The sequence below is a fragment of the Amblyomma mixtum genome, chromosome 8 (assembly GCF_055824585.1).
Source record: "Amblyomma mixtum isolate Tamu chromosome 8, ASM5582458v1, whole genome shotgun sequence".
Lineage (NCBI taxonomy): Eukaryota > Metazoa > Arthropoda > Arachnida > Ixodida > Ixodidae > Amblyomma > Amblyomma mixtum.
The window spans coordinates 35077034-35221212 of NC_143019.1; the positions used below are offsets into that span (position 1 = coordinate 35077034).

Sequence of the window (144179 nt, forward strand, 5' to 3'; positions counted from 1 at the left end):
ACGAGTTTAGATTCTCTACTTGCCGGAGGTCGAGACATTGATTTCAAATATAACTTTGTTGCAGTGATTGTTTAAATTCTTCATTTGTAAAGAAAACTCCTTATCCAAGGCTCCTATTGGCACATTCTCAAACTGTTGCGGCCCGCCTCCTGCGATGAAAAACAGCCTCCCTTCTCTCGGAACACTGTGGGTCCGTTCCATATCGACCATTGACCTGCTACATGCAGCTCTAACAGACGGATAATCTCTTTGTGCTAGGCTCAGAAGATGACCCACTTTCCGAAGTGCGTGTCCTCAACACTAGACGTCAATACATTTTGACGCGCAGTATCTTTGCAGCAATGTTGTGCTGCTTCGGGGTCTTTTGCCGCGATTGGGTCTACGATTGTGGGGTACACAACACCACAGAGAAAAATGGCACCTTCGACTCAGTTCAGTTCCCTTTTACTTTCTTAAAGGCCCTGGTACCGGCGCGTTACATAAGGGCCCCAATTTTATTTAGATAAACCACCAAAAAACTATGATTACATAAATAAGATCAAGAGGTAGAGGCAGTCTCATGAGATAGCCCACTGCAGACTAGCTTCTCTAAAATGCAGTAAAGCTTCATGGTGGGAGGGCAACCTGAGGTGCATGACTGGTACGGTGAGATATGCGTGTTGCTGCTGGGATATACGGGGTTTGATAAATTACGAATGAAGGAATTTTGTGATGAAAAGCGACACTGACAATGCGGCGATGGAAAGAACAAAATTATAATCCAGATTTCGCTTTCAAAAATGAAATGGTGACATCGAATGACGGTGAAGATATAATGAATCTAGCGACACCATTTTCAACGGCTTCTAATTCTTTGAACAAATAATGCATAAAACAAATAGGGGCATATTCTATTTTTTTTGCCTCGAAAGTGATTTATATCCGAATGACTTTACACGTGCGGAAGCAAGGCCGAGAAGGTGCTTTACAAAACCGAGTGTTTTCTTCTATGCTGAAGTAATGTTACTGATGTGGGTGCGCGGTGTGGCTTCTGGATATTTAAGGCAATATAGAAGGCAAAGGTGGTTCCCCGATATTTAAAAAAATCGACTAATTCAATCGGGGTGTTAACAATTTATTATTATAGACTATGCGGTGTGTGGCATACGAGGAAACGAGTTTACATTTAATAGGATTGAGGGACATTAGCCACTCGAAATGCCAATTAGGTACTGTGTTTCAAATTTGTCTGAACTTTATCAAGCATGTTCCTACGGGTACGCTAAATGACACAGTCGTCGGTAAGCATGCAAAGAACATGCAAAAAACTGCAATACTGCAAAGATCATGCCCGGGTACGTTGGTTAATTTACATTAACAACAGAAGAAGATGGATAACAGAGCTCTGGCGGAACGTCGGGCGTGATTCGGAGGTAGTTAGGCAGGTGGCCTTTCAAAGCGACTAACTTATAACAACTAGTGAGAAACTCTTGAACCATTCAAGAAATTTGGAGTGCAGGTGCCACTGGAAAATTTTTAGTAATAAATGCAGATGAGAAATTTTTTAAACAGTTGCGCAAAATCCAGAAATATGGCGTTCATGTGGATGCTATGGTCAAGATCAGTGTGCACCTCGTAAAGGAAGAGCGCTTATTGGGTTTCGTAAGAGAGGCCGTTAAGCAACCCATGTCGTGAATGATATAAGAAATGGTTTGTCCGAGGAATTTATAACCTGAGCATAGATGATGTGTTTTCTGATTTTACAGTCCAGACTAGTTAATGATAAGTGACAATAATTTATGGGTGAGTCTCTGTTACCTGATTATTAAACTTGAACGATCATCCCTGTTTTTCAATCACCTGGAATGATTCCTCAAGGGAACGACACCAAAAAGTAAAAAAAATAAACATGTTGCACAATATGATTGATTTCTCACAAGTTTTGAATTATTTTAGTCCGCACCAGCTGATGAAAATAGCTTCATTGTAATTATGAATGTAAGAGATTTTTGAACAAACCGTGATGTGATAGCCGACATGAAGGCTTCGACGTAAACGATGTCAAATGTGAAAGCGCGTCAAGTTCTAGGGAATTTATATGTGAAAGCTTTGCTAAATATTTCCACACTCTCATAGGCAGAAATTGAGTCGTGCGAGTCGTTAGTGACTGAGTCATTGTGATTGAGTTGATTGAGCTGAGTCACTGTCATAAAATCAGTACTTGACGCTACAAACTGCAAATATGTATGCAAGCTTGCAACGGCATTATGCAAATATGCAAGCTTGCAACGGCATTATGCAAATACGCAAGCGTGTCGTTGAGTATGGCTTTAATATGTTGTGAAGACATGCAGAACAACGATGACATTATATTAAACGTCTGTATGGAGCGACAAAAGGCCTAAGTTTAACCTTGTTTTACGTTACTGATTGGAACTCCGCGATAGTGAGGAGTGCGCACATCATGCCTTTCGTTTGTTCTGATTCATCAGGTTGTGTCCTCCCGGCTCTCTGCATGTAAGTAACAAACAAAATAGCAAACAACTCAAAGTTTTCTGCATCATTTATTATCTCCTCACATCCAACAACCAAGACCGTTTTCGAGGTCTCACGAAGGAAGTAAGTTCCAAGCCTTCCCAGCTAGGCGTTCATGACCTCCGCATTAGCATCTGTCTTCTCTGCGATTCACGCCTTCATCTGCGATACCACCTCGGCAAAAAAAACTGCCTTTTCCAGTCTCCACAATCTCTTTCCGAAGAAGCCTACCACCGCAATGCGTTTTCTTTTCGACAGTAGTGTTACGCCTATATTCCTCCGAGCAATCCACACGTCTCATTAGGTGCAAATTTAAAGCATTTCGAGACGAGGCTTTCTTCAGGTCGGTGAATATGGTGTGTATGTTCAGCGTCAAACACGAGTCCGTGGTCTTGTGCACACTAGCTTCGTTGGTCCACAGAGCATATCTGTATTATCCTCCAAGGAAAATAAGATATCCGTAATATCTATTGTGGTGTATCTTTCTTCAGGCTGAAGAGTCCGTTCGGGTCATTGCCTTGAGGGTACCACAAAAATTCAGGGGCACTTTGACTGTCTAAAGTGCGTAGAGGCGAAAGCGTTTTGCGCACCACTTTGACTGCTTCTGTGGCACTGGTGGCGTCACATGTAATTGAGTACTAATTACTAAGTGATGACAAATCACTAATTAATGGTTAATTACTGATTAATACCTGAACATAACTGCTAATTAATGACGCTTAAGCTTCGCCTTTAGGAGCGGAACGCGACAGCGTGTTGTAGCGCTGGCAGGGAGTCCACGGAATGCCACCACCCGTTCGGCGCGATGCCTTGCCGTTTGAACGCAACGCTTTTTGAGGAAAGGAAATGGCGCAGTAATTCTCTGTCATCTCGGTGGGCACCTGAACCGCACCGTAAAGGAAGGGAGGAAGTGGGAGTGAAAGAAGAAAGACAAAGATGGCCTGTAATGAAGAAAATGAAAATTGTATTTGATGTGCCATTATAAAGAGGTGAAGAAGAAGAAGAAGGAAAAGAAATTACGCAGTAACTGTCTCACCATCTCGGTGGAAACCCGTCAAAATTCAGGGGGGGGGGGGTGCACTTTTTTGACCTAAAGTGCGGTCACTGATGTGTGGTTAAGATGTTAAGCTTCGCCTCTAAGAGTGGAACGCGACAGCGTCTTGCAACGCTGCCAGGGAGTCCATAGAACGCCACCGCCCATTCGGTTCTACGCCTCGCTAGTCGGTAAATTGGTTTTTGAGGAAAGGAAATGTATCTGTCTCTCATATATCGGTGTACACCTAAACCTCTCCGGAAGGAAAGGGAGGCGGATGGCGGTGAGCGAAGACACCGTATTCACTAGAAGCGCCTTTGTTCATTCCAAACCATCGAGCTGGCATGGCGGAGTGGAAAGCATGCTCGCCTCGCACTCCGAAGACCGGGGTTCGATTCCCGAGCTCGACCAATTTTCTGCTCGGTTTTATTTATTTATCTGGCCTGACTAGAAAGGTTAATTAGGCTAATTAGGTAATTAAGCAATTAACTAAGCTCAGTCCCACTTACTTGGAGCATCACTATACCATCCCTTCAATTGGTTGCATGCTTGCTAGCCAAAGTACAATTCGCCCTGTTTGAAATTGGCGCACTGTGACGTCACGACCGTTTCGACCAACTGAAAAGCGTGACATTTCTGTCGACAACTGCTGCTTACAACGATGAGGCATTAAAGGCTTTCGCCTTAATAGGAGACGGTCGAAGCAGTCGCCCAAGCCACGCTGCCGGAGAAGATGATGCTGATAAACTTTCCCCAGTAATGTAGAAGAACTTCTTGCTGGGCGAGTTGGTGCATAGCTTTCTGGGGATGGCGTTCGCACACGATCAAACATACACAAGAAAGAGCAGAAGACAGAAACAGCGCTCTTCTGTCTTCTGCTCTTTCCTGTGTATGTTTGTTCGTGTGCGCAACGCCACCCCAAGAAAGCTTCTCTCATAAATGACCACCAACTGCTTTGATGTGACTGTTTAATGAAGTGTTACTAATACAAGCTGTGCGGATAGGGGTTCCCGGTGACTGAGATTTATAGGCGGATAGAAAAAATTTTTTACCACAACAATTACAAGCAGCCTTAATTTCTGGCCAGTCCAAGCATGCAGCCATGAACTCATCAATGTGCTCTGTACATTCTTACGTGACCTGCACAACGCATTTCTCAATGTTTGGTTGTGTCTTTGCGAAGCAAGAAAGTTCAGTTTTTTTCATGACTTCGGTGCTTCGAAAACTTTTGTGCACACCTGCGCATGCCCGTGTTGTACTGTCGAACGGAAGATGCAGCTTCAAGGTTCTAGATCCGGACATCTTTCCAACCGCGTCCGCTCCCATGAGTTACATCTTGGGTGACGAATACATAGAGATAAAGATTGTCTTGGGGGGATGGATTTTCTCTGCTGCACATGCTGTGACCTTCTACTGCGTCCAGGCTGTACTAGATTTTGCATAGCTGGCGATAATTGCTCCATCTGATGCAGGTTTACAGTTCACAGCGAACCGAATGGTTTGGTTTGGTTTGGTTTGGTTTATGGGGTTTAACGTCCCAAAGCGACTAAGGCTGTGAGAGACGCCGTAGTGGAGGGCTCCGGAAATTTCGACCACCTGGGGTTCTTTAACGTGCACTGACATCGCACAGTACACAGGCCTCTTGAATTTCTCCTCCAAAGAAATTCCAGCCGCCGCGGCCGGGATCGAACCCACGTCTTTCGGGCCAGCAGCCGAGCACCATAGCCACTGAGCTACCGCGGCGGCGCGAACCGAATGGTGTGTTCGTCCAAAACTTCTACCACGCTCAGGTGTTCTATACTAATGCGTGCTTCTGGATACAAGTGCATCCCTCCTCAGTTGTTCTGCAACGTGAGCGCAAGACTGTTCGGGATTAACTTGCAAGAAGGAGCAACTGCGGCACTCTGAAAAGGCTTAACTGAAAGCATTCTGGGCATTTTTCGAAAAGGTTTCAAAAATTTCGTCAACTCAGATCACGTTTTTTGCAGTTTATATTAGTAAATATGAGATTGGCGGTGCCTTAAAAATCCTACTCAGAGTACAAAGCTATGAACAAAGTGCCTAAATACAATATCAGGTGGTCCCTTGGTGGGCTTCAGCCTGAACCATTCCCTCGATGAAAAAGGTACCAAATCATACGTCTCGATCTTCCTAGCTATTTTAAAAGAAGATCGTAATGAGAAGCTTAATGCTCCTAAACACAAGCTGAATAAAATTGCACCAAGAACGCACAAACAGGCACTAGCAGACTTCGTGGAAAGGAAGAAACATAGGCTTCATTATAAACAACAGCGTAAACATATTCGAGGTAAGAATAACCTGTAACAATGGGCGTCCCGAGAAGCTAATCACCTTCCGTTCATTTTGACATATCCTGAACGACGAGAAGGAGGCGATCGGCAGCTGAAGCAGCACAGCCGGCGCGCCGCGCGAGACGAGAGCATCAACTGTTCTAGTACGGGGCCTGTCCTTCCCCGCTCTAACCGGCCTTCACAACCAGTCTTCTCCTGTCAATAAAGGCCGTTACACTAAAGTGAAATAGAGAATTTACAAATGGCACCGCTAAGTTTGACAGCTTGATTAGAGAAATACAAAAAAGAATACTGAGCATGTTGCATTTCCTAGAGCCGACGCGCCGTCCATAAGGTACGCGGGCGGGAGCCTGCCATCAACCTCTTTCAAAAGAGACGCTTCTGGCTACATATATACATATATACCTACATACGTACGTACAGAGGGCAAAACGCTTGTCTAGAACACGCTCTGGGCGTGTTTCGGGATGAACACGCGATATCTAGCGATAGCATTCGGTTAAAAATGCTCTGGATGTATGTGCAGTTAAACTAATAGGATTTAATCGTTATTTTTTGCCTTCCTGGTCGCAGCTGCTTTGGGATCTGCTGAACACACAGTTCGGACGTTCTAGGCATGTGTTTTGCCCTCTGTACATACATGCATGCATGCATGCATGCATACATACATACATACATACATACATACATACATACATACATACACACATACATACATACATACATACATACATACATACATACATACATACATACATACATACATACATACATACATACATACATACATACATACATACATACATACATACATACATACATACATACATACATACATGCATGCATACATACATACATACATACATACATACATACATACATACATACATACATACATACATACATACATACATACATACATACATGCATACATGCATACATGCATACATGCATACATGCATACATGCATACATGCATACATGCATACATACATACATGCATACATGCATACATACGTCAGTAATTAGGAGCCTCGTTACCGTCGAGCAGTTTCGTAAATCGCAGCAGGTACTGCTGAGTCAGTCAGGAACCAACACCGATGCGATAGGAAAATAATACACATTTATAATGCAAGTCAACTTATGTAAATATGTACACGGCACCCTTTTGTCTTTATTCCCCTTGGTCACGAAACAGCTTCATTTGCTGCTGTCATTGTTCGTGTGGCAAAAATGTTTTTATTTCCAACCCCCAATATTGACCCACCAAAATTTAAGCGTAGTATATACATAGGCCACAGGAAGTGGGGAGAGTCCCTCATTCGCTTCTCTCCTTCTTTTGCACGTGGCGTATTTCATAAAAACATCCTTTTTTAGGCCTCATAAGGGAAGCTGTAAGTCTTCCCAGATACTGACGACTTCCGGCATTCCCGCAGTCTTCTCCGCGATTCTCGCTTTCAAGCGCTCCTCTAGCTCAGGGGTAAAATAACTCCTCCAGTCTCCCACAAATCCTTTGCGGACAAAGCCTTCTCCTTGTTGCATATCCTGCTTGTAGGCCAGGTTATGCCTGTACACCTCCAGAGAAGAGATACGTTTCTCTAGTGGCAAGTCTAACGCCTTCCGGATCCACTGAATTGTCGAATCGGTTAGGACGGTCTTCATGTTCTGAGTGCTACACGAGTCCAAGACCTTCTTCAGAAGAGTTTCGCTTTTCCTCAGAGCTCTCCCGTACTCTTCGCCCAGGAAATCAGCTATCTGTAACACGCAATACGACGTGTCCTTCTTCAGGTGCTCGTAAGTTAAAAACAGCACGTTGGGGTCATTGCGATGTTGGTACCAGGAGAGGAGGTGATCGAAGTAATCAATGTGCACCAAACTGCCAGACAAGAAGATATTCAAAAAGCTGTCGAACGACACTTCTTTGCATTGCTTTGGAGTGAAGTATTTAGTGAAGTGGTAGAAGGACACGCAGCAGTCGTAGGGGTTTCTTGTGACGTAGATGTACTTTGCTCGAGGAGAGTACTTAATCTTATGGAGGGGAAGATGAGTCTTGAAGGCTCCAGGCCGACGCATCTTTCTAACGGCTTCAGCACCCATGAGCTCTATGGTGGGTGAGGACAACATGAAGTCGAGTGATGTCTTAGCTGGATTCCCGCTGGTGAGAATGCTGGAAACGATGTACTGCGTCCAAGTAGTGCCAGACTTGGGGTAGCCTGCAATGATGACGTCATCTTCTCGGGGTTCGTAGTTCATAGCAGAGAGGGCGTTTCCTCGGCAGGAATTACTGATCATGCGGAAACCATCGATAGGGTGGTCCGCATCCATGACGTTCCTTTCTCTCGAGTTCTGCGTGGAAAGTGGGAGACATGCTTAGGACACCTTGGAAAAAAGAGTGACTAAAAGCAATTCAACCGACAAACCATCATTACAAACCACTGGGAGTCTTTTAAAAACAAATAAAGGCCTGCGCGATTATAAGTACTTCAGTGTGTCTGAAACAATCTCTTTCTCTTCATTATGCTGCGTTTCTGGATAACATTTCTCATTATCGCCCTTTTTAACAACGTGCAGTTTTGCCCGATTTGAACTTCTGCCATTTCTAATATAAATGTACTACATTTCACGGAACGTTATTCAACATCAATTTTAGGCTGCGCAATACCTATCAATTATACAATAATGATTGCGACTACAAATAGAGCATAATATCAGAATTCCTGTGCTTAGTTTGTTCGATGTAATGCTTTCGGCTTATTTATATCCAAAAAGTTAAGCAAGTGGTGTGTACGCTTTAATTTTCCTTTATTTCTTTCCTAGAGTGCTAAACATTACTTCAGGGTTTTCTATATTAACTTTAGTTCAACCTTTCTGCGTTGAGCGTTTAGGCTCCCATTTATGCTCTCCAACACCTTCAATAAGTAAATTTGAAAGGGAATCTCATCAGCGTATTTAAACACTTTTTTGTCGGAGGAACCCTATCCAGTAATTTGAACACCTTTTTAGGAAGATAACATATAGCCTTGAAGGATTCTATGCGCCTAAGGGCCGTTTCACATGCATGCGATTCTCGCCTGCGACGCTGCGAATTCTGTCGGTCTGCGACTGGGGAGGGCCGTCGGTCTAGCCGCACACGGCCTGCGACCAAGTTCCGTCCAGTTGCAATTCATTCGCAGCGTCGGTGTGTTCGCTCTGCGACTGACCAATGGGCAGCGCCGAGACGGCGCGTGACGTGACGTCACGTGGGAGCTGTTGCCGCGGCTATAGTGCCTAGAATACTGGCGGCCACGGCCTGTCTCGAGGCGCGCGAGCGAGAGAGAGCGCATCGAGACCGGCCGCGGTAACAGCTCCCACGTGACGTCACGTCACGCGCCGTCTCGGCGTGCGGTCACGTGGGAGCTGTTCCCGCGGCGTAGGCAAAACTGTTTATTCCAATCAAAACATACGAAATATTGCCTCGCATTTAAAAACACGCTGGTCATAACATCATCAACACATTCCGTGCAGCGTTTCTGTCGTGTTTAATCGTGGGTTGCCTATGAGAACATCGAGCAACCTTGCGTGTCCCTTCGACCGAATTCGCTGGGTACGCGTTGCATGTGAAAGCACTGTGCCAAAATCGCACTGCGGCGTCACCGACTTGGCCGACTATTTTCGTTCTAGTCGCCGCATGCGAAACGGCCCTAAAGCGCCGACCATAGAGGACAGGACCTTTCTTTAAATAGGAAACGCAGTGAAAAGATTGCAAGGAAAGGGCTTAGTCGGTCTGGTTGGTGCACGTTGACAGAAACGACTGAACAGGTCTGACAGAGGGGACGAAAGAGAAAAAGACAGCGCATGCGTCTGTGTCCTATCTGCCAGCTCTGTTAAGTCGTTTCCATCAGTGCACTGATTGCCTTAGCATGGAGCTAACAAAAGTTGCTTAAGGGCGCGAGGTCCGACAAGCGTAAAGAGGTCCGACAAGCGTAAAGGGTCCAGGCGGGGCACCATGTTAGGGAGTTCGCATATTAATGCGAAAGCATTTCTTGGTTCATCAGTGGCGTTCGACCGACAAGACAGATCCAAAGCCAATCCAACACTAGCCACATAACAATCCATACTTTGACTAAATTGGCTAAACCGTCCGTAACTATTGAAGCATTGGCCAGTCCATATCCAAAGTCCATAATCCAATCCAGGAAATCCAGAAAAGTCCATAATCCAACAGGATCCGGAACAAGCCATAGCAAGCCAACACGAGCCACCACTGATCCGAAACCAAAACTGAGTGATGACTTTCAGTAGGAGTGGTGACGTCACATCCGCCTACCTTTACAAACCAGGTGGTGACAGCCGCCGTTGCATCAGTCAATTCTTTCGCATTGATGCATGTACGATGTCGTAAGTGCCTCGCCAAAGTTTTTTCATTATGTATGATGTAATTGCCCACGGTAAGAGTCCAGGTACAAAAAGAAATTGATAAACAACGTAATAATGCTTTGCGACGTTGGCGTACGCTTCTGAGCGTTTACTGCGCTGTAGAAAGAAATTTTACTTGCTTGTCAAACTTGAAAATGGATTATATGCTAATGCGTCCACCTTTTCAACTTAGTTTATGAAAGGTACGTGAAAGATTTGCCTTTATTTTTGACCCATGCCTGCTCGTCATTCTATTGATGACCGTTTTCCAAGAAGTCGAACGTACTACACTTGTGATTTTCCAGAAGCTATAACGAGATATTGGCATGTCACGGCTACTTTTTAGAAAGTTTTTAAATAGCAGTCAGCCACTGACTGTGAGGGGTAGTAGATTTTTGGAAGTTGTAAAAACGTAGCCATCACATCTAAAACTCTCAAACCCGAGCATGCCAAAAATCGCCAAGAAGAAGGGACAATAATAAGCAAACGAATCTCGCAAATTACGGGAATCCACGCTGTTCATTATGCATATCCCGTTCCTTTAAGTACACACCCTATCCTCAAAAGTCACTCATTTGTCGCTTAAATGGTCCGTTTCGAGCCCGAGGCCAGGAGGAAGTTCTCTTCAAATTCTGACCTTTTAAGAAAGCCGTCCAGCTTCCCTTTATAGTCGTATGTCTCCTTATGACTCAACGTTAATTACACCTTAATTCCTTCATTGCATTCTCAGGACCTTTCTTTGTTAACGAAAACACAAACTACGCAAAGAACAGTGCAGCGCTCAGAGAAACAAAGTGATGGAGAGAAACTCACTCACAGCCAGACGGTCACGACACGAGGCAGTGGAAACACGGGCAAAGCTCGCAATGGAATTTGTATGTTCGCTTACGAACACTGTTTTCCCAACAGAATAAACGCAGCTTTTATCTCATTGGCGTCGAGACAACTCCAGGAAGAGACACGAAGTGGTATAGTAGAGAAGGGAAAGTGTAAAGTAGCAAGGCAATCAGAAAGACCAATCAGATCTTGTTTCCAGTATTTCACCTTCTCGCCTTCCTCTCTCCATCTAACTGATGCCTGTAAGCAGCACTGACGTATGGCAAAAGAAGGTAAATAGACTAAAAGTAATAAAAAAGTGCCGGTTCAACTGCTGGCGTCGAGCATAAGCACAGCCTGTATCAATTTTTATCGTTGGTTTAAAACAGCACAGTTGAAAAGGTAGTCTCGTAGCGATGCTTCATTCCTACTCTATCCTGCTCCCACGAGTCACTAGCGGATGCGCTGTTCCGGTTTGGTATCTTATGAGCGAATGAGAACATACCTATTGCTGCGATATCAGACCATTAAGAAGAGGCGGCAGGCACTGCAACAGAGGTGGCACCTACATTACTCAAAACGCTTCAATGGGAAGAAGCGCCGGTTGTCGAAGATAGGCAGGGCCAGCTCGAAGAGAGCGCGAGAAGTGAGCGCTTTCATTCTAAGGTTGTCACTGCTCTTACCTCTCATTAAACATAGTTATCGTTCGCGCGGTGACGTACGGGCCCTCACCCGGTAACGCACGTTGTTGCACATCCGGCGGCCCATTTGAAAGCGTTATAATCTTTCTACGACGTCCTGACAGGAAGTTGTCTCTCGTTCTCCTCTCAGCGGGCAAAGGGGGAAAGTTAAAAACGACACATGGCTAAGTGAGCAGTTGGCTACGCAGGTGCCATTTCTTTAGTACTTCCGCTTTTTGTAGGTTTCGGTTCATTCTGGCGTTATAGTCTTGTTGCCGACATTACTTTGTAGTGTTGTAAACTGACACATTCACTTCGATGCTTGACCGGTCTGACGTTACTGTTAAGCGTTAGTGCCAGCAAAGGTGTCTGCCATTTGATCAAGCAACTGCGTGGAGTATACAACATTGGTACAAAGGCGCGACTTCTTTGTAGCAAAAACTGGTACGGGTTTGCTTACCACAAAATATTAAATTGGCTAGAGAAAATTGAACTTACAAATTTTCTCGTCAATAGTATCAAACTCGTGGTGTTCGCACCGAGAAGAAATGGTTGCCGCTATTTTAAAGCGAATTACCACGTTGCGTAACTTCGGAGACCAGCGTTGAAAATTAGATGCCGAAGCAAGACGTTTACAATCGAAACCGGCGGTAATACCGCCAGCTAAAGATTGTTTCTCTCCTTTTACCTTATAAAAGCACCCATTTCACTGGGCGTGGCCTCTTCGTCGTTATGAATTCTGCAGTCCATCGATACATTTAAACTTCAGTTAGACACCAGTGTGACAGTGCACTGCGCGTCTCCGGAGGGCCGCTTTACCCGGCGACGTCTTCCCTTTGTGGGGTCCACCGAGGTGCTTTAGCAAGAGACTGTATGGCGCCAGAAATCGTCGGGTGTCAGGGACCAAGCCTCATTATGGGGATGAAGGGCGACAGCCAACATCTTTATTCCCACGCCAACAAGCATTCAACTGGTCAAGCACACTCCGCAAGAGTGAATGCGGCGCCGGCTGGCGGAGAAAAAGGCAAAGGCGGTGGGAAAATGCAGGGGAAGGCAGGGAATGCCGCCGGCGCTGAGTGGAGGCCGAAGAAGGAGGTGCTCCAGCCTGGAAAAGAGGATCGCTGGAATGAATGGGAGGGGGGGGGGGGGGGGAGGGGACGAGGAGGAAATCTGATCAGCGGGGGACGGGCAAGGCCCGAAACGAGACCGCTGGCGAGTTGGTCCAGCGGTACCCGAAGCGCCCAGGCCATCGGGGAGCAGACGAGCCATAGCGAACGAGCAACGTCCCCTCCGTTCATTCGGACGAAGACCCCGACGCCAACGCATCAGCATGTAAGCTTAGTATCCCTGTCTGTGCATCATGTACTCGCAAATATGTAATTCTTGAATATATCTGTTTTGTTCCAACTGAGTCTAGCGGTGTCTCTTTGCCTCTCCGTCCCTAGTGGACCTGCGCAGTATGTAGGGTCATAACATCACTGTCCCTTTAAGGAACCATCTTTCCTCCTTTACAGCGGTGCTGCAACGTGTTCTGGTGCACTGAGCTCAGTAGCTAAGGTGATGTCAGGGAAGATGTCGCTACAGCAAAGTACTGCCGCTAATCATGCAAACTGAAATCATTGCGTGCCTCTTGAGCTCAAGGAGCGGACCAACAAACCTAAGATATGCCACGCACTCATAAAGTCCGCAAATAGGTAATGAAGCTTAAATCTTTCTAGTAACTCATGCAAACCAGGAATATAAATGCAAAACCAGGGATACATCAGGAATAGAAAAGAAATGTGCGCGAAACTAGCCTCGAGGCATGGGCTTAATGGTGCGTGACTCAACATACTACTCGTTGAAAGAGCGGTGATCGACGGACTATCGCTAAGACGCACGCGTAATGATTGCGGTGCTCTACAGACACTGGAGCTCATGCTCCTACGTTGTGCCGCTTTCGCGGATCCGCATCACGAGATGTCGCAGCCTACAATGCTCTGTAACCAACCCGGATGATCTCATGACGCTCGTGTGGCTGCTTGCCAGTGCATGCATCCGTCACGAAGCGATGATGAGCAATTCTACATTCATCCAGCAGGCGGGCTTCACGTCTCGGTTGTTCATCCCCAGTAGACATAGAAGTAATTAAATTACTGTAATTAATAAAAAAATTAGAGATCATTGCGGCGACCCGCATTGGGAGTATGCGAAAGCATTGACGACTCCTCGGCCCTCGTTGCCTCTCTTTCCCTCTATTTATCTTTTTCTTTCTGTTTGTTAATTAATTTACCTACTGAATTAGCGTGATTATCTTATGCTTTAATTAATGATCGATTTATTTACTCTGATAGCCAACCAACTTCTAACTCAGTGAATCATTTTGGTTTTTCAAATTTGCCGCCGTGGTTGCTTTCCCGTCCACTTACTGTATCCCCGTCCAGCTTATTCAACCGTCGAATGGTTTTTGCTGATATTTAATGAACTAATTATTTTATATTAGTGAAACTTTTTTCTCGAATAATTGTCGCATACCAGATACATTTCAATTAATTTCGAACTTTATTTTCATTCCTTTGCGCATTTTTGCACTGCCGCCCACAGCTGTTTTCCAGTCCACTCGCTATATCGACGTCCGCGCTATGTGGACTTTTTTGACATTTCTGGCTCTAATTAATTAACTAATCATCCTATAGACATATCTTTTTTTTGCGTAGCATCCTCACACCATCCTCTTTCGATTACAACCACTCGTTTGATGCTACCTCTTATGAGAAGGTCACAACTGCTGCGGACACGTTTTGCGGACACGTTTTTCTGGCACGTCTTGGTGATGCGACCCAGCCGACATAGCCTAAAAATGATTTCGCGTTGATAAAGTTTTTTTGCTATCGTACATACGAGATGGGAGGGCGGCGGGAAAAGAAGCTGTTCGCGGGCAGCTTGACGAGCCCACAGCCCTTGCTTTGTTTATTTTGGCAGAAGCGGCAGATAAAAGATGTACAGAAAATCGCCACAATAAGCATAATGCGACAAAAACGGGGTAAATATTGTGTTTGCAACAAAAGTACCGAGTGTTCGGCCATGCTTCTGTTCTCATTGTTCTGTTGGCGTTGTCCTTTCTTTGTAACCGCCCGTGCTATAGAGGAGAGGGTTGAGAAAAATGTTGGTGTTTCTTTTACTCTGTCTACTTTTTTGCGCGTGAAAAACAAAGAAATATTTAAAAGTGATTTCATTAATTTTAGGAAGTAATTTTATTGTAATGCCGTTAATTTTTGGGAGCTGTAATCTATAAAGTGATTTATTTACATTCGCACAACATTTAGCAAGCAGTAGTTTGTAATGTGATTTAATTACATCGATGAAAGTTTTAGGAAAGTAATCAGTAATGTAATTTAATTAACGCTTCGCTCTTGCTAATGGGACGATGTGCGTCCGCGCGCCCTCTCCCAGGCGCTCGGTCGTGCAGTGCGCCACGTGCATGATTAATGACTGGCAGGAGACTGCGTGAGGGCGGCTTTGGAAATGCACTGCATTTGATTTTGTGCAAAGCCCCAATAAAAATAAATGTGAACGCTAGGACGCCTAACCACTCCGCTTTTAGAATTTCTTTTCATCGCGCTTTTACCTGAGTCATTCAAAAAAATTGCGAGGACACTTTGGGAACTAAAGTGTTGAGAGGAGAAAGCCGACTTCCGGTGGATGTGACGTCACACCGTTGTTGTGGCTATATTGATACCCAAATTATACATTTTTCTGGGATCTCAAGTATTAATTACGTTTAATTACACATTTTTCCATCTAGTTTTACACAAATCCGACGTTTCCCCGACCATTCTGTGACAATTTTCACTATGCCTTGACAACTTCCGGTTGATGTTGCGTCACATCGTTCCCGTGGCTATATCAACGTCCGCACTATTTAGACGCAATTTCGAGATTTTTGCATAAAATTAATCAACTAATTACTCTGCAGTCATCAAACATGGCTTCTAAGTTCACTTTTTCTTCTTCTACCTGAAGCGACCATTGGTTTTCTTCTATATTTCTTAGTTCCCGAGTTAAAAGCGTGTAACACGCTCTGTTAACGGACGCCAGTATGAGCCTTTAAGGCTTGCGCCTTAAAAGACACTAAAATCATCCATGGCCAATGATACAACAATGGAGCATTCTGGTGTCTTTTTCCTGTCACCAAGGTCAGGCGCGATGCAGTCGGCGCGGTGGCTCAGTGGTTGTTGTGCTCGGCTGCTGACCCGAAAGACGCAGGTTTGATCGGGGTCCCGGAGTTTTCGCTTCGATGGAGGTGAAATGCTAGGCGCCCGTGTACTGTGCGACGTCAGTGCACGTTAAAGAACCCCAGGTGGTCGAAACTATTCGGAGCCCTCCCCTACGGCGTCTCTCATAGCCTGAGTAGCTTTGGAACCTTAAACCGCATAAAACCAAGCCATGACCAAGCTAAACAGGCGCGATAAAAAGAAATGCGAACAGCGGAAGGGAAAAGGAAGGGAAATCTTTATTTACACTAATGGTTTTTCCTGCGGTTTGGGGGAGTTCGCATTTTATTTTATCCCCGCAGGAGATAAGTTAAGTGGTTGCTCGCATGCAGCTATATTTCGGACAGTGCCTAGACACTCGCGTGCTAGAGGTCCATAGCTCTACCTTGTTCTCTGTATCTTCCCTCTGTATACTTCATATGGCTGTCCTCTCCCTGTCCTTTTAATCTTCACCAGCTGCAGCCCCGGTGCTTGTGATATCAGGTAGCCATTGCCACGGCTGGACAACCCTTTCCCTTCAGTTTGGTTTAGTTTTTTTTAATTCAGTAGTACTACATTAAAAAGACAAACGAAGATCTCATATACGGCGCACGCGCAGCAAATAAAGGCTTAATGTACTTCCCCGAGCCGCAGAGCTTAATTTTTTTTTTTAAAAGAGACTTTATGATTCGCACAGTGTTGCTAAATAAAGCAATACAACCTTGTTCCTGTATGTATTCCCCGAAAACAGCGCAAACCAAAGAATGGTTCGAAGGCAGTAAAGCAACCTGGAAATACACGTGTTTCGAGCATAATGCAATGACTCAGATTCAAGTAACGATTTTGAGTTTAGTGGGGTTTAACGTCCCAAAACGACTATGGCTATGGGGGATGCTGTAGTGAAGGGCTCCGAAAATTTCGACCACCTGGGGTTCTTTAACGTGCACTGACATCGCACAGTACACGGGCCTCTAGAATTTCGCCTCCATCGAAATTTGACCACCGCTGCCAGGATCGAGAACACGTGTTTCGGATCAGCAGCCGAGCTGAACAGGAAGTTCGTAGTGGAGACAGTCATCGGGTTTTTTGCAAGGTATTTAAATATAAATCTAAAAGGGGGCACCGGAAGAATAGCTAAGGGAGTATTAAAACAACTAAGAGCGCTAAAACGAATAAATTCTCGCCAAATAAAGGCTTCATATGCAGAAAGTAGCCCTGGGGGAACAATAAATCTAATCCATTCTAGGGAAACCATTTCGCAATCCAGATGTAAAAAAAGTGCAAAGTCGCTGACGGAGCACTCGGCTGGTTGCCTGAAAAATACGACATCCGTGATTTCACTTTCAGCGATCAGCTGGGGCGCATTTGTTAATATATTGTTCGCTTGATTTCCGGAAAACTTCCGGAAATGCGTAAGAAACCCTGCAGAGCTACGCTCATCCCTGAAAAACAGGGCCACATCATCGTTTTATGTTAAAGAACTAAATATCATATTAACCGGGTTTTGGGACCCATAAAGACACGCTGAGCACGGTGATTCACACCCACAGGTATTGAGCTTATTCACGTTCGGTCAACTGCACGGCGCGCCTATGCAGGTAACAAAGGTGCGCAAAAAGATGGTGGTCACATTGTGTCGCGGCCATACAAGCGAGATTTTACTTTTGCCCGGCAAATTTAAAAATGACTCCGCACCCCGAGGCGCGGCGGATGGGACTTTTGTCAGCGCCTATCAACACACCTTCGAGACATACCTGTTTCCTCTGCACCTGTCGATGTGTTGTCGAGCAAGACACTTTGACGTCGTGATGCCGCTTTCTAGCAATAAAATATGATGATGCGATATCGCGACAGAGTTTCCAGGTTTGTTATTTTTGCTTACTGATAAGCTACATAACCTCTTCATCGAGCATTTACGGGGTTAATTTCTAGCTTTCTCTTTTGGTTGTCAAGTGCTCGAACGCGCTCGGGCAGGATGAACGTAGGTAGGAAGGCTTTAGGCATGAAATATTTTTACTCCCATTGTCGTTGCGTCACGGGCGGCCATAGCGGCAGAACGCAGCGAGAACGAGGCTCTGAGCCTTAGCAAAATACGGCACCGAACCGAAGAAAGAACATGTTGGCGAATCTAAACGAACTTTGGCGAAACTTCCCGTCTGCCCCCTGATGCTACGGGCGGCGCTATCGCCGGAGCAGTGCGCGCATGCACAATAGCATACTTCCTGTTCCCGTGTTGGTGAAGCCAGTCCGCGGAGCGAGGCGGCTTCATCGTAATCCGTGCACCCTGCGGCAACTGGTTTCATGAAGGAATGCCAGACCACGGTACCCTATAAGTCTCCTGCGGAAACATGGCGCCATCCTTCGGCATGGCGGCGAACCCGCTAGAAACAGCAAGGGTGGCGGAAGTTATGGTCCTGGGCGTTTCACTCTGCCACCCGAGGAAAGCTGCGGACGGGTTGCTGTGTTCGACCAGGCTAAGACAAAGCAAACATTTTCACTCTGCAGAAAGTTATTCGCCGGTAGTTCAATACACGTTACGCTTACGTCAACTCCCGACCACAACAGAGAGTACAATGTTTTTTAGTGCTGGTGAAAAGCTGGCAAGACTCCGCATTTGGGAATGGCCGGCCTTGTATCAACTTGAAAAGTTCAGCTAGACCGGCCACGGATATTTCTATCCGTGTTTTTCGCACATATATCTCTAAATAATTTACATGAAGGCGTAGCCTAAGCTAAAACAGTTCCCAGCCTCTTCTTTCAGGCCAGCGCTTCAGGTCACCGATGAACACTGACATTCCAACTTTACTGCGGCCGTTCGTTCTCTGCCGGCTAGTGTCTCTAAACACAGCATGAGAAAGTATGCAAGGAAGTTTAGAAATTGATATTTTTTTAAATGTCAGAATAAATGTGTGCCGTCATGCCGGACATATATTTGCGACAACGCTTATGCTCTCAATCAGCTGTATGTTCCTCCGAATCGCTATCAAAGAGAGGTCCTTGAAATGTGCGATATTTGCAGCTCATTGTCCTTTTCTTTATTGCTGTAGTAGTGATTCCGGTTTTTGCTGAGGTAGTTTCGCCCATTTCAAGTTTTACAGAAATAACTTCTTCAGTCAGCAGCATCCACACAGTGTGGTATAGCTGCGCAGTATTGCTTTATATTTGGCGCCTTTATTGAGTGACAAAACAAGAACTTACTATCTCTTTATGCTACGGACGAGCTGCTGTGGGTGCAAGTTGGGGGTGCCCATGTGCTTCCATTTTTTTTTAGTTTTTCTTTTCACTCGGTCTTCTTTATTGTAGACAGGAAGTTATTTGGTTATCTGCGTACTTCCTTCGTCTTTCTCTCCAATTTTTCCTCTGTGAACCTAATAACATTTGACACTCCTTGAAGTCCGATAAGAAAGCTTCAAGTCTTTCGAGGGTTTGTGACTTGCGGATTCACCTTTTTATTCTCCGCTATTTTAGCGTTCATGCGGTCTACTTGCCTCGTAAAAAAAAAGGCTCTTCCGCTCTCCCACAAACGCTTTTCAGTCAAAGCTTCACCACAACAACGTTTTCTTTTGATCCGCACCTCTAAAGACGGCAGGCGTCTCTGCAGAGCCAAATTTAGCGCTTCCCGTGTCCAGACTTTTGTGGGGTCGCTGACCACGTCCTTCGTGTTCTGCGCAAAGCACGCGTACAGAATTTTCTGTAGACCATATTTGTTTCTCCTCATTGTGCTACATACTACGCATCCAAGAAGTCTGCTACTCATAGAACTCATAATGGCTCGTTCTTTAAGTTCCCGTAGGTTAAAAATAGCACGTGGGGGTCAGTACTACGTGATTACCAAGACATGATTATTAAGTAATCGCCGTCCAGCATAACTGTTGTTTCGGCAACGTCACTGTTTGATTGCTGTTCGCGTAGCTGCTAGGTTTTTTCTGTAATTGTTTTTACGCTTTCGGTATGTATTTCTCATTAAAAAAAATCAATTCAGAGTCTGTGCATCTCCCGTTTTTAAGTGGTTGTCTCTGTCTTGTTAGCACAATAACGTTCCTTCCGTCATAAGGCAACACCAGGTAGCCCAATTTGCTGTTTTGCTACAGGACAACATAGAGGCAACCATATTCTTTGGCACATTTTCACTCGTGAAGATGGTAGAAACGATGCACTGAATCCAAGTTGCACCACACTAGGTAGCTGACGATGATGACATCATCGTCTAGTGGTTCATAGAGAAGCGCACGTTGGCTTCATCGAAAGCTTGTCATGCGCTGGCTTTCGACCGTCACGCAAGCTTCTGCATCCATGGCCTTCTACCTCCTGGGGCCCCTAGAACGAGAACGGAGTATTTGCGAACGCAAAATTCCATCGTAGTGTTTCCATCGTAGTTCGATGAATGTATTACTTACTCGTTATACCAAGTGTCATACCGCATATGTTTAGCCACCACAGTGCAAGCAAGATCCCCTAACTTTGTTGCGGTTCAAGTATATATTGTATATCGAAGTGAGGGTGTCAGTTATCGGTGTGTACTTTTAGACACATTCGCATTCTAATAATTAGGCGAGATTTTTCTTTATGTGAGTTGATTAAGGTTACCTTCGTTCTCAATTCCTTGGATATCGAATTCTGACTACCTCTAGGCTCGCATAATGCCGTAACATGTAGCCAAAAGTTGGGGAAGTGGGAAACAACGTTTGCTGGGACACGTGAACGACAGTCGTTGAAAGGAAAGTATGTGGCTTTTTTATTCTCGAATTTCGCTAGGAATCACGGCAGGGTAACAAACTAATTTTTATATCCCCACAGTTTTATGACCGCATTTTTTTTATATGAGCTGCGCGCAGTCTTCGTTTATAGCCGTTGTTTTCCAAAACTCCGCCCGAACGCAAACTAGGCTGTCAGCGAAATTTAAACACCGCTTAAAATCTCTCTCCTCTCCCCTGCCCCTCTCGCCCCTTCTTAATGCTTCAGTACACAGATTGCTATTGCCAAAAATCTTCTTTGTAGAGTTTACTGCGCGCCATTAAACAAGCGAGCTGCTCGTAACGATCTGTAGAATGAGAAGTTTCAAAAAGAATAATCTTTTCGCAGTACAGAGGTTAGTTGACTGCACTGAGACATCTTTTTTTTTATTACTCAATAAAAAGGCCGGATGACGCACAACTTCTTTTTTTTATTACGATATTTAGCCGAGATAATAGTCATATAGACATCTCTAGTACTACTGGTATCTTTTGCTCATCTGTGAGAATTTTAGTAAATTACCACGTCACTAATAAGTCGTTCAATTTGCATTTTTTCGTTAGTCGCAACTAAAAAACTATTTGTTCCCTCTCTGCCATAGGCGGAGACGTTATGTAGTTATAAAGGAGCAATCATTGATTAACAACAGCCGCCTTATACCTGGCCTATTTCAGTTTGAAGGTTTGAAGGTTTATTAAAACGAAATACAAATGAGTTGTTTCATAAAAAAGTTAGTACAGTAGGAGGTCCCAAAGTGAAAACTGTCTGGGGGACCTCCCATCAGGAATACATAAGGAAAGTGCTTAAGTTTGGCAGAGGAGCTGGAATAAAAGTATACAATCAAGTTAAAACCTATTAGTGTAATTTGCGGCAATGAATAAGTTATACAATAGTTAGCGGGCATAATTTAACAAAAAAGGCATAAAATAGCAAAACATAAGAGCAATAGAAAGAACACAAAAAGACATCAGATAACAATGGGCATTGAATAAATGCAGATATAAAACACAGGCGGAGAAAGAAAAAAAAAAAAAGAGGTTCCAGATGATTAACAATATGACCGTTTGCTGTCAGAGTGGGGAACAGAAAATAAGATGAAGGCATGAAGCTGAATGGGTCGATAGGAGATGTTTTTTTTAGTAAAGTGTAGAAAGCGGGCTGCGAACGTGCGCATTTGATTGCTAGTGGTAATGAATTCCAGGTTTTGATGGCGGAGAAAAAAGCAGTTTGTTTTCCATAATTTGTGTTCACTTTTGGTAGAAGCATATTGTTTTCTTCAGAGAATCTAGTGTTATTGCTATTAGAAAGGAGAGATGCGGAAAAACAGAGAAGTTGATTGTTATTATTGCGAGCGCGGTAGATTAGAAGACCTAACCTAAGATTAAGGAGGCATTTCAATGGCAGAATGTTTAGGTCAGAGTAAAGAGGTGAAGCAGTGGCTCTGTATGGGCTGAAAGATAAAATTCGAAGCGCTTGAGTTTGAAGATGAGAAATACATGACATATGGCATGCATAGGTATTACCCCATAATGATAGGCAATAATTAAGGTGACTGTTAATGAAAGCATAGTACAGGGATAAGAGAACATGACGTTGAAAGAAAAGTCTAGTTTTTATTAACACCCTTATTCCAAATGAAATTTTTCTACTGATAGATTTGGTGTGTAGATGAAATTTTAGATGACAGTCAAGAGTGATGCCAAGAAATGTAACGGATTCGGTGGCAGTGATAATATGATGTCCCAGATAAATGGCTGGGCTCGGGATGACATGCTTTTGATGAGAGCGGAATATCATGAAAGTGGTTTTTGTAGGATTAAGTTTTGTTAAGTTATTTTCACACCATAAAACAATATTCTGTAAGTCCATGTTTAATTTGTTGTTTCTATTTAGGATGCCCGCAGTTCCGTTTTAGAGAAAAAGGTTTGTTATGGGAGGCCATTTCAGTGATCGTATCGCACTATTTTCGAAGCAGGAAGATACTACCACGAAAACAAACTCAATCACTGATTGTTGATTTCTATCGCCGATCCTCTTTCTAAAGGGGTTAAATGTTGGGCTAGTTTGTTGGGTCGACAGCGCCCATGTTCGTCTTGTCTTTCTGTCATCCCGTCTTTTGCGCTAAAATATCCTCTTTCTCTTGGCGCACAAGTGGATCAATAACAGATTCTAGGAATATTACTATGTAGACACGCGGTTATAACAGTTGAACATATTTTGAGCGTCCGTTGTGTGCAAGGCACTCAGTGGCCTTATTCTCCTTCCCCAATTGTTCTAGCCTAAAACTGCACCGCCGTCACGATGAAGAGCCCAGTATGGCTCGAATATGGCGTGCTGATTTCACTTGGGGCTGCTGCGATAGCTTTTAAGCGAAAGCCTTTAATGGCTCATGCTGTCGCCTGTTAACAAAGCGTGTCACATGCGTTTAATTCGGGAACTAAAAAATATTGAAAAGAACCAATGGTTCCTTCAGATGGAGGAGGTAAAAATGAACCTAGAAGTAAAGAGTTTGATGAATGTAGGTTCATTAGTTAATTATAGGCAACAATGTAGAAATTGCGTCGAAATAGCGCGGACGTCGATATGGCCACGGGAAAAGTGTGACGTCACATCCACCGGAAGTCATGACGGCACAGTTACAATGGTCACAGAATGGTCGGAAAACGTCGGATTTGTGTCAAATTAGATAAGTAAATGTTTAATTAAGCGTAATTAACACCAGAGATCCCCGAAAGATGTACAATTTGGGTATCGATACAGCCACGGGAGTGGTGTGACGTCACATCCACCGGAAGTCGTCACGGCATAGTGTCCTCGGCTTCCACCTCTCAACACTTTAGTTGCCAAAGTGTCCACGCATTTTTATCAGACCAGTGGGAACGGAGTTCTTGTGGTGACTCTGGTACTATTCTCTCGAGCGGCCGAATGCACGCTATACTCTTAAGCCAAATTGCAGCTCTGAAAGAACTTTATCTGGAATAGAGGAGCTTTTTTTCCGTAGCCCTCCATCTGTAGCACCGATGGAAATAAAGATTTGATTTGATTTGATCATCTGCGTGCCTTGTAAGATGGCCCGTTGAAGCTGCTTCATTAGATCCCGTCGATCGCCACGACAATCTCGGAAACCACGCGCTAATCTCGGCATGCGACATGAGTGCAATGCGCGCCGAGTAGTCCATTTATAACTGATGAATGGCAGCTTTGGTATCTCTTATCCCCACTCGAGCAACTCGATAATTTTACAAAGCAGTGAATAACTAATGGATCAAGAGTTCGTTAATCTATAGTACGTCGCAAAGAGATAGAGAGTGAGGAGGAATTCCCATTTCCAGTATTTGTTGTCTGGTCCCCTTCCCGTCGCTTCCATAACGTCGAACTGTAAGCAGAGTATAAAGGCAACGATGCAGTGGAATCTAGAGAGGGCTAGTTATAAATGCGGCATCTCCAAATACTGCTGCTTTCCATGCAGCCAAGCCTCCTACTTCGCTTTTGATTGCCACGCGCTGTATTTGGAAATCGCCGGGAATAAGTGCGAGGGTATTGACTTTCCGGCGTCTGATGAAACTGCAAGCGGATGTTGTATGAGCTAGGCTGCTCTGATATTCTTTCAGGCTACACGTGTTCAGGCTTTCAGGGTGACGTGTTTTCTTTGCGGAAAGCATAAAGCACAAAACTGCAAAGGGCTGGTAGTTTTATGCACAACTTAGCTGCAGTTTTGTTAGACTTTTTTTTTTCTTGTAGGCCTTTTATTTTACTGCACCGCTATTCCGTTCCTTTCCCTTGGGACGTTGGCATTTACCTTTCAGGAGTGAGTTTTTAAACTGCTTTCCGCCATGCTTTCCTTCCGCACCATCTGTGTGGATAGGCTCAGCAAAGTGGTATTGTTTAATTTTTTTCTCCGAAATTCTGCGCTTTGAGCCAAGGTTTGATGCTTTGATACACGTGCTTCGTGACGGCCGCTGGCAAAACATAATGCGAAAATTCCGAATAATGAGCAGCATTTCTCACGAATACATTTCGTATCTTCTGATTGGTGGCCATTTCCCGGATGATGCTCTTATTTTGAAGATATCATTAGCATCGTGCGGTGCTCATTTCATCAGATTCGCTACACAGCGCGAAACAGTGGCGATACGCTGCACAACACTGCAGCTGAGATGTTCAAATGCCAGTGACGAGTAAGTCTACACACCATCAGAAAGGTTCAGGCAGCACAAAAGTGAAAGGAGCTGGCGATAGCAGTTTCAGATACAACTTTCTGTAGCTACTGTGTCTGCCGTTTCATGATGGTTTGTATGGTCTAAAGCATCGAATTGTGTACAATTATAATCAGCCGTGCAGGAGTGCAAGTCTGAGAGCTCTACCGTAAGGATATAAGGTTCCGAAAGGGTTGTATATATTTCGGCCGTGTGATGCCAATTGCAAATGAGCACGGTTTTAAAATAATTCAGTCCTCTTAAGCTTGGTGTTTTGTCCGCCAGATTTGCGAGTCGTGCGGGTGGAACTCTTCTATGACTCCGCAGAGATCTCATGTAAAATGCAGGGATTCCAAGCTGGTTAATAGTGAAAGATACCCAGTGGGACTGCTATGACAGTAGCGAGTATTTATCGCTGTTTCCTCTTAGTTATGACGGGTATTCAGATATTCCTACGCGCTCTATATATAGTCCGAAATCACCAGTACTCGACTCTTCACCCATGCATTCTGAAAGACACAAATTGTTCTCAGCGGGGTTACTTTCAGCAGATGAATTATTGCTGTGCATGTGTGTGCTCCCGTTTTTTTTTTTTTTGTGGGCAGGCCCAGAGGACGAACTTTTCAAAGAAGGTAACATTTAAAGGGAAACTGCATAGGTTTTAGAAATGTGTGAAACTTGCAGGTAAAGCATGCGAAGTCTTTTTGGGCTAGCGCTTGAAATAGTGAAGTAGTCGCCGATTAAAATCCGGACGCCCTTCAAGCTTTTCCGCAGCGCCCAAAGCCAAGTGGGGGGCGCATAATGACGTCATCGAAGGTATTGGTATACATTTCCAACGCGCAAACGCCTGCTTTGAAGGAAAAAAGCAACGCCACCGAAGGCAAACCCTGCCGAGAGTTTAGCAGCATCTAACGAGCCAGGGCAGGGTGTGGCGGATGACAGCGGTAATTTAAAATCATAACTTCTGTGATGTCACGCTGAATTTTCCTGCACACCTCCGGTGCATTGAGCAGAAGCGCAAAATTCAATCGTCGATTACGTCGCTATTTCAAATGCTAGTGCAAAACCACTTGGCATGCTTTACCTACATAGATATAGAAGCCTATATAGATTTGAATCCTTTAATATCGCGAAATTCTCAAAAAGTGCTGTAGTTGCCCTTTAACAATAAGTGTTTCCGTGTCTGCACAATGGAAGCGGCTCGCCTGGAATACAAACAGCCCCGTTTGGTACACAGGTTAGCTGACGGAAGTGATGAATTTTATTGATCCACTAATTGTTTTATGCTCACATCATCACTAAGTATTGCGGTGCGGTTTTTTGTGGTGCCTAAAGTATTCCTTCTCCTATAGCCACCACTCTTGAGGGGGAAGGTGCAGTGAAAGGTCCCCAGAAACATTGCAATGAGAGGAATCATCTAACAAACATACCCACCTGCTGTACGCTTCTTGAAGTGCTTTATTAAAGCTATACTTTCCGCGAACTTGTCTTTTATCTCCTTTTCCGCATAGTTATCATGCAGAAAACCAAAGTAATGTTTAATAGCCTTGCAAGGGAACAGCAGTTCGCAGTTGGTAGCCAGGTGCTCGAAGTAGTAAGAGAATATGTCTATTTAGGGCAGGTAGTGACAGCTGACCCAGATCATGAGAGGGAAATAACTAGAAGAATAAGAATGGGGTGGAGCTTATATGGCAGGTTATCTCAGATCATGAATGGCAGTTTCCCAATATCCCTCAAGAGAAAAGTATACAACAGGTTTATCTTACTGGTACTCACCTATGGGGCAGAAACGTGGAGGCTAACAAAGTGGGTTCAGCTTATGTTAAGGACAACGCAGCGAGCTATGAAAAGAAAAATGATAGGTGTAACGTTAAGAGATCGGAAGCGGGCGGAGTGGGCGAGAGAGCAAACACGCGTTAATGATATCCTAGTTGAAATCAAGAGGAAGAAGTGGGCTTGGACAGGGAATGTGATGCGAAGGCAAGATAACTGCTGGTCCTTAAGGGTAACGGAGTGGATTCCAAGTGAAGGCAAACGTAGCAGGGGCGGCATAAAATTAGGTGGGCGGATGAGATTAAGAAATTTGCGGGAATGTGGTGGCCGCGGCTGGCGAAGCACAGGGTTAATTGGAGAGACATGGGAGAGGCCTTTGCCCTGCAGTGGGCGTAGTCAGGCTGATGATGATGATGAAGATGATGAACGCCTAATGACTCCGCTTTGCGTTCTCTAAAGGAACGCCTAAGCCACCGTGATGCGATGTGACCACTCCGCACACAGAACCACTCTGCGTTCCACAGCTTCGCTAAGAAAAGTCATCAGATATGAATGTGCTTTTTTGTTATTTGTTATCTCAGTTAACGAAGGCCTGCCTAGACGTCCCTCGTAGGTCGATTGTCCCATCGAAAAAGCTTTCATAGAAATTTGGGCCTTGGCAAGGTGCGACCAGCGTGGACTTAATTTCGCTTTACTCTTTTCATCGCCTTATTTATCCAAAAACGAAAACGTTTTAAGTGTTATATGTAAATAGAGTTTTTCGCCCACGAGTCTGAGTTTCTTGATCAGTGTATCTTACAACTGCTAGAAATACCAACCACCGCATCCACTTAGCAGTCCTTCATTCTAACGCGCATCTATTTCACAGCAGGATATCATGAATTCTGGTACCTTAAAATACCTCGCACAACATATGGCACAGGATGTATCGGAACCGCACTGCCGCGTGCATTGAATGCAGTTTTTGGGGAATATTGCTTAAAATTCACATCAATAATGTTCTGAACTGATTCCGGCGCTGTAACTGTACTGTAACTCTTCCTCCTCTGATATTATTTATTTGTGCTATGTGTTTTTATTCTCTTGCATAACTATTTCCACACCGTCTTATACGGGATGATTGCATTATCATCTGCTTGTTGATGTTTGTTATGTTACGTTGTTGTTGTTTTAATAGATTCTTTATTACCCTGCATTTCAGTATGCCGGCCAGTACTGTAGGTGTCGATGGACTTGTCCAGACGCAGCTTTTATCCTCCGCCTGTGCAAGTGAAAATTAAAAAATAAGTTCAATTCATTTCAATATATTTCTCTTTATATGTCGGCTCTTCATTCTGTGAATTAAAGCGAGATTTCGGATTTCTTAAATGCGGCTGGAAAGGGAAAGCCAACGGGCGATAATGAAGCGCTTTGTAGTGCACCTCCCTTGATTTTGAAAGCTACTGACGCTGTATAAATGCATTATTTATTATCGCCCTACATGCCTGCACATGATTCCGGAACCTTCGCACGCGAAACCGTTTTCATTATAACTGTTTCAACAATGCCTACAGGTTTTTCACCGCATAAGCAAAAGCGCATGCAGGTGCAAAAAAAAAATAATATATATCTCAGTAGTCTAGCTTTGAACCCAATAACAAGCATGATTCACATTAACAAATAGATTTAGCCTGTATTCGTTAGACTGTTTCGTGTCCTTATATTGACACTTATTTTCAAAACAGTAGTTGTGGCAAGCGGCGCATCACAGGTAGAGTACCGTTGCATTGCGTTCCAGGTAAAAGTGTGCAAAGTTATAGATAGCACAGAGAAATTCAGAACTTAAGGCTAAAAGTAATAGTGCACTGTTAACCTTTGGGCAGACTCGAGTGCGATTTTTATGCGTCGAATTGTGCGAGAGGCATTTAAACGATTTTGAATGCAACCACGGGTGCGCAGCTGAGAGGAGCCTTACTGTGACACTCCGCCAAGCACAGGGAACAAGAAGGAAGGACCTCACCCGTGCAAACGAGATTACAAACAAAAATTGAGCGATGGTTCTAAGTGTGTGGCACTGTCGGAACGTAGAACTTTTCCGATAAAATAGCGAACACATTTCTCTCGCTACAAGGAGTATGACTGTTTGCGCATCCTTAGCAAAAGGCACCGTCGTAAAGGCACCGTCTTGTGCTGCAGCCAGTAATCCTTGTACCAAAGGTCCAAACACTGCTCATAACGGCTAGCATAGTATTCGGCCACTTTACTGCTTCAAGAAAGGAAGCAAATCTACTTCCTTACCGTTCGAATGGAGCATGGGTCACTATTTATCCACGGATACCAAACATTATTTCGAAGCGACCTCTGCACTTTCGAACTTGCAATGCCATAACTTATATAGTATGTGTATAACTTATATAATTAGATATGTTATATAGAGTTATAAACTATATAACTTATATACATTTATATTTCTTATTTCTTACGAAAAGCGGTCAGATTTATTTTAAACAAATATCGCCGTCATGACTCCCCTACACAGCTCTTAAGACAAGCCGACCTTCCCACTATAAAAAATCGAGCCAGACTACTGCGCCTCAAGTTTCTTTTCCTTCTGCTTAATGGCGGTATGAAAATCGATACGAGTAAGTACTTAATAAAGTCAAACACGCGCATTACCAGAACAAAACACCAAAAGCACTTAACCGAGTACAGATTTCACAACGATATATTCAGGTACTCTTTCTTCCCACAAGCAATCCGTGAGTGGAATAGTCTGCCTTGCGATGCTGTCAACTGCGCATCACTCAAAGATTTCATCGCCAACATATCACGCTTTGTTTCGCAATAACGACTACGATGCTGGTGCGCTGTACTCTTGCACTCTTTCTTTCCTTGCTGACGATGACATCCCGACTTTCTTATCTGACTCTCGCTTATTATATTTTTTTAACCTTATTGCTCGTTTCTCATGACAGTATCATTCTTCAGCAGCTATTGTTTCATTTCTTGCTCCCTAAAAACTTGTCTGCATTTTTGTTACTGTGTTTTTTCTTTTCTTGTTTAGTTTTTTTTCTTTACCGTGCCGAAGTCCTCAAATATGCTACTTGCTCCTGTTTTGCTATTTTGTTTTACCTTTTGTATATTGCATATTGCCTTGTTGGACTATGATCGCCTTTGTGTTGACACTTACTTGACCTGTGTTATTTTAGTGTATGTGATGTATCACTTCTGCGACGGCCTCAAATGTGAGGCTAGCAGTATGTTCAAATAAATAAATAAATACTGTCATTCCTGGAAGCGGTTAACATTGGGGCGGGGCTGAAAGGCGCGGGGGGGGGGGGGCACTTCCATCAGCCATCATGCCAAACTGCTTAGAAGACGGACCCCATTCCCAGCTGAAACTGCCTTGCCCAGATGAGGCGATACTTTGTGCAAAGGTTTTCGGTCCCTTTACTATCGAACTCATTACCTTCAAAGCAGCTTAAGATCAATCACAAAATATTCAACCGCAGCTTGACTCAGCCATGAATCGGGAGTCGAACCGCCAACAAGCCGACACATGGACGTCTATGGGGTCCATTTGTGGACTCCAAACTGTTTACCATGGAAACAGGCACGTACTATTCAGAATTCACGTATCACACGCCTCGTTGACCGCTTCAAACGAAGTCCTTTGTGACGTTAGCGTTCCCCTTTGAAGCAATCGAGAGTTACAGCATATCGTTACCATGTTTACATTACCGTTTACCGTGTTACCTGACGCTGGACTTTCCGGTTAGCGCTGCGCACGCTTGAAGACGTTTCAGCATACCATCTCTCCCGTAATAAGTTACCGCAAGACGAAAACGAATGATGATGATTGCAGATGCCCCAGCATTAATTACAAACAAAAATACGCATGCATTGCAAGCATTTCTTTGCAGTGAGATGCTGCATGCCCTTTAATCATCCTTTTCGGTAATGACGTGCGCACTTTTCTTCTGCTAACGGCCGGTTCAGCGCCTTTTAAAATAATCTGACCAGTAGAAAATTTTACTACACAGAACGCACTAAGCTTGCGATCGCTGCGCTCACTGCGTTGCAAACGCTGCAAAAAAACGCAGCTACACCTTCTGTCTGCCGTGCGCAGCGTCGTTTCTTTGGATGTTTAGTTGCCTGATTCGGATGTAAATATAGTGGCGCCTTCTAGTGACAGTAAACCAAAGCGCTTCAACTCTGGGCTGGAGGACATCTTATTTATGTATTTACGGGTGAATATGACGAACATTCCCAAATTATTTTGGTTTTTCAAGGAAGAAAATCATTAAAATAGAGGAAATTGTTAAAGCTGGCGCAAAAACTAGTGTTTTCGTTCCTATTGTGGCTATGTACACGGCTAGTTAGGCTTAACTTCTCGAAAATCACTGAACTATCTCAACATCGGCTGGTTGTCATTTAAACCTCGACGTATGAGTGAGAGTATGCGTATTAAGAGCGAATGGCTTCATTTACAGCGAGAAATGGCGTCGAAAAATGCGGCGGCGGAGCTGTATTTGGTCCAAAACGGCCGTGCAGGGCGCCGCCATCTTTGTTTGCGAGCGAACGCTCTCTCCGCAGCTCTCTCCGTAAAGTGTTAACGGCCCGGTAATGGGCGCACATGCCCAGATGTCGCTAGCCGAGCCCGGTAAATGGTAACGTAAACACGCTAACGATGTCCTATAACTCTCTAGCGTTCCCGCAGGAAACCGAAAAAAGGGGAGAGGATACCGGAAGCGAGAAAGTTGCACCCCGCTGTCCTACGCCACTTGGAGCGCGTTCGTCCAGTGGGAGAGTTTGAAGCCTTGTGCAACAAAGCAAAAATGTTTCGGATTGTACTTAGAAGGGAAGCTTAACCGCCGTAGAAATTTTCTGCGTCAGCATACTGCAAAATCAAGCTCCGCTCAAATTTTACATCTTGAGTGCTGCGTTGATAAAAATGTGATTGCTCTTTCCAGACTTCCTGGCTGGCATATCATCCCCACCGCCCCCCAATGAATCACCAAAGTCTAGGGCGTAAAACTGTTTATGCCGTTGTGTTTCACCGGAAAACATTTTCCTATACAGGCCCCGGATGCGCTGAATACGAGCTCGTAATTATCATGTATCGATGCATCGATTCCTGTGCGTTGGCCACAGTTCCAAGCAAGCACCATTATTTTTTCCCCGCTATGAGCCACAATAACGTGGTTGAATAGGCCACAGGAAAAATGGTACTGTATTTAAGCATTTATTTAGGACTCCAAAATGTCCATCCTCCATTTCGTGCAGTGACATAGTATATTAATAGAGAAGCAAAGTGCGTCAGGTTGGTTGTTTTTCTTCCCTTCTGATTTTCATGCTGTCTCCTGATTGTAGTAGAGAAGAACTGTTCGCAACATCTTGAAGATCATTGTCCTCCTTTCCTTTCATCCTCTGTGTTACACAGATAACCGACTCTTAGCGAAGCCTCACCGAGGAAGATCGAGGCTTTTCCAGACGTCCATGACTTCCGGGTTCCCCGCTGTCTTCTCCGCTATCCTAGCTTTCATACGCTTCACTTGGTCCGCAGAAAAATGGTTCTTCCAGTCTCCGACAATACCTTTACGGATAAAACTACCTCCGATGTGTGTTTCAGTCTTGTAAGCCGGGTTATGCCTGTACACCTCCATAGAAGGAATACGCCTCTCCCCGGTCAAATCAGCCGCTTTCCGGATCCACACATGTGTCGGATCCGTGAAGACAGTCTTCATGTTCTGCGCTGAACATGAGTCCAGTACCTTGTTCAGAAGAGCTTCGCTTCTCCTCAGAGCACTCCCATACTCTTCTCCCAGGAAATCTGCTATTCGTAACACCCAGTAGGACGTGTCTTTCTTCATGTTCTCGTAGGTTAAAAACAGGATGTTAGGGTCATTGCGGTGTGGGTACCAGGAGAGCAGATGATCGAAATAATCCCCGTACGGCAGGTTGCCACACAAGAAAAGGCTCAGAAAGCTGTCGAAAGACACGTCTTGCCAGTCCTTAGGAGTGAGGTTTTTAGCATAATGGTAAAAGGACACGCAGCAGTCATAAGGGTTCCTGGCGACGTAGATGTACTTGGCCCGAGTAGAGTGCCTGAGCTTGTCGAAGGGAAGATGGGACATCAAAGCTCCAGGCCTAGGCATCTGTCGAACACCGTCGACTCCCATAACTTCGATGATGGGCGACGACAACATAAAGTCTAGGGTTGTCTTGGCCGGATTCCCGCTGGTGAAGATGCTGGAGACGATATACTGTGTCCATGTTGTACCAGATTTTGGATAGCTGGCTATGATGACATCATCAACTTGCGGTTCGTAGTTCATGGCAAAGCGGACGATGCGTTCATCGAAAAATTTGAGAAACTTTAGGCCTTCGATGGTCACGTAAGCTTGTGGATCCATGATCTTCTTTCTTGTTTGGCACTGAAACTAGAGAACAAAATTTGTGAAGCCGATTTCTAGAATTTTACTGCTTACCAATTTCATGAAATTAACATATGAGGAAGGTTTACGAGTCTATTTACCAAAGTTTATTGATTATCGCAGGTCGTAGGTGCTTTACAGAGGTAGTAAGTGTTTGCGGTGTTATGTAACGAAAAAAACGGTATATAATGGGCTGCGAACCAGACAGTTCTAGATCATTTTGGACTAGCTTAGTTTCTAGAGTTTGCACTCGCATCGCAAAGCACACAGGCATCTTCGCATTGTGCCTGTCTCTCAATAACCCCACCGCTGCCGAGATTCGGTCTTTAGAAACTGAGATGGGCAGCTGAATACCAAAACCGCGGGGGCATAGCATACGGTTGTTTTTTTTTTTTAGTCTAGATGATATTAATGGTCTCTTGAGTAACCTAGCTAGTAGCTAATCCTGCAGGATCACTAGCGCTACGGTAATATAAATATATACTTGCCTTTCCGGTACTTACCAATAAAGAACTATGAAAGTATCGTTCATTTTTTTAACCTGTGATCACCACTGCGAACCTATATAATGGCAGCAGTGATGGAAGTTCGGAGTGTATATGTTTCAACACGCTAACTTTTAAATATCAAGGAGACTCGATTTTTACTTGAGGTTGTTGTGTTCACTTTCACTTCTAATTTCCTGGATATCAAATTTATCACGACTACCCGAGGGCTTACAACGGGCTTTAGCATCTAGCCACATTTAGGTAGACATCTACTCTAGCGACGCATGATTGCTAGCCTTGAATGGAGTGGAAGGTAAAGCTTTCCGTCCGTTCTGAGTGTGCAAAGAATCATGGCAGGAACATCGAAGTAGGTACAACTTCATACCATTACAGGCACATAATTTTTATTCCGGATCTCCTGCCGCATTCTGCAGCCCGATTTCTCTTTCAAAACCCTTTCCCCCGCAAATATTCTCTCAGCGCATTTTCCACGCCGGGTAAAATTTATATTCCTCCTTGAAAAGCCTCTCCACCCCTTTTCTTTCGAAAAAAGAGCTTACTCTCATCAAAAATTGTCGTTCTCGACTTTCCTTCATGTCATGAAACCCGTCAGGAATTTCGAACTACGTAAAGGGAGGTTCTAAAGCCAAATATAGTTTTATTGGGCAGAGGTTTCCAAACTGGCTGCACTAAATTAAATCTTTTCGCGAGAACGAAGGGTTGTGCGATGCGTTCTTATTATTTTTTTTTGCATGAAAAACTTTCCAGAAGATGCAATAGTGCTGGCCTTTGTAGTCCATGTAGTTTATTTTTTCGGCGAATGGTTTCTAGTATCAATAAATCTAGCAAGGGGTGAATAAGTAGTTCACATTGTATAATTGTGCACATATACCCAATTAATGTCATTTGTTCCCAGCCTGCCAAGAGAGAAAAGTTATGAAGGAATTAAAGCGCCAGCAATCAATAGCGAACCACCACATTACATATTGGTTCGCGCGGATGTCTCTGTTCCGTAATCTGCCGTAGCCATTATGAGACAAGCTATCTTTTTTTTGGTCTGGCATACCCATAGCCATCTAATGGAGCAATTTTGGTCGTATGCATATGCTTAACGAAAGGCAAGAACGAAATCAAATCGCTGAGAGCTGTTTTCTGTGTCTGTCTCTCCCTCCCTGACGCACAGGTTGGTTCGGAACTGATTCTGGGCATAGTACCATTGTACACTGTATTATGATCAGTTCAGTACATTTCAAGCGTCCGTTTGTGTGCAAGACACACTTGTCCTGAGGAAGCGCTCTTATTACCCTTAATTCTTATAGGCTGAAAGCTGTACCGCCGTCTCCGTGAAGTGCTTAGCGCAGCATTAATCCAGGGAGTAGTGAGTGTGGCCCAAAAGATAGAATTTAGGACCATTTGGGAGGAATTTCGTGCGATGACTCCAGTACTATTCATCTCTTGAGTACAAACGAACGCTATACTAACAGGCCAAATTGCTGCTGCAAAAAATATAGATATAGCTTAGAGAACGGTCATCAACGTACCGTGTGCGCCAAACCTTTGAAGTCGCTTGCTCAGATTTCGCCGATCAAAAGGACAAGTCCCTCCTGCATTTGCCAGTCCCGACTACCAGTATGAATGCAATGCAGTCTGTGCTGTCCATTTGTCGCAGATGAATGACAGTTTTAATATCTCTTATCGACCATCGTACAGCTGGGGAAAGCCAGAAAACGAGGTACTAATAATGCAGAAACAGTTGGTGGATATATTCTAAAGGAGAAGGGGTGAGGTCGGTTTCCAGTGTTCCCCTCCTGTCCCCGTCCCAACCTCCTCTTTACGCATATATGTAACCAGAACTGAAAGGCAACAGTACAATGGAAGTTGTAGTTAATTATACAAGCTGCAGCTCCAAATACTGTTCTTTTGTGCATACACGCCTCTTGTCTAAGTGACATTGCCATGCGCTCTGTATACTTACCGCCGTGACCTAGTCCGAGTGTGGTGGCCTTTAGTGCGTCCTCATGAAGTGCCGGCGAATGCTTCTTGAACGAGGCTGTTACCGAAGTCAACCTAATGTAGAGTCGAGGACAAAAGTCTCTAGACCACGTGTCGCGTATACGAACTTGATCGCTCTATTACTAGCCGGTGGCCTGACACCACACTTGTGGAAGTGGCCCTTAAATTTCTCTTCTTTCATCTCCACAACATAATCTCCAGCCGGCGGCCAATAACAGATCCATAGGCTTCGTTTAGTGAGCACGAGTTCCAGAGAGTTTCATCCCCGACTGTAGGTGATGAGGCCAACAGGACATTCTGTTTTCTTCGGCGAAAGCAAAAGGCTAAAATCTGCGATGTGTGGGCAGTTTTATGCACCATTTAACAAGAGTTGGTTCTAATTCACTGTTCTCTAGAACATTCATTTTTCTCCAGTGCTATTGCGCTATTTTCCCTTCCATGGACAAACTTTTCCCTTCGTCATTGTTCCTACTGCCTTTCAAATGCTTTGGGTCCGTATAAACCTGTAACGTCTGGCGTTCCCCAAGGCTCTTCTTTGGGTCCTTTACGCTTTTTGATATATATTAGTGACCTTCCGATTGGCATTAACTCTTTCCTTAAGCTTTTTGCTGATCACTGTGTTCTTTTTTGTGCAATGCATAACGTAAACAATAGTTCCTTCCTTCAGTCCGATATTGATAGCGCCTTAATTTGGTGTCAGCGATGGTGTATGGTTCGCAATAAATCAAAATTCAAAATCCTCTCGATCTCACTCCAATCTAACTCGTTCAAAACGTTCAATTACAAGATCAATAAAGTTTCATTAGAGAACGTTTTATCTTATAAATATCTGGATGTTTACATCCCTTACAACTTACCCTGGCGCATGCACATAATATATGTCAATAGCAATGCAAACCGTGCCCTTGCTTAAACAGGCAGAAACTTCTCTCAGGCTCCATCCCATTTGAAGTTACTTTTATACGAAACACTAATACGGCCAAAGTTGGAATACGCATCTTCAATATCGGACCCCGCACAACTCACTTTAATCAATGCTATAAGATCTGTTCAGAATCGGTCAGCTCGCTTCATCCGTTCCAATTATTATCGCATGGCTAGTGTATTTTTTATTTAATTCTAAATTTGGTCTGACTAATATCCCTGTTCGTATAAATAATTGACGCCTAAATCTTTCCCAGAGCATTTTCTTTCATGATGAGACACTAAAAGAGGATTTTTTTTTCTTCTAGACCATCAGTGATACGTATCATCAAATGTTGGTTATCCGCATAAAGTTGTCATCCCTACTAGTAAAACGAATGTTTTTTTTTAATTCTTTCTTAGCGAAGACTAGCGCTGTATGAAACCACCTTCCACCTCATATCGCCTCCATTGAAGACGCGTCATCCTTCAAGCCACTTATCACCAAGTATGTCATCGAACAAGCCTCTGCATCATGATTTCTGCCTTCTGCCAGTACTTTACTTTCTTGTTAAGGCGAAAGCCTTTAATGGCTCATACTCGCGGCCACGACTTTGTCCGTCCGTCCATCCGTCCATTACACAAGCGTTTGTGATTTCGTGATTTCTGGTGTTTATAACAGATGGCGCCACCCACCTACATGCTACGCCGGCTTCCTGCCACGCATATGCAGTTCACTTTGTCTAGGGTAAGGACACTGGAGAGCGTTGCGGGAAACGCTTTCACCTCATCGCACTTTAGATCACCGAAGTGCCTCCTCAAAATTTTTTTCACCCACCCCCTCTATAACGCTCTAGGGCCTTGGAGTGTTGTAATAAAAAAAAATTAAAAAATCGTTTTTGAAATTATGTTCATATTTCGTTTAGTGGAGCCAGGAATTCTTTTTCATGAGTGGATTCTTGTAGAACTTCTTTCTGTGTTGTCATCGCCCGCCATCTGTGTGGATAGGCTCTGTAAGGCAGAGTGTTTCACTAATTTGTTTTATTAGAAAGTATTTCTTGTTCAGATGCTTTGGGAGCAATTGCGAAAAGTGCTTCGTGACGTTCGCAGGCACAAATAGGACAAATAAGTCAGAATAATGAGTTGGATACGTCGACGACTCACACGGTACACTAAGATTGGCGGCCATTACTCCGATTTTGCTCTGTGCATTTTAAAAAGATGCCTAGGAATCATACCATTTTCCATTCTATCAGATTTGGTTCACGATGCGGAAAGGGGCGGTACTGTGTATGAATTTGCAGCCGAAGAGAAGGAATGCAAGGAAACAGCCCCTCTCCACATGTCAAAGCAGTACCACATTAAACAGAGCTGGCAATAGCGGTTGGAAATAGACTGTCTCTCGCGTCATTTGTCAGGCGTCTCATGATGGCGTGCAGGCTGAAATCTACCTAAGACTGTAACATTATTTCCAATCGTAGATGGTTTAAGCATGACAGGCATGTTTTAAGCATTCAGAGTTGCCAATGGGGTGTCCACATTGCAGAACCATATAGCAGTTGTGAACGAGTTAGTAAATTCGATTCATCCGAATCCTTAGCGGCTGCTCTTGAGCGGAAAGCTAAAGGGAAATATGATGAAGGCGTAAGCGCACAGGACACTGATGTTCGAAACATGCCCCCATGTCCTGTATACACCATGTAAAGTCCTTTACAGAAGTTATGTTTTCTGTGAAGTTGACTTCGCCTCATTTTGTGCGTAAATCATGCCCAGCGACCCCACTTTCCATTCATCATGCGTTACGTTTCGTGAACAAGCACCTTTGCTTGTTCACGTTTGCATATTCCGGTGTGCTGTAACTGTCATCCAAAGCCACTGGTCATCCAAAGCCATGATTAAGAGTGGCGAGCAATAATTTTTTGCAAACGGAAACGAGTAAGGATAGCCTAACTTTACTATTGAATAGAATAGAGATAGTCTTGTTAAAAACCGAAGAAAAAAGAATCGAATATTTGTGTGACTAGTCGCCATTTTAGCAAATTTTCGTACGAAATGAATATTCTAGTAAACATGGAAGCACTAGCAGTGGAACCAAGCTGCTATAAGTCATTTGATTAAAGCTGCAAGCTCGAGAGACGCAAGACAGCTATTCGCTAGGAGATACGTAACACGAAGTCAGTACATCAAGTATCATTATGTTAGGCGCAGAGGAAAATTAGGTTTTCACACTGCAGTCGGCAGCGAGACTACTATCCCCCAATCTCAGTTAATGAGATCGATGAGGTTTTGTGTCGTGTTCTACAATACCGGCCATGAAGGCAGGATTTGTTCAACCTGGCTGAAACCTGTCTCTTCGCGCGATTTTCAACGCTGTGTGTATCACCATTATAAGTGCCACCACATGAATAAACCGAGTCACGGCGTTATGCCACTTTCATGCTGTGTCGCCTCAGAGAGCACCTTGTTTTTGAAAAATGTGTCGAATAAAACTACGATGAACCTTATTGGAACTTGGTGGCAATTATTCGACACCAATTCCAGGGTTTTAGAGGATATTCAATTTATTTCCCATGATTTAGAATCTGAACCTTTCGATTGGCTCAGCGAATCAAAAAAGAGGACTTTCTATAGGCTTTCGAAAATTTCCAACATTCGCAGACGTTGTGTACATGAGTTGCCAACAGTGTTGCCAACTCAAAAATAAAAACCCGCGACAAGAACTCCCCAAACCCTACAAAAACCGCCAAGTGTATTTTTTGTGCCAAAAAGTACATTTTGTACATTTTATTCAGTCTGTAAACAAATATAAGTAATAATATAAAAAGAAAAGAAAGCAATTTTTCTTTCCCGACTAAAGAGCGCCGACTATACAATTTTTTATCGACTAGAGACTGCGTACTTTGCGTTAAAGTTCGAAAAAGTACCTTTAAAAAAGTTTTAAAAATGTAAAGTACTGACTACTGCTGACTGCTGACTGACTGCAGGCCCAATCCCAGAAAATGTCTGCTTCGTCTGTAAGCGACAGTCCTCTCGTACCGCTAGTACCAGGTCCAGGTGGGCTTCCAGCGCTGCTGCCAGCGTACGCCGATCGATTGAACTACATTTGGTGGGAGTTCATAGTTTGAGCAGCATTTACCCTGCCTCCGGAATCCGGCACGAATAGTCAATATGGCATTCGTCATCTCTGTTGACAGCCTGTCCCTCTGTTTACATTTGGTAATGTTCAGCTGTACATTCTTCACAGGTCCCATTTCACCCGGAAGTTTCGAGGATTACGTTCAAAAGTGCCGCAGAAATCAATTCAATGCGTGTTCCGATGTTCGCCATTGTAGCCATCTCAGCGACCTCATGCCTTCACAGCGACATGGTGACGTTTTCTCTATGGTTTTCTCGCAGAAGAGAGTAGAATTTTAAGAAATGTTTTAAATCCAGAAATAAAAGTCATATAGCTGCCAAAAACCGCAAAAAAAATTGCGCCTCTCCCGTAACCGAGAGTAGAGTAAGCATGAAATATTTACGGGTCTAATACAGGCTCCATTGCTCGGCTTAAGCAGCTGTGACGGTGGCGGCAGTGAAATCCAGGACGATGCAGAAGCGTACGCGGACACGACGAGTCGCAGGCCTGACAAGAATGTATATGCAGCGGGTTCGAATACTCGGCCGCGAGCGTGTATACATCTGCCTGCCAGAGGGGGAAAGGGCATGAAGGCCCTGCGGCCGGTCTTTTACATGCGTGAGTGTAGGACCGCAGCGCCATCCTTGGGGAGCGCGCGAAAGCACGCCCTGGAGCTCCCTTCTTTCTCTAAGCGGCCTTCTCTCAAAGCTCCTTACAGATCACGTATGACAAAGAAGTGTATTGTGGCATGTATGTGCTTTTTGCACGCGTTATTAGAAATCGGAGATTATAATTCCGTGCATTATCAAATGCACAGCTCGACTGATATCTTGATAAACATTGAGAAGACACTGGCAGCAGTTATTTTTTGTGACTCGTTTGGAGAGCAACCGGCGCTTGTATGCCGGTCCCGTAGGAGGGCTTAGAGAGTCTCGTTGAATCTCGATCAGTCTCGTACGGTGCCCAGATGTTCTCGTTTCAGAGCCCGGATGAGTGGATTTCAGTGCCCGGATGATGGGTCTCGGCGTGACGTCACCACATTGCCGACAACGGGAGCTAAAAGCATTTCATGCTTAAAAACAGAAATCTAGGCTTAAAAACCGCTAAAAATTCCGCCTCCCGCAATACAAAAATTTCGACCACTAAAAAGTATAAAAACTCGCTAAATTTAACCGGAAAACCGCTAAATTGGCAACACTGGTTGCCAAGCCCTGATCAGCGTCCTTCGAGCGGTAAGTGCCTCATAAAAAATGCTTTTTTTGAAATTCGGCCTGGATAAAATGGCACCTCTAGAGGTTCAATTTCCGTTCATCACTCCCAGGAAGCCTTCTTAGTTGTACTCGTATCTATATATTCTTCGAAATAAACAAGAGATTTCGATGTTCATTTTAACGGAGTTAGAGGAAATAACAACAGGAAATTGTCATATTGTCATACGGGTTTCTTTTCCGGGATAAATCAGTCCCGTTATAACTGCTTTGTAGCGCTCACGGGTATTCCAGGGCTCAAGCAAAAGCGCGCGCGCCATTTTAAAAAAATTTCGAGCCCAAGTCGGACTTGAGTGCAGTCACCCGGTAAGTATATTTGTTCCACTGTGTTTTTGTAGTCTGATATTGACTTTCAAGAACAGCTTCTGTTGCGGCTTACACAGCGCAAAAACATTAGACATCAATGCGGCGAGATGAAATGGGAAATCATTTCACGCCTCCTCGGCACTCGTTTCCTCTCTTGCCTTCCTTTATCATTTTCTTTTGGTTTGTTGGTTTAACTACTGAATTAGCGTAATTATCGTATACTTTAAATAAAGATTGGTTAATTTACTCTAATTATATTTTCTTTAATCTGAATGAACCGTTTTGGTTTTTCAAATTTGACGCCGTGGTTGCTTTTCCGCCCACTTACTATACCCCCGTCTAGCCTATTCAACTGTCATATAGTTTTGTGGTAATTAAATAAGTAATTAGCTCTGTAAACCAAACTTTTTTGATGAATTATAAGTCATCAAATACATTTCAATTCATTTCGATCTTTATTTTCACTCCTTTGCCTATTTTTGCACTATTTTGCCGTCCAGTCCAGGCACTATGTCGGTTCTTTTGGTTTGTTGCTTTAATTACTGAATTATCGTAATTATCTTATACTTTAAATAAAGATCGGTTAATTTACTCTAATTATATTTTCTTTAATCTCAATGAACGTGTTGGTTTTTCAAATTTCACGCCGTGGTTGCTTTCCCGCCCACTTACTATATCCCCGTCTAGCCTATTCAACTGTCATATAGTTTTGTGGTAATTAAATAAGTAATTTGCTCTGTAAACCAAACTTTTTTGATCAATTATAACTCATCAAAAACATTTAAATTCATTTCGATCTTTATTTTCACTCCTTTGCTTATTTTTGCACTATCTTGCCGTCCAGTCCAGGCACTATGTCGGTTTACTGAAGACACAAAACTACGCAGGAAACAGGACACAGAAAAGCAGCAGACAGGACGAGCGTAGACTAACAACTCCTAACTAACTGAGTTGTTAGTCTACGCTCGTCCTGTCTGCTTCTTTTCTGTGTCCTGTTTCCTGCTTTTTTGATCAATTATAAGTCATCAAATACATTTAAATTCATTTCGATCTTTATTTTCACTCCTTTGCCTATTTTTGCACTATTTTGCCGTCCAGTCCAAGCACTATGTCGTTTCATCGCTATTTGGACGTTTTTTCGACGTTTCTGGCTCTAATTAATGAACTAATCACACTATCGACATAATATGTTTTGTGCAGCATCCTCGCATCATCGTCTTTTGAATACAACCACTCGTTTAATGCTACCTCTCCTGAGAACGTCACAACTGCTACGGGCACGTTTTGTTGACAAGCTTTTGTGACACGACCCCGGCGACATAGCCTACAAACACTTTCGCATTAAAAATATTGCCTTTAAAATGCTTTCTTTTCTAGGAGCAAACAGGATGATAGTTTGCTTAGCGGAATTATTAAACAGCATTTATTGGCGTCAGAGTGCTACTAAGATTGAGACTGAAACGACTGGTATTCGTTCATGCCGACTTTTGGAGGCGTTCTTTGCAACCTAAAAGATCCGATCACCGGCGCGTGTTTAGAAGCAGCCATTTACCAAACCTCCGGCAAGCACAAGGAGCTGATGCCGTGGAATCCACTGAACAAATGAGCATGTAAACGAAAGAGAATTAAGCCACGGTTTAATTTTACTCTTGCTTGTTTGATTTTAAAACCATAAGGCCATAGAAGTAAAACATGCCGGTGAGATGCCGGACGAAAATTCACGGGAGAACTCTATTGACCTAAAGTGCGGTGAGGCGAAAGCCTTAAGCGCGGTTTTGCTGCTTGTGTCCCTGATGCCTGGTTAAGATATTAATTAAGTACACAATTGTTTGTGAATCTTAAATTCTGGACACACTGGAGGATGTTCGGGAGGCATCCGTCTCATTCGACGCATTTCTGCAAACACTTTCCAGCGTCCTAGGCAAGGAGAACTACATAAGCGTTGGCAGGAAGTAGCGTAGCCATTAGCACGCTCGGCTGCGAAACGGGAGTATGGTGGTTCGAATCCCATCGTGCACAAAGATTTTTCTGGTCTGACTAGAAAAGCGTGAGACCTCTGCTGACAAACTTCTGTCGACAACGATGAGGCATTAAAGGCTTTCGCCTTAAAGTGCAGAAAAGAGAAAGTGCGCCATTACAGAGCATGCTTGGAGGAAGACAGGTTGAACTCGCACGAGAGAGAGAGAGAGAAACGTTTAATGCATAGAGGAAATCGCAGCTGGTTTGGTGTGTCCTCATTCCAGGAGCCCATTGGCTTTTCCGATGCTCTTGCCCTGCTCGCCAGTGAACACTGGTCTTCAGTATTAGACCTGGAAAGCACCACCTCCCAGTCCTTAGCTGTTGGGTTATTCTCTCTGGGAATACCTGCGTTCTTCCGGCGTGGTCATGCTATGTGGTTCTAGTCAGCCACTTAACAGCAGAAGACGAAATGCGGATCGTACGAATTTGGCAACGCATTGATACGAGGTGGCAAGCCAAGGAAAGGGACAACATGATGACGGATGGAATATGATTTAATGTCTGCGTGCCCAGTGCGAGCCCTCCGTCCCGCGCCACTGCCCTGTTCTTCGTCGTCTTCGTAACATTACTCTTTGCCATCAAGCGATCGTCCCGATCGACTGCTTGAATTCAGAAGAGCGAGGTGAGGATGACTATGGCCAGAGAGGGCAGAAGATGAAAGGCTTGCCAACAAGATGAATGAGATGATCAGACGAACGGTTGCCCCCAGAGCTTCAGATCCAGCGGTCGGTCACCCAGAGCCAAAGGTAAAGGTTTATGGACTCTCTGAAAAGCTTGGGCAGGAGTGCCATCTTGGTTCTTGTAGTCGCCGGGTCATGGCGCATCTGGTGCTGATCTTGTCTTGAAGTCGGGGCAGGGGACGGGTGGGGAAAAGCGGCTGGTTGGTTCTGGTCAAGTCGGGCTGTGGTTCAGCCGGGCGACGTAGACCAGTTACCCTCGGCCGACGATGAAGCCGAGCAGAAGGCGGCGGTGCTCCTGCGGCCAGAGTGGTGATGATGACCCAGCACTTCACACCACATGATACTAGGTGGCAAGCCAAGGAACAGGATGACGTGATGACAGATGAAATATAATTTAATGGCTGCGGGCCCAGCTCGAGCGCTCCGTCCCGCGCCACTGCCATCTTTTTCCTCTTCTTTGTAGCAATATAGCTGAATTTGGCAGGATTTAAGTACGTACTTCATTGCAATTTCTCTAGGATGACTGTGCTCAAGAAAAAGCTCGACAGCTTTGCAAGCATTGTGCGGTGTATGGCAGGAAAATGTTGGGGTCCCTCTGAGCGATCTTTACTACACGTGTACCAAGCGCTGGTAGTCGGTCTTCTCAGATACAGTGCACCCGTTCTCTCGGGAGTCAGACTATCAGGCCTGCATGTGCTTGAAAGCGCGCAGGCTCGTGCTTTAAGAGTATGCTTGGGTTTGCCATGTAAAACTTCTACATGGGACACATTTTATGAGGCCCGCGCCTGCCCAGCACGAATTTATTTTCAACAGGAGCCACTTCGTGTGCATTTGCGGCATCTGACCAGGCATCGCCATCACCCCCTGACCAACATTAGTGCGGCGCGTCCAGATGCAGCCTTTTCCAGAGCCCTTTGGATGCAGCGCAATGCGGTGCCTTCGAACTACGCGCCACACCAGATTGCGGAGGTGCCACTTTGGGCAGTACCAAAACCATCTATACGGACAACAATCCCAGGGATAATAAAGAAGACGCACATTCCAACAGTCGGACTGAAACAGCTGGCGCTGTCATACATTACATCTATGTATACTAACACCCAGCATGTTTTCGTGGACGGATCCGTGACGACCACTTCTTCAGCTGCAGCGGTGATAGTGCCAGGAAATGCCTCATGTCACCGTTTCAGGCTCATGCACAAAACGTCCTCTACGGCAACCGAATTGGCAGCCATACGAGAAGCCGTCCTTTATATTGGTCACCAGCCAGCGCAGCAATGGACTATATTCTGCGACTCGAGATCGGCATTGCAGGTCGTACAAAATTATATAAAACCAAGGGCATGCGAGCAGCTGGTTCAACAAATTGTGGTTTTGTTAGCCGAAGCTTTCCACCGCGGCCATATTATAAAGTTTCAATGGATACCGAGTCATTGCGGCATAGCGGGAAACGAGCGTGCTGACGCCAGGCTCGGATGGCACATAGTGATGGTGCTTTCATTGAGATAGCCTTTTCTAGATCAGACATTGGAGCCTTGTTGGCGCATTTAATGCAAGTGGCAATGGAGTCGCACTGGCATGATTCGAGTCATCAACAGGACCGCGTCTGTAAGCTTGACGCTGGCTCACGATTACATTTGCCATCTGTGGTGGTGCGACGTCATGGGACTTTACTCCACCGGCTACGCCTTGGCGTTGCCTACACCAAACACTATCTTCACAAGATCGGCATCGAAAGTAACCCAAATTGCGCACAGTGCCACACTCCAGAGACTATTGGACACCTTCTTTGCGAGTGCCCGAACTATACTGCTGAAAGAAGAACATTGGAGGCGACCGTGAAAGAACTGGACTCTCGCCCTCTCTCTGAGGAAACTCTTCTAGGCGCCAGGACGAGACGTTCTGATTGGTGTCGTGTGACAAAGACCCTGCTCAACTTTTTGTGTGAAACAGGCCTGGATACTCGTCTGTGACCGCCTGTGCACAACCTACATGGTTAATGACATGTGTCGGTGTTTGTGTCGCAGACACCAGTTTTATGAGTTTTATGTGCGTCTACTAACCGCGATGCGAGTGCCAGCCAGTGTGGTGTGTGTGTGTAGCCTTCACCCGTGAAACTCATTGTATTATGCCATCATCAGCCTTCATTCGCACTTTCCTTTTCCTCCTCTTCCCTTTCCCCTGTGTGGAGTAGCAGGCCAGGGCCATGTTACCACCGGCCGACCTCTCCACCTTTCCCTCATTAAAATTCCTCTCTCTCTCTCTCTCTAGGATGACCCCTTGCTGCATGTTTGGATAGTTGTGATGTTCGGCGTATACAGTCCTTGTTAATTTCAGATATGAGAATAAATCTATATAGCTTAATAGCGGTTCTGAATAAATATGTTCCTGCGAATGTTGGCGGATATGGTTCCTGATATGCAAGATACGGTACAGTTCTTCTCGCGGTTCAACGCAGTTCTGAATAAATATGTTCCTGCGAATGTTGGCGGATATGGTTCCTGATATGCAAGATACGGTACAGTTGTTCTCGCGGTTCAACGCATCAATTCCTATAAGGTGTTGAAGCTTCCAAGCATGCACCATAAAGGTAGAATATGCTGCACAAAATATGGCAGTTTATAAACGCATTTATTTAACGAAAAGCTTAACTCCCAATTCGTTCAGGGCAGTAATATTGTCTCTAGTACGTATAGCGAAGTACGTTCAGGTGTTTTCTTTTCTTCATATCTTCTTTTCATGCTACCTTCAAAGTACTGAGTACCGCAAGACAAAGTTTTGTTCATTTTCCGTAATGATCGAATGTTGTCGAAACCTCACATAGGAAGACCGAGACTTTTCCAGACGTCCATGACTTCCGGGTTCCCCGCTGTCTTCTCCGCTATCCTAGCTTTCATACGCTTCACTTGATCCGCAGAAAAATGCCTCTTCCAATCACCGACAATACCTTTCCGGACAAAACTGCCGGCGATGTGCGTTTCCATCTTGTAAGCCGGGTTATGCCGGTGGACCTCCATAGAATTTATTCGCCTCTCCCGGGGCAAATCTAGCGCTTTTCGGACCCACACACGCGTCGGATCCGTGAAGACAGCCTTCATGTTTCGAGAGGAGCACGAGTCCAGTACCTTGTTCAGAAGAGCTTCGCTTTTCCTCAGAGCACTCCCATACTCTTCTCCCAGGAAATCAGCTATCTGTAAAACCCAGTAGGACGTGTCTTTTTTCAGGCTCTCGTAGGTCAAAAACAGCACGTTAGGGTCATTGCGGTGTGGGTACCAGGAGAGCAGATGATCGAAGTAATCCCCGTATAACACTTTGCCAGACAAGAAGAGATTCAGAAATCTCTCGAAGGACACGTCCTGGCAGTCCTTAGGAGTGAATTGTTTAATGAAATGGTAATAGGACACGCAGCAGTCATAAGGGTTTCTCGCTACGTAGATGTACTTGGCCCGAGTAGAGTGCTTACGCTTGTCGAAAGGAAGATGAGATATGAAGGCTCCTGGTCTGGGCATCTGTCGAACAGCGTCAACTCCCATAAGATCTATGAATGGCGAGGACAACATAAAGTCTAGTGTTGTCTTTTCCGGATTCCCGCTGGTGAAGATGCTGGAGACAATATACTGTGTCCATGTTGTACCAGATTTTGGATAGGTGGCGATGATGATGTCATTGTCTTGTGGTTCGTAGTTCATAGCATCGCGCACTATGCCTTCATCAAAAAACTTGAGGAACTGTAGGCCTTCGATGCTCACATAAGCTTCTGGATCCATGATCTTCTTTCTCCTGTGGCGCTGGAACCAGAGAAGAAGATTTGTAAAGTAGATTTCAAGAACTATCATTATGATCATCATCATGAGCCTGATTAAGCCCACTGCAGGGCAAATGCCTCTCCTATGTCTCTCCAATTAACCCTGTCTTCGCTTGTTGCAGCCACCATATCCTCGCAAAACTTCTTAATCTCATCCGCCCACCTAATTTTCTGCCACCCCCTGCTACGCTTGCTTCTCTTGGAATCTACTCCGTTACCCTTAAGGACCAGCGGTTATCTTGCCTTCGCGTACATGCCCTGCCTGAGTCCATTTCTTCCTCTTTATTTCAACTAAGGTGTCATTAACCCGCGTTTGTTCCCTCACCCACTCCACCCGCTTCCGATCTCTTAACGTTACACCTGTCATTTTTCTTTCCATAGCTCCCTGCGTTGTTCTTAACTTAAGCCGAACCCTCTTTGTTAGCTTCCGCGTTTCTGCCCCATAGGTGAGTACTGGTAAGTGACGACTGTTGTATACTTTTCTCTTGAGGGATATTGGTAAACTGCTATTCATGATCTGAGAGAACCTGCCATATTGCCTCCACTTCATCTTATTCTTCTAGTTATTTCGCGTTCATAATCCGGATCAGCGGTCACTAGCTGCCGTAAATAATCATATTCTCTTACTACTTCCAGCATCTCGCCACCAATTGAGAACTGCGGTTCTCTTGCTAGACTGCTCAATATTACTTTGGTTTTCTTCATGTTAATTTTTAGTCCCACCGTTCTGCTCTGCTTGTAACTTATTGACCATGCTTTGCAGTTCATGTCTTGTGTGACTTAGCAAGGCAATGTCATCAGCGAATCACGTATTACCAATACCAAGGTAATCTCCATGAGCTATTATCCCCAACTGTTCCCATTTGAGGCACCGGATTAGCTCCGGATTAACAGGCGGTGAATAGCATAGGCGAGCCCGCGTCTCCCTGCCTGACACCTTGCCTTATTGGAATTTTATTGCTTACTTTATGGAGAACTATGGTAGCTCTGCAATCGTTATATAGATCTTCCAATATTTTCACATAACACACTTCTACATTCCAGTTCCACATTGCCTGCATGACTGCTGAGGTTTCTGTTGAGTCGAATGCTTTCTGGTAATCAGTGAACGCCATGTGGAGGGGCTGGTTATATTCAGCACATTTCTCTATCACCTAATTGATAGTGTGAATATTGTCTACTATCGAGTATCCTTTACAAAAGCCTGCCTGATCATTCGTTTGATTAAAGTCTAAGGTTGTCCTTACCCTATTAGCGATTACCTTAGCAAATGCCTTGTAGGCGACAGACAATAAGCTGATCGGTCTCTAATTCTTGAAGTCCATGACGTCTCCTTTCTTTTGAATTCAGATAATATTAGCGTTTTTCCAAGCTCCAGGTACGCTCTAGGTCACAAGGCATAGCGTATACAGGGTGGCTAGGTTTTCGAGCACAATCTCTTCTCCATCCTTCAACAAATCTGCTGTTACCTGATCCTCACCAGTTGCTTCCTTTCCCCCTTTGTACTGCTGCTAAGGCTTTCTTTACTTCCTCCTTCGTTACTAGTGGGATGTCCCATTGGTGTGATCTAATGCCTCTCTCAGTAACGTTCTGATTACATTCGCTACTGTATAGATTTGTGCAGAACTCTTCGGATGCTTTAACTATCTTGTCCTTATTGCTAATGACATCGCCCTTTTTGTCTCTTAGCGCATACATCTGGTTTTTACCTATGCCCAGTTTCGCCTTCACTGCCTTTAGGCTACCTCCGTTCTTCAGAGCATGCTCAATTTTCTCCATGTCGGCTACCTTGCGTTTATTTAACTTCGACAGCTCTACTAGTCCTAATCTGTGTGTGGAGTTAGACGTCCTCATGCTTTCGCGTTTCTTAATCAGATCTTTAGTCTCCTGAGATAGCTTCCTGATGATCCTGTTGAACCATCCTACCGCCTGCTTCTACGGCACACTCCGCAATGATAGCTTTGTCATGACCGTTCATTGTTTGAACATTACGGTCGTCTTCTTTAGTTAAAGCGGAAAATCGGTTCTGCAGAAAAATCACGAATATCTCTACTTTCCCTCTTAATGCTAACTCGTTAATAGACTTCCCCTTCTCTGATTTCTTCCGTTCACTTTTAAAATCTAATCTAATACTAGACATTACCGTTCTGTAGTCGCTACAACTGGCCTTTCCGAAGACCTCCACATCCTCCAAGATGCCAGGGCGAGCGCATAATATGAAGTCTATTTCATTTTTAGTCTCACCATTGGGGCTGTTCCACGTCCACTTCCTGTTGGCTCGTTTGCGGAAGAAGGTATTCATGATCCGTAGATTATTTCTACGTGCGAACTCTACTAATAACTCTCCCCTGCTATTCCTAGAACCTATGCCATAGTCTCCTACCGCCTGGTCCCCAGCTTGCTTCTTGCCTACCTCCACATTGAAGTCGCCCATCAGTAAAGTGTACTGTGATTTTACTTTGGTCATTGCCGATTCCACGTATAGAAGCTTTGAACGATCTGATCATCATGGCTTGATGTGGGCGCGTACGCCTGCACCACCTTCAGCTTGCACCTCTTATTAAGCCTAATAACGATAGCTGCCACCCTCTCATTAATACTATAACACTCCTCGATTTTGCCAGCTACATCATGATTGATGAGGAACCCAGACCTAGTTCACGTCTATCTGCTAATCAACGATAGCACAGTACGTGTCCGCACCCCCCCCCCCTACTACTGTATACGCCTCGTCTGTCCTCCTAACCTCCCTAAGCCCTATGACATCCCATTTAATACCCGCTAATTCCTCCAACAGCACTGCTAAGCTAGCCTCACTTGATTAGAACTGTACCTCTAAACAATTACGAGATACGAAGAGCAGCTCTCTTTAAGGTTTGCGAGTCTCTATTCAAAATGTTTGGACGATCGCAGCTCTCAGGTGCTTTGTAAATTTTTTTAGCATGTCCAGTTTTACGTCCTGAAGAAATCGATGTGTAATCGACTGCGAAACGGAGACCTCCGGTTTAATTTGGACGACCTGAGTGTATTCAGTTTGCACACACATCAGAAAGGACACAGGCATCATTCCATGTTGCCTCCGTCTCAGTGACTCTACCGCGGCCGAGAATCGTTGCCCGACTTTGAGATCAGCCTCCGAACGCCAAAACAATAGAGCCATAGCGTAGGGTTGTGTTTTTTGCCTTTGATGACTTCGATGATCTAAGCAATAAGCTAAGCAGTATCTTAGTGGACAGGCTCCTTTCTGCTCTGGTATTGTGCAGGGAAACCTGCCTTTCAGGTACTCACCAATGAAGTACAATGTATGTAGCTGAGGCCCCTAATTGAGGTTGTTTATTTCTGGATTGGGAAATATTAACTAGCAATAAAAAAGACCCAGACCTTTCTCGAACAACAGGAGAAAGCCTCGACTTCCAACTGTTGCAAGTCAAGCATCTCGCTTGTCATTCTGTACTTTCCCTGTTTTTTTTTTTGCTAGTTAATATGTCTCAAAATATTGAATGTATCTTGTATTTTTTTAACCTGACAGCACCATTGCGAACGTTTAGCCTGTGACAATGCAAACAAATTCCTGGAACTTATTTTGGTTAAAGATGTAACGATAGCAGTGACGGAGCGCAGATCTGGGTGTGTATCTTTCGATATATTCGCAATAAAATATTGAGGACAGGTTCTTTCTTGCATAAATTTGTTATGTTCACTTTGGCTCCTTGTTACTGGGATATCATATATTCGACTTCCCGTGGGCATGCAACGTGCCTCAACAAGTAGCCACAAGTTGGAAAACACCGATGACTCGCACATATGAAGAGTGGTCGTTGAATGGAATGCAGGGCTTTGATTATGTTAGAGATTTACTAAAAATCATGGCAAGATTCTTAAAATAGTGTACCGTTTCACGCAATTTCATGAACATAATTTTATTCTCCTTTCCTTTGTCACGTTTCTCTTCTAAAAACCTTCTCCAACACCTATATCCTGTCAGAGTATTTTCAACCGCCGAAAACAATCTTATTCTTCATTGGAAATCCTGTCCGCCCCTTTATTCTTCAAAAAAAAACTGCATTTTCGTCAAACATTGCCGCACTTGGTTTCCCTTCGTATCATGACACAGGTGAAATATTCGTACCTAGGTAAAGGGAGGTTCTAAACACGTATATAGTTTCATGGGGCATAGTTCGAACAACTGACTATGCTTGGTCATTTTTGTTTTCGCGAGAAGAAAGGATTGCACAATGAGGCCTGCGGAAAGATACAAATATGCTTGCTTCCCGAATCCTAATGGTTTGTTTCCTTGGTAAATGGTTTTATACTACATGAACCCAGCAAGCGTCGATAAACTCCTTCACATTGTATGCCTGTGCACATATTAGTCCCCTTGCTGCCATTAGGAAATTATGGAGATATAGAAACAATCAATAACGGGCGTCTTGCTGGGCAAGTTGGTAACAGTTCACAGGCGCGAAAAAAGACACAACACAAAGCAGAAAGACGGGATGAGGCTCTTCATCCCGTCTTTCTGCCTTGTGTTGTGTCTTTCTTCGCGCCTGCAACCAAAGATGAATCAATAAAGAGTAGTGTCTACCGGAAACTTCAGCTCTGAAGTCTACCATTGCCATTCACAGGAAAAGTGTTCTTTTGTAGCGAAAGCTACACGACTGTTACAGCTAGGACGCATTTCCCCGTGAGCCTCCGAATGGCCTTGAACCCACCTTGAGATATGTCATGGCTAGTATTGCTATGCATATATACCTAACCATGTGTGCTCCACTTAGTGGACCACCTTTGACCGTGAACTCTTACCAGCTTTGATCATTGACCTTAACATTTCATCTTGAACTTTGATCTTCTATCTTTTACGTTGAATTTCGGCCTTGCAAGTTGTCGGCAGAGGCAGTAAGAAAGCCACGTGGTAATCATGTTGTGTCACATGAGTCAATTCATAGTTGTGACATAAGGTATGGGGTATATATAACCAGAGCTAAGCGCTTGACTTAGACGCTATGAGGAAGGAGAGCGCGCTTAAGAATCCTTCTACGTGTGCAACAATCCACGTTCCCTTCGTCAAGCTGTGGTAACGGCATCAAGATCTTCGTCTTTGGCATGGACATGACCATCGATGAGTCGTCTCCATCAAGCCAATCAATGAAGACGAATAAGCGGCTGTGAAACGGTGGGGGAATTAAGAAACAATAAAAGATGTACTAAAGTTAATCATGTTTAATCATGCTTATGTAGCTTTCGCTACGTGAAACTGGCTTCGGCAGATTTATCCACTGCAATTTTTTATTTGGTGAGAGCTATCCATAGCCCTCTAATGGCTGGAATTTCACTGCTTGAATATGCTTTTCAAAAACTGCAAAAAAGAAGATACAAATCAGTGACTGCTGTTTTCTGTGTTCGCCTCTCTCACAGCCGCCGCGGTGGCTCAGTGGTTATGGCACTCGGCTGCTGACCCGAATGAAGCGGGTTCGACCCCGGGCGCGGCGGTCGAATTTCGACGGAGGCGAAATTCTAGAGGCCCGTGTACTGTGTGATGTCAGTATTCGTTAAAGAACCCTGATGATGGAAATTTCCGGAGGTCTTCACTACGGCATCCCTTATAGCTAGAGTGCTGAGTCACTTTGGGACGTTAAACCCCTAAACTATAAACTAGCGTCTCTCCCTCTTGGCGGGCAGGCGGGCTCGGAAGAGATTCTATACATAGGGCCATTCATGCACGAGATTACAACAGTTTAATATATTTTAAGCGTCTGTTAGCATGTTTGTGTGCAAGGAACAGAAATCCTGAGGCCTCAGTCCCAGTGGCCTTAATTATTTTACCCTTTTAAAGCAGCACCGGCGCTAACATGAAGTGCCTAGCACGGCTCTGATTTGGCGAGTGAGTTTAGTTGTGGCCGCCACCATAGCATTAAAAACTATTAGGAATGAATTATATGTCCTGACTCCGGTAATTTTTATCTCTCACGTACAAAAGGTGCACTGTATCCATTGGCGGAATTGCTGCGCCAGAAAACATATATACAGGGTGTCTCATCACCTAAAACTTTACACAATTTTAAAAATGGTGTTTTTGGGTTAGAAGAGAGCTTTTTTTGGCATATGACTGTCAGTGGTCCAGTACATCAGAATACAGGTGAGATGAGTAACTAGCAGGTCAGATAAGTAATATTAAATAGTTAACTTCAACTATTACTGTTAGGCTGCTTAATTTCAGAGGATTCTGTAGCCCAGCGTAAGTAATATCCAATCAGCATAGAATTTCGAAAATGCGGTTACCTTCGGCGCTGTGTTCTAACAAATTATGGCTATTGCGACTTGTTAAGTGCACTGGAGAGGTTGTCTGGCCTGAAAGCTCCTCGAAAGCGCATGTATTTTGCCGTGATGTAGCCGTAATTTGTCGGGCCACAGCGCCGACGGTAAACGCCTTTTCGAAATTATAAAAACTAATATGTATGTTACTTACGGTGGGCTACACGCCTTTCATTGATTAAGAAGCCCAACAGTAATAGTTAAAAACTTAACTACTATATAGTAGTTAACAAGCTTGCTGTTTAACCTATCTTTGCTGTATTCTAATGCATTACAACGCTAATAATGCTGTGCCGAAAAAGCGCTCTTCAAACACAAAGTTTATTTTTTGAAATTATGTAAAGTCATAGGTGGAACACCCTGTATATAGCATAGAGGAGGATGGTCAACGCACCGTGCAGGAGAGCCCGTTGAAGCTGCTTTCACAGATTCCGGCGATCGCCACGACAAGCCCCGACAGCACGTGAAGGCCTCGGTATGGAATATGAATGCAGTGTACTCCATGCTGTGCTGTCTATTTATTGCGGATGAATGACAGCTTTCAAATCTCTTACTGCCGCTCGCACGGATCGGGAAAGTCAGAAAAAAAAAGGGACCTTACGGAGAAAGAGTTAGTGCATTTTTAGAATTGTGCAACGATACAGCGGAGGTCGATTTGCAGTATTCTCCTCCTGCTTCCGTCCCTGTCTCGTTAATATGTCAGTATACAACCCGAGCTGAGAGGCAATAGAACAGTGGGAGTTAATTATAAGAGCTGCAGCTGCGAATGGTCTTCCTTTCTATATTAGATTGCTGCCTTGCTCGCTTTACCGTGGGTACGTACACACACCGCCTTGACTAAGTCCGAGTGGGGCGACATTTAGTACATGTCCTTAAAATTCATGTCAGTGCAGAATGAGCGACGATGCTAACAAAAGCCAACATGATGTACATGAGGATGCCGTGAGGATATCGTCGAAATCAGAAGGCTAAAAGCTGCCTCGCGTTGGTTGTTTTATGCGTCATTCAACACCATACATTTTAAACCTACTCTTTCGTACACTTCTATTCTACCCCGCTGTTTATGCTTTCTCCTTTGTTTGCAAATCATCTCTGTTCAAATGATATTCACGTCTACTTCAGTACTGTGCTCTGGAATTTCTTTTTCAGCAGTGGGTTTTTGAGGAGGTTGTCGTCGTGTGGGTATTGCTCGGCATGTGTGGATAGGCTCGGTACAAGCACTGTTTCGGAATTTATTTGTATCTCTGAAAATAGGTGTTCCTGACTTGATTGCTGAAGAAATGATATAAGTGCTTTGCGATGTCCAGCGGCAAAAGATAGCATAAATAATTCAGAATACTGAGCTGCATTCTTTGTCAATCCACATGGTATGCTATGATTGGCGGCCGTTCCTCCGTCTCGCTCTCCGTATTCAAGAGATGCTTAGAAGTCATAGCATTTCTGATTCATTTGAGTTCAGAACGCAGTGCTGTAATGGGCGGAACAGTGTAGAACGTCTAGCCAAGAAGGACAAATGCCAGTCAAGAGGACTTGTCCACATGTTAAAGTAGCACCACATTATAAAGAGCTGGCAATTTCGGGGTCAAGTACACCAGTCTGTCGGATTTATCTCTCGCATCTCAAGATCGTATGCATGCTTCAATCCATCTAAACAGTACAATATTATAGACTCGCCGAGAATGCAAACGCGCATGTGACAGGCCTACTTGAAGGATTGAGATTAACCAAAAGAACGCGATAATGCTGTGTCTTGTAGAGATTATAAATGAATTAGTATTGTAGATTTAATTCAGACTTGTCAGGCGCTCGTTTTGCATTCACTAACGCACAACAAAACCACTTTGATGCAACCTAATCGGCATGTGCCGCATTTTTTTTACAATGCACTGTTTTTTGGGAACAGTGGAAGTAGCGGCTGTTCCCGATAGGCACCCTCGCTAGTTCACGCATGCATAGGTTCTGCTCCACAACTACGTTATCCATGGCAACTGGCCTGGGCCTATTGTAGCGGTATGCGAATAGCCCTGTTTGGAAACCTAAATGAATAAGAATAATCTTACTATGCTACCAAACTGGATACAAATTTAGTCCCGTTAAAACCGCATAAAATGCGATCCGAACATTTGGGTGAGTATTCGCTTCTTGAGCGAATACTCGTACGAAATGAATATTCGTGCGACTTACGAAGTGCTCGCCATGGCGCTATAAGTCAAACAATTGAAGCTGTAAAGAAGACGCAGCAGTGATCTCGACCAGAGGACACGTGATATGAAGTCAGTGTATTATCACTGTGATTATTATGTTATACGCATAAGAAAGTTGCCTTTTCCAACTGAGCACGCTAACGAACGAACTAACGTTAAATCTCCGCTGGTAAGGTCCACAAGATTTTTAGCAACGTTCTCCAATAATGGCACTCAGGCAACGTTCAGTAAACCTGGCTCAATCCTGTCACTGCGCCCGACGTTGAAGGCCATATGTTATGGCATTATGAACGTCTCGGTTTGTTTGGAATGATTTCGAATCTGCACCTTTTGATACGTTCACCGAATCGAATAGGAAGACGTTCGATAAGCTTTCGAAAATTGAGAGCATTTGCCCACCTGTAGCTTCAGCAAAATTTGTTGTCGGGCTAGTTGGTGTGATACTTGAAACGCCACAAAATTTGTTGCGCAAAAAAGACGACGCTTACAAAAACAAGGCGACGGGACCAACGCAACTAACAACTAGTTTATTCGGAGACTGACACCTCTAAATATAAGACAGGTCGGCGTATGCACAGCAGATGCTCCCACAGCATGCCTGGTGAATGTTCGCCATCACCATACCATAAAAAATGGCGAGGACACTTTGGCAACTAAAGTGTTAAGAGGCGAAAGCCGACGACACTATGCCCTGACGACTTCCGGTGGATGTGGCGTCACACCTTTCCCGTGGCTATATCGATACCAAAATTATACATCTTTCGGGGATCTTAAGTGTTAGTTACGCTTAATTACATATTTTTCAATTTTATTTGACACAAATCCGACGTTTTGCTGCCATTCTGTGACAATCTTCCCTATGCCGTGACAACTTCCGTTGGATGTGACGTCACACTGTTCCCGTGGCTATATCGACGTCCGCCTATTTCTACGCAATTTCGACATTTTTGCCCATAATTAATTAACTAACTAATCTGCAGTTATCAAACTTGGCTTCGAGGTTCAATTTGTTCTCCTCTATCTGAAGTAACTATTGGTTTTCTTCTATCTTTTTTAGCTCGCGAGTTAAACGGGTGTGACGCGCTTTGTTAACGGACGACAGTATGAGCCATTAGAGGCTTTCGCCTTAATAAAACTTTCAGTCAGGTTGACTTCCTTCTGTAGAAAGGCACAGACGTACCACTGGCGCAGTTGTGGAGCATTATTTATCACAAAGGCTTCCAATTTTTCGCGTCTCAGTGTTGCTGCTCGTAGCTCTGATGGGTATTTATTTGTTTACAAGTGTTACCAAAGCCTGCCTGCCTTGCCTTCGCTGTTGTAGTGAGGGTTATTGAAAAAGCTTTTCTAGAAATTCGGCCGTGACAAAATGGCACCACCACTTAAGCCTCGATTTCTTTTTATCGTGCCCCGAAAAAAGTCCTCAATGCATGTCGCCATTACATTCCTCGAAATAAACTGACATTTCAAATTTCTCTTTGAAGCTGGCAAATAAAAATCAAAGAAAGAAAAAAAGTTGTAATTTATTCCAACATTACTACATTGATTACGTCATTGTTACAATTTCTTACATCATTAACTGTGACTGCCTTACCAGGCTGCTCGTTATTAGCAATTTTTTTCAGGTGAAATCATCTTCGTGATATCTGATATCGTGATATCCAGACGCGTGTATCATGGTTCGAACTTTTAAAAGCACACATGTACATTAAAAAATAATAAAACTAGTCCGACTTTTCAGCAGCAATCTAGGCGGCTGGTATTTATTTTTATTTATTTATTCAAGTTACCCCTAAAGGCCCTTCAGAAGAGGGTATTCATAGGGGCGGTACAATCAACTAATCGCGATACAGTTTAACAAGTAAGTGTAACAAGAAACGTTAATTAAAACATAAGGCATCACACACAAAAAAAATGAACACTAACAAAAACAGCAAACTTTTACACATTTCCGTCACAGCGAAGAAGCTCTTGGAATTTTTTATTGTCAGTTTCTGTGGCGATGACTGATGGCAAACTATTGCATTCAGTGATAGTACGGGGAATGAATGAATTGGCATAAGACGATGAATGGCAGTTTACGCGTTTAACTTTGAAAGTGATCACGGCGTGGAAAGAGAGCATCAAGTGACTGAAACAAATCACTGCGAAGGAATGGGTGGTGATAAAGCTTATGGAAAAGGGTTAAGCGAGCAAGCTTACGGCGATATGGCAAATTTTCCAGTTCGGCACGTTTTTTTAATGCTGAAACGCTTGTGAAGGGTGAGTAGTCTGAAAATATGAAACGAACCGCACGGTTTTGCAAGGATTCAATGTTAGTTGTAACGTAGGCTTGAATAGGGTCCCAAATGGCCGCAGCATATTCGATTTTAGGGCGTATTAGAGTTATATAAGCAAGTTTTTTAACGTGTATAGGGGCGTATCTGAGGTTACGTTTAAGAAAACCAAGTGAGCGGTTAGCACATGCTAGGGAGAGGTCGATATGGTGATGCCATGTTAGGTCAAACTGAAGGTGCACCCCAAGGTATGTTGATGTTAGTTCCACAGTATTGTCATTTAGAATATAAGTGGTTGGAATGCGAGCTGTACGGCGAGTGAAAGATATTAGTTTAGTTTTAGAAACGTTTAATGTCATTAACCATGATGAGCACCAAGAGCTTACTGCGTTCAGGTCAGATTGTAGGGATTGGCGGTCACTGTCTGCAGTAATGTTACGGTAAATTACGCAGTCATCAGCGAAAAGGCGAACTCTAGATGTTACACAGGCAGGTCAATCATTAATATAGATTAGAAAAAGCAAAGGCTTTTCCTTCAAAGCACGCTTCCTTGTGGTACCCCAGATGTCACATTAGTAGAGGAAGAGTTAGAATTATTAACGGAAGTAAACTGAGTTCTAGATGATAGAAAGTCCTTAATCCAAGCGAGCACGTTAGGGTGTATATTAAGCTTTGCTAGTTTCAGTAGAAGTCTTTGATGAGGAACCCGATCGAAAGCTTTTGAGTAATCCAGGAACACTGCGTCGATCTGAAAGCCCGCGTCAAGTGATAATTGTAAGTCATTAATAAAGCCAGCTAATTGAGTATCACAAGAAAATCCCTTGCGAATACCGTGCTGATAATCGAAAATAATGTTATCATTTTCGAGATAGCTGACGACTTGGCTGTGAATGATATGTTCAAGTAGTTTGCAAACAGTGCTGGTTAATGAGATGGGTCTGGATAGGTTAATGGAGAGGAACGATCACCTGATTTAAATATAGGTATTACTTTGGCTATCCGCCAGTCATTGGGAATTAATCCGTGTGATAATGATTGCGAAAACAAACAGGACAACACAGCGCTAATGCTTTGGGATGTGTTCTTCAGCTACTTATTGTTGAAGCCGAGGTGATCCGAGCTATTAGTTATTTTAAGATTGTTTAATAAAGCTAAAATACCCGTTTCATTAATAACTATTTCAGGCATGCAAATATCTTGGATTATTTCTAAGTCAGGGAATGAGCTAATGTCTTCTTTGGTGAATACTAATGAGAAGGCGTCGTTGAAAACCTGAGCACATTCAGACTCTTTATTTATGACGCCGTCGCTGTCGGAAAGCAAAATGTCGGGTTGAAAGCCAGGATTTATGACGGTCCAGAATTTACAAGGGTTGTTGGTTAGCAGAGATGACAGGTCATGATTGAAAAAGTGACGTCGAGTGGATTTCAGTAGTGACTGGTAGTCCTTGTCGCATTTCTTGTACTTTTCCCACGCGCTTAGAACACCATTTTTCACTGGCTGCCGGTAAAATCGCTTTTTCTTGTTATTCGCACGTCGCAACTTCTGGGTAAACCATGGTGCACTGCTGCTACATCTAATGGTCATTAGAGGAACGAAATCATCGATAACTTTATTAAAAGTATTCTTAAACAAATCCCAGTTTTGCTGAACAGTGCGCAATAAATATTGATTAATGAACTGGGCGAAAAAAAATTCTCATTTATTTTTTCATAGTTACCTCTGTTGTAACATCTGATTTGTTTAACAGTCGTTTTCTTTTCGTTAAAAGAACCAGTTATACGTACTGTTATTACGTCATGATCCGAAATACCATCTAAATGAATAATGTCTGAACAAATATCGGGATTATTTGTTAATATTAAGTCCATAATATTGGCAGTACTCGATGTGCGACGCGTGGGATTGGTAATGAGTTGCGATAGTGAAAAATCAAGACATGATTGAAGAAACATGTTAGCTTCAGTTTCACTCGCTGTGGCGGATTGTGTGAACCAGTTTATACTAGGAAAGTTAAAGTCTCCAAATATGAGTAAAGTACAGTGAGGGAAATGCGTACATATTTCACACAGAATTCGATTAAATTCAGAAGAAAAGCCATTATTTATGTTAGGAGGACGGTGAAAAACACCAATAATTATATCAATAGAACAACACTTAAAAGAAACCCATGTACACTCCAGAAAAGAACTAATCATGAGAGGCACAGTTGCCAAATAATCCCTTATCGCCAAGAGTACACCACCTCCTCTCCGGTGCGGTCTGCAGCAATGAAAGATGTTAAAATGTGTTTGGCTGACAAAAATTGAATCATCAGGAATACATCACTGAGCCATGTTTCGGTTAGCGCTACTAATGATGCGGACGGAGCACGAGTTCATTAGCGAAGATATTGCAACATCTTTCGATAAAACACTTCTGATGTTAGTGCAAAGGAAAGAAATGGTGTTGGGAGTATTACATGATGAACAAATGCCTGAGCTCAGTAATTGTTCCACTCATTTTTTTTTTTTGCAGAATGTCCAGGCGTTAAAACACAAGTGGTGTAAAGGGCTCCTCAACATAACGTTATCGCTTATTATTTTTTTGGGGGGAGGGGGGGAGAAACTACAGCGATAGTTCTCATAGACTAAACACTGCTGTAAACGATATTCTTCGAGTAAAAGGAAAAATCGCCGATTCATTTTGCTGTTTTTCCATCTAAGTGAAGAAGTGGCACTAGATGGTATTAAGCTCATGACCCCCTACACATGTTGCATGTTATTCAATGCAAGAAATGAGAAATACTTTGACATGGCATAGCCCAGCGGTATAGCTGACGGTGTACCTTCAAGGTGTAACCCATAATGGGCTATGAAGGAAGCCGTAATTGGCGAGATCTGTGTTTACTTTGAGCGCCATGGGTGCTTTCTTTAACCTGCGCTGACACCGCACGTGCCTGCAGGTTCTTGCATTTCGTGTTGATTGAAATACGATCGCTGCGGCAGGATGTTGGTCTACTGACCCTGGGCTGGCAGCTGAGCGCTTAATCAACTACGCCAAAGCGGCAGGTTGAGAAACTTTTATTAGTGGTGCGTTCTGTTACTGGCATGGCAGAAACATAATTACGAAGGTATGAAATTTGCTGTTCAGAGAATGAATTGACCGCGTGGAATAACACGTTGCATAGATAGGACGCCCTCGGAACTTTTATATTCAGCACACTAGCTTTAAGCTTGTCTAATAATGCCTTTTAAATATTTAAAGCAGTTTCATTGGACTTTGTCTCTATCGTTTTTAAATTTGGGCGGTGCTTCACAAATAGCCAACGAGTATAGAATGATACTGCTGCTCGCCACTGTCCGCCACGTGTGGGTTCGCAGCGCGTGCTGGTCACCAAAAGAGTTTAAGCGCTACAGAAAAAAAGGTTTACGCTACGAGACAGTTCATTCACACCTGTTAGTTGGAGCCCTTCCAGTAGCCCCGCTCCAACAATCATGAAAACTCCAGCGCTAGATACCCTCCCTGAAGATCCAGTGCAAACGTGGTTCGGTTTATTGGTTTATTGGGGCTTCACGTCCCAAAGCGACTCGGGCTATGAGGGACGCCGTAGTGAAGGGCTCCGAAAATTTCGACCACCGGGGGTTCTTTAACGTGCACTGACATCGCACAGTACACGGGCCTCTAGAATTTCGCCTCCATCGAAATTCGGCCGCCGCAGCCGGGATCGAACCCGCGTCTTTCGGGCCAGCTGCCGAACGCTGTAACCACTGAGCCACCGGGGTGGGGTCCAGTGTAAACGCGAGTTGAGTGAGACCGTGTCCTGAAGACTAAGTGATCTCACAGATGTCATCGGAAGCAAAAATATTTTTGTCCAAAGAAGAAAATGTGCCTGCATCTTCAGCAGTCTGTTTCTCCGCAATATCAGCCGCAACTCTTTCTTGGGCTCTGTGTTCAACACTAAGGGCCCCGTTTTTAAGAAACTCTTATGCGTCAGTACTACAACCACAGAAGAGCAGCTATCGAAAGCGAATACTGAGCACTCTGCGACAGCATCTTCTGCGAACGTCTTTCCCCCAGTAGCATCGCATCGGGATTCGGATGGCGCTCCGCCGCCGCGGTGGCTCAGTGGTTATGGTGCTCGGCTGCTGACCCGAAAGACGCGGGTTCGATCCCGGCCGCGGCGGTTGAATTTCTTTGGAGGAGAAATTCTAGAGGCCCGTGTACTGAGCGGTGCCGGGGCACGTTTAAAGAACCCCAGGTGGTCGAAATTTCCGGAGCCCTCCACTACGGCGTCTCTCATAGCCTTAGTCGCTTTGGGACGTTAAACCCCAATAAACCAAACCAAACCGATAACGCTCCTGCGCAATGCTTCTGCTCTATGTCTGGCAGATAAAACCTGTCAATCCCAATAGAAAACAAATGTTCGCACGGAGGACAGCTGTTCTCATGAGACTTGACTGTTTCATGAGAATTTGCCTCTTCTTTGCGTGTATTGAGCTACTGTCTTCCCTGAAGGTACTGCAGGCCACACCTGGAGAATCCTGGGGATCAAAGTGATCATTTCTTACGTCACCATGCAGGGCACGCTCTCTTCGTGAAGATTAAGGGCCACCGTACGCCTTCTGTGTGGCTTGTCTGTAGTCACGGGGCCGCCAACTTTGAAGCCTGTCTTGCGATATTAAACAACAGACACGGGTGATGTGACCAGGTCTACCACACCTGTAGCGCGTCACTCCCTTAGACCAGTTGGCTCAAAGGCGCCAGCCTATTCTGGGTCTCCCTCTGGTTCTTCCGGAAAATGATTTGGTTTTTTGGTTTATTAGGGTTTTAACGTCCCGAAGCAACTACGGCTATGAGGGACGCCGTAGTGAAGGGCTCCGGAAATTTTGACCACCTGGGGTTCTTTAACGTTGACAGACATCGTACAGTATATAATATATTATATATAATATATAATTATACTAACTCAATTCCTAATATTTCAAACTTTCTTACTTTTTCGCTCTCCTTGATTAGCTGGAGCCTTCCATGACTGGGGCGCCTCGTGGCTTTAGACAACTATGAAGAGCAAAAAATAAAAAATGGTGTTTAATTGAAAAGGAATATTTATATTGCACACTACCATGTGCTGATTTCGGCCGGTGTCTAAGCCCAAGTAAAACAACTCGTAATCGACTTTTATCTTTTTTTTTATGCTTTCAAATGTTAACGGTAACCGCCTGGAACGGCCCTGCGTTCCCGAGATCTTTTCAGTACACGCCTGTTCGCAAATGGGGTTTGTGCAATTGCTTATCAATAGCAGCCCGCGAAATAAATTACGGGCTAACGTTCGCAATGATTCTTGAAAAAGTGCCCTGCTCCTTCTTGCTTCTCAGCGCAGGCCTAACCTTTAAAGCAAAGGTATTGCTATACTAGAGGCAAGCAGGGTAGTTGGTGAGGTGGCGTATTGAAATGGATACCCCCGCACCCCCACAAACACACACAAATATACACACACTGAGCGAAATGAACGTGAAGTGACGAAAGCTCGACTGGCGAATTTTCAACAGACAGCAGAGGCTGAGTGACAAGACGTGGCTACATGCGTTTCGCTCCTCAACCCGAGTTCAGGGATCCGACTCCGGTCTCCCGGAAGCGAAGCGCAAAAGACGCCCGTACTCTTGCGGCTCTCAGCCGCCGTGGGGGCTCAGCGGTTATGGCACTCGGCTGCTGACTCGAAAGATACGGGTTCGATTCCGGCCGCGGCGGCTGAATTTCGATGAAGGCGAAATTCTAGAGGCCCGTGTACTGTGCAATGACAGCGCACGTTAGAGAATCCCCGGTGGTCCAAATTTCCGAAGCCCTTCATGACAGCATCTCTCATAGCCTGAGTCGCTCTGGGACGCTAAACCCCATAAACTAAACCAAACCACCTTCTCTAGAACACGTGAATAATATCCAGGGGGACTAAACCAATCCTGAATAATGAACTAAAAAGTACCTTACAGACCAGAGCGTTGCTTCGGCGAATACAAAATCATTTTTTGGCAGCGACGGCAGCATCCAGCGAACATCTCTTGATCTGCGATTTCAACTGTGCAGATACAACGACTGGCCTTCTTTCCCGGATTGTCAAGCGCTGCCCGGTGAAGGATCCATCGGACATTGCGGATTTGCCTGGCTTTTTCTACTGCTCGAACTGCACAGCGCTCCCGAGAGCTGTGTGACGCCCAGGCCCCTGCTACGTACACCGTCACCGCCGTGATCACCGGAGCTATCACCGCCGCACGCCCCTACTGCGCTTGCGCGCCTGACGAAGGAATCCAAGACGGATAAATCAAGAGCACACGGGGAGGCAGTCATTTGGCAGCGACGGCAGCATCCAGCGAACATCTCTTGATCTGCGATTTCAACTGTGCAGGTTAGTTTGTTCCCCTATTTACTGTACGCGTAGTGGTGCTTGTGCTGCGGTCGCTGCCAAAGACTTGTATATTTTGCTGTATTGCCGGGCCTATTGTGGTTTTCTGCTGTAGTGGAAACAATGGCCCATGTCTGCTTCACTTGTGATGAAGCATTCCATGAAAATGAGGGGCGTGTAGCTTGTTCTGAGTGTGTGCACGAATACCATTTTGGAAAATGCGCGGGAATAGCTGAAAAGTCATTCAAAGGAAAATCCGAAGCTGCAAAGAAAACATGGCGATGCCAAAATTGCCGGAGCTCGGTACAAGGTGGTAGCAGCACTGATGAAAACGAGACTGACATGGATATAAAAGCTATCCTTGGATCTATTAATCTAAAGCTAGAATGCCTACCTTCCCTCGCCGCTCGAGTCGAAACTATGGAGGAGTCTGTTACGCACATGTCTGCCATTTTTGAGGAACTGAAAAAAACGATTTACGTGCAGGAAAATGAAATTAAGGTACTTAGAAAGCAGGTACAGGAACTGGAGATGAAGGACGATGAGAACCAATCTGCTCAGGCTCAGCTGCGGCGGGAAGTGAACGAACTTGAATTCCGTAATAGGCAGCTTAATTTAGAAATCCATGGGGTGCCTCTCGTGCAAGGTGAAAACTTGCATAATGTGCTAAACGGAGTTGCAGACCAGCTGGAAACGCCACATTTGGTCGAGCATGACATTGCCTCGGTACACAGGCTACCCGCACAGAAAGACAAAATTCCCGGAATAATCGTCCGTTTCACAAAGCAGTCGACAAGGGAATCTTGGCAAGAGCAAGCTAAATGATAGCCATCCACGCATCTTCATCCAGGAAAACTTGACCCGTCACAACAGAGACCTGCTACAAGCAACAAAGAACTGGGCCAAAGAAGCTGGTTTTAAATACGTGTGGCATACGCATGGAAATGTTCTTTTGAGAATGTCTGATGGTGCAAACGCAATTCATGTTAGAAGCCGTGATGACCTCGACCGCCTTCTGCCCAAATGATGCGCCCAGCCAGTATCATTCCTGAACAGAGAAGCTAGAGATGGATGAACACGATTTCTATTCACCAGATGACTTAAACAATGTGGTATCTCATTTGGGACGTCATGCGTTGAAATCTGTGCATTTAAACGCCAGATCTGTCCGAAACAAAGCACTTCTGTTAGATGAATTCTTTAGCCAATTTTCTTTCAATTTTTCAGTTATCATGTTCAGTGAAACATGGAGCAAAAATGAGAGTGACGTTTTTAGAATGGAAGGCTATAATACACATTATCTCAACCGACCTTGTGGTCGCGGTGGTGGTGTTGCAGTTCTAACTTTAGAACAAATGGACTGCGAACTAGTAGACGCTTTCAGTATTGTAACTCCCGATTACGAAGTTCTATCTTTATTTGCGGATAAAGTGCTGTATTCGGTTTGTTATCGGCCGCCAAGTGGGCATATTCCAACATTTCTTGAATTTTATGAAAGCTTTCTTTCGTTTGTTGTGGAAAGCAGGTGCATGTTGGTAGCTGCAGGTGACTACAACATTGATATGGGTATTGATACTCCTGTTTGTACAAATTTTACCAATGTTCTGCTGTCAAATGGGTTCAACAATGTTATAAATAATCCAACAAGAATAACAACTGATTGCCAGTCAGTATTGGATGTCTTCATAACAAATTTTGTATTATCGGATGTAAAAGCTGGTGCATTAGCATGTTCTATTAGTGATCATCTTCCGGTGTTTTTTTGCCTAGATGTTGCCAGCATTCCTAAACATCCGCCTGCTGAAAACCTTTACCAGCCAGTAACTGACGCGGCTCTCGATGCATTCAGAAAAGAATTGATTCAAGTAGACTGGCGAAAGGTCCTGACTTTGGTCGATGCTGACAATGCTTATGATGCATTTTTAGATATCTTTAAAGGTTTTAACCAAGTTCACTTTCCTGTAAAAAAGCGCCAAAGAAATAGGAAAATTCGGAAACCATGGGTAACATACGAACTCTACCAACAAATGAGAACAAAAGACAGGCTGTTCAGAAAATTTCTTCGCACGCGTAATCTTGATGACGTGACGATTTTCAAACAATATCGAAACAAACTAACCTAGAAATTGTGCATTGCGCGCAAAGATTACTTCGCATCTTTTGTGGATGTCAAAAAATCACCGAGCGCACTGCTTTGGGACAAACTAAATATGTTACTACGCCGTGGTAATAGCAGGAGCTGCATATCCAAACTTACTATTAAGGGCAAGGACTTGCAAGGGGAGGAACTGGCTGATGCTTTCAACACTTTTTTTACAAATATGAGTACACCAGGTAGTTCCCAAAACGCATGTCAGTATATGAACAGGAGGAATGATAGAACTTTATTTTTACAGCCAGTCACAGTGCAGGAAGTGATTTCAACTATTAGAAGTTTAAACAACAGCAGCAGTAGGGATATCGATGAAATTCAAATAAAACCCGTCAAATACGTTGCAGATGTAATTGCACCAGTTCTAGCGAATATTTTTAATATGTGTTTAACTACGTCTATATTCCCAGTAAAGTTGCAGGTTGCCAAAGTAGTAGTGCTCTTTAAAAAGGGGAATCGAAACGAATTGGGCAATTATCGGCCTGTATCTATATTGCCGATTTTTTCAAAGGCTTTCGAGAAAATAATTCATTGCAGGGTTTTGAATTTCATCGAAACCTCCAGTGTATTAACACCTTACCAATTTGGTTTCCGGAAGAATATGTCAACTGAATTAGCCTTGCTTCACCAAAAAGAATATATTTTAACACAATTTGAGAACAAGAAAATCGTGGTTGGCTTATTTGTTGACTTCTCCAAGGCTTTTGACTTGGTCAATCATGAAGTTTTATTGAATAAGTTGGATATTTATGGTGTACGTGGATGTGCGTTACATTTACTACGGTCATATTTGTCCCACCGGCAACAAGTAGTCCAAATTAATAACTCTCGATCACAAGTCCTACCACTGGCTTGTGGTGTCCCACAAGGCAGCATATTGGGGCCTTTGCTCTTTAACCTTTATATAAATGACATTGTTAATATTAACCAGGATGCCAAATTTATCATATACGCAGACGATACCAGCATATTTTTCTCTGGTAATAATATCGATCAACTTATCTCTAGTTGCAATGACAGAATAGTTCAACTACAACAATGGTCGTCCTATAATTCTATGACAATTAACGCAAATAAAACAAAAGCTGTTATCTTTCGGGCAAAGAATTAGCCACTCCTTCCTCATGCCGACATTATTTTTAACTCTCGTCCTGTTGACATTGTTGACCATTTCAAAAGCCTTGGTGTGACATTTACTGCTCACATGTCCTGGGAAACTCATGTGAACTTACTAGTGACGAATTTAGCTCGGGTAACTGGAGTAATTGGTCGTCTCAGATATATTCTTTCTACAAAACTTAAACTATTGGTTTATAATTCACTCTTTTATTCACATGTTAACTATTGCCAACTTGTTTGGGGTACAACTACATTCTCTAATCTACAAAAAATTTATGTCATGCAGAAGCGATACCTACGTCATGTGTACAACGCTGGTTATCATGCAACAACTGCAGGTTTTTTTCATAGAGCGCATGTCATTACGGCTCATAAACTATATCTCTGCCGTCTGAGTACTAGATTTAAATATGAAGTAAGATATAACATACATAACCTTGGTACTCTGGCATATTTAGAAAAGAAGGAACAATATTATGCTACAAGACATGGAGAATGTTGGAAAATCGTTGCACCCCGTTTGAACTCTGGAATGGAACGCCTATGTTATTCTTTACCATCACTGTTAAACCATTATCTGTCTACTAACTTTGATTTATTTATTTGCTCCACTGCTAAGCTTCGCTCTATGTTTACTGAGGATGAATAACTGATTTTACTTATCCTGGGATTTCATTTTTCGGACCACTCTGTTTTGCTTCTGTTCTGCACTGATCAAGTGTTTTCATTTTCTTTTGTTTGACTGTGTGAATTGATTGCTGTTGACCAAACGCTGCTCATTAAGTGGGGCGACGGACTCGTCAAGCCGCCTATTGACGGCTTTTTTCCGTCGTCCTCCATCTGTGTACTGCACATGGTGGAAATAAAGTCTTCTTCTTCTTCTTCTTAAACTAACCAACTACTTTAGCTTAAAGAAGCCAGACAAGTCTACTTTGTAAGCGTTTCGACTTTCTGTTCATGACGCTCGTGGTTGTACATGTTCTGCAAGAAATCTGGAGCTGGTAATAGTCAATGCATTCACGAATACTCACTGTTTCGCGTCGACAGCAGTTTGGAGGTGTTGTAGCAGTGTTTGGAGGCAATGCACAGCTCCGTCTGCCTTCGCCTGTCGGCCGTGGGCGCAGTTTTCGCGTGCGTTCTCTGCCCGGAAACAATCCTCCAAGGCGGAGGAGTGCGGCTGGCGAGATGTGTGCCACGACAACTTCCTTTCCTTTCGCTTCCGGTCTGGTTTCTCTCGCCGCAGTCGTTCTTTTCTCCGTTCACAAACACGCAACACTCTGGCGCAGACTACAGACACACTCTCTCCCCTCACCCCTTAACCTAGCCCACTATCATCCATCCTTCCCCACTCCGGCATGCGCCCTATGCCCAGAACCATTCGCTTCTTCCCTCCGCATCCTTTCCCTCTGCCCGGCGGACCCTCCCCCCCGCGGGACCTAGAGAACCTCAAGACCTGGGAGGACTGGGAGACCCTGCTGCGCTCGGAGGACCCGGCCGTGCAGACCATCGCCACCGGCCGTGCTGCCAGTGTTATGGACCTCAGGAACATAAACACTTGAGTGCAGTGGGGTCGTGAGGGGATCCTGGGGCGTGCCCCAAATTCCTGTGTAAATAAAGTTTTTGTTTCTCTCTCTCTCATGCCTTTCTTTATTACCCTGTTCTGATTACCCCGACTTATTAAACTGCTCAATGTTCCGCAAAAATACTATTTATTGCGTTCACTAGATGGCACAAAAAGCAGCTTATTAGCGATATGAAGGGTGTCAAATTCGTCTTAAGCAAAGAAATCACTTCTATATTGGGACGCAACTTTAAAAAAAAAGCAGCAGTTGGTATTAATTGGACACGTTCTGCGGCATCCTGTGTTACTCCGCTAACCAATCACAACAGTAAACGAAATCAGCTTTTCAATGTTTGTCTCTATTAAACAAGGCACACGTATCAAAATTCGAGAGCTTATGATTTTTTTCTTGTGATAAGCTTCTTGTTTAAGTAAAAAGAAAGGTTTCAGAAACGCACTACTTTTTTTTGCGGAGGAATTCTGTGCGGCGGTCCTGAATGCGCGCGGAGCTTCACTGGCGACCTAATTTGTATCCGACTAGAGGTGCAGCTCACTCATACAAAAAGGTGTGCATTCACTTTGTACACAAATGTGTGCGTGACGTGTCAAAGGGTTCAATCAAGCGCAATACCCAAAGTAGTAGTGGCAGTGGTTCATTCATAATCATACCCAACTCTTCTGGACAGAAGCAATTTTCAGCAGGAAACCGTTTATGAACATAACTTTTTGATTCAATGTAAGATTTTGCTAGAACAATCAATATATGCGCAGTTCATCCGACGGCATTCTTAAATTTTTCTCTCCGTTAAAGTTTTCGCTGCCGTGAAAAATGTTCCGCAATGGTTGTCTATGGAAGTCTTAACTGTTCGATGCTCTCGAGGGAAACACTGTAAAGGAAAGATTTTCGCATACATCACAAAAACAGACCACTACGTTCAATATTTAAATAACAGTGCCTTACAATTTTCTAATTCTTAAGCCTGAGATTGTTAGGCATGAATAATAGGTAGGAAGGAAACGATTTCTGCTGGCCCCGGCATCTGTCACCGCTACGGGAAGCACCTGAGCTGGGGCAGCGGAAATAAAGGGATAGCAGGCAGAATGGAGAAATGAAATGAAAGAGTTGAGGGGACAGGCAGAGAGGTTAGGGGAGAAAGAGGTACTGTATACGAGTAATCTATATATAAAAAAATAATATATGTACAGGTCGAGCGCGTGGGATGTCTATAATCGAAAAGGAAAGGGAGCGCGCAAGTGAAACTAAACTACTAGTGAAAGAGAAAGTGAATGGCGAACGGACGCAGACTCCACTTTTATTTCTCAATTCTTTTTCAAAAACAACGGTTCACTCTACCCACGGTGTAAGAATAATTTAGGTGCTGACACTCGCCGCTGCCCGTAGAGAGAAGGCGCGGGCAGATTGTGTTCGCAGATGACCTTGAGTCAGCAGTAGTTTTCGCCGCAAGAGAACAGATGGCGCTGTAGTATGGGAGCCCAGGGGCCCGCGCTGCCCGCTCTCGTGCGTTCGGAAATTTCCTGAAACTCGTGTGTGTTTGTGTGAAGGCTTCTCCGGGTTCTCGAAAATTGTTTGGTTGTGCCTATGAATCCTGTGAGTGCATTGTTCGGCTGATTGGTATTCTGCTGGGATTCACTCAACGTATACTCTGCCGCGGCATGTGACGCCGAGTGCAGTTAGTTGCGCTCAGGCTTGCTGCGCTTCAAAATGGGCAAGAAGCGCTTTGTACCGAATTGCAAGTCGGGGTATCGGACATGTACGGAGCGTGTGTCGCTTTTCAAGGCTCCGCGTGAACCCGAACGTTTAGAAAAGTGGCGACGGGCGATTCCGAAAGCAGACAGAGTTTTGCAGCCTACTGACCACGTGTGCGCGAAGCATTTCCCGAATGAAGTGATCTCTGCAACATATCACGCGGAATACAAGGGGAACGTCCTACTACACGCACAAAAAAAAAACCGGTGCTCTCACCCGACGCTGTGCCTAGCATTTTCCCGAACTGCCCAGGATACTTGACTGCGTAGCAAAAAACGAGAAAACCTCCGCGGAAACGGCAGGCTCTGCCGCCGACTTCTCAGAAGCCTAAGAAGCAAGGACAGCCAGAAGCGTCGAATGCTTCTGGAGAGCTACATCTGGCCGTTGAAAATACACCATGTTTATTGCTGGTTTACATAACGAGGTCAGGACATTCTGATGCCGAATCAACAGACGCGCCTTGTAAGAGGCCACGCTTGGATTTCAGCAGCGTCGCGCCCCCTCCACGTGAAGAAGAGGATACTTTTCAACACGATACTGACACTTTGAGTGGCACATGCACTGCCGATGCACCTAGTCACACAGCTGAAAAGGTAATTTCCTGTTTTAAATTCAGGTGGCATTCCTCCAGCCGCCTCATCTAAGCTCACTAGGCGCAACAAATCATGATATTGTTCTACAATAACTATTGAGCGGAAATTATCGTAAATACGATTTGGTTACCGCAGCCGTGTTTTCTTCTCTTCAGTATATTTATTTGATTATAATTAATTAGCCAGGATCTCATTGGACATCTAATAGCACAGTGTTCTTCTAGTAATCGCATAAGCTTTGCTCTCTATTAGGTAGCATCCGGAAAGTGAACATACATTTATTTAATTTCATCGCCGGCGTTCAGGTGTTAAAGAAGAGGCTGGTAACAGGAAAATTTTAGATTAATAAGAAATAACAAAATAGCACGAAACATATAACACCAACTTGTTTAAGAGAAGTAATGACATAATATAGATGACGTAAACGAAACTTTGGCTTAGTTGGGACGGCAGAAAGATTCCTGATTCCATCATTTCTTTTCATTCAGCAACAAGTTTCTTCCTCATCTGAAAAACTACGGAGCAAGAGAGAAGTCATGGACCAACGCAAGAGCAGCGACCCACCGAGTCCCTGTTCCTCCAGGACAGAGGACAGCAAATGACAATTTCCGCTCTGTCATGCTGTGCTTCCAGCCTTAAACTCCCAAGTGAAGCCTGGGCAGACCAGGTTTCAGACAGATTTGGGGTTAAATCTGTTGTTTTCAGTGAGCTAGAATTGCCGAAAGATAGTAACCAAGCGCCTTTTCATAGAAAAGTACTAGAAGTAACCACATCACATAATGACTCCTTGTCAGTGAAATGTTTTATTTACGGCCGTATTGTTAACGTACAGACCATAAGTTCTGGTTTGCCCATGAATTCCCTAGCTGATATAGAGTGTGCATGTGCGGGTCTTTCATGAAATGCATGTGTGTGCAGGTGGTCCCAGTGGTGAAATGTACAATAATATACGCCCCGAGTGCGCATATATTGACAAATGTGGAACCTGGCGGCACACCAGTTGCCTACTAGTGACAGAGAGTACAAGTTGCAATGCATGTGCTAAGTTAAAAGATGTACTTCGTATTCATGCTGCACGAAAGAAAAAGAATTCTCAACTGAAACACATTCCCATTCCGGCCAGTCCATCGAAAAAAACACGCATTGAAATGTTGCGGCGCTCCAGGACTTCCTGCTACAAGTCAAAAGTGCGGCTTCAAAAACAAAAACATAATCTTGAACAAGAATTAGCTAACTGCAAATTGGCTAACAGCGACTGTTCAGTCGCTCGATGGCAGCAGGCATTGAATTTTACAGAAACCGTGGTGTGCGCAGTCTGGGAGACATTGAAGCCACGCAAGAATTCACATTGTTTCTTAATAATCTTTTCGATGCCTTGAACCGGCGGTTTCCTCATGAAGGTGTCACAAAGCAGGGCTCTGACCTAGGCATTCTGTCACGTGGGGTAGAATGGTTGGATAACTGGGAAAAAGAGCTGCAGAGTGGAAGAAATATCACGAAAGATATGTTCCTGACAAAAAGCACCTCTGAAGGGCTCCGAGTTACCTTGAGATCAACTAGAGAGCTTTGTGAGGTTCTTTTGCATCAGTACGAGTTCTTACAAATAAATACGTTCTTACAAATAAAATGAACCAAGATCCGATCGAAAGATTCTTTGGCAAGATAAGACTTGCTGGAAGCCAGAATGACATCCTTTAACGCCAACATTTTTGCAACTGTACAATACAATGTCCATTTACAGCCTTCTGAGGCCTCCTAAGTTTGGGAATTGCTGCGTGGTCGATGAGAAGCCATTACTAGACGCATCAGACTTCAGAGCCCTGATCGAACTAGGCAGTGCAAGCAACTCTTCGCCTGGCTTCATTTATCAGCTAAAAGAAAAGCTTGATAAACTGATTCTTGTTGAGGACTGGGAATGTGAGGATGTTATCACAGTAAACGGAAAGGATACAGCGCAAGTCTTTGACTGCATACTTTACTATGAGGTTGGATTCTTGAGCCGAAAGTTGATGAAAGCCACCACGTGCGATTGTTGCCGGTCTGCTTTTACCATTCCGGAAAACAGCTCTGCTGAACCATCCCTGTCGAACACAAAGAGTAGGGGTGGACTGTTGGACCCCAACGTGAATCTCTTTTAGCTGCTGAGAACAGCTGAGGAGCACTTTGCAAGAACTGCCGACAGTCAGTCTGCATACTGAGAAACGGTGGAGCATGTGCTTGACACAAAGACCTTGACTTTTCCATGTGCTCAGCACAAAGAAGAGGTCATTGCACAAATTCTGCACTATTTCTTAACCATGAGAATGAGGCAGCACTGCAAAGCTGCAACCATGAACTTGAAAAAACAAGCTCAAGAGAAAAAAAAAGCTTGCGAAACTTTGTTCATCCTGAATCCTGTTGCCAAGTTTACAGAATGTACTGATTTTGGTTAGATTTTTTGTGAATGTATGTTTTAAACAGTTTGTGCCATGTAATGTATACTTTTGTGACAGAATAAAGTGTATGTTCGGCCCCCCTTCCAGCATACCATTTCTAATATTCTACACAAATGTAAGAGCACTGTACACACCACCAGACCTACTTCAGGTCGGACATTTTTTTTTTCTAATATAAGAGCGCGCATTGTTCTCTTGAAATGACAGAGTAGGATAGAAAAATTATGCTCATTCATGGGCAACTAGCACAAGATATACTGCTTTGAGAGTTGCGATGGATTTAACCGTGTGACATGCCTTTCATCAAGCTGTACTGCACACAGCTTGGTGTAAGCTGGCGCAAAGTATAACCGCCATCGGATTAACACTGAGCAGAAGTCTGCGTAGGGGTCGCGTGTCGAGCGAAGTTTGTGACCATGTACGTGTGTAAGCTAGAGGTGCAATGGTTCAAGGTGCTTTGAGGACGTTTATTTTGTAAAGAGGAAGATGAGCAGCGGCGGCAGCCGCACCGCCAGCGCACAGCGCGAGATCGCTGGGTTGACGACCGAAGCTCGGAACGGCATTTCGGCTAGCTGTACTTAGGCTATTTCCCCGAAAATCCTGCTACAATTTATTTATTTTTGCTTTAATTAGCTAACATTGGCGGGCACAACTACAAAATACGATTGATATACTGGCTTCAACGTATGCTAGCTATCAAAGCTATTACAAAAACGCCGTCGAGAAATCAGTTCCACATTCATTTAGATAATCAGTCTTGTTACTGCAGAATCCCGGTGTATTCATGCCTGTGCATACTTTTCTATATACCCCGATATCGAGCGCGACAAACGAGCAACGCTTCAATAACCTACGCAGAGAGAATCCGAGAGCCTCCACCTACTAGCGCCACCTGTCGCCGCGAAACGGAAACAGCGCCGGCGGCGAACACAACCAGGACGGTGCGCCGGCCGCAGTGTCATCACCTAAATTATTCTTACACCGTGACTCTACCCGCAGAGGATAAGCAAAGTAAACCGCGCTTGTCGCGCTGGTACTCTTCTCCCTGCCCTATACGGCAACAAAACGTGAGCCATTTTCACGGCCCGCTTACGGTACTTCTGCTGACTATAGGACACGCTTTCCGGACTCTCTACAGAAATGCAGAAAAGCCGCGGAGATTACGCTATTGCTCAAATCAATTAGTGATTTGGATTGAGCTCCGGTCGCATGATTAAGAGCGCTTGTACATTGGTGACCTCTTGGATTTCTAGATGGCCCGGTTTTCACTGTATTTAGCTGCGCTTGTCTGTTTCTCTGTACCTGTCCTTCCAGTTGCATTTGGAAGAACAAGACTAACACGATTTACTCGTTTTCTCTACCAACTTGTCCATTTCCTTGTGCTTCATGCGCCACCATTATCATCATCAGCCTGACTACGTCCAATGCAAGGCGAAGGTCTCTGCCGTGTCTCTCCAATTAAATCTGCCCTTTGCTAGCGCCTGCCGCTACCGTTGGCCCGTTCTTTTTTTTATCGTGGTAGGAAGTGAGTGCCTCTGCACAATTATCTGTCTCTTCCCACATCATAGCCACTGTGTGCCCGGGGCAATATTCAACCTTATCGAGCTCATTAATTTTTCGCTTCCCGGAAAGCGCTCTTTTCTATCTCGGTTTCCTGTCTTGATACCCTTTCCAGCGGTAATGCTTGTATACTTTCTTTTTGCAGTTTATCTTACTGTTCAGATGCGACTGCCCCGGCGCGCTAATGTTCTTCGTTTCTTTGCGCGATGGCTATGCCTCGCACATTTCTTTACCTCCGACTCTAATGCTAGTTTCGGGCCTGACAGCGTCACTTTGCCGGTCACGCTGATGCTTCCGATGGTGGCAGCTCTTTTTCGTGGGCTTGCTCTTCCTGTCTTTTGTTGCGGCACCACTCTTTCTTATGCCTGCCTTTCATCTTTCGGGGGCCATACTCATTCGCTAGTTGCTTCTTCCTTGGAAGCATATCTTGCTCCCATAGCCTAGGTCGCCAAGGTTGCTGTTCTGACAAAATCATTCTGATTAACAGCCAATAAACCTGTGCTACCTGGCTCAGGCCTGTCTTTAATGCTTTTCCTAGCATTCGGCCTGCATTCTTCCACGTCAGCGCTTAGGAGTGCACTTACGTCCTGATGTTTCTTGGATGATATTGCGTCTACAACCGCTTAGCTGTCTACAAGGTTCTGTACTCCAGTGTCGTCCAGCACCTTAGCTGCTTCAGGCGCTGACGAACCAGTGTTCTCGCCTAACATGATTGCTGTCAAGAAGCTCTCTTCATGCTCCTGGTGAGTTTCATTCGACCCCTGGCGACGATCGGCCTTGAAGATGATGATAGTGAGTTTTTATAGTGCAAGGGCATCTGCGGCCAAACACCGCCATGCATGGGACAAGGTTTTTTGTATAGCTCAAGGTAAGGGCAAAGACCCAGTTCCCAACCATTTCATTCTAATTAAGCCGAGCACCAGGCCAGAGGAAAGCTTGTACTTATTGTATCACCGGTGGGTGCCTGGCGACACTGGGGATCGAACCCCACACCTCCTGCATGCAATGCGGATGCTCAACCATTAGGCCACCGCTGTGGTACTAGTCAGCCTCTTAACAGCAGAAGGCCCAATGCGGATCGTATGAATTTGGAAACGTATTGATACAAGGTGGCAAGCCAAGGAACGGGACGACATGATGGCAGATGAAATATGATTTAATGGCTGCGGGCATAGTGCCCACTGCCTTCTTCTTCGTCGTCTTCGTAACATTACTCCGGACAACGAAGCGAACGTCCTGATCGATTGCTTGAATTCTGAAGAGTTAGGTGACGATGACCATGGCTAGAAAAGATAGAAGAAGATGAAAGGCTTGCCACCAAAATGAATAAAATGATCTCATGAATGGTAGCCCGCGGAGCTTCAGGTCCAGCGGTCCGTCGGCCAGAGCCAAATGTAAAGGTTTATGGACTCTCCAGACAGCTTGGGCAGGAGTGCCATCTTGGTTCTTGTAGTCATCGGTCATAGCGCATCTGGTACTGATCGTGTCTTGTGGTGGGGCTGGGGACGGGCGGGGGAAAGCGGCTGGTTGGTTCTGGTGAAGTGGAGCTGGGGTTGAGCCGGGCGACGGAGACCAGTTACCCTCGGCCGACGACGAAGCCGAGCAGAAGGCGGCGGTGCTCCAGGGACCAGGGTGGTGATGATGATCCAGCACTTCACAGCACATGATACGAGGTGGCAAGCCAAGGAATAGGACGACATGATGACAGACGAAATATGATTGAATGGCTGCGGGCCTAGCGCCAGCGCTCCGTCCCGCACCACTGCTGTTTTTCCTCGTCTTCGTAACAATAAAGCTGAATAGGGCACGATTTATATAAGTATTTGATTGCAATTTCTCTACGATGACTCCTTGCTCCATGTTTACATTGTTGTCCTCTTCTGCGTATACATTCCTTGCGAACTTCAAATCTTAGAGTAAATCCCTGTAGCTCAGTAGCGGTTGTAAATAAATATGTTCCTGCGAATGTTGGCGGACTCAGGGTAATTGCGCGCGGGCAGCGGCGTGAGCGCCTCTGTTTCCATCATCCGTAGAATGTCCGGCAGTTCTTATGACAATGGACTTGAAAGCGTGTGTCTTCTTTAGCTTTGAGTATTCTGCTTGCGTGTTTACCAATCCATCCTCTACTATAGTATCTACATGCAGTCTGGGAGTCTGTAAAAATACAACAGACCTTTCGGGAAACAATCGCCGAAGAAATCGCCGCCTCTTTCGCCTGGGTGACTCCCTGGCATCGAATTGATGCCATATTATCTGAATTCCCTTGCGCATCCGCGCATGCTATGGTTGGTATGCCGTTGACCGCTCCTGCCGCATCCAGGAAAACTGCCCCTTCCATCCCGCCCATGTTCTCCTGATGGCGTTCGCCCTAGCCTTTCTTCCTTCCTTATGAAATTCCGAGTGCACATCTCTCGGAACGGGTTGCTCCTCGATCTTGCTTCTGTGCTGGTCTTCCAAGTCCTCGCTGTCCTCTGTAGACCAAATGCATGGGAGCCCTAGTCTATTGAGTACAGTCGAGTGCGATTTGAAGGTGACCACTTCAGGCTTAAGCTAATCAGATTAAACTGCTCTAACACAGTTTATTATCGCAAGAACGCTGCAGCAAATACATGGGCTTAGCTAGCCGAAGGATTCCTCTAACGTGCACTGTCATGTCTGTTGTGGACTAAGTCACCGTCACGCCAGGAAATATTCCATAATTCGTTTCAGCCGAAATAAATGTGATAACCTTCAAATCGGGCTCGACTGTACGTCCCTTCCTGTCCTGCTTCTTCATATCCGTACCCTCTGCGATATCGAATGACCTTCAGTAATTTCATCTCTTCATCGTCATCAGCCTGACTACACCCACTGCAGGGCAAAGGCCTCTCCCATGTCTCTCCAACTAAGCCGGTCCTTTGCCACCTGCGTCCAACGTGCCCCCCACCGTGTCCCGTGTCCTCATTAAGTACCTTTCTCTCCTGACGGCGTTCATACACCTTGCTATTTCTATTTCTTCTGTTTCTATTAGCTATTTCTATTTTTGCGTCGCGAAAATTGGCGAATCGGTAAAGGAGCCTTTTAAATGCACACGGTTGACTTGAACATAAACATATGCTCTCGGTCCATTTGACGACTTCACACGCTACGGTGGTCAAAATAGAGGGAGAAAGGTGCATTCGCAAGAACGAAACAGGCTTCCCTCGCCTGGAGACACTTACGTCGACTAAGGAAGAGGTGATCGGTCGTCACGTACACTCTTTGTAAAAAGTAACCAGGCTGTATGGTTTGCTTCTCATTCGTATAGTAGACCCCTCACATCTTCTCTAAAGACAAAAAACTTCTTTGAAAGTAAGGAAACAGGTTCTCTTTACCATACAGAGATTTAGAGCTTGAGGGCTGCCATAATAGCTTTACTATACGATTGAGAAGTAAACCGTGCAGGATGGTTACTTTTGACAAAGATTGTACCTGCTCGGTCGAAAATGCGTATTCGCTTACTGAGAGCGCTGTTGGCGGCCGCACACTACGCCTCCCTGCGGAGGAGTTGTCTCCTCCTGCTTTTAGTTGCAAGTATTTCGTCAGTCGCGGATATTAAGCACAGCGCTCCGTTGATGGAAGCCTCTCAAAAGCAATCAAGTTAATTAAAAATTTTGAAGAAAAAAAACTGGGAGCTTATATTTTGTATTACACTCTGTACGCAGTATCGAGAAACGATCGCTTTTAAAACGCAGCAAAGATTGCTTGCCCGATGACTCGACTTTCACTTTCGGGACAGCATGAATTCTCCAGCCTTGCACCTTGTGCAGTCCCAGTGCATATAGCTCGTTTTCGATAGATTTCCATAGACGTGCCAGAAGGGTGAATCAAATTCCGACGTGGTTCAGCACGATGACAACTGAAGCAGAGTCTTCTTATTCCGACTGCAGTGGTTATAACCCGGTGCCCAGATCCGCACTTAAAACCAGACCAAGAGAGAAATATACTTGTTTATTACAACAAGACGTTGGCGGTATGGTGGTTTTTGCAATAAAGGTCTTTTTATCAGCCTTTACACCGCCTAGGTGAGTTCATGACCGGTATGTCTTCCAGATCCCGTTTGGAAGGCAGTTGGAGCAACACACATGCTGGTGTATTAGCTGGAATGTGAACAAAATTATAGTATAATGTTCTAACGCGTCTCGTGTGTTCAGTTTAATCGTTCGGATCGCAGAGTGAGTGGTGGTTTCTTGAAACTGATTTCCAAGTCAAGCAATATCCAAGCAGGGGATACGTATTGCGCTGACCATTGCCTATTCATTGTTTCATTAAATTGTTCATGTAACCCATATATGTCAAATATTTTTCAAAGATATGTAACTGCGTAAATAATTTCGACACTTCGCTAGCTTCGCAAATGAGCGTATTTCGCCGGGCTCTGGCCTGTAGCACTTATATAAACCTTACCGCTCTTGCCGGAATACCTGGTCTGCATATCACCCCTCGCCAATCAGGAAGGAACATAGTCTGGGACTTGAAGATTTAAATGCTGGTGCGTCCAGGAGAAAATATTTCCAGATATGCTTCCTGATACGTAAGATAGGAGTTAGTCGTTCTCGGGGTTAAATGCATCAATTCCTATAAGTGGTTCAAGCTTCCAAGCATACACCATAAAGGTTGATACGCTACAGATAATATCGCAGTTTATTAACGCATTTATTTAACGAAAAGAAAGAGCTTAACTCCTTCGTTCGGGGTAGCGGTATTGTCTCTAGTACGTAGAAGCGCATACATCCAGGTGTTTTATTTTCTTCATTTATTATTTGCATACTACCTTCCAAGTGTTGAGTTGCAAAACAGAACGTTTTGTTCCTTTACCTCAATCCTCTATGTCAAGAAAATGATCGAATCTTATGTTTCTCCGGAGCATGGGTGCAGCGTTGATATAAACGTAACAGTTTTTTTTTCAGACTTCCTGGTTGGCATATTAACCCTCCTCAGTCAGGAATGACCGAAGTTTGGGGCCTAAAATTGTTTATGACGTTATGTCTCGCCGCAAAATGTCTGCCTATACGGTCCCTAATGCGCTAAATAAGAGCATGTAATTATCATGTAGCAATGCATCAATTCCTATGCGTTGTTCACAGCTGCAAGGAAGCACCGTCATTTTCCCCCGCTATGAGCCATAGCACAATGGTTAAATAGGCTACAGAAAATATGGCATTGTATTTACGCATTTATTTAACGACATGAAAAAGTCCATCAATCATTCCCTGTAGTGGCATAGTATTTTAATAAAGAAGTGAAGTACGTCTAGTTCTTTGCTTTTATTCCGTTCTTAATTTCTTGCTGTCTTCTCAATGTAGTGGAGAAAAGCTGTTCGCAACCTCTTAAAGATCATTGCTCTCATTTCCCTTCATTATATGTGTTACACAGATAACCGACACTTATAGAAGCCTCACATAGGAAGACCGAGACTTTTCCAGACGTCCATGACTTCCGGGTTCCCCGCGGTCTTCTCCGCTATTCTAGCTTTCATATGCTTCACTTGTTCCGCCGAAAAATGGCTATTCCAATCTCCGACAATAGCTTTACGGACAAAACTGCTTGCGCGGTGCATTTCCGTCTTGTAAGCCGGGTTATGCCGGTGCACCTCCATAGAATTTATTCGCCTCTCCCGGGGCAAATCTAGCGCTTTCCGGACCCACACATGCGTCGGATCCGTGAAGACAGCCTTCATGTTTTTAGAGGAGCACGAGTCCAGTACCTTGTTCAGAAGAGCTTCGCTTTTCCTCAGAGCACTCCCATACTCCTCTCCCAGGAAATCAGCTATCTGTAAAACCCAGTAGGTCGTGTCTTTTTTCAGGTTCTCGTAGGTCAAAAACAGCACGTTAGGGTCATTGCGGTGTGGGTACCAGGAGAGAAGATGATCGAAGTAATCCCCGTATAACACTTTACCAGACAAGAAGAGATTCAGAAATCTCTCGAAGGACACGTCCTGCCAGTCCTTAGGAGTGAAGTGCTTAATAAAATGGTAATAGGACACGCAGCAGTCATAAGGGTTTCTGGCTACGTAGATGTACTTGGCCCGAGTAGAGTGCTTTCGCTTGTCGAAAGGAAGATGAGATATGAAGGCTCCTGGTCTGGGCATCTGTCGAACAGCGTCAACTCCCATAAGATCTATGAATGGCGAGGACAACATAAAGTCTAGCGTTGTCTTGGCCGGATTCCCGCTGGTGAAGATGCTGGAGACAATATACTGTGTCCATGTTGTACCAGATTTTGGATAGCTGGCGATGATGACGTCATTGTCTTGTGGTTCGTAGTTCATAGCATCGCGCACGATGCTTTCATCAAAGCACTTGAAGAACGGTAGGCCTTCGATGCTCACGTAAGCTTCTGGATCCATGATCTTCTTTCTTCTATGTCTCTGGAACCAGAGCAGAAGATTTGTGAATGCAGATGTCCAGGATTGTTGCTCTAGACAAATTGGAAATATCATCACCAGCTGTCAGGAAGGTTTGAGACCGTCTTATCAAAATCTATAGATGGATCGCAGGACTTAGGTGCTTTGTAAAGGTATTTAGAATGATCAGTTTTAGGTACTGAAGGAGTCAGTGTATAATGAATTGCAAAGTTAACAGCTTCGGATTAGTTTGACCACTAGCTTCCCTGAATTTGCACAAAACTCGCAAAGCACCCGATCGTCGTTGAATGTTGCCTCCGTCCTCATAACACCACCACGGCTGAGATTCGGTCTAGTGACACTGGGACGAGCCGCTGAACGCGAGGACCAATGATCCATGGAGTAGGGTGTTGTTTCTTTGCCTAAATGACATCAATAATTTGTACAATGTGCTATGTAGTGTATAAGAGGACTGGCACACTTGGGCTCCGGTACTCTACCTTTTAAACCTTCGTTTTCCGGTAGTTGACAATGAAGCCCAATGAATGTTGTTAAGGCTCCAAATTAGAAGATTTGGTAGCAGGACCGAGACATATTAACTACAGGAAAAAATACGAACCGCACAGAACGACAGAACACAGGGTAGAGTTGGAGTTGTTGTAAATTTAGCGTGCCTCCTTTCGTATAGTTTGGTGTGTGTCCTTTTTTGCGCTATTTATTACGTTTAGAAATATGAATGCATCGGGATTTTTTTCAACCTAAAATCACTATTGCGAATGTTCACCCTGCCGCAACGGAAACACTTTCCCGCAAACTATTTTCTTTGCCGATACAACGATAGCAGGGATGGAACGAAGTTGTGGGGACGCATTTTTCGATATATTGCCATTGAAATGTGGAGAAGAGGTGATGTTTATAAGAACTGGTTGTGTTTGGTTTGGCTACCAATTCCTTGGATATCGTATTTATGACTGCGTGCCGGCTTGGAACAAGCCTTAGCAAGTAGCCACAAATTTGGGCACACCTATGGCTGAGACATGCGGACAGTGGTTTTTAAAGGAATGTAGGACTTTGATTATGAACTTCCCATATTATCTACAAGGACAGATGCTAAGGAATGTGCAAGAGTATAAATACCTAGGTATCATAATTTCATCAGACTTAAAATGGAACAAACAGGTAACATATATCGCTAATAAAGCAATGGCAGCTCTCTACTCGCTCAAGCGCTCGCTTAGATCTGCATCAGTCGATACTAAGCGCCTAGCATACACGTCACTTGTCCGCTTTATACTGGAGTATGGAATAATATGTTGGTTCCCCTTCCGCAAAGAGAACATAATAAAACTGGAGCGTGTTCAAAGGAAAGCGGTTAGATTCATTTTTAACAAGTATCGCCGTCATGACTCACCTATAGAACTATTAAGGCAAGCCAACCTTCCTACCATACAAAGTCCAGCCAGACTACTGCGCCTCAAGTTTCTTTTCCTTCTTTTTAATGGCTGCATGAAAATCGATACAAGTAAGTACTTACTGGAATCAAATACACGTAGCACCAGAACAAAACATGCTAAACATTTAACTGAACACAGATTCCACAACGACATATTCCGATACTCATTTTTCCCACAAGCGATCCGTGAGTGGAACAGCTTGGCTAGCGATGCTGTCAATTGCGCATCACTCGAAACTTTCAACCCTTACATATCAAGCAATGCTGTATAGTTTAGACCGGGACGCATGCGCGCTATGTTGCTTCTTGACTTCGTTGTCTGTTTGTTTGTTTGATATTTCTCAAAAGATGATGCGTCTTATCATTTGCTTCTTGAATATGTACTCACTTTTTAGGTTTTTGTCTGTTTTCGTGTGCTAAATATTCTAACCTATCATTTACTCCTCTTTATTGCAATTTTTAGCGTTTGTATAAACCAAGATAGAATGCATATCTACTGCCCCATCAGTTCAAATTGCTTATGACCGTGCCTATTTGAAGTTTGTTGCTTTCAATGTGTAATGTGTCCCTTTCCTGCAACGGCCTCAAATGTGGGGCTAGCAGTATGTTCAAATAAATAAATAAATAAATGCGAAAAGCTGGCTAATAATCACAGTATTGTTATCATAGTTTACAGGTTCACGCATTTCCGTGTGCATAATGTTTATTCCAGATGACCTGCTCCGTTCCGTTACAACATTTCTGTTCCAGAACTCTTTCCCAAAGCCGACATCCTCTTAGCGCATTTTAAACGCGTGATAAAGTTTATAACCTTTATTGGGAGGCCTCTCCGACCCTTTGTTCATCAGTAAAGAGCGCAGTTTTGTCATTGTCAGTGTAGAGTTGCCTACGTGTCATGAATCACGGGAGAAATTCATATTCACGAAAAGGGACGTTCTAAAGCTAAAAACAGTTTCACGGGAAATAGGTTTCGTAATTGCCTACACTAGGTCATTTTTGTTTTCTCGAGTACAAAAGATCGGACGGTAACAGTTACTTGAATTAAAATATCTTCCCGATATGTATAATGCTTGCCTCCCAAGTCCTAATGGTTTCCTTTCTCGGTGAATGGTTTTTTTAGAATAAATAAACCTGGCAAGTGGTGAAGAACTCGTTCATATTGTGTACCTCCGAACATACCAGAACTTTAAGTTATTTGTTCCCTGGCTGCAACAGGCAAAGAAATTATAAAGATATAAAAGCTCGAACAATCAATAACAAACCGTCGCATTATACATTACCTCTGGCGGATGTTTGTTGAGATGTCTACAAATGGCATTTGTAGACCATTTTCTTTGGTTAGGGCTATCCATAGCACTCTAATGGAGTAATTTTTGTCGCAAGTAGATGCTTAAAAATCTGTAAAAGCTCCAATCTAATTGGTAATTGTTGTTTTCTGCATCTGTCTTTCCCCGTCCTAGCACACAAGTATGTCTGGAAGAGATTCTAGGTATGGCTTTATTTATACATGGCGTGAGAACAGTTGAATACCTTTGAATCGTCCGTTTTTGTGCACGGCACATTAACTTTAAGGCCTCCCATTTTGTGCGCTTGACTGTTACAGGCTTGTACAGCCATCATCACTAAGTGTGTAGCGCAGCTCTAATCTGTCGAGTGCAGATAATTTGCGGCCGCAGCGACAGCATATAAGGCCAATCGGAGTGCATTTCATGTAATGGCTCAGATACTATCCCAACCAGCACAGATAATCGGCCCGATATTGCAAATCGATGGTTTCAGTCTGGCCCTTTGAAGGACCGACCTGCGCTGCGTGGGATATTTATCTTACAAAGCAATGCTATATTAATAGGCGAAATTGCTGTTCCAAAAAACATGTATATAGCGTAGAGGAAGATCATCAACGTACCGTGTGCGCCAATCTGTTGATGTTGATTGCTCAGATTCAGTGGATCAACAGGAGAAGCCCCGCAAGCATTTGCCAGTCTCGGCTACCAGTATGGATGAAATGCAGTCCGTGCTGTCCATTTATCCCAGATGAATGAGAGCGTTCATATCTCTTAAAGCCGCTCGTACAGCTGGAGAAAGCCAAAAAAAAACAAAGAATTAATAATGCAGAAGCAGTGAATGCGTAGTACAGGAGAAAGGGTGAGGAGGTCGGTGTCCGGTGTTCCGCTCCTGCCCCTGTCCCTGCCTCTTCACTACGTATAAACGCATCCACAGCTGACAGGTGACAGTACCATGGAAGCTGTAGTTAATTATGAAAGCTGCAGCTGCAAGTACTGCTCTTCCTATGCATACAAGCCTATTCTGTACCGTGTGTGCAACGCCATGATTCAGTCCAGGTGTGGTGACTTCAGTGCATCCTCATAAAGTGCATGCAAATGCTTCTTGAACAACGCTGATACCAAGGCCAACTTAATGTAGAGTCGGTGGCAAAAGTCTCTAGACCACGCGTCGCGTATACGAACGCAATAGCTCTGTTACTATCCGGAGGCCTGACACCACACGGTAGATGTCGCGATAATAAAGAACAGGGTATCTTTGGGGAGCATCAAGTAGGCAGTGCCGAGCGGTATTTGGAAAAGAATAACGGCGCCAACGGTAACCTCTGGAACTGCGGTTGTAGGCCTAAGGAATGCTAATGCGTTTCTGTTTTTCAACTTTAATAAAAAGTACGTGAAGAATTTAGCTATACTGTTGATCCATGCCTACTTATCAGCGTATTGGTGATCGTGCACGAAGGAGCCAAACTTACTACAGTTGTGATTTTCTAGAAACTTTGTTGATATATTGGCAGATCAGGACCATTTTTTAAAACTAAATAAATAGCAGTTAGAGAGAGACAGTCAGGGCTACTTGTGTTTAAAACATATAAAAACTTAGCCACCATATCTAAAACCATCTCAAGCCAGAGCAAGCGAAAGATCGCTTAAAGATAACGTACAGTAATCAAAAAACAGATCTCGCAATTTACGGAGATCTAAGCTGGACCTTACGCGTATTCTGTGCCTTTTGATACACATCCTCTTCTCAAAATCACTCACTTAACGGTTCGGTGCAGGAATTTTTTCGTAAAGTTAAGGTTTTTAACAAAGCTGTGCAGGTTTCCCTTGTATTCGTGTGAACGCTCATGAGTAAAAGCTAATTACCTATGCTCTATAGGCTCACTTATTTCCATTCTCGTAACCTACCCTCGTAAAAGAAAAACATAGTACGCATTGAACAATGCAGTGCTCAGAGAAACTAATATAGCGGAACTCACTCAAACCCCGGCGGTCACGACAGGAGGCAGCAGAACCACAAGGAATGCTAGCAATAGAAACTGAATGTTCGCTTGCGAACTCCCTTTTCCAGCTGGATAAGCGCAGCTTTTATCTCAGTTTCATCGAGCCAGCTCCAGAAGAGGCAGGAAATGGTAAAGTAAAGAAGGTAAAGTGGAAAGAGTATAAAAACACATCGGGTTCTAAAAAAAAAAACAACCAGATCAAATTCACAGTACTTGACCTCCACACCTAGATCAGGTTCACAGTACTTGACCTTCACACCGAGGTAGAGGGTAGAATGAAACAAATAAAAAGCGACGGTTCAATTCCTAGTACAGACCAGAAGCGCTGCCTGCATATGTTTGGATCGTTCCTCCATAAACGAGGCAGTTAAAAAGCTAGAGTCTCGTAGCGATATATCCTGCCGCCTCTACGTATTCTCTTCACACGCACGGCTAGAGGATGCTCTCATCCGGTTTTTGATCTCACGTGCCAACGATGACACATACATTGCTGCGATGTCAAGCCTTCATGACTGATGATGATTGTGAGTTTTTATGGCGCAAGGGCATCTGAAGCCAAAGAGCGCCATGCACAAGGTTATTTTTTCTACTCAAGGTAAGGTCAAAGACCTATTTCCTAAGCATTTCACCCTTAACAAGTCGAGCACCAGACCAGGGGAAAATTTGTATTCATTGTATCACCGGTGTGGGTACCCGGCGGCACTGGGGATCGAACACCGAACCTCCCGCATTAGAGGCGGGTACTCAAATGACTAGGCCACTGCTGCAGTACGTGGTCATGAATATACAGAAGACGTCGCTAATGAGGCGGCACCTTGATTGTTGCTACCGATTCTTCGGAAGAAGCGGCGGTTTGTGAAGACAGGTGGCGCCAGCGCGAGGAAAGCATTAAGTTTGGTTTGGTTATTGGGGTTTAACGTCCCAAAGCAACTCAGGCTATGTGGGACGCCGTAGTGAAGGGCTCCGAAAATTTCGACCACCTAGGGTTCTTTAACGTACACGGAAATCGCACACCACACGGGCCTCTAGAATTTCGCCTTCATCGAAATTCAGCCGCCGCGGCCGGGACCGAACCCGCGTCTTTCGCGCCAGCAGCCGAGCGCCGTAACCACTGAGCCACCGCCGCGGGGTGAAAGCAGAAGTAAAAGCGCTAATGTTCTCAGGTTGTTAATAGTCATGCTTGTCATTAAACTGTGGTGCATACGGCGTGGTGGCGTCCGGGACTGCAACCAGAAACACACATCTTTGCACATCCGGTGGCCGACATGAAAGCGCTAAAGATTTATGGTTATTGGGGTTTAAAGTCCCAAAGCGACTAAGGCTATGCCGGACGATGTTGTTAATTGCTCCGGAAATTTCGACCACGTGTGGTTCTTTGACGCGCACTGATGTCACACAGTGCATGGGCCTCTAACATTTCGCCTCGATCGAAATGCGACCACCGCGGCCGGAATCGAACCCGCGTCTTTCGGGACAGCAGCCGAGCGCCATAACCACTGAGGTACCGCGGCGGCTAGTCTATTTATGACATCCGGAAAGGAAGTCGTCTTTCGTTCACTGCTAATTGGGAAAACAGGGAAAAAGCTACACGTGGCAAGCTCATTGTCTACGCGGATGCCACTTTTCCTAGAACTTCAACGTTTTGTACGCTTTGGTTCATTTTGGCACTATGCCATTCATGCTGATTTTTAGCTTTTAATACAGTTAACTGACAAATTCCCTTAGGTGCTTGACCGGCCTGGCATTGCTGTTAAGTGTTAGCGCTAGCTGATGTTTTGCCGTTTGATGAACTGAGCAACTGTGTATTATATACAGTGTCGCTCTGTCGTATGTCTTGCCATTTTATCAGCCAACGGCGTATTATATACAAAATTGGTAAAAGCACGCTACTTGCCTTCTTTGTAGCAACTACTCGAACGAGTTTACTTACTAGAAAAGATAATGCAATTGGCTTGAAGAAATCGAATTTAGGAATTTTCCCGCGAATAATATCTAACTCGTGGCACCCACACCGAGGACTAGTTTTCTTGCGGTGTAGCATGCCCTCTGGAATGAGTGCTGACAATCAGATGCCTACAGTTAGAAACCGAATGAGACGATTAGGTGCCGCATTAGAAAATTTTATATCGACGCAAGCAGCTTACTCGCAATATTGGCCAGTGGTGATGCCACCTGGATCTTAATTTTGACCTTTATTAAATTATGCAAGTTCCCTTTTCGGTGAGTGTGGCCTCTTCTTCGTTCAAATCCTACTATCCATCGATACACTAGCGTGACAATGCAGGGAGTGGTAGATAAAAGGGGGTCAATTATCGCCTTCTTCCGTGGTCCCGGATAGTTCTCTCGCTGCGCTGTCACGCAAGCAGGATCATGAGAGTCGGCCTACGCCGCTGTCTGGAAAGCGTACCTTTCACGGCAAAAAGCCGCTGCGTTCTTGAGTTTTACCCGGCTATAGGCGGTGGGACCCCGTACAGACAAGCTGTGCGCAACAAATCACTCTCACAAATATAGAGCAAATAAACGCGACATAATTGCGTGGCGTGCCTGGTAGGCAACAATGGTACGCACCAAAATGGTGGTCGCATCGCGTCTCGGCCACACGACCGAGACAGTCCTGTTGCCCGGCAAATCCAATAATTGGCCCCCCCCCCCTCCCCCACAAGGCGCAGCAGAGTGGATCTTTGTCAGCGCCTATCCACACATCTTCGTTACACACCTGTCTCCTCCCACCTGCCTCTGTGCACCGTCTTTAACCCTCAGTATATTCGGTAGCCGGACACAAGTGAAGAAAAAAGCGGCTGTTCCTCGTGGAAGTTCCCCTTTCCAGCCGATGGCGTCGGCTTATCCTCACGAACCTGCGATTGTGGCAATGCAGGAAGGGGCATATATGAAAGGGAATAGTCTCCACCCTGCATTTTCGGGGATAGTTCCCGCTCTGCATTGTCATGCCACGCCCTGCACAGTCCTGTTACATGCGCTAACAGGTTGGTGAGAATTGACCGAAGCCAATGCTATTGGCGTCAGCGATGAGGGTGTCCTTTCACGGGGAAAAGCCACTTTTTGTAGACTTGTGTCTAACTATCGTGCTGTTTACCTCAGTTGTAGATTTATTTATTTATTTATTTATTTATTTATTTATTTATTTATTTATTTATTTATTTATTTATTTATTTATTTATTTATTTATTTATTTATTTATTTATTTATTTATTTATTTATTTATTTATTTATTTATTTATTTATTTATTTATTTATTTATTTATTTATTTATTTATTTTACTCTCACGGCCTTGCAGGCATTGCAGAAGTGAGTGGGCAGAAAATATAGAACGAACAATAAGAAAACGGGTACATAAAAGATTAATCCTGTGTATACGATGTTAGCTAATACCAAAATACATTAAAGAACAGTGCAGAACAAATCGTCAGAGTTTATACAGCGCCAGCCAAAGCTTTGCGAAAGTTATTTACGTCAGTAATAGATGCAATTTCATCAGGAAGATCGTTCCACTCCTTAGAAGTACGGGACACAAATGAGCGTAAGAAAGAAACTGTTTTGCATAATGGGATGGCAACTTTGTGGGGATGATCAATGCAGCGTGATAATAGAGTCTATGAAAGAAATTAGTTTAGAACCTGCAAACAGTATGGCGGCTGGGGGAACAGGGTTGCCACGCAGGAGCCTCCTACCGCCCGCCAAATCTGGTAAAGGATGGGGTCTATAACACTGTGGTTTAGAGGCAAAATATAAAACAAGAAAGGAGAAAAGAGACAAGTCTGCGCAGTTCCCAGCAAGTCACCGAAAGGATCACTCAGCTGTTCGTTTGCTAGCATCATCATGACCCGCTCTACTCCCATTCGAGGAGAAGGCCGCTCCTATTGTTCTCCAGTTCTGCCTCGTCCTGCGCGATTCGGGGCCACCTTTTATACAGACACTGTTATGTTACATAATTAAGATGCAGTGGCAGAGTGCTCTCGCCGGGTGGGGGTAACGGATGATGGTCACTGCCCATAGGAATGTACATCTCTGTAAGCAAAAGTCATCGAAGTTTTATGATTTCACACACAACTGTGCGGTCGGCTCTTCATCAGCAAAAGCAGATTGCATTTATTGTTGACATAACTGGTTATCACCTAGTCGATATCTACTTACACGGACTCATATCTTCATACGCTTGCGCGTAGCACTGAAATAAGTATAACTGCTTTCGCTGGCTTTCTGGTTGCCAGATCAGCTGTCGCCAGTCATGAACAACAGGTGGGGTGCCAAAACTTCATAAAGCTATACCACGCCGGAGAGTTTTTGCGAATTTGGTCCCTGGTGCGCAAATATTCGTTATTGCCATGGTGGCATCCAGAACTGAGCATACTTTGGTTATGGTTCTCAGACGGCATTATTTCATGGATCCCACTATGAGCCATGATACAGTCTTTCAATCTGCTGCGCAAATTATGTTATGGCAAGTGTTTGATTATTGAACGAGGGAGATTACAGGGGTACATACACAAGTTTTGGGGCGCCAGATTTTGGCATTCCAAAAGGCCTACGGGCCCAATAATCATGGAAATGAGCTGTCCGATAACAGTGTAACCTAGAAGCAGCTCATTATGAATGCTGCAGCCCCAAGTCCTGCTGTTTTAAATGTACAGGTGTGGCCATAAGTAAACGGAGCACACTATTGTGTTCGAAGTGCAATTACGCTTTCTCCATTGGTAATGAAGAAGCGTTGTTTGTCTACAAGAAAGCCCACCAACTTCCGCTACCAGCATGCGCGCACCACTGCTGGAAATTTCAATTAGGTGACGCGTGAAAAATATTCGAAGACAGTTGCGTGCTCTGTTTACTTTTGTCCGCGCCTGTACACCATACCCAACAATTCTGAACAATCGCATTTTTCAACGGCAAAGAGTTTCTGAACGCAATATTTGCATATATTCTAAATATTCACATTAACAATCATTCTATACACAGGTCTTCAGTCGGAAGGTTTGCATTTTCTTGCTGTTAACGTTCTTGCTAACGTCCAAAACGTGTCCCATTGGTTTTCTGTGCTATTCTTAGCTACTCTATTAGAGCTATGGAAAAACTTTAAAAGAAAAATTTAGCTACGCATACGAAGAATGTACCATTACCTTCAATGATCCAGAGAGTAGCGACCTTGCGGCATCCGGTGAAACTGAAAGCAAACGCTGCACGTATATTAGGCTCCTGTTAAAGCCGAACATATTTTATATGATCATGGAAAGAGGATATCCTGTTTGCTTCGCAGAAAGGATAAAACTAAAAATTCCATGGGGCTGGAAGTTTTAGGCACCAGTCAGCAGCTGTTATTATGACTTTTACTGTGGCTAGGCCTCTTATTTTACTTCAGCGCTTTTCCGTTCTGATCTATTGTTAGGGAAAAATATTCCTTAAGTCATTACTGAATATTGTTCTCTAAAGAAAGCGGGCACTTAACTTTCAAGAATGTGTTTCTACGCTGCCTTCCTCTATGTATTCATAGCCCGCCATCGGTAAGGATGAGCTGGGTACGAGCACTCCTCTTGATTCCTTTTTCTTTGAAACTACGTGTCGTTGAACGACTATTCGTTGACATGCGTTGGCATGCGTGCTTCCTGAAGTTTGTGAAGAATTCGTCAAGAATTCGTCAAGAATTCGCATGCTAGCCTCGTACTGGGATCGATTCCTCGGCCATGCTCCTTATATTCAAAATGCGGCTAGCAATCGTACCATTTCTCATTCTACTTCGTTAACTTCGCAATGCGGGAGAGTGGCTATACGCTGTAGCGCATTGTATCTGACGACGATCGAATGTCAGTGGTAACGACCACCGCACTAATTCGGAAAGGTTCAGGCATCACCCCAGTGAAAAGAGCTGGCCTTAGCCGTTTCAAGACAATTGTCTCTCTCCGCTATGTCGGTCGTCTCACGACTGCATGTGTGGTCCCAAACTCCAAATAGTGTAAATTATCGACAGTCGTACTGAGGTGTAAGTGTCAGAGGACTACAGAAAAATTCAGAGGGCTGGAAGGGACGTCTCAAGCAGCATACGTAATTGGCCCAATATTGAAAACGTATGCTTTCACTCCAGTCCTTTGTGGACCAACCTTCACCAATACATTCTCAATGTTGCGTCATATGCCAGTTACATTGACCAAGAAACCCGCCGGAGTTTCCCACGTTCCGCTATCGTAAGCTTTTATCTCGTCTCCTGTCGGCATCTCCTTCCCGCTCATGCTAACACACGCTCTACGTTCCGTACACTTCGGTAATGCGCAGTTAAGTTGCGCCCGCCAGTTTGTTAATGGCGGTGAAAGAGCACGCGCCCTTTGAACGGCGAAAAAAAGAGCCATATAGCACCACAACCCCGCGAAACTAACCCAGCACATTAACTGATACCTACCGTGAAGCATGCTGTTATTTCTGCTCTTGGTTTCCTCATTACTTTACCCGCTGGAACGATGTAGGGGTGTTCGAATCTTTTAGGCCGGCATTTGCCGTGTCTCTACAATGAGGGGCCATGATATGGTCCCGCCATCCTTAATGAAACAGCTGTTTTTCCGCGTCATAGAACCTGCCCCCTCCTACCCTCCACGCTAAATTAACTGCCCCATCGTGGCAGTTTGAGACCTTTTATCAACGCTAATAAAGGGGATTCGTTTAATGTCACGGAAGAAGAGAAGATTACTGAAGATCTAAAATGAAAATCTTTGAAATTAAAAAAGAGTATTAGAAATGCCAAATTACATTTAACCCCCGGGGCATTTTCATTCTGGACTCATGCCTTAAGCATGTCCGAAAAAAAAAAGTTTTATGACTGTTTCATTGGCCTCTATCCCTGTCATTTTAAACGTTAGGCGATGCTATAATGATAGACAACGAGTATAAAACGACTTTCCTGCTTGACGTTAACGCTGAACGAGGCCATGCAGAAAAATAATCGTGCAGCTGTGGGCTCCGAAGCGACGTAAGTCACCAGACACCGTTCAGCCGCGATAGAAAACGTTTTATGTAACTTCCGGCGCAACTCTTTGGGCACGCTTTTTTTTTCTTTTGCAATGGGTTGCTTTGGCGCAAGCAGACAGGTGCTGACGTCACGGTGTAGATGCCATTTCATGGAGGCGACATCATTTCTGAAGGACAACGGCAAAAGGCGTTTTTTGATCACTGCGCCACAACTATTGCCAAGATAACCTGTACGAAAACTGCGCTGCATTCTAACGCACACAATACGCGAAGAATTAGTACTTGGCACCATTTTTCGATGTGAGTAACTGCTTTCTCACGTGGCGAAGAATCGTGTCAATACTGCTTTCGACATTTCTACTGAAATCAACCAAACCCCAGCAATCGAAAAAAAAAACGGCACCACCTTGTGCGAAGCGTTAAATCAAAAGTGAAATCAATCCGGTTAGCTTGCGAGCTCTCTCTGTTTGAAACGGAGAAGTGCAGCTTTGATCCTTCTTACCCGCATGGAGACAGTGCCAGGAAGAGAAAAAAAAATGGAAGAAAAAAAGAGACCATATAATCACTCCAAACATAACCTGTAATCCGTCTATCCACCTTAAAACGGCAAGAAGCGGTTAAAATTGGCGAAACAGGCAGAGCTCTAGAGAGGTAACTAAGAGAGTAAGAGCCGAAAATTCCTAAGCTCTCTGAAAGAGATGGGCCTTCTGTCAGTAATGTGGTTTTCATCGACAGACGTACCTATAGCAGAATTACAGTGGAAAATAGGGATCTTAACTCTCCCCCGTCTCCCTCTTCCAGCGTGCATAGGATGTTTTTTATGTTTAAAGCGTGGACTGCAGCGACAGCTATATTTATAAAGAAAAAATCTATTACAAAGACGCTGCGATAGAACAGGGGGGTGGACGCAAGGAAAGCAGGGGAGTGAAAAGCGTTCTTTTAAACGTTGTCACTATAATTTTGACTCTGACGAGACTGGATAAGTAGAAGTCTAGTAACCGTCGTCCTTCTGCCCGAAACGCACATGTTCACTGCAGGCGACGGCTAAGCTGAAATATCTCAGCTCAATGCTATGCGATGGCGCGGAGCTTTTCTGCTTTAACTACCATGCATAAAGTGCCAGGGACACATCCGGGAACCTGTATCATTCGCAATTCAAGAGCACCATTTTTATACCTGCTTTCTCGTGGTATTCTATCACTGGACCGTTGCAGCATTCTTCTTTGAGCCCATTAAATGTTTGGAAATGACGCCCACATCATCTTCGGTGCAGCCGCCGCGGTGGCTCAGTGGTTACGGCGCTCGGCTGCTGACCCGAAAGACGCGGGTTCGATCCCGGCCATGGCGGTTGAATTTCTTTGGGGGAGAAATTCTAGAGGCCCGTGTACTGTGCGATGTCGGTGCACGTTAAAGAACCCCAGGTGGTCGAAATTTCCGGAGCCCTCCACTACGGCGTCTCTCATAGCCTTAGTCGCTTTGGGACGTTAAACCCCATAAACCAAACCAAGCCATCATCTTCGGTGCAGGGCTGGACTGGTGGTACCTGTTAGAGCGAAAGTTTTACTTCGCGACCAAAGCTGCAAAGTCCGGGTAATTGCGGAAGCCTTGACCCTTGAAATTGAATAAATATATAAATAACATCAATATTGCTGTGACAGGGATTCGAACTCGCTGCTGCGCGAACAGATCAACTTCGCTGGCCACTGCACGATATCATTGTGCAATAGTCGCAGCCTGTCACTCCTCGTGTTAACCAACAAGGCATTCTCGCGCTGTGCGTTGCAAACCGTCGTCATCATCAACTCCCATCTGCCCACCGCGGTGGCTCAGTGGCGCTCGGCTCCTGACCCGAAAGCCGTGGGTTCGATCCCGGCTGCGGCGGTCGAATTTCTGTGGAGGCGAAATGACAGATGCGTGCGTACTGTGCAATGTCAGTGCACGTTAAAGAACCCCAGGTGGTCGAAATTTCCGGAGCCCTTCACTACGGCGTCCCTCATAGCCTGAGTCGCTTTGAGGCGTTAAACCCCCATAAGCGAAACGAAATCATTCAACTCCCATCTGCGGCGGAAATAGATCAGATAAACTCAACCTCGATCAGCGCTCAATCTGAGTCTAATGTGTTCGCCAGAAATGCAGACTATCCAGAAAATCAGAAACATCAGCCAGACTAAACACGCGCTTTTGCACGTGGACTCGGTTTAACAACATTAAAAGCCTATCATTTATTTTGTGTTCGCATTAGTAGATCTTCATCTGTTTTGACGACGAAACTGCAGTTTAAATAAATAGTTTGCAGTACATTGATTTTTTGTGTTTAATAGGTGGCGCGGCTCTCATAATCCAAAAGCGGCCGAAGCGCTACCCCGAAAATGTCTTTCCCTTGTACGGCTTCGCTGTTACGCCTATTATGGGGAAACAACCATCTGCACGTTTCTTTTTTTTTTTATGAAGAAACCTAAGGAGTGAAATTCAGGATGTGAGAGTACGCTATGGAAGAATTTGGGGTACATTTTTGAGGAAACCAGTGCTCCCGTGTAAGCAGCCGCCTTCGAAAACCAAAGTTCAAGGTCTAGGGGCGATGTGGTTCGCTTTCATTTGCTCTTCCAGAAAACAACAAAGCAAACACACCTGAGGGGAATCCTGGTGCAAATCCCGGCGCAATGTCCTCGCTCCCAAACACACAAAAAAAAACACCTTGAAGGCGACTCACAGAAGTTAGTCTCTAAGAGCTCAACTGCTCAGATTTCTCACAGTATTTGCTTCTGTTCTTCACAGTGTAAGAAAAGCTGAATGATCTGAAGGGCGCTTCAATGCAGTCCACGACAAGCAGCCGTGGCAGTAATTCCGTGAGAGATTGCGTATAATGCGTCGTTGTATGGAATTCAAGAGAATGTACTTGAGAACATGATGCAGTTGTTGGACTCAGCCCATCCTTTATCAGGAATTAATGCCTTAAAAGTTTTCAATGATATTTATCCCCTCAAGACGACAAATAGCCACAAATGGTGAAACAGCTGGACAAGTCCGTTCTACAGCCAAGATATGCGATTGCAGTCGGCAAGAGTTAATTTACCCTCTGAATACTATGTACTATAGAGAAAGCCAGAGGATAGGCGGTAACCCATCTCTTTTAAATGTATTGTAATTTAATATAACTCGCAGCGCAAAATTTTAAATTGCCATATAAGTTAAATTGGTGCATGTGCTAACTAATGTGGACCTCACACCTCAATATGACTTACATGAGTGGTAAAGAAGAGATGCAGCGTGAACAAGATCATTCACTAGATAGGAGGAAAATACCAAACACAAGTTGGACTATATATCATGTGTATTTTTTTGTGTATTTAGTAGCTTCCCTATCCTGGCGGGTCAGTGACCTGTATTGGTTTTGTTGATGGACTTAATGAGGTGATCCCCAGGCTGAAATTGCTCATCTTCCAAGGAGACCAACTTCATTGACATTCGGGATTATATGAAATATGGGAGAAAATGTTTCGCACCTAACTTACAGGGGTTGTCCATGTTGCGTCAACTTAGTGACAGCGTCTCGACTAGCCGCGTCATTTAACTGCTTTAATTGGCTAACCCACCTAACCACAGGTGTTCAACCCAACCCGGCATGTTTTCCATGTCACCCAGCACTGACAATGACGCAGTTATTTGCTCTCTACCGCTAAATTTTCCTTGGCGGCGCCGGTCAGCAGAAAGCTTGAAGGAAAAGACCACTGTGGTATGTGCAAAGCAGCCAGTCATCTTGTGTTGGTGCCCAATTACGCTCTGTCCTTAAAAGTCTTTTGACAAGTCCTTTCTACGAGGGCCTCTAGAGGTACCTTAAACGAACACAAAATAAATAAAGCACTCCAAGGAAAGCTTTCCTGAGCATGTCACGATGAGGCAGCAGCAAACAGGTTTGATGTACCTATGACCGTACACTGTCTCAATAAGAAAAATAGTATTGCTGAAATGGCATTTTTTTTTCTTGGAAGCACAGACCGACCTGGCCGGTCTAACATGCGAGCTTTCTGTAGACTCTGTAGCTTAATTAGCAAGTAGATACCTAGGAGTTCATCGGCTTATTGCACAGCAATAGTGTACTGCACAGTGTACTAAGTCAACCTAATCTGCTTCTTGAAGGACCATTGTTACACATTCCCAATCAATATCGCGCCTTTGCAAATATAAAAGTAATGATCAGATGTTTCTCTATCGTTACGGAAATGGCATATAAGCGACGGCACGTTCAACTACATCAACCAAACCAAACAAAATGACAAGTACTCAAGTAAGTGCCCATTGAGTACTCAAAGTACTCAGTGGGCAGCTTTTAAAATAAAATTCATTTGAAAAAAGTACTTGCTGATATGCAGGACATCCTGAATTTTGAGCTCGTCCGAGTTTTGCCGGCGTTTTTATGGCAGCACTCAGAGAATGAAGAAAGTACGGTGTGCGTGAAAGTAGTAGACAATAATAATAATAACTAATTGTCGAGATAAAGCCAGGTATTGCAACACGAGCGCCCCCTGCGCGCCCCTCACCCCGTTTCAGAGTGGCCCGCATAGTCGAATGTCATCAAGGCACTATCGAAAATCGCAATATTGTGACATATCCACTATCTATCTAAGCATTCTCCGCACACCGTTTGCTGCGGCTTTTTAGGCCTCCTAAGGGCGTGGCTCTTCTTTCGGGCATTATTTCTATAACCCCAGTCAAACAATCTCCACACACTGTATTCTTACTCCAAACCTTTGGCTGCTTTTCAATTCATTAATTGATAACAAATTGTATTACACCCGCTTCAATTATTTTAAGCGTTCTGAATCTTGAATACTAAGAACCTCTGATGAGGAGTGAAGCTGGAGGAAATTACCAAGAATGTAAAACTCTAAATTTACATTTAGAAATGCAAAAAAAAAACTAAATTTTCTTGAATAAACTTTGGGATTCTTTCTATTTGTGCAACCTGCAGTAATCGGAGCTCCTTTGGATCAACACGAAGCACAGGTCGACCGGTCTAATGAAATTAATACGCTACAATGTTCCGTAGTGGGAACGCGGGTAACCGTAAGCCGGATCCGCGCCTTAACTCCGCCTAGAGCGGAAGTTGTGACGTTAATGAATATCTCAACGAAGGTTTTAAGCCGTGATTTCATAACATTTAATTTTATTTTTTTTTGTGGGGGGGGGGGGGGGATAACTGTCTGCCACTTTGGCGCTTTCCTACAACAGCGCCTGAACACGAATCGTACTTTCCGCATTCTCACTGTTAAGCCACCTTTTTTTTATTTGAAAAGTATTTATTTGAAGTGTGTCTCATACACTTCAGGAAGGAGGCCAAAAGGCGTGGTACCTGACGAGGGCCTTCCTCCCAGGGGTAAGCAAACTGCATTCGGCACATACACACACAAAATAAACAAATACAACAAATGTAGCGGTCGCCATTACACTTGCTGGTATGTTAAAAGAAAGACAAAAAAAACTGTGCAACAATGTTAAGGTATCTTCAAAGTTGTTAAGATGCGTGCTGTTGTGTTACAGGGAATTATAAAAAGGAAAAAAAATATATACAATCATGTTAACTGTTATCAATTTACAATATGTCACAGGATGTACCGGTTAGTCATGTAGTCAACAGTGCAATCACTTTTCTCTTGTATATTTTTTGAGTTCTGCATTGATGGAGGAGGTCATAATTTCTGTTTTCATTCAAAAAGGTAGTCATTTGATATCTAATCGTTTGGAATCCGTAATTTGTTCTTGCTTTTGGTGCTCTTATTGTCATGTGTCGAAGGGGATATGGGTTTTGTGGTAGTTCTGGTGTTGCAAAAAAATTTGTTTCAAGATGAAATCTGTTATATATTTCAAGTGCTAGCCGAAGAGTTTTTAATTGAAAAATTGTCAGTAACCCCAAGCTGTTCCACCACGGGTTCGTGCTATCCAAGTAGCCTAGATTAGCAATTGCTCGTATGGCCTTTTTCTGTAGTAAAAACAAAGCATTTAAATTAGTCTGTGTTGGGTCTCCCGATATCAGTAAACAATAGTGAAGATGTGAATGCATTAAACTGAAATAAAGTTGGTTTTTGAGCCATACTGGTAATCGAAGCCTAAATTTATTTAGAAGGCCCACTGATCGCGATTTTTTTTTTACTTGATTAATACGGTCAGTCCACAGCAGGTGTTCATTAAATATAACTCCAAGGAATTTTATTGACTGTACTCGTTGTAAAACATTTGAATTGTATAATATGATTGGCTCATCATCTATGACTTTATTTTTAGCTCTGAATATTACATACTTCGTCTTCGTGATGTTTAGTTCTAACCTGTTGTCCCTCAACCATAATGTAGAGTTTTCTAAGCAGAGATTTGCTCTACATTCTATTGCTTGTAAACTCGCGTCATGAAAGAAAATATTTGTGTCGTCAGCGTATAAAACTGTTTCGGAGGAAGGAAGAATGTTAACAATGTCATTTATGTGAACTATGAATAGAATAGGACCCAGTATTGAGCCCTGTGGCACACCAGTGCGTATAAGGCCATGGCTTGAAGGTATGTCGTTAGTCATTGTGAATTGTACTCTGGATGATAAGTAGCTCTGAATAAGATTAAGTGCGGAACCTCGTATCCCATAGAATTGTAATTTGCGCAGTAAAATTTCGTGACAGACCGAGTCGAAGGCTTTTCTAAAGTCTAAGAATAGCCCAAGTGTAAAAATTCTGTTTTCTATATTGTTAATTATTTTATCCTTTATGTGAAGTAAAGCTTTTTCCGTAGATTTCCCTTTCTGAAAGCCATATTTTCTTTCGCAATAGCTCCGATCTTAATGAAGTACGAAGTAAGGCGGGTATTGATGACTTGTTCAGCAATTTTTGAGAAGACCGGCAAAACGGATATTGGGCGATAATTGTTAGGATCATTATAGCTTCCTGTCTTATGTATCACACAAACTCTTGCTATCTTTAATTTATCTGGAAACCTGCCTTCTTTGAGTATTTGGTTGCATATATGGGGCAACAAAGGTGCGATAATATCAGATACGGCTTTCACTACCTCATCCTTGATGTTATCAGCTCCAACGGAACAGTTATTTTTTAGACGCATTATATACGAAGAGATTTCGGCTGTAGTTGTTGGGGAAAGAAATATCTAAGGCTTTGGTATGCTTTAAGATATGACATTGGATCAGTGCATGTTGTTTGCGCAGAGTGATTTTCCCCAACCGTCAGGAAGTGTTCATTAAACATGTCTGATAAGGGACGACCTCTGAGTGGAACGCCATCTACCACAATCTCTACTGGAGTGGGCTCGGTTCATTTTGATACTGAATTGTATGACCTCCATATCTGATTAGGGGCAAGTTTATTAGCGAACGCTTTTGCGTAATATTCCTGTTTCGAGGTTTTTAGATCAGTGTTGAGCTTATTCCTTACAGCTTTATGCAAGTTTAGTATATTGATGTCTTTGTGCTTCAAAACATCAGCAAAGAGATTGTGTTTTTGCCTTATTCTTTTGTACAGCTCTTTCGTAACCCACGGTTTCTTAGACTTTTTGTACCTAGAGCGGCGGACTAGAGGAAAAGCTTCATAATAGGCATCTTGAAATTTTTTTCAAAGACATCGTAACAGCGACTAGGATCTTCTTCATGAAAAACGCGTGACCAGTCCACCTCTGAAATCATGCGTCGAAAGCAATTTATAGTTTCCTCATTAATTTTTCGATAGAAAGTGTTAGCTGCGCTATTAGAAAAAGTTTTCCTCGAATGGGGCAAAAAGACAAAAAATTGAAGATGGTCGCTAACATCGCAGGCCATCACACCCGACTGGACATCATTTGGTAAGAAATCAGTGAAACATCAATCGAGAGCAGTTCTGGTACTTGTGGTTATTCTTGTTGGCAGGTTTATAACATTTGCACAGCTGTAGGTAGACATCATACCAATAAAACTCTTAGAAACTGTATTCTCAGTCAATATATCTATGTTAAAATCACCCAGCACAACAGATTGGCTATGTCCTGTAAACGAATGAAGTACACTGTCAAGGTAGGGAAAAAAGCGTTCAGCTTTACCAGACGGGGGTCTATAAACAAGAATTATAATAACACCACAAGATTCGGCAACAAGTACCTCAAAATCAAAATCAACAACGGAAAACGACTCTAGAGAGGCGTGTGATACGCCGTCACGAAAATACAGAGAGACACCGCCCCCTTTTTTGTTATCTCTGAACAAATCCACATGAGAATAGTCTTCAAATTGAGCAACGTCAGAAGAACCAGTGAACCAGGTTTCTGTAAATGCTAGAACATCAAATTTATGGTGGAGTAAGTTCAGATAAGCGCCAACGGCATCTCCTTTGTTTCGAAGACTTTGTGAGTTTAAACAAAACAAGAAAAGAGGCTTATTTGAGTAGGAAGGTAATCCCATTACTGTATCGTTAAATTCATGTATCGCGTAGTAACTGCGGTTTTGTGAAGATGCTTCGCAGTCCATACTGCTAAAAGAGATAAAGAAAAACAGAAGAAAACTGAGTTGATGGACGCTCACGCCTCCGAATCATCACTTTCAGCCTGCTTAGTTTCCTTGATATTACACAGATCTGCCTCACATGAAATCCGCAGAATTGGTTCTCTTCGCCCCTTGCAGACAATCACCTTTCCATTCTTCTGCCACGTGAAGCAATAACCCATCTGCTGTGCCCTTGTGCGTGCCAGCCACAAAAGATGCTTGTTTCGACTGGTAAGGTTATCGTAGAAGCGGACTTCTGATTCACTGTAAACCAGTTGCTTACTCTTGCTCTTCCAGTTCTCTTTTGTTTTTCGAGAAACGAACCGCACTAGAATGGGAGCCTTTCGCCCTTTTCTTGTGGAAAGACGGTGAATGCCATCAATGTCGTCTTCAACAAGCTAACGAAGGCCAAGGGAAGCAGCCAACTCATTGATTTTAGGCAAAAGGTTTTCATTTTCTTCCCATTTGACCCCATGAATCTCGAGATTATGCCGTCTACCATACTGTTCAAGTTCGTTAACTTGATCCTTTAAACCAGAAATCTCCTTCGCACTGACGGAGTCTTCCACTGCTGTAATACGCTCCTTGATGTCTGTTAGTTCACGGTCCTGCTTGGTTAGGCGCTGTAGCACTTCATCATACTTATCCGACATGTGTTCGACAGACACTTGTACATCAGTCACTATTTGCTTTCACTCGGGAAGTGCATTCATCGCCTCAACTAAAGGCATCAGAAGGCATAGCTTTTTTTTGCATATCTGTCACGATGCCCATTAGTGCCTGTTGAGAGAACTGCTGCTGTTCGTTATTTGAACAGCTATGCGCAGGGGTGGAGCCACGTGGGCGACATTGATCGCTGGACGGTCGAGAAGTGCGCTCTGACGCCACTACACATGTCCGACATTTCCACTGCGCAATGCTTCTATCGGCCTCTTTGCTTTTTTAGCTTCTGGCTGTTAGACCTGAACATGCTTTTCCAACATGGTAGTTGAATTCGCACGCTACACAGGTTACAAATGGGTCATCGGGTGGGATAGCCGCATGGCAGGAAAGACAAGGGTCAGGCTCGTCTTGAACCGTATGATTAGGCATGGCTATCACTAAGCAACAGCACCCGGCAGCAGCAGCAGCAGCAGCAGACGATGCAATAGAAAAAATAAAGGAAGCAAAGCCACCAACCTGCGAAGTGGAAGAAAAGCGTCAAGCGCCTTCCAAGACAAGCGTCGATGATGTGCTACTGCTGCTACTGCCGAATGCAAATACGGAGCAATGATTCACAGTATCGCCGAAGAAACCTCGGTAGTTCGAACGTGGTTGCTGGGGCCAATGGGAGCAGGCCAGATTTCCCGGATGATACGAGGAGATACGGTCCGCAATCTTCGAAACCGTGCGTCGTTGTCAGCAAAAAATTCTTCAGATACAGCGCAGCCGCAGTGGAGCCATGCGCCAAAGGTTGAACTTGAACGGAGGCCCAGCCGTAAAACTGCGAAGTGGAAGAAAAGCGTCAAGCGCCTTCCAAGACAAGCGTCGACGATGTGCTACTGCTGCTACTGCCGAATGCAAAAATGTCGTGAACAGCCGTATACTGAATCATAACACTCAAAAACAAGCACCTTTATTTGTATAATATATATCATATCCTATAATAAATCCCACTATCCTTAAAAAATCCCGAATGATCTGACTGTCACCTCGCACTCTTGCGTTTTGTTTAACTTCCTAAGTTTTCTTTGCGTGCCCTTTCAATACTGTGCAGTCCTCCATTCTTCCACTCCTCTGCTTTCATCATTACAATTCAAATTACTTGGCACGCTGTATAACATGTTTTATATTTCGGCTTCTTTAACTTTTTCTTGATAATGCTAACGACACTGCGCTTATTGTATGTTAGGGCATACGTCAGGCTCTTGTAAATGACAATTTCCTGATCATCGTTTTTTGCTGAGAGGCGGGTAGCACACTCTAAGCAATATCGATACCAATTTTAGGAATTTCAAAAACGCGGCTACTTTCAGCGCTGTCGCCCCCAAAATGTTTGCCATTTCGACGAGTTACGTCCACTAGAGAGGTTGCTTTCCCTGCGACTTCTCGAAAACCCATGCATTTTTGTGCAATGTAGCCTGAATTTGTTGGGCCGCAGCAGCGAGGTAACGGCGTTTTCGAAATTCGAAAAACTGACATGGATATTACTTACGGTGGGATACACAACTGTGTAATTAAGGAGCCTAAGAGTAATAGCTAGTTAACTATTCAGTAAACTTTCTTAACCAGCTTGCTCGTTAGCTCTTCTTGACTGTATTCGCCCGTGTACTGTGCGATGTCAGTGCACGCTAAACAACCCCAGATGGTCGAAATTTCCGGTGTCCTTCACTACGGCGTCTCTCATTGCCTGAGTCGCTCTGGCACGTTGACCCCATAAACCGTAAACCATCTAATGTACTACACAGCTGAGAGCGCTATGCCGAAAAAAGAGGTCTTCTAACTCAAAAAGCCTATTTTAAAAAATTGTGAAAAGTGTCAGCGGTGAAACAGCCTGTATACTTTCCGCACGTGCATACGCACGATTTGTCATAACTCTTTAGGTGACAACATACCTATGTCGGCGTGTAGAATCGCCAATACGAGACTCGGAATTAGAATTTTCATCACTAATATAAAAATTGTCAGAGATTCGAGTTTATTGCGGCAATCCTCTCGGTATATGTCAAAACGTATCTTGACTTATAACCTTTGATCATTTCGTTCAGTGCAGCGACATCTTTTTTTTCTTTGTGCGCTGGTTGTGGCGTTCACGCAAACAGTGGCTTAGCCCCAAGCACTACACGTAATCGGCACAATATTGGAAAAAGTATTGGCAGGGGCCAGTCTTGCAAGGGACCACAGTGAAACCGTCGATTTGCAATGTTGGGCCTATTGCCTGAGCTGTTTCAGAGGGCGCTGCCTCGTTTGATAAAGAAAAAAAGGAGAAACGATGTTTTAGGCCGCTTTAATGAACGACATCTCTGCACGACGTCCGCTGCGTTTTAGGCCTATCTGCTAGCGGTTCGTTTCAGTCCTAGCGATATAATTCCAGATGTGCAAAATTACACTGGCGTATAGCCAGAAGAGAGCAGAAAAAGCCATTTCCTGCTATAAATGAGGCAGTATGTGAAAAAAATATGAACACAAAAATGAAACGTTACAAAGATCGCTGTGACGGGGCACATGTGGTTTGGAAATTTAACGAGCCATACGCAGAAACAGGCAGCTTGGAGCAAAGGGGTTCAGGCGTAGCGCTTGGTTCCCTGTCGTATAGGAGAGAATTATGTCGTTTCAGAACAATACGCGTTGTTCGTTGCAGTTTTTTTTTTCAAACAGTTCGCTATACTATAGGACTAATGTCATTGATTAGACTTGGTGAGCTATTTACTGTACTTAATGTTATCAACGAATAACTTCGGACGACCAATTAAAATGAAGTAAAAAAACTGCAAGGTTCAATTGCTGCAATTTTAGAACAATAAGAGCTTCAGTGTCAGCTCAAACAGGGCGTTTCATCTAACGCATATACAATTTTTAATAGTAAGCTTTTTGAGTTAGATTAGCACTTTTTTGGGCATAACATTGTCAGTGGTCTACTACGTCAGAACACAGCTAAGAGGTGCTAATCAGCAGGCTGATTAACTAATGAGGAATAGTTAACTTTTTAACTATTATCGTAAAGTTCTTCAATTATTGTGAGGTGTGTAGCCCACCGTAAGTAGCATCCGTATCAGTTTTTAAAATTTCGGAAAGCGTTTACTGTCGGCGTTGTGGCTTAGCAAATCTTGGCGGTTGTGACGAGTTACGAGCACTGGAGCGGTTTCTTCGCCCTGCAAGCTTCTCGAAAGTGCATGTATTTTGGTACGATGTGCCAAAATTTGTTGGGCCACAGCGCCGAACATAACCGCATTTTTGAAATTATGAAAACTGATATGGATAGTGCTAACGGTGACCTACACGCCTCTCAGTAACTAAGGATCCTAACAGTAATAGGTATAAAGGTAACTTTCAATATTTGTTAACCAGAATGCTTGTTTGCCCGTCTTTGTTCTATTCCGATATACTACACTGCTTACAATGCTATGCCGAAAAAAGCGCTTCTAAACTCAAAAACCCTATTTAAAAAAAAATTGTGTAAAGTCTTAGATGAAACACCCGGTATCTACTACCGATCTAGAGCCGCCGCGGTGGCTCAGTGGTTATGACGCTCGGCTGCTGACCCGAAACACGCGGGTTCGATCCCGGCCGCGGCGGTCGAATTTTGATGGAGCCGAAATTCAAGAGGCCCGTGTACTGTGCGCTGTCAGTGCGCCTTAAACAACCCCAGGTGGTCGAAATTTCCGGAGCCCTCCACTACGGCGTCCCTCTTAGCCTGGGTCCCTTTCGGACGTTAAACCGCCATAAGCTAAACTACTGCCAATGATGGTTTTTGTGGTTCTGGCCGCGACACCGCTGAAGGCCGCATAAGTCTCGCTTAGCGTTACTGCATATAGGCATGCCTTCGGGCGCTTTACAATAACAAACTGGAGCACATTACTTGCGCGCAATATTCTTGCTATCCATCCGGACTCTATCACATCAGTGAACAGATCGCGGCCTCCACGACGGTTTCGTTCAGGAGGATCTGCAGCGTGCAAATTCACGCAGCAGGCCTCTCATTACGACACTATAATTACAAGTTGACTTTAGAAATGAGTGTTTAGAAGAAGCCTGGAGAAATGAAAAAAATTTTAAACAAGTTGTGAGCCGTAAATTGGTCATTATGAAGTCAAATTTTCGTTTTGCTTTCGTTGTTCACCGTTTGCCGCTTTATGTTTAACATTTTTATTCTATCTTCGTGTCTATTATGGAGAAATCGAGAGTGACAGTGGCAGTTCTCTTTATTTTCCTGCAGTGCAAAAAATGTGTGGAACAAACGTGTGATCCACCCCCGTACACTGGACGTGTTGGCAGTCGCAAATCTATTTATTTGATTCATTTATAATCACTGGCTTCATATATTAGGCTGTTACAGGGGAGGGTAAACAAGCCAACGATAAACTAATAAACAAACAAACAATATAAATGGTATGGGCATGAAATACTGCTGAGTACAAAAAAAATGAATATAAGATGGTAACACAGACTATATCAAAGGTGCACTTAATTGAAAGAAATAGAAGCAACAGGCTGTAAGCACGACAAAACACGACAAGTCATGTAGTACTAATTTCTAATATGAATGAGCTTAATGGGAGGGATCTTATTGTTCTAGGGATTGAGTTCCATTGTTCAACCGTGTGCGAAAGAAAGGGTTTTTTTAAATTACCATTACGGACGAAGTATGGCCTTAATGTTAAGGTTATGGCGACACCTGCTTGATCGGCTATTTTCTGGAAAATTATAGAGACCTTGTGCCACATGTTAAGAAGAGTGAACGATGCAGTACAGGAAATTCAGTGAATCGATGCGACCACGCCCGGATAGAGTGATTAGGTTCATACGAGACAAAGCACAAGAGTGTGAAGAGTGGAGATCATAACGTCGATATAAGAACTGCATTGATTTTATTTCAACGCTCTCAGGACAATGTCACAGTAATTAAGAAGACTCCAGGCAGAAGATGCATATTCTGTAATACTAGTGATTTAGTAATGTGTAATAAAATTGTACTTTGTTTCCAAACTACAGGCCATGTTTTAGGAGATTATCTGTTAGAGTGAGACGCTTAATCCTACGCTTGAAAATTCTGCAGTACTTCCATTAGTATCTTTCAGATTAGAAGAGTCTCTTCGCTACAGTGCGAAGGAATTATTGAATTTCGGCCCCCACGCCGGCACTCTTAAGTCCGTAAGATTTGTTGGGAGCTTTACGGCGGTCTCGATGATTCATCGCCAGTACTGCTCACTGTGACTCGTCACGATGCCCTCCAGTAAGGCAGGTGTTGAAGTCTTCCCTTACTACTCAGCGGGAGCAGATAAATTTTTTGTTGTTTTCATTCGGAATGAGTGTCATTTTTGCTTAACCACGTCCTTCATGAGACGTTTAAATTTCTGTCGTATTTTGCGCTGGCGTACCCTTTATGTGGGCCAGACAGCATATCACACAGTGGAGAAAATAGAACCACGCCCCAGAAAGATGCGCATGACATATCCATGCGCTCAGTTAATGATCAGGCGGTACTTCCCTCTCTGGATCCTTTATTGCCAACTCTTCAATAAGTCAATATGGTCCCTAGTCCCCAAGTACCACACTTTTTATCCGCGCTGTCACAATATCCGATGCATCCACATCGTTTAAAGTTCTAAGACGGCACTTTTTTTTCTTGAGTCAGTGACTCAAAATAGCATGGTTCCTTCAGCTCCATGAAATATGGCATAAAGTTAAAGGCTTCACTGAGGCATAAACGGCCAGTCCACCCTTAATTTATGGCATAGATAAATTCTCATAAATCCAAGTGGAAGGACGGAAAGAGCCCCCACCTTCTGTTAAAGAAACATTTAGATTTATGGAAGGGGTTAACACGAATATAGGCCGGTTAACCATTTGGTCTTTCTGACTGAATGTACGCTTCTTGTCTGGCATCTTACACTTTTTTTCTGTGGCCTTATCAAGGAAGGTCCAAATTCTCCCAAAGCTTCATGAGTTGCTCATTCCCCGCTGTTTTCTCCAGAATTCTCGCCTTCATCTTCTGAACCTGTTCCGGTGAAAAATGGCTCTTCCAGTCTCCGACATTGCCGTTGCGAACAAGGCCGCCTCCACGGTGCGTCTCCACCTGGTGAGCAACGCTATTCCTGTACACTTCCAATGAAGCGATGCGCCTCTCCAGGGGTAAATTCAACGCCTTCTGGATCCATAGTTTTGTTGTATCGGTGAAGACAGTCTTCATGTTCTGCACTGTGCACGACTCTAAGATTTTCTTCAGCAAAGCCTCGTTTCTTCTAAGAGCGCTGCCGTACTCGGCACCCAAGAAGTCAGCTATTCGAATAACCCAGGGCGACGTGTCCTTCTTTAAGTTCTCGTAAGTTAAAAAGAGCACGTTTGGGTCGTAGCGATGTGGGTACCACGAGAGCAGATGGTCGAAGTAGTCACCATATAGCAAGTTGCCGGATAAGAACTGGTTCAAAAACTTGTCGAAGGACACTTCCTCACACTGTTTAGGAGTGAAGTTTTTAATGAAATGGTAGTAAGACACGCAGCAGTCGTAAGGGTTCCTGGTGACGTAGATGTACTTGGCCCGAGTAGAGTGCTTAAGCTTGTCGAAGGGAAGATGAGACATCAAAGCTCCAGGCCTGGGCATCTTTCGAATAGCGTCGGCTCCCATGAGCTCTATTATGGGCGAAGACAACATGAAGTCGACCATTGTCTTGGGTGGATTCCCCCCAGTGAAGATATTGGAGACTATGTACTGCGTCCATGTGGTACCACACTTCGGATAGCTGGTGATGAAAACGTCTTCTGGTTGCGGGTCGTAGTCCATTGCGGACCGGACGTTGCCTTCGTCAAAGAACCTGAGCATGCGCAGGCCATCAATGTCCACGTAGTCTTCCGGATCCATGACCTTCCAGCCTTTGTTGTCCTATGAGAAAAGGAGGAAAACACTCAGGCATTATTTTTAGAAGGGCGCCTCAATGGACTAACCTCGGCTTATTACAAATATTTAAGAGACTTAAGAACAGATGTCTTGGAACGTTTTCAAGAGTATCATAATTTCAGTGCCTCTTAGATTTAATTTCATTTATTCATTTTTTTTACGCAATACAAGTATTCCCCACGAGGCAAGACAAAAGGAGACTATTGGTCTCCTGACTAGGTCTTGGCCTCGCCGGGCGCAGCAGAGGCAGTAGTATAAAAAATATCACCTTAAGCATAGATCCTAATCACAATCGGATCAGATGATTATATACTCCTACATGCAATATACATGTGCACAGGTTGCGAGACATAAATGACACTTTGCTTAATAGCGACATGAAGAAACATATTATTTAACAATAAAAACAAACAAGAACATCAATGGCATAATAGGGCGCGTGTTCTTCGCATAAACTGATATACAGATCTAATATTTCTTGCAATAGTGATTATATCAGGATAGGAATTACAGAACTTTGTAATTTGATGTTCGACAGTTTGTGTGCCCTAATTTGTTCTTCGCCTTTCTGTCAGTAAGGTAGTACGGCGCAATGAATAACCGGTATCTCTATTAAGGTACAGATTACAAAACGCCGCAGAATTTGTTGTCATCTCTTTATATATATACAGACTCAGTTTCAGATGTCTGTATCTTTTCAATAAGCTTAAGCAAAGACTGGAATTGCTCGTTTAGGCGCCGTTCATGAATAGATTATTGTGCCTTATACAATCTTGAACAGAAGTTTACGAGACGCGGCGTCCCGAAAATTCTTTTCCTGCGCTCACCAGATACGGTCGCCTTGTGATATTTACAATCGATGCAGCATGGCATGCCCGTTCATTTTTCAGTATCTTGGTTCAGGTGTTTTGGCTGAACGCCCAGAGATGTATTTTTTCCCTAATTCCGGGTCCCGTAAATTTTTGTTCATGACTACATGGGGCAGCGAATTACATCGGGACCTTTATGTATTGAAGAAATTAAAAACACATTCGGCGTCCGTTCTTTTTAAGCTGCACCAAATTACATCATAACCCCTCTGCTCCTGGGGTAATAATGTTATAAATTCGGAAAGCTGGCTTCAGAACCCTTCAAAATGCTAAATACCATTGACGCCGTTCGTAGATCTCCACTGGCATAATGACGCAAGGTCTGTGCTCAGCAATCAACTAATGTGCATACAAAGTTAGGGCCTAAAGCTCCGTGCGAGTACTTTGTTTCGTCCTTTTGTTTTTTCTTTGTCCCTGTACTGTTCACCTATTAGCCTTATCTTCTATTTTACATTAGTGCAATTTCCCCCCCAGTAAATAAGGGAATGACAGCTGGGCGTAGCTGTTCTATTGGCATCATTATTGTTCAGCTTTTCCTGAAAGAAGCCCAGTAAGAAAAAAATCTTTTAAAATCTATTTGTTTCTAACAGTTCATTTCTATTTTGGAAGTGCGGTTTTTTAAGCCAAAGTTCACTTTAAGCTCACAGTAAATTCGGCTTTGGTCTTAAGAACTCAAACACCAGAATGTTTTTATGAAACTAGATGCTGGGAAAAAAAGAACAGCGCTGAGACGAGGGACAAAGAAAAAAGAAGACAACAGGACCGCAGCCGTCCAGTTGTCTTCTTCTTTCTTTGTCTCTCGTCTCAGCGCTGTTTTTTTTCCAGCAGTATCTACCAACTAGCTCAACTCTCCGTTTTATTGAAACTAGATGAAATTCTTATGTCGAGTCCTTTCAGGGCTCTTTAGCAGGCAATTATTACTAGTTGGCCGGGAACAGTAGCTTACCTGTGGGCGAAATACAAGACCGAAACTATTATTTACGAACATTGTGTTTCATTTCACTCCGCAAAAGATTTCTCTGCTACACAAGGTGTCATAGCTAAAAGTAGCCAAGGCCTAAATAAAATGAAGCATCTTACGCCAGTAAGATGCTTAGTACTATTGAAAGTCACATCGCATAGAAGGAGTGGTTGTTTCATTCTACCTATTCAAATAGCTAGTAAAAGGTGTCCATTGTGCATTGCACTTCACGCTGAACTACAGCCGTGAACAAAAACATTGGGACAAGTCATGTGCTACCGAAGCAGCAGATGACAGCTGTCAGCACTGCTGTTAAGAACACGCCGATAATGAGAGATAACGCCTGTACAGCTGACTTGAAGGCTCTCTGTAGCCCTTTAGTATATGTAAGGCTGAGTGTCCAAAAATAAATGAACACAAAAGCGCACAGCTCTCGCGCTCTTTTAACAGCGAGGACAGTCAGAACGCCAATAACAACCCGCTGTGTCAGCGCTATGGACATATGCAGCTGCTGAAATCTGCTTATCGGCCCAGCACTGATTTCTACGAGAGCTGGTGTTTGCGGCGAGATATGCGCCAGCATATCTCAGTGTTAATCGGAAAGATATAGCAAAGGCCTTTGTCTTGCAGTGGGCGTAGTGAGTTTGGTGGTGATGATGCGTCAGCAAATATTGATTCGATGATCGAGCGCGTTTACGGAGTCCTAGTCGATTACGGAAAGTGAGCAGCGGCGATAACTGTTGAGCGCCAAGCTTTTATGGGATGGGACGTCAAAATACATTATACTCGACTTTCGTTATAACGAAGTGGCTTATAGCGACACATTATAGCGAAGGAATGACGATTCATCTTATAAGCTCGGTCAACACGGGCTATAACGAAGCTACAGATATAACGAAGTAACGGTGCGGCCCCTTCAACTTCGCTAAGTGGCTTAGCGAAGTGGCTTATAGCGAAGTGGCTTATAGCGAAGTGGCTTATAGCTAAGTGGCTTATAGCGACACATTATAACGAAGGAATGACGATTCCTCTTAGAAGCTCGGTCAACACGGGCTATAACGAAGCTACGGATATAAAGAATTAATGGTACAGCTCCTTAAACTTCGCTATAGCGAGTTTCGACTCTGTCTATGATAGATATGGAGCGCTTGTAAAACACAGCCAGAACACAACCATACTACAAAAAATAAAATAGCTATGGCCTAAACAAGCGTCACCCGTAAAAAATATTTATATAGGATTAAGAAAGCAATAATCCTTTTCTGTTCACTCACATACAAGAGTTAATGCGTTCGAAAGCGGTATTCACTCGTTTTTCATCAGGCGAGAACTGTTGCTGGCAGCAATGTTGAAGCCATGGAATGAAATTCCCGTCGTCAAAAGGGCTCTAGAGTAAAGAGGAACGCTCTTCTTCGAGAGCGCCTGAGGAGCGGAATATGCCACTCTTTCATCGAAGGTTTCTATATTTCACTTTCGTTGTTTTTAGGACGGTGAAGATAGTTACTTGAAGCTAGAAGAAAACATACTCTTTTCTAAACACCTCATTAAGCTTTCTTCAAGGGACACAGCAAATCTGTAGCGCAGACCCTGTTCCAAAAACCAAAATTTATAAGTTATGTTAAGCACCTACAAACGTAGAATTAAAGTATTCTGGCCACTAGGCAGCGGAACTTCCAGCAGCAATGAGTTCATTTCATTAGCTCAAAGTGCTTAGTTATTTTACACACAGCGCATGGCGCGAAAACGATGCATCAAATCCAAGCTTGCAACTCTATTTGGATAATTTGACGAGTCCAGAATCTTTTTTTTTCACGTGTTGTTCCCGTGAAACACGCTTTTCTTAATATAATGTATTCAGAGATAGCCACGTCATCAAAAAATCACAATACTATGGAAATGAGAAGCGAAGTAAATATAAATGACGTTGGAAACATTGCCCCCTTCACTGCAGTTACATGTTGGTGAAAGTATGTATGCATATCTCACTGTACCTGTATCATTTTATACTTCGTTCTTTTTCTTGTATCTTAACTTCTCGTACATTTTTGTTTGCTCGATAGTATTGAACTGCGATGTTTCCTTGATTTTTATTCCTGTGTCTTTCATATACAGAAATTCTCCTGTAGCTGCTTCACTGTAGTTTTTCACTTATAATCAGAAGATCCCCGTGGGCAGTTTTTACCTCATCATCCTCTGCAAGAATAATAACCCTATTTAGCGAATGTACCGCACATTGAAATAAATGCATGACAGTATAAATATGCATATTATAAACATACAGACACAAAGGTGTGGTCGGAAGACTACGCGATAAATCCAAACCTGTCTGTGGCACTGTTTCTTCCGACAAGCGGAAGAAAGGTCAACTTGGCGGCTTCGCGTTCCGTCACTCGAAAGCAAGCATAATGAATCCTACCTTTGGATCCGAATGCGGACACTACGCCAAGACGATATTTTCCGTAAGAGAAACCATGCAAACGCGTGAGAACAGTTGCATGTGCCCTCTGTATACGTACGTATTTCTGTTCAGCCTTACTTGTGTAGAGAGCGGCGATCACCGCGATGACTACCAGTGCCACCAAGAGCGGAATACAGTTGGTTTGAGACCTGTCTGTCTGTAGTCTTGGGATAAGATGTTTTCTGGAATGTACTCGCGCCGAGACAACGCCAAAATAGGCGCAAGCGAGGGAACCGTACTCGAGAGCGTGGCAGCAGAGAAATACGCGTGGAATGAGAAAGAGGCACGAGGTCTCTTTCTCCGTGTTTCCTTCTCTCTCCTTCCTCCCTCTATCCAACCGCAGTACAGCAAGACACGGTGAGCGAGAGACATGTAATCCGAGGGCGGCAGCTGCGAGTACATGTGCTTTCCGTACAGACAGGTGTGATATCGCTACCTCCGTTGATGGCTGGTAGAGGACGCCACAGGGAATCATGGTGACTGCAACTAATAGTTTGGTTCTGTGGAGTTTAACGTCCCAAAGCGACTCAGGCTGTGAGGGACGCCGTAGTGAAGGTCTCTGGAAATTTCGACCACCTGGGGCTCTTTAACGCGCACTGACATCACACTGTACACGGGCCTCTAGAATTCCGCCTCCATCGTGGCCGGGATCGAACCAAGATCGAGGCTGCACAACGATGGTGGATTCATCGATTTTTTTTTGTCGGTACACGACGGCATATATCAAGGTTACATTCGCTCCAAGATTGACTAGCTGATTGCTGTGCCAATCTTGGAAAGGATATCAAAGATCGGTTTCTTTTCTCTCTTCCGAACTCCTTGAATTTCGATATTGGCTTGTCTAGCATCTTGTTTGGAATGAACAAGCGGCCTTTCAGTGTCTAGTATTCTAGATTACAAATTATCCTACGTCTTCCTAGCGTTTGGTGCCCAATCGAAAACTGTTTGATTTGGCAACTACTCCATCGAACTTCTTTGCCAACACTCACAGTGATCAAATTTAATGCTCCTCGCCAAAGCAAAATGTTTGCTTTCTCACCGATTGCATAATCACCTCAGTTTTAAGCGCCTTTCGGGAAGGACCACTGCATTCAACTCATCAGCCCTGCCCCGTGCAATCATTTATTGGAATAGTCTTCCTGACAACATTGTTCACATCTCAGATCATGTTATTTTCAAAGAAAAAATAAGTAGCATTTTCTTGTGAAGTGTGTTCTGTAGTGCGTTTTTCAATTTAGTTTTTCAATTTAGTTCTATTTTCTGGTTGGTTGCTTGTTCTTTGTATAACGATGTTAAAATAACCATGTTCTACTTGCTTCTTTTTCCCACCCCAGTTATGTAACCCCCCTCACATAATACTCCAGTCGGAGCCCGTGAGGTAGTTGAATAAATAAAAAAATCTCCCAGATTTCATCCTTACTTTCTCGCTGAAGAGATTCGCGGAAAGTTTTGAGCTCAGTAGTAATGTTATGCTTGAATTTTTCAAGCTCAGCCTTTGTTCAGCCGCCGCGGAGGCTCAATGGTTATGGTGCTCGGCTACTGACCCGAAAGAAAAGGATTGGATCTCAGCCGTGGCGGCCGAATTTCGATGTAGGCAAAATTCTAAAGGCCCATGTACTTGCGATGTCAGTGTACGTTAAAGAACCCCAGGTGGTCTAAATTTCCGGAGCCCTTCAGTACGGCGTCCCTCATAGCTTGAGTCGCTTTAGGACGTTAAACCCTCATAAACAATACCAATGCAATACAAATCCAATGTATTTGGCCATATTCACGCAAGAAACGAATAATCATATTGCGCGATTAATCTTGCGATAATGTGAAGCGGTAGCGGCGGCAATGCGGTAGGACCTATAACTTACGGAATGACAACTGGAGGTTTGAGGATTTGTAACAGTAACCACAAAGTAGTGCGCAGAGTATAGTCAGTATATTAACATTCTGATCATCAAGTTATAGGCATACAATAAATGCTTTTTGCTACTTATGGCGCGAGAAAATGAACATGGCCTCTTCTCCCCAGATAACAACGGCGAGAATTACGTATGAGACATAGCCTCCGAATTCAAGCATCGAGGCAGAGGTTAGGAAACCTCCCTAATACCTGCCGAGTCACCCTATCTTGCCGGCCATATTCGGCCAATTGTTAACTCCGCCACCGATGGGTTCATATTGCGGCGCTGAACCTCGCATCCTACGGAGACCGATAACGGCGGCAACCTGACTGACATCTGAGTAGGCCCCGTTTTTTCAAAAATTTGCAGGATGAGTCTATCGCATGCGTAATTCGAACATCGTGAGTTTTATTCGTCAAGTAATCAAAGCCATCGGAACTTACTTTAGCGGTTTCTATTAATTTTAACACATGCTATTTGATTCGTTTGACGAACTAAATAGGAAGGCATTCCATTCGCAACACGCAAATTTCCAATATTACCAAACTCGTAGCTTTGATCCTGAACCGTAATCTGGATCAAGAAAGGTGGTCTAAAAATGGCGGTGCGCTTGCATCCTCTCGATGGCACCAAAGTTCCTTGAAGTTGCTTGGGGAAGTTCCGACCGCTGATTAGCAGACATTAAATGCGTCCCCAAGAAGGAATGATGCATAGTGTTTAAACGTAAATGCTGTCTAACAACGGGCGATAGGTCGTGCTCATGCGTGGTAGCCTTGTTGGCGTAAGTACTGAGCACCTGATATTTTGTTACGGTGCGTCTGTTGAAGGAAGGGAACGAAGGGAAAACTTTATTTACACTAATGGTTTTTCCTGCGGTTTGGGGGCATCTTCAGAGACGTCTTGGTTCTACCCCCAGAAGCCTTCTCTGTCGAAGTCGTCCGCCTCTATCAGTGGTCGGTTGCCCTCAGTCCAGGGCTCCGCTGGCCACTGCCGCCCGTTGAGCTCGCTGTACCAGACCTTGTTGGTGTTCACAGCGGTCGCTGGACAGCAGAGTCTCCCACTGCTCCGCACTCCGGTTTTGTATTTTGGGGACCACGTCTATGCTTTGGCAGGCCCATGTGATGTGGTATAGAGTAGGTTTTTCATCGCACCAGGGACATTTGTTCGTGTATATCGTAGGGTGGATTTTGTTTAGTATATGTAGGTTTGGGAAAGAGCCTGTTTGTAATTGTCTCCAAGTGACAGCTTCCTCTCTGCTGAGAGATTTGTGCGGTGGGGGATATCGCATTCTTCTGCCTCTATAGTTTTGTAGTATGGCCGAGTATTCCCTGGGTGCTGGCGCGAGTTCCGTGGTCTCGTCGGATGCTCGGAAAGTAATGTATCCTCGAGCTATCCTGTCGGCCTCTTGGTTCCCTGCCACCCCCGTGTGCCCCGGTACCCACAAAATTTTGTGTGGGATCTTGTCGTTTTGTTCTTCCTGGTTTTTAATTCTGTCGCTCGCTGCGAGGAGTATACGGAGCGCGTGACGACCCATCCTGCCATTCATGCAATTTCGGCAGGCTGTTTGATAATCCGTGAGTATTGTTAGTGACCGCCCGGTTCTATAGCCCTCCGCCACCGCTAGAGCAACGGCTACTTCCTCGGACTCTGCAGCTGTGCAGCTCGTCTGTTGAAACAAATTTTCAGCACCAGTTATCTCTTTACGGTTCCGTGTCTTAGCAGAAAGCTTCTTTAAAAATACTTTTCTTTTTATATTTTTGTGCGTTCATAGAAACGAGCAACTTATCAGGTATTCATTTTTAGAATCCGAACGACGTGGTGAAAAATATGAGTATGTAAAAAATCTGCAAAAATTATCAAATTTTTTATGATATAACTATAAACGAAGATTTTTAGCGTAGCGAAAGCTCATTTGCATAGACGTATGCCGGATTAACTTGTGCCTGATGCGCATGCGCATTGAGACGAGGACGCCCCCCCCCCCCCCTCCCTCCTGGCCTCTTAGCATACGTCCATTCGGTACTAATATAAGCTAATACGCCTCTTCTGATCTAAAACTCACCAATACCTTATCGACGTGAGATTGGCTATGTTGTCAACCACCTTATTATGTTTTCTCTCATATACGAACTTTCCAATTATCAATTTCATGAAGGCTATCGAACTGTCTTTGTATACTTTTATTTTCTTTGCCCACGTCCTTCAAGGAGCCTTACTCTCTATACAAATTCTAGTAGCATAGCGACGCTATTTATGAAAGAGTGAAAATACGTGCTCTACTGCATAAAGGTCTCTCTTGTGGTTTATGGTTTAGAGGGGTTTAAGGTTCTAAAGTGACTGAGGCTATGAGGGACGCCGTAGTGAAGGGTTCCGGAAATTTCGAACGCCTGGGGTTCTTTAACGTGCACTGACCTCTCAGAGCACACGGGCCTCTAGAATTTCGCCTCCATCGAAATTCGACCTCCGCGGACGGAATCGAACCCGCGTCTTTCGGGTCAGCAGCCGAGTGCCATAACCCCTGAGCCACCGCGGCGGCTTGAATATTTCGCTTGTGTGCTTCCTACGCGTCCAATCTTCAATACGCACAGGGTTGGTCACACGTTTCCAGGCCATAGATTCTGCTTTTAACCATTGTAGTCCGGTGCCTAAGATATATATACCAAGGTGAGAATGATGCTTCTGCTACACCGTACAGATATACTGAGCTTCGGGTGTGTCGAAAAATTCCCGCGTCATGGCTCAAAAGCAAAACCTATGGCCTGGGAACTTTTGACTTACCCTCTTTACATATACATCTCCTGTACAGTATCCAGTCGGGCATGATATGGAAATGTGCGCATATTAAGTTTAGCGTCCCCATCCAGAAGAAAGAGCGGAGACGTTTCTTCTGTCAATATGTTTTTTTTTTTAATATTTGTGATGTCTTATTTTATTTAGTTGTGGTTTAGTGGTCAGCGTGTCATATTGCTAGCGCATTATTTGAAAAGAGACCTACTTAGTATGGCAGCCAAACCAAAAGCCTTCATTCTGGACACAGCCACAACTGCATGACGACCGAACCGCATTCAAACCAACGATGGCAACTTTTTCAGTCAAGCTTTTGAGCGTCACAGTAAAAACAGAAACAATCCTAGAAACTTACTGATGTCATCAAAGTATAAACACCTAACTTCTGGGTGAGTGTTTTCGTCGTTGTAATGACGCGTAGGGTAATATTATACATGTATTACCACTTGGTATTCTCCTACGGCCACTAAATCATTTATAATGAAATTTCTTTCTCTCGCTGTTCCGGTTTCGGTTTCTACCGCCGACCGATGACTATGACTTCAAAGTATGGTTATAGGTCACGTGAGGCATGAAAAGGCTGCAATATAATCGCTGCTTGTACATTTGTTTTCTTTCCGGCTCTTGAGGTAGGCCGGCTTCAGCACTGCAGTGAACTAAACCGATGAAGCAGGGATTACATCGCAGTTTTTCATGCCTCACGTGACATATAACCACTCTTTGACGTCACAGCCACCGTTCAGCTGTTGAAACCGAAACCAAAAAAGCATGAAAGAAAAATTTTATCCTAAATTATTTGTGGCTCCTACTCGAGCATCACATGCTGATTCATGCCCAGTAGTGCCTTTCGCATCATTGCACAGAAGAAAGCGTGCTACGAAAATTAGGTGTCTATACTCCTTTTATAAGTTAGCTAGCCATGTGCCTGTTATTCAGGAGCTCTTATGGTAGTGGCAGGCCAATGCCATCCCACAACTTTATCACATCCGTGTGACCGCACTTTTCACTAATCCTCTTCTTCATCTGTTCGATCTGGGTTGCCGAGAAATGACTTCTCCAGTCACCAACTACACCCTTCCGGAGAAACCTGACGTCACCCTTGCTCTCTGATCGCTTCTTAAGGGGTTCCCTGTAAAGCTCCAAAGACTTCAGCGCCCTCTCAGGCGGCAAGTCCAGCAGACGGTTCAGAATGCTGCCACCGCTGTCAACAACTGCTTGCATGTTCTTGAATTCGCTGCCGTCCAGTATTCTCTTGAAAATTTCCTCGTTCTCTCTAAGCAACTCGCCGTAGTCGTTTCCCAGGAAATCAGAAATCCGGAGGACTTGTGCCCTGAGAGAAAGCGAAAACAGCGATTACAAAGCAGGCACACGTTATCACCCGGGATTCCAAACAGCGTCGAGGTCATCACAATGCGATAAGCTTCATGCCACTTCAGAAAGTTATGCTCCAGATACAGTACCACCGACAATGGGGAAATTTGTATTTTCATGATGTTCGACCTCTTGCTGACTAAACCTTGAGCAATGATAGGGCTCCGCGTTATCAGAAGTGTGGACATCACAGTAAGAGAGTGAAAGAGGCGATGCGCATGCAGCCAGATGTACACTGCACGATAAGTACTTAAATAGCGTTGGTTGACTTTTTTTTTCATTTTTTTTTTCGTTCATTCGAGGTTCCAGTGACGCCAGTGAGGTTCTTCCAGTGAGCGTGGCATGTGAGAAGGAGAGAATAACTCCAAGGGGGGTCAGTTTAATACTGCTCCAAGACTTACGTCGAATACAGTTGTAATCACGTGGCTTTCCTCAATAGTTTTTTCTTCATTGACGTGGATAATTTTGTTTATTACCTATTAAATACCCAGTATATTTCTTCGGCACTGATTAACGGCTCTGTGGAAAGATCACCGCGCAGCAAAAAGCATGTCCACTAAAGATAAGTTCTCAAAATTATCATGGGGATCTAACACCTTTTCCTATAATTCTATCCTTTTCAGCCACTGAAGGCAATTACGAAAAGAGTACTGCTTTAAAGCAGTTTATTAGCTGAACACCTCCATAATTTCTGGAGCACAGTGGAGTCCTGCAATGTACTCCTCTAAACTGGCTGCCTTACAGAATCATGTTCTGATTGAGGTCTCAGGACACGGACAGTGGGGTGTATCTCGTTCACATTAGTGAGGCTGTGTTTTTCGGTTAGCTTTGAAAAATTCGGTGCATATCTTTCAGGTGTTCTTTTTTTCAGAGCGTAAGCTTCAGTTTCTTTCAGCGAATTATTCTTCAAGCCGAAAGAATAACGAAATAATAAAAGAAAGTTTAATACTAAAGGCTCGGTTTTCATGTTTTGGTAGCACTCTACGTTAAACGAGAGGATCGCACACCACATGGTCCGCGTGCTGAGGCAACGACGGAAGTGCCGTTTAAAGGTGTACTAGAGAGGAATCTGAAATCGCGTCTTTACCGTGGCAACTTGATCTACACTCTCTGATCATTATCAGAAATTTCAAATTATTCTCATGTGCGGCAGATTTCCCAATTAAATCGATTTAAACATCCCGGCTCCCGACTTTTTTTTTTTTAACTCGACCCCTAAAAGAGAAGACAGCCAACGCGGGGAGTTTCATCAGCCAGTCGCGTGCCATCTCTGGCAAAAATTTCAAAAAAAAAAGAACCTCTGGCAAAACTTTCTCTATACTCAGCACAGCAGTTGCACGGTGTGAGTGTTTGTGCTTACTGCAAAACTCAAAGGGAAGTTAAGGTATATGTAAATAGAACAGGCAACTTTTTCGGAAACTAACGCTGCTCTTAATGCACGGTACTGGTGGCTGCAGCACTGTAAATGCGCCTAAGCAAGAGGAAAATATGTGCTGCACTCTGTCGTCTCTCACAGTTCCGCTGTGCATATACCCTGTTCCGCAGTCCATAGAGAAAGGCCTAGTGCGCCTGAAGCTGAGAGATAGTTGCGTAGCGAGACCATAAGGAAACTATCTATACCTCCGCCATTACTTACCTTGCATCGGCCTTCAGCTCTTCGTACGTCAGGAATAGAACGTTCGGGTCATCCTTGTGCTCGTACCATGACAGTAGGTGGTCGAAGTAATCCCCGAAGGACACACTTCCCCGAACAAAGTTCTCGAAGTAGTCGTCAAAAGTCATATCGGGGACATTGTAGGACGGCTTTTCCTTGGTGTGGTAATAAAAGGATACGCACACATCGAAAGGATTCCTAACGACGGTGATGTACTTGGCGTCCTTAGAGTACGGGACCTTGCCGAAGGGCATGTGCGTCTTGATAGCCCCGGGTCGTGGCATCTTCAGTGCCGCTTCGGCTCCCAGCATTTCCAAGAAAGGCGAAGCCAACATAAACTCTAGAGAATCCTTGGGAAACGCTCCACGGTTGAAGATTCCGTACACAATGAACTGAACCCAAGTCGTGCCGCATTTAGGGTATGTTGCGATGAAGACGTCATCGGGTCTGGGCTTGTAGTTGAGGGCAGATCTAACGATGTCATCGTGGAAGAAGGCATTGACGCAGTAACCGTCGACAAGCTTGTAAGGTACACGCTGCATTGTCTTTATTACCGGGCCACTGGTACTTATTGGTCGCAGAACCTTCCTGCCTGGATGGAATATAGAAGGAAAGAAAAAGAACGTATATGAATACGCGTGATGTATTCAGTTTATTCTTTGAATTTAGGGCAGCGTCTACATATTGTGCGTTAAATAGCGTGTAACTCTTCTAGATGATATCCTCTCCATCACGAAGATATAAAGAATTACCTTGATGTGAAGAAGGAAGCACTACAGTTCAGACGCTTTAGGGCAACTTGGACGTACGGCTGTAGAAATTAAGGTTATAGGCTACACAAATGTCCCGGACGATAAAATGGTGAAGTCAAATGAATGACATCTAAGGAAAATGCAGCTTTAGGTCGACCGCCAGTTTTTTGCAGAAAGAGTGTTATTTTGTGGTTGAGACCAGGCCCATACTTTCAATATAAAGCGATATGTGGTTTGCAACTATGCGCAAATCTCTTTCGGTGCCCATATCCAACCTCAAAAGTTATTCGTCGTTTCTTTTTGGTTCTTTGCCGAATTTTATTCTTTGAAAATCAGTGCTTGTACATAAAATGATTTTTTCTCACAAGTGGCAAATGCTTTGCCACGGTTTTATTCCAGCCTTTTTTCTGCCGAGCAGGGATATGACGGTACTTTAAAAAAAAACATTTTACACTGTGAAAAACCCGCAAGAAAAATAAAGAATTAACTTGTGTTTCTTGCCGCGTCAAAGACGCGATCGCAGAGTCACATTTTCACTAAAGGTGTCTTATCTAGTGCATCGCTGTATTTTGATATTTTTTATAATCGCTAGTCTAACGAGACAATTCTTAAGGTGAAGTAATGTGTTGGGCATTATTTATGAAATAAAACAATTAAAACTGACAATTCGGCATAATATATAAGAGCACAGCAGACACAACATTAAGTAACAATTACTGTCTACTTCCGCCAGCCATTACTTTCGCATGAGAGGTCGTGCCTCCTAAACACCAATCAGTGTTTTTGTCGGACACTGGTGCCACAGGCTGATGAGCGCAATTGAAAGTAGAAAAAATAATTACTTGAAGAAAAAACGTACAGCGAACTTCACACAGAACTGAATGAGTTTTCCTGGAATACTAAGCTGTACGGTCAGTTTTTCTCCCATTTTGTCTACGCATGCATTAACATTGCCTTTCGAAAGAAAGAAGCCGACCGTTATGCATATGCACCGGCATAAAAAATGAAAGCTTTAAAACGATTACATTTCAAAAGCTGGTCTTCTTGCAGGAGGTAAAAATTTCCAGGGTCAGTACTGAACTGTACAGTTCATGGGCTGGACAAAATAACGCGCCACCAAACAATCTCCAGCCATTTATGATAGCCGGAATGAGGCCAGTCTGCAGCGTTGGCATCCGTCAGACCGGCGCGCCCATTTCAAATTATCGCTGCTTAGAATGAAAAAAAAAATACTGCGTAAAATAATCTAAGCAAGAAATTCCACTAAGCCATACGCACGAAACCGGATCTGTGTCTCGCAACGTCCTTGGAAGTTACTTATACACAGGCAATATTTTGCCTGCATAATGGATTTCCCAAGGGCTACAACTAGCGCAGAAAAAAAATCTAAGAAAAAAAGACCTCATCCAGACTGCTTCCGTGTTTCTGGTGTCAACGCCAGCGTCTCCCGCAAACACACCCTCGCCGGTTTAACGAATTCGGAATAATACAGCATTCGCCATTCTCAGAGCAGACCGGCACGGACCACGCCCAGGTGTTTAACAGTCACTGGAAATGTCGGTACTAATAAAACTATTATCTAAATGTAGTTATTATAACCTTCTGGTAATTTCGCGACCATTAACGACACGGGCGGGCTTCAGCAAGCACCTGTTTTTGCTTCCACATCATTTATTGCTCTTGCGTATGTCTAAGTCGAGTACAGTCTAAACACGAATACGCCTGGAGAGAGAGAGAGAGAGAGAGAGGGAAAGGCAGGGATGTTAACCAGAAGGATTCCGGTTGGCTACCCTGGATGGGAGTGAAAAAGGAGTAAGCTGTCCTCTGGCGCACAATCCTTTTTATTGCGAAAGCAATACTACTTGCACTTTTACGCCTTTGCCGTGCCGCGGCGGTGACCACCATTGACTTTCTTTCATTGACCTTGATTGCATTAGATTGGATTAGATTAGATTGGACTGGATTGGATTGGATTGCATTGGTTTGGATTGGATTGGATTGGATTGGATTGTATAACCGATGCATCGCCACAAGTCTAACCACAAGCACCACCACCAGCTACACTACCAGCTGAACCATGGCATAGGTACGGATATTGCTTTCGCAATTACCGGGCTTAACCAAGCTAAGCCACAGCGAATTTTTTTTAAAGGGTGTGAACTAGAGGACAACTTTACTGTTTTTTTTACTTCTTTCTGTTTAGTTAGTACATCCTTGCGCGGATTTGCAGATTGTAAACGGTAAACGCTAGAAGTGAAATAAATGTCATGAGCAGACGGAAGGAAGCTCTGGGGTTGTCTTGAAAGAGCGGAAAGTCTGAAACTGAGCAGTATTTCCGAATGCAAACCCATGAACTAGCAAGGCATATAGTTAGTACATCCTTGCGCGGATTTGCAGATTGTAAACGGTAAACGCTAGAAGTGAAATAAATGTCATGAGCAGACGGAAGGAAGCTCTGGGGTTGTCTTGAAAGAGCTGGAAGTCTGAAACTCAGCAGTATTTCCGAATGCAAAGCCATGAACTAGCAAGGTATATGCTGTCCTTTTAACAGAACACCTGTCCTATCCTTTCCGTAAAGTTCCAGGGTATTTTACTGGCAGAATAAAACGCCTATAGAAATTCCGTTACTGTTTACCTGCCTCACCGTATTTGAACACGTCTTAAGATCCCTGCCGTTTTGCAGCCTTGTACAAACACTAATTTTAGCTTCTTTGCGTACCTTCGTCTGTCATGGTCAGGTCCTGTTGCTTTTAGAGGCAGCGTTCTGTCGGCTTTTCCTCCAAGCGTCATTTCTATTCACTGCGAGTTGTAGCTTCAAGGTTTATTTTCGCGTGCACTTTAAATTCGACCAAAGTTCAACAAGAAAGAGCAGTGGAAAGAGCATTAGCAAAGTACGCTGAGGTGCCAGTTCGTCAGGCAAACTGTTTGAACGAGGAATGTAGCGTTGCGACAGTACGCAGAAAAAGCAAGGACAGGACGGGCGCTACACTTGCATCTGAATCAACCCTGAAAAAGTCCCATCAGGGAACAAATAGGAGGAAGTTTGCGCATGCGAGTTATTTGTTCATCGTTGGGAGGTTTTCGGAGCCTGTTCAATTGCACGTGTAGTCCCCTTCTGTCCTCGCCTTTTCTGTGTGCAGTCTCAAAGCTACGTTCTTTGTTCAAAGAGCATTAACCATTAGGCACGTAAAAAAATAATTAGTTCAGTAATACCAGCCAAGGCTCGAGGTGTGGGAAGAAACGTCCCCGGAATATACATCCCCGGAAAAAAGGTCCCTGGAAAAAAGGTCCCCTGAGGAAGCACCGTCTAGGAAAAAATGTCCCCAAGTGAAAAAAAAAAATTTCTTCTGGAACCCACTCGACCGAAAATTGCCCTCTTTATTACACTCATCTTTGGATTTGAGAATAGATGTAAGACTAAAATATTTTGTAGTACCAGACCACGCCATGGTCATGCAGTCCAGGTCATGCAAAGGAAAAGCACTTCTGCAGGTCACTTCGCAGAAGCGCCGAACGATCCAGAGACGCACAGTCTTTGCCAGAAGTAACCACGCTGCACTGTTTGCTTCTCAGTTGTTTATTAAAGCTATTGTGCTAGCCCTCAAGCTCTAAATCTCTGTGCGGTACAGAGAACCCCTGTCCTCATTTTAAAAGAACTTTTTCATCTTTAGAGAAGCCGTCAGGGCTCCACTATACGAATGAGAAGCAAACCATGCAGCCTGGTTACTTTTGTCAAAGACTGTACTTGCTCTGGACCATTTCCCTGTTGCAGCCATCATTGTTCTTCATGGACGCCCCGCATCTGTTCGTTGTTTAGTCGCTTCCGTGCCGACATCTGTAATCACTGTAGCTTGCAATGCCCAGCAAGAAACGTTCGGTCATGATGTCAAGGGCCTTCGTTATAATCTAATTATATATATATATATATATTACACTTGCTTTCTGCAGTGCACGAGATTTGCTTGTATTTAGTTTATGTATCGAGATGTATACTAATCAAGTGTTTTGTTGCAAAATTTCCAAGCGTTGAGCGATAAGCCAGTGTCACACTTGCGTTGCTCTGACCATGCCGTTGCGTTTACGGGTCAGTGACTCGTCCCACCGGCAAAAAACTTGTATCCGCCTCATGCGAGCCGTACATGCATTATGCATGCGAGTTGCATGCATGTACACATGCAAGGCGGCAGAATGCTCAAATTGCGGCGGCTTACAATACGTTTGATATCACCCGACGGGGCACATTTTTTGCTACTTCGCAAATCGGGACGTTTTTTCCGGGGATGTATGTACCGGGACGTTTTATCTGGGGACGTATCTTCCGGGGACGTTTTTTCTGGGGACTTTTTTTACGGCTTCCAAGGCTCGGTTATGACCCCTACTACAGAGTTGTATATTTTATACATTTTTATAAATTGACAGTGGCATGAGATACATTCCCTATCAGCCGCCACCGTAAGCGTCGCATGTCGCAAGGACCTGCGCGTTTAGCAAAATTAGTGCCAAATTCACTCGCTCCCCCCGTTCTTCTTCATCTAGTCCATTTATTCCTATATACCGGATATACGGTCATTGCTTGACATAGGAAGATGTGCAGTAGTTCTTTTCTGCTTCCTTTACTTCGCTGCCTATACTAAAGTATTATTCTTGCTGGGGCAACATAGTAATTCCGCTTCGATCATTTCCCACTTTTTAGTGTACTTTTTCGCTCTCATTGTAGCCATCGATGAGTGGGGCGCGGCGTCGCTTCAGCCAACCATGAAAAGCAAAAACTATAAAAATGGTGCTTAATTAAAAATGAATACTTATGTTGCACCCGAACCATGTGCTGATTTCGGCCGGTGTCTAAGGCCAAGTCAGACAACTCGTAATCGACTTTCATCTTTGTTTTCAAAGGTTAACGGTAACCGCCAGGAGCGGCCCTGCGTTCCCGAGATCTTTTCAGTCTACGTGTGTGTGGGAGTGGGGCTTGGGCATTTATTTATATATAGTAGCACGCGAAATAAATTACCAGTCTAACGTACGCAGTGATTCTTGAAAAAGTGCCCTCCTCTTCCTCATTCTGGCGTCTGAACGCGAGATTAACCTTTAAAGCAAAGGTACTGCTATATTAGAGGCAAGCAGGGCAGTTGGTAAGGTGACGTATTAAAGTGGATCCCCCCAATACACAAACAAACACACAGTGAGCTAAATGAACGTGAAGTGACGACAGCTAGACAGGTTCATTTTCAACACACAGTAGAGGCTGAGTGACAAGATGTGGCTGCATGCATTTCGGTCCTCAACCTGAGTTCAGGGGAGCACAAAACAAGCCCGTACGCTGGCGGCTTTAGTGCACGTCAATAATCTCCAAGTGGACTAAATCGTTTAAATGCCCTTTGCAAAATCCGCTTGCTTCCTTCAATCGGTTTTATGATAGTTAAGATCTTAGCGTTGGTTCTTATCCTTATTCATAATCTTTCAACCTCTGCTGTCATTCACACTCGCAAGAGTTATCAACCCTTCTTTCCGTAATAGCGACCTCCCTATGACTTGTCGTGCGGTTATCACTCGTCCACCACCGCATTTCTTTTTTAGTTCACGCACCCTCGTGCAGCTCAGTGGCTATAAAACAGCGCCTGGTTTCCTTTCCTGTTCTTAAAGTTGCAAGTTGCGCCCCTTTCCTGTTCTGTGTTTCCTTCCTGTTTCGTCCTTTTTTTCTCGTGCGACATTCTTTCAGGACTAAACCAATCCTGAGCACTGAACTAAGAAGTTCCTTGCGGACCGAAACGTTGCTTCGAATAATACAAAACCATAAACTAACAAACTATGTTAGCTTAAAGAAGCCAGACAAGTCTACTTTCTAAGCATTCCGACTTTGTCACTGCCTTAAGAATACTCACCGTTTGTCGTCGACAGCCGTTTGGAAGCGTTGCAGCAGTGTTTCCAGGTAATACGCAGCTCTGTCTGCCTTCACCTGACGGCCGTCGGCGTAATTTCCGAGTTCGTTCTCTGCCCGTCAACAATCCTCCTAGGAGAAAGAGTGCGGCTGGCGAGAAGTGTGTCACGAGAACCTCCTTTCGTTTCCGGTTTGGTTTCTCTCGCGGCAGTCGTTCTTCTCTCCATTCTCTCTTATGTCTCTCCTGTCTGTGACCTCGTCTAGCCTGTCGACTCGCTATCAGTTAAAGGCGCTGTAAGGGGCGAGAGCTTTCTCCTTTATCACAAGAGAATTCAGTGCGAGGCTCAGCGTATAGACCTAGATGAGTGGACACCAAGACACGTAGGTAGCTGCCAATTTGGCCGCTGCAGCTTAGAATGCCATAAAGTTGTCAAACTCAAGGATATGTGTGCAAATTTGGACACGTTAACAAAATAGAAGCAAAGACGCATTAATGGAAGCCGGAATACCTCTGACTTGTGGCTGTCGCGATATACGGTTGACATTCCACCGCATGATTAAAAACCAAGATAGGCTTCTCGAATTGGGTTCAAATGGCGCCTTGTACGACTGGAGTTTTATGTTCGTGGTGTTTTTACGTTATCTTCAATGTCATGCATCAAGAACATGGTATGAGCAGTGATATTCATTCCATTGCACGGGAATTCTGGGTGGCGCCTGGCGGACATCCAAATGCACATTAGGGTTTCCTTCCTTCAGCGCATTAGGGCCGCCGTAACGAGAATTTGCGTTTTTTCTTCTTTTGTGGGGTGCTAGTTAAGGCAGTGGCCAGGCGTATGTCCAACTGCTGAACGTTGATCAAAGAGACTTAACAGACAATTTTTTTTCCTCTGCCGACGACACGTAGAAAAAAGGGCCCTCATATACGCGTCGTCCTCTCCCCTCGTTTATTTTAATTCATCGCATTGTCGACCACTCCTGTTGATTACGTGACCTGCTTCAGCAGCAGAACGACGCAGTAAAAAATACAAATTTGCGGATTTCTGACTGTTCGCGGGAGCGTGCAAAATTATGAGCGCTTGCGTCATAACGGCGACCGCTGGAGTAGCGGATATGTAGTCCAAGTTACACTAACTTGGAATTTTTCTTTACGCCTTTAAATCTGAAGAGTAATTTCTTGTAGCTTTACTGTAATCCCGTAATTTCCTCGGTCACAAAGCGGCATATAAACAGCTTCGCAAAAGCATTACAAAACCCAAATGCCCCAACAGATCTCGAAGCTACATTTTGGAAGCCAACTAAAGCGCATATGATTCTAAAATGCCCACTGAAGAAATAACATACGTTTCAAGATCTACCCAGACACCGAAATCCGCTTTTTTCTTATACCCGCTCTGCTAATGACCGCCGCACCTAATCAGGCGCCTCTCGAGCTGAACTGACTGAAGACCAATCGCTACATTCAGCCGTTCATGTCCATTATATTTGGACCAAGTGACCACAGCAAGCACACACCTGCCAGATCAAATGCGTAGTTGTGGCTTCGATGAAGCCGGTCGCATTTGTAACTACCGCGTGTACTCGATTTAACGCGCTCTCGCTGCAGTAAAAAAAAAAAATCGCCCACTCCTCTCACGGCGCCACATTTTGAGAAAAAGGCGAATACCAGTCTATATTCAAAAGCTATACGGCAAGCCCGTGTCACGACCGTCGTTCTCAGTGCATGCCAGCACATTTCTAAGTAGCCTGCCCTGAAATTTTGCCCATCCGTGGTTTTGAAATACTGCTGGACGATATTCCATTTCCCATTCTTAGCGTTTCCATGCAATTTAAATATTTTTCTGCCTAAATAGCATATTCCTACCTCAGCAAAGTAAATTTGTTCGTTTGCAGAGGAAAACACTAGTTTTTTTTGTGTATGTGTGTGTGGCGGGGGAGGGGATGTGCGCAGTTTCGTACATACTGACAGAATTAATGACATCGGCAACAAGTCCCACCGCGGTGGCTCAGTGGTTACGGCGCTCGGCTGCTAACCCGAAAGACGAAGCCTCGATACCGGCCGCGGCCGCCCAATTTCGATGGAGGAGAAATTCTAGAGGCCCGTGTACTGTGCGATGTCAGTGCACGTTAAAGAACCCCAGGTGGTCGAAATTTCCGGAGCCCTCCACTACGGCGTCTCTCATAGCCCGAGTCGCTTTGGGACGTTAAACCTCAATAAGCCAAACGAAACCAAACCAGACAACAACAACTAAATGCAGCCATTGATCAGATAAACACACGAATGATCGCAAAAATCGTTTCCATTTCGAAGGTGTACACTAAGCTTGAAATTTCAGAAAACAAATCCTACTATTAGTAGAAAAGTTTGTAAACCAAAAAATGATGCACGTCTTATTACCCTCCTCATTGTTTCGCAGCAATACTGTTTACTGCTTTCGCTAGACGGCAAAAAAAAGCAGCTTATTAGTGATATGAAGGATATCAAATTCGTCTTAAGCAATGACATCACTGCTTCATTAGGATGCAACTAAAAAAAAACAGGAGTTGGTAATATTGGGCCAAGGTCTGCGGCATCCTGTATTACTCCGCTAGCAAATCACAACAGTAAACGAACTATGCTTTTCAATGCTTGTCTCTATTAAATAAGGCACATGTGGGAAAATTCTAAACCTTGTGATTTTTCCTTGCGATAAGCTTTTTGTTTCGGTGCCAAAAATGTTTCAGCAACGCACTACTTTTTTTGTCGCAGAAGAAGTCTGTGCGGCGCTCCCGAATGTGGGCGGAGCTTCACTGCAGACTTAAGCTGTATCCGACTATAGGTGCCGCCCACTCCCAGAAAAAGCTGCGAGCTAACTTTTCACACAGTTCCGTGCGCAAAGTGTCAGAAGATTAAATGAACCTTTCTTAGCAGCAGCGGTTCACTCTGCCCGTAGAGGATAACCAAACTAGACAGCGCTTGTCGTTTTCTCCTTGCATTGTTTCCCAGCACGGCAACACTACGTTAGCCATTGCCCGGTCCATTTACGGTACTTCTGCCGACAGCATACGCTTTCCGCGTTCTCTGCTGAAATGCAGGAAAGCTGCAAGGATCACGCTTGCATGTGACAAGGCGCCGTTTCTATTCGTTGCGCTCCCTTTTGAGGTGGATTAAAGTATATAAAACCCATTTTAGTCAACCAAACATCCACTGATGATCAGTAAATCTGCTACTCTTTTTTCTCCTGGACTCTCCTAAGTGCTCCTAGCTTTTTCTTTTTCGAGGCAATCTTAAGGCCGCGCTACTTCCCGCCTTGGTCACGGATCTCAATTCCCGCTGAGCGATGAGTATCAAAAGAAAATGCAAGGAAACACAAAAGTTTTTGGCAGATCGACGAGCATCCTTCGTTGTGTCACAAGTATCTAATATTTATCATATTTTCGTATTGACGTAAAACCGCACTCATGATGACCTGAAAAACTGCTTTTGAGTTTCACGCTATCTCGTGATTGTATGTACTCAGTGCGATACAGAGATTCTACCATTCCTTGGCTACGCAACCTCTTTTCACCTCGTGAAGGTGCGCTTTGCTCCCGAGCGTGTTCTTTTGATTTCACGCGCGCGCGTATTCTCTCGAAAGCGTAGACCCGGGAAGATTAGTTTAGTTTTATGGGGTTTAACGTCCCAAAGCGACTCAGGCTATGAGAGACGCCGTAGTGGAGGGCTCCGGAAATTTCGACCACCTGGGGTTCTTTAACGTGCACTGACATCGCACAGTACACGGGCCTCTAGAATTTCTCCTCCAAAGAAATTCCAGCCGCCGCGGCCGGGATCGAACCCGCGTCTTTCGGGTCAGCAGCCGAGCACCATAACCGCTGAGCCACCGCGGCGGCCTAGGCCCCGGGAAGAGCTTGCACACTTCCATGCGTACCTCGGTAAGAACACACGCAAAGAAATGTAGCAGCAAAGGCATATAACAAACAACAAATATAAACAAGGAAGCGAAAGGCACTTAGCTACGCCACGACAACCAGTGGCTCTCGCTCAGCTGAGAGCTTTTCGGGAGAGAACAAGGAGAGAGATTTGTATCAGCTGGGAGGCTTGCGTTAGGCTGGTACGATAAAGCATTGTGCCACACTGTTCGCCCTTTGCTTTTAGGTCGCACCGATTGCGATTCTAGCGCACAAGCCATGAGGTTCCAACCGAACGACGTTGTGCCAGGATGAAAACGTGAAGCTCTGAAATGCTAAGAAGTGTTGCATTTTTTTTGTGTTTATATGTAGGGTGAGGCAAAAGTTTGGTTTAAGCAAGGAAGGTCTTTGATCTAAATGATAAGCGAGTAAAATACTGAAAGAATTACAATTCAAACATCATTACGAACCGCAGCGGAGGGACTCCGGTAGCAGTAACAAGATACTCCTACGCTTCTGCTGCTACAAAGTACTACTACGAATTCTGCAACAAAATACTGATTAAAAACTTTCAGGGGGACACATAAGCACCGTCTTAAGGATATGATTCGATAGTGATAACGAGGAAAAATGTGCGGAATTGGTCATTCTAGACTTTGCACTCGTAGATCCCTGGGAGCCCTCATACCACTCCCGGCGCAGTGGTGCAGCGGATAAGCGATGTGCCACACCCCTGGCAGGTGCTGCCACCTGTGTGGCTCGTGCGACCCAGGTTGCTCTTCCCGCGCATCCTGTGTGGTACCTCGTACCTACTGGAGGAGACAGCACCCGTGAGGCAAATGAGCAACAGAACTCGTACGTTAGGAAGATCAGTGAGCGGTTAGAACAAAAGCTGAAAATAAATTTATTGCAGCCTGATACTAAGTCCTCTTGAAAAGGAGGGCTTCCTCCGCGGGTGTCCATAGGCTTTTTTTTTTACTTACTGCAGCCCTATTGGGCTATTGTAGGAATGGGTGTGAACAAAACAACGTAGAAAAACATGGAGCACAACAATGAAAAACATCCGAAACAGTGTGAGTGAAATGCAAGAAAAACGGCAAAACTATTTAATAGCCGTTAAAACAGCTCTAAAGGAAGAGAGCGAGTAGAACCAAGTAAAGAATTCCAACATTCGATTACACGCGGAAAGAAACTCTATTTAAAAGTGTCCCTGTGGGCCAAATAAGGCGTGATGTTTAGGCTGTGGTGACTTCTAGTTTTAGATGGTATAGCACGGATTAGGTAACCATTTGCAGAGGTCCGGCAGAAAGAGTTAATAATGCAATACAGAAATTTGAAAAACTCAATCCTTCGTCGTGATGAGAGCGGTTGCAGGCCCAGTGATGAAAATGCTGTGGAAGGCGAAAAATTCCTACCAAACCTGTGGCATATGAAACGAACGGCTTTCTTCTGCACTGCCTCGATTTGGTTAATTTCGCGTTGTTTGTGCGGGTTCCAGACAGGGGAGGCGTATTCAAGTAGCGGATTAGTGATTTAAACATTAGTAGTTTCGTATCTCTAGGAGCAGCTTTTATTGTGCGAGGGAGGTATCGGAACTTTTTAAGTGCCTTTGAGGTTACGAAATCTATATGTTTGGACCATGACATATTGGGTGTGGCAGTTCCCAATAAACCAACCACTCCGTCCTTCTCACAGCTAAGCACACTACGTGCAGAAGTACGCTTGCCACCAGGGTGCAAATACTGCAGGATTACTATGATAACATGGATAGAAATCCCCTTCGCCCAGTTCTTGTCACGAATGCCTGCTCGAAATCGCCATGTTTCGAGAGTGGAATAACTCACTGCACTGCCCCAGCCTCTCTGCACATGACAGGAAACTCTGGTTAGGAACCTAAAAATTAGGAGTCACTTTGGCGACTAAAGTGGTGCAAGGCGAAAGCCTGAGTACAGCATTCTGTCACGAAAGTGGTTGTGAATGATGATTCAAGTGCTACCAGGGAATGACGTGTCCATTGGCTGTCTGCGTGTGTTACTGATGTGTGGTTAACATGTTAAGCTTCGCCTGTAAGAGTGGAAAGCGACAGCGTCTTGCAACGCTGCCAGGGAGTCCACAGAACGCCATCGCCAATTCGGCTGTACGCCTTGCTGGACGGTAAATTTATTTTTTGAGGAAAGGAAATGTATCTCTCTCGCATATCTGGATGGACACCTGCACCTCGCCGTAAGGGAAAGGGGGAAGATGGGAGTGAACGTAGACGCCGTATTAGCTAGACGCGCCTTTGTTCATTCGAAACCATTCAGCTGTCATTACGGAGTGGCTAGCGTGCTCGTATCGCACTCCGGAGACCCTGGTTCGATTCCCCAACTCGACCAATTTCGTTCTCGGTTTTATTGATTTATGCGGTCTAACTAGAAAGGTTAATTAGGCTATTTCATATTTATATCATTGTATTTCTATCCATCGTGTTCTGTCATTCACCTGTCAAATGTTGGAACTGTCTAGGATGTTCGACACAACATATATGAAACGAGCAACGTCGAACTGAGTGGGGAAGTGCGTGGTGGTGAAGCGAACGCGGCTTCGTACTTATCTGTTTTTTTTTTAGCAGCGTCTCCTTCCGCGGACGCTGTTGTCGCTGCGACGCGCGTCTTTCTTTTCTTTTCCTCTGTCTTCTGACCTCTTCATTCTCCTCTATCTTAATTAGGCTAATTGATTAATTAAACAATTAACTAAACTCAGTCCCACTTAGTTGGAGCATCACTATACGATCCCTTTGATTGGTTGCATGGTTACTAGCCAAAGTACAATTGGCCCCATTTGAAATTCGCGCACTGTGACGTCACGAGCATTTCGACCAATTGAAAAGCGTGGCATTTTCTGTCGACAACTGCTTACAACGATGAGGCATTAAAGGCTTCCGCCTTAAAAGCTGTCCTGGCGTCATAACACCTGACAGCACTGCGGACACTTTAGGGTACTAAAGTAACTGTCGGAGCTTGTAAATTGCTGTCACATAGCTGCGTCTTTTTGCTGCCGAAATATTCTGGAATGCAAAGCATGCACTTTGCACTGAACGAACCATGTAGTGCTGAGTTTTTAGCCATTGTTTCGAGAGAGACCTTTTGTTTAGTTTTATATTGAAACCCTTTGCTCTGTGAAATTTATTTGCATGCGCCAATGAGCGCACACATTTCTCATTTATTCAGGAAGGGCACAGAATCTATATAGTATGAATCCAGAGAGTTGTCTCACTCGCCACAGCCTTTCAAGTCCCTGAATTCCAAAAGGCTGGAGAAAATCACCCATTGTTATGGTCGCTAGCGGTGCCACGTCTTTTTTGAGAGATTGCATGCGCTGCTTGCGTTGCGATTTCATTTGAGAGGTTCAGTTCTGGTATCTTTTCCATTACTCTGGTGCCTCTCATTTACTAGCATCAGAAACTCCCAATAAAGCGCTTGTGAGTCTCCACACGTCCAGTAGCGTCACTTACGGACCCATTATTGCGCATACCAATAAACAATATAATGTTGTTATACTTGCTATAATTTCGCGAAACGAAAGAAGAAAATGATCGATTTGCGATCTTTGTCCCTTAGAACATGCGTTCCTCAAACGGAACACGGCAACTATAATGCTTTTGTCGCCATTAAAGTGTGTTTCCAGTTACATTTCATATTAATATTATTGTTCTATTTATGTTATATTTGGAATGTTATATTTGCAATAAGCACTGCAAATACTGCAAGCTTCTTCTATTCGAATCGTCATTAATGCTGCCATTTCTCGCGTTTATTCAGCCCCTTCTGAAGGTGATATTCAGCGCATGAAAGAAATGTGCTACTCACCGTAGAGTGCGGTGGGCTATTGCGTACTGCCTGTGTATTAGCGGTTTTATATAAATCGACGCCAGGCTGCTTCGGCACAGCGAACTATTCTACGAAGGAACCGCGCATCGAACCACGTCGTTCGCTCCGTTGCGAGCGCTTTGCCGGTACATTCAAGCGTTGATATCAGAGTTTTTTTCATTTTATCTGTAAAAATATGTGTTAGAAACGATGTTCCACACAAGAGGAGGAGGTTCATTCAAGATATTCTTTTGTGACTACTTTGTATTTGGCCATATACTAGCCGAGCTGGCTATGGGTCCAATCAAGTTTGTATGTATTGATGTCAGAAAATAAAAATGAGACAGAGAGAAATGCAGTTATACCTCAAACTAATTAGTGGTGTGGTTTGAGCTCCGCTTACATGGTTAAGAGCTCTTGTGCGTTGACGACCCCCTTGGCTTCCTAGATGGCCTCGTCTTTCACTGTAGCTATATATGGTTGTCTGTTTCACTGTACTTGTACTTCCAGTTACATTTGAAAGAACAAGAGGAGCAGGTTTACTTGCTCTCCCTTCCATCTTGTCCATTTCCTTGTGGTTCATGTTCCAACATCATCATCATCAGCTTGACTACAGCCACTGCAGGGAAATGTGTCTCCCGTATGTCTCTCTAATTAACCCAGCCCTTTGCCAGCGCGTGCTATTCCTGTTGAACCGTTTTTTTTTATCGCGGTTGTAAGCGAAAGCCTCTGTGTAAGACTCTGTGTCCTCGCACATCATAGTCACTGTGCGCTCGGGTTGAGATTCATCCTTGTCAAGCTCCTTAATTTCTCGTTCCCCTGACAGCACAGTCTTGTATGTCGGTTTCCGGCTTTGATACTCTTTCCAGCTCGAATGCTTTTATGCTTTCTTTGTGTAATTGATGTGACTGTTCAGATGAGATATTCTCGGCGCACTAATGTTCTTAATTTCTTTGCGCGATGGCGATGCCTCGTACATTTCTTTACATGCGATTTTAATGCTATAGTTTCGGGCTTGAAGACGGTATCAACGTTGCTGCTGCAATTTTTCCGGTGACGATGCTTCCGATGGTGTGCGCTTGCCCTTCCCCTCTTTCTGGCGGCACCGCTCTTTCTTTATGCCTACCTTTCATATTTTGGCGACAATACTCTTGCACTAGTTGCTTCTTCTTTGAAAGCACATTCTGCTCCCCTAGCCTAGGTCGCCAAGGTTGCTGTTCTGACAATATCATTCTGATTAACAGCCGATGCACCTGTGCTACCTTGCTCAGGCCTATCTTTGATGCTTTTCCTAACATCCTTCAACCTGCATTCTTCCTCCTCAGTGTCCCTGAGTGCACTTTCGTCCTGATCTTTTTTGCGTGAAATTACGCCTACAACCACCATGCTGCCTGCAAGGTTGTGTACTCGAGTGTCGTCCAGCACCTTAGCTGCTTCAGACGCTGACGAACCAGTGTTCTCGCCTAACATGATTGCTGTCAAGCAGCTCTCTTTATGCTCCTGGTGAGTTTCAGCCGATTCCTGGTGACGGTCGGCCTTCACGATGATGATAATGAATTTTTATGGCACAAGGGCATCTGCGGCCAAACATCGCCATGCATGGCACAAGGTATTTTCGTATCACTCAAGGTAAGGGCAAAGACCCATTTCCCAACCATTTGAGCCCTAATAAGCCGAGCACCAGGCCAGAGGAAAGCTTGTACCCATTCTGTCACCGGCGGGTACCAGGAGGCACCGGGGATCAAACCCCGGACCTCGCGCATGCAACACGGATGCTCAACCACTAGGCCACCGCTGTGGACGGCCTTGGTTCCATAGTTGTATTCTGAATTGTTACTGAGCACGCAGAGGTGCGAAAGCACCAGACTTGTTTTGCTTCGCTTGCCACAAACGCTGGAGTTTATCCCAGTGTCCGAAACATCAATATGTGTCAACTTCCGTGGGCCGAAAATTTAAGCATCCCCGTCATTCATCATTACATAGCGTTTTATGCCCTGAGGCAAGAAACATTGCTTTAAAAAGAAAATCTCGGATTTTGCCTTCTCTGTCACTCACGACGCACAACGCAGAATGTCATCCCCTTTGACTTGCTTACGTCGGCACTGGTCTTTTCATGATTGTCCAGCCGCACGTCCTCTTCGCGACGCTCTGCAACTCCTCCTGCATTTTGCACGCTATGTGATCCACTTTCCGATAACTCCGCTCCAACATCAGTGGTCGAGTCCGCTGTTGCAGCATTTTCCGACGCTGTGGCTGCATTAACGAAAGTCAGAGATGTTTCCTCAGTTGGCGTATGAGGGGCATCTTCCACTGTTACAACAGCAATTACATCTGCCTCGCGAGAATTATCTCCCTGTGTGGTACACTGGCAGGGCTGCTTTACAGCTACGCACTCTACTTATTTGCCGCAATCGTCCAAAACTCCTTAATGTCAAGCCATTCGGAAATATGGAAATATCGGCTCTAAATTGGCAGACATAATCGCAGAACGATTCTTAGTGCTATTTTGCTCTTGCTGGTACCTTTCGGGAATGTCCGCCAGTGGCAAGCTATATCTTATGCAATACCCCTCACCAGGCCTTTTAGGGAAATAAATGAAGTAAATAAATGAAATGAAATATCTCATCAGTAAAAAGTTTTTCAGCTCATCGTAGCTCGCTGAGCCGCCATCCAACAGGCGCTTGACAATGCAAGATGCTTCGCTCGAGAGGAGGGCTAACAACTTCTGCGCCCAACGATCGCGCTTGATGAGACTTTCCAGACAGACGCCCTCGAACTCCGCCAAATACTTTGTCATATCCTCGGTGACGATAAATGGCCGAAATTCATATATCTGGCAGTTTCGAACGATTGAATTCTAAAGTTTCATCTCATAATGTGCAATCTCCAGCTCACGACCTTCCTTGCGCGGGCAACCATGCACTTTTCTTACTCCTCGCGCCTGTGCTCGTACTCATGCTTGCCAAATCCATCGCGGGCACGGCGCTTCTGCTAGCCATGCTCTTCGCATTCGCAGAGATTTCGACTTTCCAATCTGCCCTGCTGCCATTCGAACTCACCGCGCTCAGGACTCATCTGCCTTTCGAACTCTTCGCGCTCGCGGTGCTCCTGAATATCAGCCCTGGCCTCATTGGCTTCCGCAGCCGTTACGCGTCCTCCGCTTGCATGACCTCAAGAATCACAGGTTTTATTTTTTTGCAGGGCCCAAAGTAATGCCCAGCACTACGCAAATTTCGACTAGTTGATTCGCCCTAAAGTTCTCCATCTTGCACGATAGCCTATTGCCGTTGGCCCTTTCTTAGAATTCACTTGCCGCTCATTACTATCGAGCTACTAGTAATACACGCGCAAGAAGTACTTGCTAACAGTGCCTTGTTAACTACCTCAGCACCAGCCTCGGTTTAAAAACACTCCTACGAGGCTCGAAACAACTACTCTAGACTACGATAACATGTGTTAGAACAGTCTGGATAACTGAGGGAAAACATCAGGCACTCACCTCGCGTAGGTCGATCACGCTGGTCGATCCGGCCCCTGCCCAAGCAGCACGGGCAATTGTACCAATATCGCCAATGAATGGTTTCACTCTGTTCCTTTGCATGACCGGCTTTTTCCAATACGTTTCCAATATTGGGCCGATAATCTGTGCTGATTGGGTGTCATCCTCTGTTACGGCTGAGCATCCAACCGCTGCCATCTGTGCTCGAGACAACTTATTGGCGGACAACTTATTGGCACCGGAGGCGGCGCTAATATACTTTCAAAAATCCAGATCGGTGATTACAATCGGTTTTTGCTTTCTTTTATTCTTTTGCCTCAGACGAATTTGTTTCATGCTGCAACCCGCCTAAACTTGCTATACAAACTGGCACGTGATGAAGCAACGTTCTTTTTGTTCCATTATAAGTCTCGCCATCCATTTCTGTCTCTAACATCACAGGTATTGATTGGCTAGTCATGAACTGCTTACAGTTATGACCCGCGGTAACATTTAATGCGCGTGACAGGGTCATAAAAAAGATCAGAGCAGTATTCCATAAAGTGGTACCACTGTCTGCATCCACTGATAATATTGCATTTGGTATGAGGCGTGGTGATGCTTGGGACACTACGGAACTTGTCTGAGATTGTGTAAACGTCGCTGTAAGTTGCAATGCGCGCAAGTGAGAATCGGCGGCCGGCAACAGATACGTCAAGAGAGCCGTGAAGGCTGAGGGACAGAAACATTCGAGGTCTTCTGAACGCCTAATAGAAAGGATGTTCGAATAAAAATGTCACACCACCACCACCCTTGGACTATTTATTACACGGCCAATTCCTGATTCGGAGTTGGCGCTAGCTTCAGCCAATCCACCCTTCCCGTTGCCTGCATTGAGCGAACTGACGGAGCTATTATTTTAGCCAATGGTGAAGAGGCAGGGACTCCCCGACACTACTTAACCCGCGGTCATGCCACGCCCCACCTACGTGAGGGCAGCGCTACGCAGGCACATACGCAGGGCCGCCACAACTATGGCTTAGATATTGCCGCCTGGGGGGCGCGGCAAGAAATACAGTTACTGGAAAAGTTACACGCTTAAAACGAGAGATGGCACTGCTGCTCCTAACATTTATATTTCAAAGTTGTTCTGCGAATGGCGGGCGGCACTTTCAACCAGTTGAGCACTAAAATACCCTTGTGCAGGACAATGCCCGGCCCATACTTTTTCGGGTAGCGCAGGGTCGCCACTACCGCCCCAGCTGTGTGTCTTCGAAACTGCCGTCTGGGAGGCGGCCAAAAAAATCTCGGCGAAGCAGGAAGTTACATATCTAAAGCGAGAGATGGCGCCAATGATCCTGCCATTCGAATTCCGAAGATTTGTGCAAAATTATTTCGGAGCCGTACACTACTGCACCTTTTTCTTCGTTTCATCTTTCACTTCCTCCTTTATCCCTTCCCTGACGACGCTGTTCAGGTGCCCACCGCAATGTGAGACAGTCACTATGTGATTTCCTTTCGTCAGAAACCAATTTTCATGCGAACGGGCGTGCCGTGATCAGTGAACAGCACGCAACGTACCCTTGTTCTCGCGTAATTGAGCACTCAAACAATATGCGAAAATCGGAAGCTCACTGCCGTACCCCGAAGATAACGTGATGACAAAGTTACAAAAGTTTTGCCCTTCTACGAACTGTTTTGTTATATTCGTACCAACAATTTCTTTTATTGTATTTTTGTTTCTTTACGGCCACCTTTTGTGAAGCGTTATTTTGAGGCTCTTAGTAGGCCTTATGGACAAGGGCTTAATGCACTTTTCAGTCACTGGCCGCAGTCTCCGTTTAGTGCTACAGCTGTAGTGCCAAAGGAAAAGTCTTGGCTGCAAAGCTCAGCGAATTCAAGTGTCGCACGCAACTAGAAAAAAACAGGCTGGCGGCCTACTGCAACTTGATGACGCCCGTCCGGTCACACAATTCGAGCAGCCTTTTTGTACACACTGTCAACCTAGGCATTAAAATTGTTCTTCTAATTCTCTATCTCTCCATTCCGCAAAGGTTTAACGGCATGCATAATGCGCGGCAGCTCCTTCGGCGTCTCCTTAAAGTCTTCCATGGACTGTGGCTTTTTGTCCACAGCAAGGCTATGAGATATGCAAGACTGCTTTGATTACATTGCTCTCGATGACTGCTCACATGTTCTCAAAACGGGTGCCTTGTATAACCTTTTCAGAAATATGACCTCAGTTCGCAGTGTTCTGTCGGACCTGCTTCCGAAAAAATGCGCAATCTTGAGGACGTATATAATACTGATGTCCCTAAAAAGACCTCGGTTGGTCAGTAGTAGTACAGGACGCACATGTCGAAGGCTTCCTGACGGCGGTGGCTTACTTGGCGCTCATAGAGTACGGGATATTGCAGGAGGGCATATGCGTCTTCGTCGCTCCCAGGCGCGGCATTTTCAGCGTCGCTTCGGCTCCCATTCATTCAAGGGGCACATCCCCGTGTGTTCTTTGGAAAACATCCGCCCGCGACGATGTCATAGACCATGAACAGCACTCAAATGGTATACCTTGTTCCGGATAGGTCACCACAAAGACTTCATGTCGTCTCCGCTCATAAAGTAGGGCCGGTAATACGATGGGGTCAAGGGTCAGGTTGGCGTGATGTCGACAGCATATTCAATATCATGGCCATTATCTTCAGCCTAACTCAGTTGATTATCATCAACCAGACAACACCAAATGCAGGACAAAGGCTGGGCCAGGCACAGCCACCTTTACCCCGCAAGACTTCTTAACCTAATCCACCAACTTATTTCTAGCGCCTCTCTTACGCTTTCTCTCTTATGGAATCCATTCCTTTTACCATTAACGGCCATCAGTTACCCTGCCTTCGCATCACAGCCACAGAGACGGCGGCTAAGGGCCTTAATTGTTATATTGCGTAAGCAGTACCGCGCCAGGCTTCGAGCCGTCGCGTAGCTCCCGGCGGTGGCCGAGGTCAAACAGATGGAGCGCCGTTGCCATAGCAACCGTTTCAGCCGTGCTCCACCAGGCGGCAGGACCGCGCTGCGCCGCCGGCTCTGCCGCGCGCCTAGTCGCGCGCTCTCGACGCATGTGTCTGAATGTGGAGTGAGGAGAGAGGAAGCGGGAGGGAAACGGGAAATAAATGCACGCGTTCGCCTCGGTAAATGCAGTTGCTGCTTGCTTGCGCAACTTGCCCGGTTTAACCAAAGGTAAACCTCAGCAAAAGGGTGGAAATTTGGGCTGGTTGGTGCATGGTCTGAGGCTAAAAAACAGCGCAAACGGGGACGAAGCAGAGAGAGGGACACGACGCTGTTTTTTTTTTTTGGACACTCTTCTTTGTGAGTTTCGACTGTGAAGAAGACTGTCAGACTTGTCTCTTCGCACTTGCTTATGGCAGAGGCCATCTTCGTCAGGCCCATATCCTCGCACATCGTCATCACTTTTTTCTTCAATCTCGCCGGTTTCACACCTACCAGCTCCTTGAAATTGTCTGACACTGCTTTGTCCGCTTTATCGTTGTACACATGAGGTGAGGCTAGGACAAATCCTCCTTCCTTGTCCGACTGCAGTAGCCGCAGGTCAGCTTCACGCAGGGACGTCACCGTTGACCTCAGAAGGTCAAGGCCCGCTTCAGGCTGTCTTCTGGGAAGGCACTCCACTGCGCTGTCAATGCACCTGTCTCCACCGCCATTCTTTGCTTTGGATGCCACGCTCCTCACAAGTCCCAAGAGCTCGGTCCTGTTAGGACGTGGGGGAACGCAAAACTTGGGTCCCATGTTCAACAACCTCGTCGTCGTGTCGGGTGCTGACGCATCGCCTAAGACCACCAACTCTTGACCTTGAGGTTGGGAAGGCCGTTGTTTCTTCTTCGGGAGCTGCTGTAGAATTTGGTGCCAAAGGATATCCGCCGTGTGGTTGGCTACACGACGATCTTGGCGATAGAGGCTGCGGCCGCATCCATCTGCGGAACAGTTCAGGTTCACCGCTAGCAAGCAGTCAGAGTAAAACCGAGCTTGTCTCCACGCTTCTGAACGAAGAATCCGGCAAACACTCTTGGCGTGACCTTCCGACGGTGCCAGGCCTCCGAAGAGCACTGCC

General features: G+C 44.5%; 6 protein-coding genes across 12 annotated transcripts; all 6 read right to left on the bottom strand.

Moving 5' to 3' along the window:
• Positions 1–7081: 7081 nt before the first annotated feature.
• Positions 7082–69279, bottom strand: LOC149332054 (sulfotransferase ssu-1-like). 4 transcript variants are annotated; one of them, XM_089555677.1, is made up of 2 exons: positions 69168–69279; positions 7082–8204 (listed from the first exon to the last, which is right to left on the bottom strand). In XM_089555677.1, exon 2 carries the CDS (start codon positions 8181–8183, stop codon positions 7239–7241), a length of 945 nt encoding a protein of 314 aa, XP_089411803.1. In that variant the 5' UTR covers positions 8184–8204; positions 69168–69279; the 3' UTR covers positions 7082–7238. The 4 variants fall into 4 exon arrangements, with proteins under 4 accessions (XP_089411803.1, XP_089411804.1, XP_089411801.1 ...); XM_089555678.1 differs by lacking the exon at positions 69168–69279 and adding an exon at positions 11575–11703; XM_089555675.1 differs by lacking the exon at positions 69168–69279 and adding an exon at positions 11067–11157.
• LOC149332055 (sulfotransferase ssu-1-like) lies at positions 31956–69244 on the bottom strand. Its single transcript, XM_089555674.1, has 2 exons — positions 69168–69244; positions 31956–33106 (listed from the first exon to the last, which is right to left on the bottom strand). The coding sequence occupies exon 2, from the start codon at positions 33077–33079 to the stop codon at positions 32129–32131; it is 951 nt and encodes a 316-aa protein (XP_089411800.1). The 5' UTR covers positions 33080–33106; positions 69168–69244; the 3' UTR covers positions 31956–32128.
• On the bottom strand, positions 45995–69251 carry LOC149332056 (amine sulfotransferase-like). The gene is made up of 2 exons (XM_089555673.1): positions 69168–69251; positions 45995–47680 (listed from the first exon to the last, which is right to left on the bottom strand). Exon 2 carries the CDS (start codon positions 47657–47659, stop codon positions 46709–46711), a length of 951 nt encoding a protein of 316 aa, XP_089411799.1. The 5' UTR covers positions 47660–47680; positions 69168–69251; the 3' UTR covers positions 45995–46708.
• Positions 69280–81458: 12179 nt separating the features above from the next.
• On the bottom strand, positions 81459–82435 carry LOC149332057 (amine sulfotransferase-like). The gene has a single exon (XM_089555679.1). It carries the CDS (start codon positions 82418–82420, stop codon positions 81470–81472), a length of 951 nt encoding a protein of 316 aa, XP_089411805.1. The 5' UTR covers positions 82421–82435; the 3' UTR covers positions 81459–81469.
• A 25709-nt stretch (positions 82436–108144) lies between these two features.
• LOC149332058 (sulfotransferase ssu-1-like) lies at positions 108145–116059 on the bottom strand. 2 transcript variants are annotated; one of them, XM_089557017.1, is made up of 2 exons: positions 114570–116059; positions 108145–110208 (listed from the first exon to the last, which is right to left on the bottom strand). In XM_089557017.1, exons 1-2 carry the CDS (start codon positions 114984–114986, stop codon positions 109240–109242), a joined length of 1386 nt encoding a protein of 461 aa, XP_089413143.1. In that variant the 5' UTR covers positions 114987–116059; the 3' UTR covers positions 108145–109239. The 2 variants fall into 2 exon arrangements, with proteins under 2 accessions (XP_089413143.1, XP_089413144.1); XM_089557018.1 differs by having other exon boundaries at positions 114590–114726.
• A 2395-nt stretch (positions 116060–118454) lies between these two features.
• On the bottom strand, positions 118455–129004 carry LOC149332059 (sulfotransferase 1E1-like). Of its 3 annotated transcripts, XM_089557019.1 has the most exons (4): positions 128847–129004; positions 125687–125766; positions 122198–122807; positions 118455–120520 (listed from the first exon to the last, which is right to left on the bottom strand). In XM_089557019.1, exons 2-4 carry the CDS (start codon positions 125697–125699, stop codon positions 120133–120135), a joined length of 1011 nt encoding a protein of 336 aa, XP_089413145.1. In that variant the 5' UTR covers positions 125700–125766; positions 128847–129004; the 3' UTR covers positions 118455–120132. The 3 variants fall into 3 exon arrangements, with proteins under 3 accessions (XP_089413145.1, XP_089413147.1, XP_089413146.1); XM_089557021.1 differs by lacking the exon at positions 125687–125766 and having other exon boundaries at positions 122198–122803; XM_089557020.1 differs by lacking the exon at positions 125687–125766 and having other exon boundaries at positions 118456–120520; positions 128847–129003.
• Positions 129005–144179: the final 15175 nt, after the last annotated feature.

Bases quoted from the DNA above. Each gene is read 5' to 3' on its own strand.
- LOC149332054 (XM_089555677.1), bottom strand. From the start codon at position 8,183: ATGGATGCGGACCACCCTATCGATGGTTTCCGCATGATCAGTAATTCC.
- LOC149332059 (XM_089557019.1), bottom strand. The intron at 120,521-122,197 runs GTAAGTAATGGC...GCTTTCTCTCAG, and splicing joins GAGCTGAAGGCCGATGCAAG to GGCACAAGTCCTCCGGATTT.
- LOC149332056 (XM_089555673.1), bottom strand. From the start codon at position 47,659: ATGGATCCAGAAGCTTATGTGAGCATCGAAGGCCTACAGTTCCTCAAG.
- LOC149332057 (XM_089555679.1), bottom strand. From the start codon at position 82,420: ATGGATCCAGAAGCTTACGTGAGCATCGAAGGCCTACCGTTCTTCAAG.
- LOC149332058 (XM_089557017.1), bottom strand. From the start codon at position 114,986: ATGATTCCCTGTGGCGTCCTCTACCAGCCATCAACGGAGGTAGCGATA. The intron at 110,209-114,569 runs GTACGTATACAG...CTTTTCTCATAG, and splicing joins GTAAGGCTGAACAGAAATAC to GACAACAAAGGCTGGAAGGT.
- LOC149332055 (XM_089555674.1), bottom strand. From the start codon at position 33,079: ATGGATCCACAAGCTTACGTGACCATCGAAGGCCTAAAGTTTCTCAAA.